Consider the following 104,518-nt stretch of genomic DNA (forward strand, 5'->3'; position numbering starts at 1 on the left):
CCAGCTGGGGTGACCTGGCAGCGGTGCCAGTGCCAGGAGGATGCCACCTCCCCAGGGGCCAGCGGCGGTCCCCACTGGTGTGCCCGCAGCTGGGGCGTGCGGTGAAGGAGCTTTGAGCCCCGCTGTGCATCCATCACTGCCTGATGGGGAAGGACCTTCCCATGGGAAGGAGCTGTCAGCCTCGGCAGAACGCAGCTGGAAAAGTCTCCTGAAGGCCTTCAGCCAGATTTCCTCGGGGGATCCAAGCTTTCGCTTGGGCAAAGGGACAGACAGATGGGTTCAGCTCAGGTGGGACTGGCACATCTTGTCATTGCCAGGGCCGTGCCCAGACCCGGACATAGCCAGGCAGGGGGTGGGTTTTTTCCAGGACAAGGTGAGTCCTGCTGCCTCAGCCCTCGTGGCACAGGGGATGGGCAGAATCAAAGAGAAAGGCAGCAGAGTCCCCATGAGGGCCTGTGTGTGCATGGGGGGTCACCTGGAGACCCCCAAGAACCCCAAGCAGAGATCCTGAGCTGCCCACGTCTCTCAGTCAGCTGGGACCATCACTGGAGAAGGGACATCATGAGCAACACAGGCTGTGAGGGACAAGACGAGCCAAGACCACGAGTTTGGGACCTGGGGACAGTGAGCCATTGCCAAGATGGCAAGAGGAGGAAGGGGAGGATGAAGGAGAGGTCCAAGAGAGGACCTAGAGACAATTGGTTGAAGCTCCAGGGCTGAGCCAGACCTCTTCCCAGGGCACCCTCTGCTCTCCCACCTTTGCTTACACTCCCCAGCTCAGAGGGGGAGCAGAAATGCAGCTCAGCTCCTATTTCCCCCTCCAAGTACTTTCTCCTTCATCGCTGTCTTCCTCCTCATACCAGCCCAGCTCTGCACCTTGGCTCTGCCCCTTCCCAGCCAGCCAGGAGGTACCAGGGCTGCTTTTTTTATGTTCCCACTGAGCGTCTCCCACAGGGAACGGGGATTCAGGGGATCTGTGGACCCCTTGGCACAGCCCTTGGGGGTCTCCCTGACACAGGCAGGCAGTGCACACACACACACACACAAACCCCCTCTCCCTGCCTCCACCGGGGCTCAGGCTCAGCAGCTCTCCAAGCCCTCTCCAGGGCCACCAGGACCACATCCAGGACCTCCAGGGACACGTCCAGCCCCAGCCCTTGGCACAGCCCAGCCCGGGCAGGGCTGCAGCCCCGAGCAGGCGGCAGAGGGACGGCAGCAGGCAGGCAGGAGCCGTGCGGGGATGCTCCAGCAGCTGCCGCCAGCACGGCTGGCGGATGCCCTTTGGCCAGGAGCAGCCAGGCTTTTTTTTTTCCAATCCTTCCCAGGAAGAAGAAAAACAACCACCCGAGCCCCATAACAAGCTGTAGCGAAGCAGCGAGGAGGCGGCAGATAAGAGGCTGGAGCCGCGCGGAGGCCTCACGGAGATGAAAGGCGATTGCGAACGAGCCTCCTCATCCCCTGCGGACAAAAGAGCTCCTAAAATATTAACGAGGCCCCGTGCCGCCAGGTCCCCGGGCCCCCAGCGCCGGCAGGAGCAGGCGGTACCCGCGCTGCCGGCCCAGGGGTCCTGGGGGATGGAGGCGCAGCGGGGAGCAGCGCAGGATGCTCATTAATTACCTCCCGAGCTCCGTGCTGCCAAACGTGCCCCCCGCTTCCCTCGGCACCCCAGGGAGCCACCGCCACCCTCCCGCCCATCGGCGTTTAAAGAGCGCGGAGCAGCGGGATGCGCTGGGCACGGGGAGCCCCCGCTGCCTCCTCGGTACCCGCGGGTACAGCCTCAGCCCCCAGCACCGCCCCGGGGAATTTGGGGAGAGGTTGGGGCAGCTCATGGGGGAAATGTGCACACCAGCACTGAGGTGGGGAAAGGGGAGCAGGGGAGGGTGCTTGGTCCTGCCTGTTTTGTGTCTCTGTGTGGCTCATGCAGGCCCCAGGCTGGGGACACGGTCCCTGAGTGGGGGAGCAGGGGGTCCTGTGGGGACAGCTCGGCCCTGAGGAGGGATGTGCACGGTGTGCCCGGGACACGGGCTGTGCTCCTGCCCCATTCCCGGGACACGGGCACCGCTCCTGGCCCATTCCCGGGACACGGGCACCGCTCCTGCCCCGTTCCCGGGACATGGGCACCGCTCCTGCCCCATTCCCGTGCCGGGGACCTGTCCCATCGGCTGTTCCAGTGGCTGGGTGGGTTCAGTCCCCAGCGGTCCCCATCCTCCGAGCCCACCTGTGCTGGAGTCCCGGCCCTGGCTCCATTTCTCGGCGAGGACAGGGGTACCGTGACACCCGCAGCCAGACCGGGCACCCTGGGGACTCGAGGTGACCTCGTGGCACAACAATCCATCCCCTCGGAGCCCAGAGCTGCCCCGTTCCCTGCTCATCCCACGGCGCGGCTCGGGCAGAACAAAGGGCTGGGTGTCAAGGGGGCGGCAGGAGAAGGGCGGCGTTTCTGCCCCTCCGAAGGCGCCGCTGGCAGGAGGAGCGGGATACAACAGCCCCATCGCCGCGTCCGGAAGCGGCTCCGCACGCCGCCGTCACATTGGGGGATTTGCATAGCACAGATGGCAGCCCAGGAATTTCAAAGCATCCCCCGTGCCGCAGCAGCTGAAGGGCTCGGTGGCCCCGCGCAGCTGCCGGGGGGAAGCTGAGCTGCCCCGGCGTCCAGGGCCCGGCGGGCACGGGGACAGCGGGAATGGCACGGGGACAGCGGGAATGGCACGGGGACAGCGGGAATGGCATGGCCTGGGGACAGCGGGAATGGCACGGGGACAGCGGGCACGGCACGGGGACAGCGGGAAAGGCATGGCCTGGGGACAGCGGGAATGGCACGGGGACACCGGACACAGCACAGGGAGAGCGGGCACGGCCTAGGGACAGCGGGAATGGCACAGCATGGGGACAGCGGGAATGGCACGGGGACACCGGGAATGGCACAGCATGGGGACAGCGGGCATGGCACGGGGACAGCGGGCACGGCACGGGGACACCGGGAATGGCACGGGGGCAGCGGATAAAGCACAGGGACAGCGGGCACGGCCCCACTGCCCGGGGGGCTCCGGCCGGCCGTGGGGACAGCCAGGGAGAAGGACAGGGGGGCTCCGGCCCCTGCCCGAAAGGAGCCGCATGGAAGGGCTCTCGCAAGGGCTGGAGGGCATGACATGTGAGAGACGACGGGAGCTAAATTTACACGGCGGCGGAGCGAGCTGCCTCCAAGGAGACGTGATCACGGGCTATAAATACCTGCAAGGAAACAACGGGGACAGGGACGGTGAATTATTCACAGGCGCAAGATGGCAGGACACGGAGCGAGGCAGGCCGGGGAGGAAGGAGCTGGCGCCGGGGACACCCCGCGATCGGCCGGGCTGTGGGGCAAACAGGATCCGGCCAGCCCTTGTGCCCGGAGCTCCTCGGGCCCAGGGGGTGACCCCAGCCTGGCACCCTGCAGCCCCGAGGGGCCTCCTCCAGGAGGGTGGCTGGCACCAGGGATGGCTGCTGGACGGAGGGGGTGGCCAGGCAGTGGGTGTTCCCGCAGGCAGGGGGTGGTGGGCAGGTCCTGCATCTCCCATCCTGGTCCTGAGGCCACGAGAGGGGACAGCAATAAGGTGATGTCCCATGTCCCCAGGCCGGAGGCAGCGGGCAGCGCTGTCCCGCTCCGTGGGTTTCCCAGAGGATGCTGAGCAGACACAGCAGCAGGACGAGCCCTCTGTGTCCGCAGGACACACTTGGGGGAGGATTTGGGGGCTGAAGCATCGCAGAGCACATCTGCTCTACTCGGGGCTCACGGGCCGTCAACGATAATAATAAAAAAAACAGAAATAACAACCAGTTTTTTTACTGCTAATGAGAGCAGGTCCCTAAAGGCCGGTGCTGGCGGTGCCGTGCCCTGCCGGCAGCGCGGGGTGCGGGGGGAACGGGGGATCCCCATCCCCATCCCCATCCCCATCCCCATCCCCATCCCCGCCTCTTCCCGGCCTCTGCTGCCCTCGCCCGGCCGCGGGGAGCGGAGCGGCCACCGGGACCCCCCGGCTGCGGGTATTTCCTAATTCCGGCCCTTCTGGGGGGATATTTCCTCTATTCAGCTGTGGGTTTTCATCCACACCGAATGAAGGACTAGAGCAGACCTCGCTGTCCCTCAGCTGTTCCCCTTCCGCTTGTCCTCACCTTCCCCTTGCTCCCGGCTCGGGATTCTCCTTGTGCCCGGCTCCACTCCCAGCTGGAAAGCCCAAAGCTGTCCTTACAAATCACACCTGAGTGATAAATGCTTCCCCAGGAGGTCCAGCTGCTTCTCCCCCGGCCATCCCAGCCCACCCCTCCCACGAGGAGCTCTGAGGTGCCTTACAACCCAAACCACATCCTTGTTTCCCCAGCAGCTCAGCTACAGGGAGGAACTGTTGCCCTGTGACCCCCCAGCACTCAGGGGGTCCCTTGCAGCCTCCCCACAGCCCTCGGTGAAAGGGGCAGTTCCCAGGGTGCCCCATTCCTGTTTGGAGCAGCATTCCTGCCCTGCCCACTGCAGGCAGCTGCCTGTAAACAGATTCCCCAGCATCCCTCCTCCTCCTCCTGGAAAAAGCCACAGGCTACCAGGATCCACCACTCCTGCCTGGGAGGGTCTGGGGGAGCTGCAGGGGGCTGTGAGCTCCGGGGCCAGCTCAGGACCGTGCCCAGCTCTCCCAGCAGAGCCCTCAGCAGCTCTGTCTCATTCCCTGGTCTTTCCATGGGTCCGTTCCTGCTGCTTCCTGAAGAAGTCTTGGAGCCTCAGCAGTTCCCAAAGGCAAGAGGGATGGATCCTCTTTGGGAAGAGTTTCTGGGTCTGGTGGTTTCACTTCAGGAGCAGGCTTGGCTTGGAGTCAAGGAAAGGGACATGGATTCAGAGGATCCCTTATTTACACTGAGAGGTTTGGGGACTCTGGGTCTCAGCACCAGTTCCAGTTCCTCTTCCACCAAAAAAACCCAAAAAACCACCATAAGAACAACAACAACAACAACAAAACCAAAAAAAACACCAAAAAACAACCAAACAACCACCAACCAATGAAACAAACTATCAACCCCCCCCCAAAAAAACCCCAAAAACAACAAAAACCCCCGACAAACATTAGAAAACAACACCCCCCCTCAAAAAAAAAAAAAAAAAAAAAACCAAAAAAAAAAAAAAAACACAAAAAAAAAACCACAAAAAAAAAAAAAAAAAAAAAAAAAAACCAAAAAAAAAAAAAAAAAAAAAAAACAACAAAAAAACCCCCAACCCTGCAACCAAAGGGAATGGCACGGGCTGGAAGGCAGAGCTAGGGAATTAAAAAGAGACCCAAACCTAGAAATACCCAGTAGTTTACAGTGGCTACACAGCCAAGGGCTTAACCAAGAGGATTCAGTGCTCAAATGCTGCTAATGCAGCTCAGGCAAGGGCTGGGACAGACATGGACTGGCAGAGAGACAACTTTGCCAGGAGGAAAAGGGAAAAGGCAACAGGAAAACAGAGGAATGGGCTGAAGAGCAGGAATTGTCATTCAGTTCATGAAGATGTGATGCAAGTCATCTCCCAGGGCACAGGATGCATGAGAGGACTCAAAGCAGGGGAGGTTCAATCCCACTGCAAAGCCCCTTTAGTTTTGTACCCAAGGGGCCTCACCAACACTTTCCTGAGGCTCATCCCGTGTCCTTCCCACACGGACACCTGCCCTCAGCACGGGCTCCAGGCACTGCTGGTGGGAGGTGCTCCCAGCTCTGCCCCATCTGCTCCTCCTGGGGATGCGGCTGTGTCATCACCCCTTTCCAAAAAGCCTCTGGACGAGGACTTGGCCTTTCCTGGAGGGTGCCTTCCAGAGGCCAACACGGCGTTTTTGAGTGCAGTTACTTGACCAAGGCAGGATTTGACATAAGGGCAGATTTTAGCATTTAAATACAGAGAGTTTGTGTTTACCTGTCCTATGTCAGCTCAGACTGTGGCACTTGGACTCTATGATCTCCGAGGTCTTTTCCAAGCTACACGATTCTCTGATTTGAACAGCTGCCCCACAACAAACCCAGTAAAACCTACTTGGCAATAAAAGCCATCCTGCCATGAAGCATCCAGCGTGGATCTGGAGAAGTTCCTACGGCTTTTCTATCAGTGTTTTCCAAGAAAGCTTTGCAAACTGGAACACTGAGTGCTTTCTGTTGGTATTTAGAGTTACAACAGGGAAAAAAGCTCCCACGGGGCTTTATAGAAGAGGTAAATCCAGCAGGGTCAATCCCATCCCTGACTCAAAAGGATCAACATGCAGCTGGAAGCTCACCTGGCCCAAGGTGCCACCGCTGGGCTTTATCTCACACACACCTTCATCTGTACAGGGGAGCCCCCACATGCACCTGCTTGGACACAAGAACATCCAGGAACTGCTGTCACCTCCCTGTCCCACATCACCCCGCTCACACATCCTCACCAAGTGCTCCATCCCACTCGTTTTCCTCAACATCAGCTGTTTTCCCACAGTGTCCAGCCACAGGGAAATCAGGGAAGCCATGCACAGGGTTAATCAGGGGATCAGAAATGTTGAGACATCCTTCCTGCAGCCATGCAGGTGACATTCAAGGGTAAGTTTTGAGTACAATGATCCTTTCCTGGAAGCTCTGGTGACACCAAGTTACTCCTCTGCTCTCTGCAGCTCGCTGGCAGGAGGTTTGAACCATGTGGGGTCAGCCTCTTCTCCTAAACCAACAAGTGACAGGACAAGGGGAAACAGCCTCAAGCCCTGTCCAGGGAGGTTTAGGTTGGATATTAGAGAAAAGACCTTCACTGAAAGGGTGGTCAGGCATTGGCACACGCTGCCCACGGCTGTGGTAGAGTCACCATCCCTGGAGGTGTCCAAAAAATCTGTGGATGTGCCACTTTGGGACATGGCTTAGGTGTGGCCTTAGCAGTGCTGGAGGAACTGTTGGAGTCCTTCTTAGGGGGTTTCCCAACCTGAATGGGTCTGTTTGCCTGATGTCCTGCAGAATTCCTGCTCCCCATGCTGAACTGGCCATGAACAGACCTCCCAAAGAGCCCCAGACAGCAGCACTGCAGAGACTCACAGAGCTCCAGGTCAGGGGGCAGAAAAATAATCACCATCCCAAGCTGTAGGGGAGGTTGTTTCAGTAAAACTTGCTAAACACTGACCCAAGAATAGCCACAAGGCAGGGAATGAAACCTACCAAACAGCACAAGTGCCTGGGGTGCCTCAGGGCAGAGCAAGGAGAGGGTTTAGACACAAAAACACCAGGTCTGATTAAGGCAGCCAGAAAGCTCTGCAGCAGTCACTCCATGGCTACCTTTGCTCCACCAGAACAAAGAATGAATGCTCCCCCCTTTAGAAGGCTGCTACTGGCACTTGTTCCCAGCTGGGTGGCCCAAAGCCAGCTTGTTCCTTTGGCCCAGCCTGGCCAGCTCAGATGCCTCCTCCTGGCCAACAGCAGAGCAGGGTGTGTTTCCCAGGCCACCTCCAGCAGCAGGACCAGGCAGCTTCAGCCGGACACAGGGAAGAGAGAAGTTTGGGGTATGGTGCTTGTGGCTTCAGGACACCAATTCACTGCTTATTCAAAATGCCATTTTTATCTATGCCCCAACAACTTGCTCTTTCAACCCAAAGAAATGTTTCGAGTAGAGCAACAAACAGATTTGCCCATGAAAGGACAAGAATGGTAAATACAGCCAGCCCCCACGCGCCCCGAGGTGGTTTCACCTGATGAGACAACAATAAAAACTCAATCTTCTCACACAGGGAAGCAGGGGGGTGGTCACAGAGAGGCAGAAACGCAGTAAAATAGAACTGGTGGGTGCCAAATCCAGGGATGAGAAAGTCATGAGCTGTGGGAACCAACAGCTCCAGCTTCCCCCAGCAGCCCTCATGCTCTGGCTCCAGAGCTGATCCCACTGGAGCAAGGACTGGGCTGCTGCAAACAGCTCATGATGAAATCAGAGCACCCACAAACTTTCTATCAAGTCACAACTTCCAAAAAGGAAGGGGACAGTGTTGGGCTTGGTGAGAACATAGGGATTTCAGCCTGAAGACAGACAAACAGCCCCCAAGGCCACTCCAGGTCACCCAGAAAGCACTGCCTGTGGTCAGAGCAAGCTGGGCCTTGCAGGAAGCTTAAAAAACAAGATAAAGGTGACTGGAGATAGTTGAGAGAGGGACAGTGCAAGACTGCAGCCTCAGGGAGAAGGGACAGAGCAGGCACAAGAGGAAAGGAAGCAACATGAGCCAAAATAAACGGGCAAAAGGCACAGGTAAAGCAAAAAAAGAAGCAATCAAGCCAGAGAGTTTAAGGGCATTATTTAATGGTGATCAAATTGCAACACAATACAGGAGTACAGACAGTGTTAGCATGGATCTAGTCACACACACTTCCAGGTGAGGGAGGGCAGCAAGGACCGTCTGCAGGGATCCCTCCCGCAGCCTCCAAGTGATCACTCACACTCGGCTTGGTCTCCATGCCTCCCAAGAGCTGCACAGCAGGATTTGTCCTCCTTTTCACCTTCCACACACCCTCAATGCTCTTGTCCCTGTGCATTCCCTGTAGGAAACCACGTTTGCCAAACCCCAACACCTGAGATCTGCGGCTTTTGCTCCAAGCCTGCCCAGGGAGCCACGGGATGGAAGGAAGCAGTAACTCCATTCCAGCTACCTGCAGGAGAGGAAAAGAGGCTTCCCTGATGCTGCAAGGATGAGAAGACTTTTCTGAGGTTCTGTATTTAATGGGGACAGCCTTCCTGCCACTCAGATACACCTCCAGGTGTATTTTATTCTCCCAGGAGGTGACTTCCAAGCTCTGCCTGGATGCACTGGCACGTCTGGAGACTTAGCCAAGGGCTCCTCCCCCTGGAATGGGAGCGCCGAGCACATTCAGCGGTGGTTTGTTATCCTGGTTCTTTAGAGCAAGGTGACACACTCACTGCTGTGAGCAGTTCACCACCTCCCACACCCGCGGGGCTCCTGCCTTGCTCCCCCCAGGAAGAGCTGCTCGGGCACACAGAGATCCACCTTTCGCTGGGCAGAGCTTCCCATCGACCTTCCCGTAGGATTCTCACCTTCTCCTGTCCATCAGAACTGGCAACAAGAGCAGCTCTAGAGAGGTTTTGCTGCTGAAGATGACCAAGAGTGTAAAAAAAGCAGAGCCAGGCATTGCTGTGTGCAGCCACAGCTGCCAACCACCAGGGAAGACCAGACCTTCAGAGGTATGGGACAGGGAACAGTCTGCTGAGCGCACTAAGGACACAAGATTATATCCAGCTTAGCCCTGCTGCTTTTCCCACATCATTTGATGGATGCAGACTGAACAGAAGAGTCAGAGGACACTTCAGGATACAGCTTAGCTAGTAGCATTGGGATAACATGGTAATAACTAAATTAAAAAACTCCCTCTTGCCTTGCCCAGAAACACTGACAAATGCAGCAGCACATCCCAGCCCAGGATAAGCTGGGTGTTTCAAGCACAGTATCTCATCTCCAGCACTTCCCAGGATCAGTTCCAGCCCAGTCTGCAGGTCCACGGAGGCTGGGCTTGGAGCCATGGCAATGTCTAAGCCAGCTCCTGCACACTGATGAGTGGCTGCTCAGTGCTGAGCCAGGAGAGGTTCCAAAATACCTGGATCACATTCCTCCTCTGGGTCACTCTGAGCAGTGGACAGGCACTGATGAGCACAGGGAATGTATCCAGGCAGAGTGTTCCAGCTTTGCTTCCAGAGCTGGGGGATTCTAAGCAGTCCAGCACTATTTTTAAATAAAACACACTTAGCACATGACAGGGAAAAAGGGAATTGCATGAACAATCTACATCCACAGAGGGCCCAGCACAAAGAAAGCCATGCAAAGGGAATCGGGCAACTTAAATCACTAAATCAAGGTAAAAAATTGACAGAGGTGGAAGAGGTTGATGACATAACAAGCTTAGGATTCCTAGGAAGGCAGTGACCAGAGCCCCTGGCCTCATGTGCTGTTTGACATTAGAACATACTCGATGCACAACTTCAAAGGAGCAAGAGTCTAGTCCCAAAAAGAGCTGTGGCAGTTTTCAGTTAAATGCTAAAGGCTCCTCCATCTAGTTAACAGTACAACCCTCAATAACAAATGCTCAACCCACAAGGGATACACAGAGCACATCCTGCCAGCTCCTAACACCACCAGACCTGCTTTCACTACACCACAACTGTGGTCGTGCCATCAGCAAAAAGGTCAGAACTGTTCAAACACCTCACTGCAAATGAGCTCATCCCAACATGAGATATGTTAGTGCATCCTCCAAGCTGAAGCTGTTACAGGTTCAGGACTGTTTCAATCCACGTGGGCCCTGTTAATGTCCCATCACCTCGTGTTTGTGGCTCCTGCCCCACCAGAAAGAGAAACCATCCTCAGTTCCTTCAGCTGTCACTGCTCCCTCCTCTCTGTGTCTCTCATGTCTTCCACTAACTGCTAATTTCCAAAGGCAGCCAGATCTGCCACAAAAACCATTCTTGGGCGGCTCAGTTACAAGGCAGATAAAGAGAATCCCTCCAAACTCTTCCCTGCACTTCTCAGTGACCCCACGGAAAAACACAGCGGGGCAACTCCACCATGGCTGAGGTGTACTGGAGAGCCCAGTAGGAGCACACCAGGTCAGGAAAGGCAAGGCCATGGATCCAGGCTGGCACAAACCCCAGCCACAGCAGCAGCCACCAGCTCACACTCAGTTTTGAGGGCACAGGTGTTACCCAGGGCCACAGGCTGCTTCCCAGACACCAACACCCTGCGGATAACACGAGTGCCATGAGTTTCAGGTGACCCAAGCCCAGCACACCAACGTCTCCCCTTCCCCTGTGACCCTGCAGTGCCCTTGAGGCAGGACATGTGGCCACGGGCTCCTTTCCTTCTGCAGCGACATTGTGCCCTGGAGCTGTGCAGGGTCCTCGTGCCTCTGGGAGGGCCTCAGCTCCCTGCAGGAGGGCTCACTCCTGCCCAGCACTGCCACCAGGACATCGAGAGATGAGACAAGAGGAACAGATTTAGACCAAAAGCAGTGGACATTTATTCCTCGTTTGTGCAAGAGTGTCAAGATGCATTTGGGAATGGCTGGGACAGACCCTGTGGCTGGAGAGCCAGCAGCTCCAGCCTCTCCTGCCCGATGGCTTGGGTTACAATTCTACTAAGAGGAGATAAACTTGCAGACTCACCTACTGTCACACCAACGATGCTGGCAAATACACTTGTATACAAAGAAAAGTTTCAAACTACATTTTTTTTTTTCACTAGATTCAAGTGAAGACTTTGTTCCAAAAAAAAAAAAAAAAAAAAAAAAAAAGACACATACAAGTACAATTTAAAACTGTATGAACATTTGCAAATGTTTAGTGCAAAGTAATTATGTAAAAGCTACATTTTATGAAAGTTTGTGCTGATGTGTTTGGTAGGTTTTTTTCTTTTTTTACCCTTTTACATCCATTTTTTTAGTTACATAAGGTTTCACTTACCTACAGTACATATGCATTGTGTTAGGTCCCATGCAAGTGGGAGTAATACCATCAGGCTTTGTAAAATGTCACTCTGATTCGCATTTAGTAAACTGCTTATTTGGTTTAACAGTCAAGTTCCTGGCACACTACACATCCTGATTGCATCTAAGTGCTCAAGCTCCTGTTTGCCTCTTCAGGTGCCTTGTGTGATGCAAACCAAACTGCTTCACGACTTCAGCCCAAAAAAGTTTTGTTTGTTTTTTTTAGAGAGAAATCCGCCGTTAGTTTAAGCCTGTAACAAACTGCTCTGAAAATTAAAAGCCTATTCACACAAAGTTATATGTAATGACTGTAGTAATCAGTTTATTACACAGATTAATTCATTCTTGAACGTACAAGCTCCAGGGGAGCAGTTGGGTCTTTAAATACACACAAGTTTTCTGTCATATGGATTTTTTTTTTTTACCCTTACATCCAGAAAGACCTAAGCAGTTAAAAAACTTAAGAAAAAATAAGAGCTATTAGCTAGGTATTAACTGAGAAACCACATACAAACCAAAAAAAGTATGAAGGGAGGGAGAGAGTTGAAACAAATCAACATCACTTGATGCACTAATAGCTCCAATCCATTTAAATGGTGACCGGTTAAACTTAGACCTTAAACACAGGATGTGGGTACAGCTTCTCATTGGTCATAACATTTACCTAAGGTGTAGGTCCTTCAGAATAAAATGAATACAGAAACAGCTTCAAGTTCTTCACCTTGCTTTTCATAACTGTTATGAGTTTAAAAGGATTCCACTTAAAATTCTTCATGGATCAGCAACACTGTCCCTAGAAAATCTGAAACACACCAGAACTCTCCCCATTCCCATTTGATTTCCCAATTTAACTCAGCAAGGAATGCTTTTAGGCTCACAAAGTTATGACTGAAGAACCAGCTTTTCACACACACACTTCTCTGCTAGGAGTCAATGTTGGTACGGGGAAATACAGTATTTCTAGTTTGTTGTTCCAAGTATGTACAACACGCAGCACTGCTGTATCAGGTAAACATGTGCACAGGGGAAGATGAGGCGTGGGCTCATAGAAAGCAGTCAAATGGAAATCAAAAGGACTTTCTCTTTCAGAGTTCCCCTATCTTTATTTGTAGAGGTTATCCAATAATTTCTTTAATTACATCGCGTACTTCTGAGTCCATTCCCGAGCTATTCTGTTGTACCTGTATGTGTAAAAAGAGGATTTACTTAACATGGCATCTGCACAGTATTTCAGCTCCAGCACTCTAGTCTACACATGGCATGAAATCACAGTACTATCATCAGTTTGTAAAATTGAAGAGCAAAATTAAACACCAAACAAACAGGGGAAACAAGAAAGCGCACAGTGCTTCATGGAAAAGAAATACCCGGTCATAGTGACAACAGGAGTATGAGATCTTTGTGACTGGAGGCACAAAATGGAGCTAGATCAGGGCTGAGGGGAAAGGATTTTCAGGAAGGCTTTATCTGTGCCTCCCCCAGCCCCATCTGCTGTGTCCCTGGGGAAACTCTTACTGTAGGGTTTCACTTGGTCATTCTGGAAAACAGATGAACATGTTCCCCCATCTCCTGCTTCCCTACAAAGTTAAACCCAGGACCTGCCATCCACTCATCTGCTAAACCCCAACAGCCTTATTTCTTCCTACACATTTGGCTGTTTTGATGACTGTCAGGACACACTGATTTATCTATCAGAATATTTTTATTCTGAATTTATTCAGATTTTTATTCTAAATTAAATTCTATTATTTTTATCACAATAGAATTCAATTCCCAAGAAATCTGTAGCATTTGCACCCAGAATACCCTTTTACACACAGAGGAAGCTCAGGATACTTGTGTAAAACAAAGCAGCTGTGTGATTAGCTTCTCTCTGACAACAGAAGGCAAGCTGTTCATGTTCTAGAGAATTTGTAGAGTTAAGACACAGCCTGCAGTTTCCTACAGTTTTGTACACCAAGTTGGTTTGGTGTTGGAATTTAGATAATATTTAGATAATATTCTTTAGCTTAAACAATCTGACAATTCACTCATAACTAACTCTCTCCTTCATATCACTGCTCAGAGACTACCCAAGAAGCAAGTCCTTCTGTTTAAACTCAAAATTTATTTCCCTATTTTCAGAAAAAATAGGAAGGAGTTCTGCACACTTAAAAGTGCAGATAATGACTACTGATTGTGTCTCCAAATATGTGCCGCTGGTCCTGCAGCTCTCAAAACCAGGATGCATAAACTTCTCTAACACTGCTCCTCAAGAATGCAGTAGAGGAAGCAAATTTGTGGACTATTTTCCCTTGCCTTATCAGATCTGGAAGGGAACAGTGAGGTAGGAAGCGTTTATAACACTAAACTGTGCTTGTTAGCACTGAAATTTCTCTATATTTGCTCTATATAGTCCTCCTGCCCCACTTCTACACTACTGGTTCTTCCCTTGTGTTGTCGAGTGAAGGTAAAACAGGGAGTTTTTGTTATTTCTCTGTAAGACTCCAGACCCGGAGCTGCCAAGGAATATTCTCCCGTTGGAGTAACTTGCTCTCCCTCTGGTGGTTATACGGGATTAAAGCAGCTCAGACAGTGGCACTATAAAGATCCCAGGGAAAAACAACAACAACAACAAAATCTCTAAGAAGACCACAGAGCTTTGATTTGCCTTTTTTCCACTCTCACTCTTTTCCAAGAAGCAGTTGCTCTCAGTTCCCCTTTACTGGGTAAGTGTGGATTCTGCCCTGTTAAATTCCATGGGGTTTGGTTTCCATACTCACTTTTCTCTATCTGTTTTGTAGATCCGTGCAATCTCAGGCACTAAAGGATCATCTGGATTGGGATCACACAACAGAGAACAGATGGACAAAAGTACTAAGGAGAGAAAAGAGACACTGAATTAGTTCCAGGACAGCTGAGGACACCTGCACCAGTCAGCCCATGCACTTCCTTCCCCTCCAGCCAGTAGCATCAGCAGCATTTATTAAAGTTTGCCAAGGAGCACCAATTCCATGTAATTCAGCTGAGTGACTTTGAAGAAACTCCTTTTACCAGTGAACTACATAACTTTTCACAAGCACAATATCACAGTGAGTATCCTCCTGGACAGGTCTATCCAGCAGCAGCCTTAAATCACCAGGCAGAAGTGTTCTGCCTGAACCTGAGAGTCCTCTGGGAAAACATCCTTGCTTTTGTACCCAAAATTCAACTGTTCCCTAAAGCAGCCAGCTCACTGTTGGAAGACTTGGAGAAGCATTAATCCAAAGTCAAACCAGCAGACAAGTCCAGCTGAAACGAAGGAAGCAAGGGCTGCTCATGGCTACTTAAGAATCACAGAATGGTTTGGGTTGGGAGGGACCTTGAAGCTCATCTTGTTCAAAGCCCTGCCATGAGCAGGGGCACCTTCTACCAGCACAGGTTGCTCCAAGCCCCATCTAACCTGGCCCTGAAGATCTGTTTAAAAATAAGCTGGTCTTGCAGTGATTTGAGAGGCTTAACTATTTTCCAAGTATAAGGGAAATTGAGATGGATTTAGTGTAGAACAGCATTCACAATGACCCAAGAGTGCCCAACTCCTTGCACTGCTATGGACCACAGCCCCCTGGAATTGGAGTGTTTCACTATAAATACACAGTGTATGTACCCCAGAAGGCACATCCCACTCGGCACAGTGACAAGCCTCATCCATACAAGGAGCCAGGACACTGCTGCAAAGCCACAAATAGCACATGGACATTCCTACACTCACTGCACAGGAGAAGGGAAGAGAAGGCAGGAAGTTATAAGCAAAGCATATTGGGACAACACTACACCAGGCATGGCAGGGACATCTTGCCCCACTCCTGAAAATGCCAAACATTCCCTTCTCTCAGCCTGTTTGGATCAAGCAGTGCCACTCCATATGTCCCTTCGCCAATTGCAGCAAAGAAGTTGTCACAGTGCAGCCTCCAAGCAAGGTGCAGATGACAAGAGTGAGGAGTTTGAAGACACTAAACACGAATCTGCTCCAATTTCCATCACTTGCAGGAGGCAGAGCTATCTATGAAAAATGAAAGGAAACAGCACACAGCCCATAAAAGCAACAAAGGAGTTAAGATAGGTTAAAACAGGGCTACAAAACAGAGACCACAAAATGGCTTGGGTTGGAAAGCCCTTTAAAGTCCATCTCATTCCACCTCCCTGCCATGGGCAGGGACACTCCACTGTCCCAGGGTGCTCCAAGCCCTGTCCAACCCAGCCTTGGACACTTCCAGGGATGGGGCAGCCACAGCTTCTCTGGGCAGCCTGTGCCAGGGCCTCACCACGCTCCAGAGAGAGATGGACACAGGTCTGATATTCAGATTTTTTCAAGTGGGACAAGAGTGAAAGCTTCCCTTAGGTGTGAATTGCCCAAGTTGCTCAGTGTTGTGAGCAGCAAGAACCCACAAAGCCACTTAGTCCAGCTTTCCCACCTGTTTCTGTAGACACTTCACTAAGGAATTATCTATTCCCAGTTCAAAGCTTCTAAAACAAGTTTTGTAATAAACCAGTCTTGGTTTGGGTGAACATATTTCTGGTTCTAGAAAAAGGAGTAAACCTCTTCTCCCTTTTCCCAGTTTTCCACAGTGCACTTGTGAGAGTTAAGAGCTTAATGATTCCCCACCATCAACTGACACAGGGACCATTTTCTGAGCTCCCTCTCAGCTCAGAGCGTGAGGGAGGTCTGCAGAAGCCACTGCTGTCCCTTAGCAAGGCAGCACATTAAGCACCTGTAGCACAGATCCAGCACCAGTTCTTTTCCCCTCTATAAATCAAGTAAAGCCCATGTCAGTTTTCAATGGGAACCTCTCTGCCACCTCCCACTGCTCCCAGTGAGTGTAGTTACAAAACAGCCATTTCTCCAGCAATTCTCCTGTAGCTCATTTCTTTGTGTCTGTCAAACTCCACTGCTCTGGTCACTGAAGCTTCTTCAGCTGCAGGATGAGCAAGGCAGGTCCAATCTGTCCCCTGCCTTCACCAGAAGACACAGGAAATCCAATCAAAAGTTTTCTGGTCAACTGTTTTAACTACCTCCTCAAGTTTTCTCTGATCACAGTTCTTTAAAAACGCAAGGACTTTTCTGAACACAGTGGCTCAGCCCTCATCAGCAGAACCACACTGCAGGTCTGCCTACTGCTCTCTGCCCATCCTCACACCCCTTTTCCTAACACTCAGCAGTTCACTTTTCAGGATCACTCCAAAAACATTGAATAAAAGTGGACACAATCATTTGGCTTCAAGCTGCACTGCCACATTCAGCTGCTTTGATTATTTTCCTATCTCTTCATTATTCCAAACTATTCTCATTACACTTACTCTTGCTGGTGACTTCACATCATTCCCCTTTTATCTGCACAGCCTCAGAAAAAGAAATTTAACTAAACTGGTTTAATTTTAATATCCTGCTGAACCCAGCTATTTGTCCAAAATCAATTCTGCAAGTTTCTCCTGAGGCTTTCCACTAGAACACTGCACATGTCCATGTTTTAGACCAACATACAGAAAAATCCCTTGGAAAAGGCACCACCTCAAAGTTTCAAGTGCAAGGGTAAAGGGGAAGGAACCCTTACAAATGTCAGTTGTGTATCAGAGTTCTTTGATGCATCAGACTAATAATGAGTTAAACCAACACCATGGAATAAGAGACTCACCAGGCCACCTCCCTCTGAAATCAAGTATTATTGCAATGAATTCCACAGCTAAGCCATGATATTTTCTAGTCAAATAACTACAGCATTACTATCAGACAATAAAAAGAGAATTCCCCCAAAATTTTGGAACCACAGGATCAGGCTGAATTACACAAGGCATTAAGTGACACTTTACACTTGAACATCCTGCATGGCCATAGGCAAAGCATTACCAGCTTGGCAGCATCCCTTCAAGTCTCTCACTGGCAGGGATGTAGCACAAGTGTGCACTCTTTGAATTCAAGTCTGGATTTTTCTCAGTAATAGCAAAATAAATTTTACTTGCCATTGACTCTAGGGATTTATCTCTTGAAATAACTCTGTACAGAATTATTTCTCATCTTATCACTCTCAGCTGTCAGAGCTGTCCAGCCACTAAGCAACTTAAACCACTGCCAGTTTAAAGCTCCTTTTCACTCCAAAATTGGTTTTGCTTTGTTTTATTTCACCAACCAGGCAGCCTACTGACCTCCAACCCCTTCAACTACACTCCACATCTATCTCTGCAGACAACAGATACAATTTCCTCCTCATTGTGCCTCCTGCTGCCATGGACTAGCACAGACTGAGTACTCAACACCAAAGAGCAGGAGAACCAAACTCATCAAGCAGAAGAGCTGCTAACGAAGTGTTTCTAGAAAATGGGCTCAGCTTCCCCACAGAGCAAGGACAGAAATGCATTCTCATCAGGCAGAATGATCACTGAACACTTAAGACTGCTTGAGTAACATGCAAAGTAAGGCCCACCAGTGTAACACTGCACAACTGAGATCCAAGTTCCCACTGCAAGACTTTCCTTTACAAAGCATGTAACATTGAATTCATGAGCAATCTTTCTCCAGGCAGCTCCTCTGTGCAGAAAATCATGCCACTGACAACTTGTCAACAAGACCAGCTCCAGTTCCTCACTGCACAATCCTCCTCAGCAGCTGCTCTGCTCTCACACCACCAAGGTCAGCCCACCACCCTCAACAGGCAACTGCACCTTGCTGGTTGTGCCCCGCCTCAGGCTGGGCAGGTGTAGATGTAAATTCCACATGTAAATTCCTGGGTTACCTCTGCTATGAAGCAGCTCAGCCATTAGTCAGGACAATCCATGATGTCAGCTCTCCACAGGTCCTTCCAGCACTAACCAAATGAGCAGGGCAGTATACAATTTAAAGCCCATGTGGCTACTGGAATACCTAAATTTACGTGTTAAAGGTGTGTTAAAGCCCCTGGAACTCAGAAGTGAAGAGACTCTTAAAATCAGCTGATCCTCATCTTCCAAAACACAAACCTCAAATTATTCACTTTGTCTGCAAAGCCTGACTGGTCTAATGCCCACCACTCCAGCCACCCCCTTGACACAGGGTACCAACCACTACAGACCCTGCTGTTTAAGTCTAGCTGGAATTCCAAACAAACTTGCTCCAGTAAAGCATTCATCCATGGGGCACTTCAGAGTAAGGAAAAGCAGCTAAGGAGCCATGGAAACTCCAGCTGAATTAACAGAAGGGAGATAAATGGCACTTATTTTTCCAAGGTAATGAGCTCTCCAGAAGAAACAGCTGGTGTGTTCTGATCCAACTGCTGTTTGGTGCAGTTACTGCTCTCCAAAGAGGAGCCAATTTAGAATCCATCTAGGAGTAAAGGTCCGTCTCTAAGCAGGCACAGAGACTGCAGCAACAAAATGTGTGTTACAGTACCAAGAAGGTGCTGAGATGGTTGCTCTGCATACCAGAGTGCCAGGACAGCAGGGTGACACTCAGCTCTCCATCCTGGCTGGAGTCACACCAGAGTGCCAGGACCACCTGATAATGGAAAAGCTCACGAGGGGACACAGAGCAGTTGGATAAAACAGGGAAGGAACAATCCCTGGCCATCATGAGTTCCCAGCAATGGCAGCAGCACACTCCACCTGCTCTGTCCTGGGTGAATGACAAACACTGTGCCAGGGCTTTCCACAGAAAGCCATTTGTCACCTCCTGTGGGCTCTGGCTCAAAGTGATGTGCTTCTGGCCCAGCCCAGTTTCTGAGTGTGAATGTAATCATTTGTCAGCTCAGGTTTAACTAAGCCTGGTATGCTGGGAGACACCTCTGCCAGCAGAAATGAGAGCTGTGGACATGTAATGCTGCTGAGGAATTCTTAATTCTGTTCCAAAGGGTGAATCCAGCTGTCCTGCTTCTCTCACCAGAGAGGGATCCTTTGGTTATCATCAGCCTGGCAGCCTCCACATCAAGGTTCACTGCTACTTCCATCTCTGTTCCTCAAAACCAGGAAAAAACTCGACTCCTGTAAGGAACATTCTCCTACACAATCACTGGGTTTGAGTTTCAGGTCCCAAACCCTTGAAACTTGAGATGTACAGTTGTCAAAGCTTTATCAGTACTGACAGATGTTAAGCTTGCAGCACTAAACACTGGAAACACCACTGACCAACAGATTCAAATGCCTGACTCCTGACTGTGAACAGGCATGATGCATCCAAATAAATGAAAGGAACTCCAGCCTCTACTCAAGTTAAATCCTATTTTTCAACCACAACCCCATTTCCAACTCCTCCAGCCTTACAGGAAGTGTACCTTTAAATCTGAGCAGTTTAAACTTCTGGCTTCAAAGCAACTTGCATTCCTGCTAAGTCAGTTCAAGAATTTCTGGTGACAAAAGAAGAAAAGTTAAGTGTTGCCTAGTGCATCACAGACTGCTTGAGGTTGGAAGGGATCTCTGGAGATCATCTTGTCTCAAGCAGAGCCTCCTAAGACAGGTTGTCCATGACAATGTCCAGGGACTTTGGAGTATCTCTAAGGTGGGACTGCCCACAGCCTCCCAATGCAACCCGTGCTGTTGCATCCTCACAGTAAAACCACAATATCAAGTGTTTCCTGCTGTTCAGAGACCCTCCTGGGCTTCAGGTGGTGCCCACTGCTTCTTGTCCTGTCACTGGACACCATTGAGAAGAGTCTTGCTGTCATCTCCACAGATACTGCTAAGATTCCCCTGAACCTCCTCTTCTGCAGCCTGAACAGTGCCAGCTCTCAGCCTGTCCTTGTAAGGGGAGATCCTCCAGTCCCTCCACAGCATTCCTGGCCCTTCACTGGGCTCTCTCCACACTTCTCTGCTCTGGAGAACCCACACTGGACACATGCTGCAGACACAGCTTCATCAGCACCCAACAGAGGAAAAGGATCCTTCTCCTAGCACAGCCTTCTCTGGAGCAGGGGCAGCTCCTGGGAAGCTGCACAAGTGGTTCAACTACACTTGTGAGAGCTGAAGCATAAAAATGGGCATTTCTCTCAGAACCCCAGCTCAGCACAGCTGGAGAGATTGACCCATGCTCTGTGACAAAGCCATCCCCAGTTATGTGGGTAAAATGTTACAATGGGCAAACTAAAAGCCAAGTAATCAGAAACCAACTTCCCAATTTTGAAAAGAGCACTGTGAATGTCCAGTTCAATCTCTTGGTACAATTCCTTCCAGCAAGTCTTAGTGAAGTGATTCATGAAGAGCAACATCACAGAAAATCCTCACTGCACCAGGCATGGAAGTCTGGACAGTGGCAGCTGAAGTCTTGCACGAAGGAGGCTGAGCTTACTCACTGCCCCTCCAGCACATGCACACAGGCTCCACGATTTATTTGTTACAAAACATAGGGAGAAATGGGACAAGACAGTAGATTAGTCCAACCTTTAAGTCAGAAGTGCTTCATTCAGGATTAACTCTTGCACAGCCACTTGCCAAATTCAAAAGAAAGAGTGTTTTCTTCCCCAAAATGGCTGAGAATAGCTGTAATAATGTTAAAACACTTCATTCTCCTGTTTCAGGCAACAGGGATTCTTATTTATGCAGACTTGGAGATAATGTTTTCCATTTAGGCCTACACATTCTGCTTAAGCCTTGGAGTTCAAATTACCCACCACAGTGTGGTTAAGATTGTATTTTGAGATTATTTATACTCCAGTATGTATTCTTGAAGGAACACTGAGTTCAGAATTACTAATATAAGCAAGTCTGCCGTTGTGCTGAGACAGTCATTGCTCTTCTCCCAAGATTTAACTGTCTTAACAACTGTAGGAGGGACAGAACAAAACCCCAAAATGCCAATCACCTCTATCATAGCCACAATCACTTTATTAAATTGCTTACAGAGGGCTGGCTCCAGAGTGTGAGGAGCCAAGACCCCAACCTTCACCACTGAACTGGAATGATTAAGTAGCACTGACATGATTTTTCAGTCTCTCCACCAAAACGTGGCCCTTCTAACCCAAAGGAAGTCACTGCAGACCCTTTCCCCTCTCTCCCTGCAGGTTAAGGTGGAAAACATCTTCATGTACCACACATTAACTGCGAGCAGAACAGTGAGCTGCTGACAGTGCTGCCTCCCATCTGCCTCAGGAGGAAGCTGTGCATGATAAGCTCTTTCCTACAAGGACTCTTTCTACTCTTCCCAGATTTCTCAATCAGTAGGAAGTACATTTTTCCATAGCTGTGCTCTAAAGTTATCTGCTTACAGATTTTAAATTCAAACAGCTTGCTCCCAGTAGCATCCAATTTAAAGGATGGCACAATTTGGGAAATGCTCTAAGAAATCTTCACTGTAAATAATAAATTGCTGCTTTGCAAGAGGTGTGAGCTTATTGCTGAATATTTTAAGTCTTATTATTCACCCTAAATTACCTAATCCAACCATTTTTCCTGCTAACAACACATTCATTCTTTAACAAGGCTGATCAGTTACTAGAAAGCTGAAACACTCCTGAAGTCTTTCTAATCTGACTGAACACGAGATTTCAACAATTTCAACCCTGAAAGATTCAGCAGCCTTTGTGGAATTTATTTTCATTTATTCAAGATGGGAACTCTTCCCCCAAGTATTAGCTCTTTGCTTCTCTAGCTGAAGTCTGACTTTTGACAGGGCATCCCTGTGATTCTGAGGAAAGTATTCCTATAAAGTCACCTCTAAGAATTTGCTTTTTTGTTTTAATTGCTTCAGTAAACGTAGCACAAGGAAGCTGGGACAAGGTTTTCTCCCAGGTTAGAGCTGTGTGGATGTTGTGCTGAGTGCAGCAGAGTGTGGGCATTGAGCTGAACTGTTCAGCAATGAGAGGGGATGAGCACTACAGAACCCCCCAAACCCAGGAGGGAGAGGGGCTCTGGGAGGGGGAGGTGGCACAGAACAGCCACCTTGATCCCAGGGCTTATTCCAGCTGAGTCACAAGGATATAGTTTCAAAAGGGTAAGGAAAAAAAAAGAGTCCAAAGCAGAACACAGAGGGAGACTGAGATGTTAAAGCATATTGCAAATGTATCTGGGCAATAAAATTAACACTAGGATGTATTTTCTGAGTGATTAAAGCTGACAGCCACTAATAGGCAGTTCACTGCCACCCTGGACCCCATCTTCTCCCAATTGTCCTAATTCCAGTCTATCATCCAGTATTTTCCATCGTGCTGTCTATCACCCCACCATCCATATGGTCACTTCAGACTTCCTAAAACAATACAGCATTTTCTCCAGTTAAGCAGCACTCAAATCAAACCAGAACAGACATCAGTGCTTGGGGCTAATTTGGTGCTTCTAAAAGCAGCCAGTACTGACTGAGAGCACTTGTAAGGAAACTCCAGCAACCTGACAATCATTTTTCCTTCATTGACACCATTTTTTCAGTTCTTTCAAGACTTTGAGCCTTGTGCCCAAGCAGATTCACTTCTGACAAGAGACAAGGAGATACTATTTTGCCTTTCCATCTGTTTCTGCAAATGCCTTGAGGTGGACAGAGAAGGTGGGAACTTCTGTAGGTTCAGGGAAAGGCACACAGTGATGATGTCTAAGGGATGTACCAGGATCACCTGTCTGAACCAGAAAGTGCCTGGGAACATCATATGTAGTTGGAGAGAAGGACAGGCAACAGGAGAGCCTCAGAGCAGGGACACTGTGAAGGACAATGTAATCAATGTGACAACTGCAGCATTTGATTACAAGGACAGTGTGAAGCTACAGAACAGAAGGGTCAAGACATGATCATGCACAGGATAGACTCCAAATATTCCTAAATAGCCATGACTAGACCTACACACTTGATCCAAAGTTTGTAAATCTACTGTTTCAATAGCCAACAAAAATCCAGCCTGTGTTTTCTTTCAAGATGTTTAAAGCCTCCTATTTAATATAAATATGAATTCTGCTTCACCAGGCAAAGGCTATATTCCAGTACCCCAGAAGCTAACACAGTTCACAGGGTGTAAGATACTATCAACTAATTATTTTAGACTGTTCAGTCTAGGCAAGTTTTAAACCATGTTTCAGTTGTCCACATCACTGGAAGTTCTGCTAAAAAATTACCAACTTGGAGTTCTGATGCTGCCTTGAAAGAGAGATGCTTTTTAATATGACAAAGAATTAGCAACATCACTGTTTTTTAAAAGCCACAGCTGTTCCCTTACATATTTCACTCTGGATGTATCTTGAGCATTAAAGTCCTCCATTGTCACACACTAGGTTTTATTTTATATATATTAATATCTATTTTTAACTAAAGTGTTCTGAGGTGAGGTGGCAGGAGTATGCACTCAGTGTTTTAAGACTTATCTGATCCACTGGCAAAGCTGAGGAGTCTCCCTATGGCCACAGGGAAGCTGGATGTCCTGAGCATCCCACGCTCAGGAATTGGCTGCAAGCTCCATGGAGAGTCACAGGACAGAAGCAGTACCACAGAAATGGTGGATTCCAGCAGGAATGCAGCAGTTTTTACATCCCAAACCAGTTCTTCATTTTAGCAGAGTAAAATGAAATAAGCATTGCAGGTACCTTTTGAAATAGTTAGTGCTGGGGACCACTGTGATCGTAGAATATCAAGACAAATGCTGCCATTACTGTTAATATTTGGATGATAGATTCTTGTTGTAAATGCAACCTGCAGAAGAAGCAAAAATTCAGTGTAGGCTCACAAACATACATCACACCACATGGTAACAGACAGATTTCTGGCAGAAGCCACTCACCTTAGGTGGTTTGAAGGGATAATCTGTTGGGAAGTGAATTGTCAAGAAAAATACTCCACCTTGGTAGGGACTGTCGTTCTGTTAATGAAAAAGAATCATTGCAGCTTGAGGAGTTACTACAAGACCACCAGTCATAAAAAGCCATGAACATCAATTCTCTCATACTTACTGGTCCCATTATTGTAGCTTGCCAATGGAACACTGAAAAAGAGAGAGATTTACTTCAGTTTGGAGAAGCTCAAGTAATGATCTACTTTCTTCCAGACAAAGCAGCACAGAAAAGAAAAGTCTATTTTAAAAACAAAGCCTTCTGAAAGGCCGCAGGGAAGGGAGCCAAGGAATTAAAGAGAGACAGAGCAAAGCACTCGATACTCTGCAGGCCTCACTCCAGGGCTGCTGTGCCACACATGTGCTCTGCAAAAAGCCCCATTACAATAAAAATCCACCTCGTTCTAGACAACCTTTCAGACTCAAAATTGTGAGTTTAAATGTAGTAATTTCTAATGAGTCAGCTGTATCAGCACCTATGACTGCCCTCTTTGAGCCAGCCACAGCAAAGGTCCAGCATGAACTCACTCACACCTGCTCCCCTACTCAGACCTGTGACACACAGAGGGGAAGCCCAAGCTCTATGTAAACCACACGTACAGAGGTGACCTAAACCAGTGGTGTCCTCACAACATTTAAGCTTGATCTCCACAGAGGCCTCAAGGTTTCATTAAAGCAGCAGAAAGAACCTTCCTAAGAGAATGCAGGAATGACAGTCTGCCCCATACTTGGAGCAGGATGTGCCAGGACACACTTCAGGTTAAATGGGCAGAAGTTCATCCTCACTAGTATGCATCTGCCCAAGAGACCTTTCACCTGGTAACACAGAGGATTTGTGAAGAATGCTGCTGGGCTGGAAAGGAAAACTTTCAAAGCTGATAGTCTGTAGGAAGCACATTGGGGAGTTCTCAGGGTTCCTGCATCTCCACAGGCTCCTTTCCTTGTGCCTGTGCAAAGAGCACTAGCCTAAGAAATTATTTGTGAATTAAGACTGTGGAAGCTTCCCTCAGCATGGATGTCACCTACACAGCACCTTCAGGGCCAGGGAGCTGTAGATAACTCCAGTTGTTTCAAGGGAAGCCTTCAAGACAGGAGGTGAAGGCGCCTGGAAGTGTCTGTGCCTCACTGGCACCTGGTGTCCACAGCTGTCAGGACTACCTGTGCCAAAAGCACCAGTGGTACTACCTGTTCTCATCCAGCACGAGCAGTTTTTAATTACACATGGCACAGGCATTACAACTCAGAATGAGCTCATACAAGGAAGGAGGAAAAAAGCAGAGTGGGAGCAGCCCTGGAAGGCCAGTGGAGAAGAGTGTTGGGTTGGAATAGGTTTGTTTTAATCTACTCCTCCATTTCTACAGGAATGTGTAACTTCAGCATTGCTGAGTAGCTCAGAAATGATTCAGAAAGATCTTAGCAGCTCATTTTTCCCTTTTAGAAAGGACACTTGAGCTTAGAGCTCTAAGCTCTAACAGAGATAGAGGCTTTCACTACTTAAATATTCACTCAGAAGACTGGCTTTGAGAAACTCTACATCCAGTGCTGAGGTAGGAATGTAGGAATGCAGCTCACATGGAGGATTCACCCATCTTCAAGGGGTTCAGACAGTTTCCCAGGAGCTCCCTGTCACCTGAAGCAGGGCAGGGAGAAACCTGGAGGAGAGGACAAAGGGACAGCACAAATCCCACAGGAGATTGTAGCCAATTACAACAAAACCAGTAAAAATCTCACAGATCCTGATGAGATACACTGTAATTGCTCTGCAGAGGCACCACTGAAAAAAAAAACCCAAATAATCAACAATTCCCTTAAACCCAACAAAACTCCATAAATAAAAAAATATCCACAGGCAATCTTAACTTTTTGAAAGCTAGAAGGGAGTTTTGTATTTCCTCTCACTCAACCCCCACCCCAGACTTGGATGCTTGTTTAACCTAAGCTTTAAATCCTGGTAACATCCAGGACAAGTCTGGTGAATGTAGAGACAGAATTGCCAAGCAGAGCTTATTCCAACTGATTCTTTCCTTTGAAATCTGCCATACAGATCTCTTTACAAAGGCAGGGGGCTGCTGGCTTTCAGTAGGTAAGCACAGGCACATGTTTGGAAAAGGCTATGCCACTGGAAGCACACCAATGTCATCCAGTCCCCAGCACATCTCCAAAACACAAGCAAGAGGTGGGTGGAAGAAAGCTAAAACTCTACATTGCCAAGAAAATCCCATTCCTACAGTTCACAAGGCAGGAAGACCCTTTACTTTCTGAGGTTCACAAACCACAGGGATGAGAAGCTTATAGCTGGGGCCAGTTTGTAGCAGCTGGAACAGCCACAGGACAGCACTTTGCAAGCACAGCATGTCCTGAACCCTGGGAAATGTCGCTCTGACAAGGCAGCTGTGGCAAACCTGGAGCACTGGGACCTGGCAGAAGGCACCTTTCTGTTGCTGCCACTGCTATCCACTTACACACATCCAAATTGTGGCTCTCAAGAACAAAAGTCTTTCATTAAAGGTCTTTCAGAAAGGTGGCACCAGGAGAACTGAATAGCATTTAAAGCTTTCTGTATTCAGTAGTAACTTTCCATTCTCAGCCTTCACCAACTTCTGTTACCACCTTCTCTGCCAGACAATCATCATCACCTTTGATAAGGCTTTAGAAAACACAAAGTGGTTTATCATGGCACAAATCACACTTGCTAATTTAAGGGAATAAAACCCTCTGACTGGCTCTCCATCTTAGTCATTTCTTGTCTACAAAACTACAAACCTCTTTGAAATACTATTTGGAAAGCAGAAATAGGTTGTGAAGTAACTACTGCTAAACACCCTCAAAACCAAGCTGGGCTTCCACTCATTTGAAAGAGCTGCTGAAAAAGAACATTTCCACTAATTTCAGTATTTTCACCCTCAGGTTTCAAGTGCTTTTTTTAAAATGTAGCCCTATATTTCTATCGGAATGTGCAACTTTCTATACACTTCAGCACTGCTGAGTAACTCAGAAATGATTCAGAAAGGTCTTGGCAGCATTTTTTTTGTTTTAGAAAGGATACCTGAGCTTAGAGCTCTCAGCAGAGAGAAGGAGGGTTTCCCTGCTTCACTCTCTCCTCTCTCAGGAGCTGACATCACTTGTCAGACCACACTGCACAGCAAATTCAGTGCATGCTGTGTAAGGGGCATTGCAGTCACAGCTTCCAAGGGCTCTCAAGGAGCCTTTTCTGCATGTCAGAGCTGCTACAGGAAAGAGTGTGAGCACAGAACAGAGCAACAACTCCCAGCCACACCCCAGGTGAACAGACTTGCACAGGAAGGCCAAGAAGGTTGTGTGAGGCTGTCCCTTACACAGAACCTGGCAGGGCATGCTGATTTGAGTACAGTTTTCAGACACCATGTATAGTTCAGATATCTGAGTTCAGATGGCTGTGGGCAGCTGCTTGCTGGTTTGACCACAGAACTGCTGAGGTTTTCTAACACCATCCCCCATGAGAATTCCAGAACAGTTAATTTAAAAGGTGTAATTTAAGATGTGCATTGAGCTGCCCCATCAATAGAGTGGGAATAACACCACTAACACACAAGGAAGGTGTAAGAGATATGGTAGAGACCTAGCACTCTAAAAGAAACAGAAGGGTTCTCCTTGCTGAGGAGCTGGACACGCCATTTCAGAAGAAAAAACGTGGGAGAGGGCAGGTGCTTGCTGAGAGCAGATACTTACTGTCATCCCCGACAGGCCCTGCTGAACACTGTGCTGGAGGATCACGTGCCAGGTCGTTCAACTCCTAAAAAACAGGATGAGTTTGTTTCACTTCATTTCAAAAACAACCATGTCATTGCTCAAAGGCTGCTAGGGGCACTCTGGCAGCACCACAGAACTAATAACCAGAACTCTGGAAAGTCAAGTTGCATGTTAAATGCAGGAGACATACATGGCACAGGCCTCGGTGACCTGTCCAGGCTCCAGGGCCCTGAGTCACAGGGGTTGTCAGCTCTGCCTGCACTGGTCCCAAGCCCTACCAAGGTATTGTATCTTCTCCCAGCCCTGGGTCACAGAGAGAGAAGATGGCCTCAATCCAACAACTCTCAGTATCAGCCTTATTTTACTCCCTCAATTGTAACAGTTCCAGTGCTGCTCCAGCTGCAGTGATCCAGTTTATGACCTCCACAGCCAGCCCGCAGCACACACAGCCCCATAACCTGGGGCTGATTCACCTCCACACCTACACAGCAGTGACCATGGGTGGACTGGGAAAAAACCACAAGGCTTTCCATACCTACAGACCTCATTGAAACCCTTCACTTTCCAGTGGCTGTGTCAGTCAAATTTTCCTCTGAAGAAATCCTATTATGAGTCTGAACAGGCTGAGTAACTCACAGTACACCTATGAATTGTGTTTGCTTCAACTTGAAGCAAAATTTCAGCACAGTTCAGAGTTACTGTTACCAACAATTCACATCAGCCAGTTGCCCAAAGTGAATGTTTGGTGGGAAGTGCAAGTAGAGCAAAACTTTAAAGTCAAACTTTACCTGCTCCATTTCTGACTCAGTCACTGACCTGCTTTGCATGATGGGCCTGAACATATTACCATTTTCCTGTGTGAACGCAGTCTAGAAAGCTGAGCACACACCAGATAAGGATTACAACTATTATCTAGTACTCAGGAAACACTCCCATGCTGTCCCTGGTCCATTGTGTGTTCAGCTTTTCACCTCCCAGAACAGTCCAAACTGGAATCTCCACACCAGGCTTTTGGCAGACAAAACACTTAAGTACAATGATTAAGAGAAGCTGGTTGCAGGAATGGAAGAAATTTGCCATTTAATGGCCTTTTGTTATTTACAGGCAGTGATTAAGCTCTTGAACAGATGATCTCTGGGAGTTCCAGCTTCTACTTCCCAGGAACTGGGAGGACACCACTAACCAAGCCCACAAGTCATAAATGGTGCCTCACATCAAACATGTAAATCCCCCTCTGGATGGTGTGTCCCAGAAAACTTGACAGGCCCTGACACACACTCAAGTTTGGGGTTTGCCCTCAGCAGCTTCCAGCTTCTAGAGAACCGTGCTGGAAGCCTCCTTTACTTGACACCAGACTATGGAAGCTTTTCTAGTGCTCCTGCTGGGCTTTTTCCACTTGCTGTTGAGCACGGACATGAACAGGAACAGACACTGAGCATGCAGCACCTGCTGAAGAGCCTTCTCCTTCCTGGAGGTGGAGAGAGCATCTCCACGTGTCCTCAAAGCCCTTTGTTCACCAGCCTGAACCACCAGGGCAGCACAGCAAGGTGCAGAACCCTACACACACCTTCCTCAGGGTCAGTCTAGTCATGGCTGTAAAGAATGAAGTGAGTCTACAAACAACAGGCATGAGAAGTTCAAAACAGAAATATATCTACTCTTTCTAAAGGTGAATGGAGTACAGTCCACTTCCAAACAGTACTGGACTCTGATTTTCTGTAAAAAAAGCTATTTAGTGTTACTGTATTCAAAACCCCAAACACACAACTAAATAAAAACCTCCTGATCACTTTCTCATCCCATTTTATGCATCAATACTATACATCCACAAGAGTCAGAAGTTACAGCTGTAAGGATCCACGTTTCCCGTGCTTGAGCACAACCTACCATGGATGGTATTTATGAACACACAGCATGCACCTTCCCTGCTATAAAGGGAAATAGTTACAGACATGAGCTTGGGCACACACTCTACCCATTGGCAGGACACAGCTCCACAGCTGCCCTGACACTCACCCTACATCCTGCTGCCCAAATGCACCAACCACTTCACCCAACTCCATGGAACAGAGGGACCACAAGGCAAGCCAGACACAGAGGCAGCAGTGAAGTTCAGGTAGTAGCAGTTTCTCATCAAAATACTATTTCATTCTTTACATCTTCATTTCCAGGGAGATTTCTGAATTTTCTGAAGCCCTGGGTATTATCTCAGTACAAAGTGATGACTTACAACAACCACTTGTACCACTTGTCTCAGTGACAAGGCGGCATTTCAGGTTCTGCTCCATAAACTGAGAGAGTGAAACATCACAGATTAAAAGGTCTATGTAAAAACCAGTGTGCAAGTTCCTTGTGCTTAAACAAGCATTGCACCAACTCTCAACTCAAGCCCCTGCAGCACAAAACTCTCCAAATTTTGTAGAACAGCTTGGAGAACAAGTTCAGCCCCTCCCCTTCACCCCTCCAGACTCCTCTGGAGTGCAGGCACCAGCTGATTCTGCCTAGAGAGAGGCAAACACACCCCTGGATTCCTGGCAGGGTATAGATAAGCCCTTTAACACGCCATGCCATTCTCTTCCAGCTGCTCTAAGACTCCACTACACCTGCAGAGCCAAGCTTAGGAAAGGAGCACACACGGCTGCATCTACCCAGGTCTGCACAGAGAGCACCCACAGCTTCTGCAGAGCCAGGCACCTGTCCCAGAGGTTGCTCTGCCTTTTGCAGGCTCCTGGGCAGTTCCTGAGGTATCATGAGCATGACACCAGACCCGGCGAGGTCTTGGCTCCCAGCTGTTGTGAGGGATTCTGAGAACCACCTGGTTTCTGTAGCTCAGAACAGATTACTCCGGAGTTCCCACAAAACTGGAACTCATGACACACGGAGGATTCAGTTACACTTTGGTATCATCTACAAACTTGAATGTATTGGATCCCAAGTTGCAAGGCCCACTGTTTTTCCCTGTGGAAGATCCAGGAAGCCTTGCTGGTCCATGATCAAGACTCACCTTGACCACACTGATATTAAGCCAAAACCTGAAGCAAGCCACAGCACTCCAGACAGTTTTTGATCCTTAAGCACATACAGGTTGCGCTTTAGGAATTTACAAGCAGCCTTTAGATCAAGTTCCAGTTTGAGTTATTCAGCTCTCAGGGCTGCCTCACCCTGAGCTGGCTTTCCAGCTGAAGGCATCTTACAGAATTTAAAGTTTCTGCCACGTCCCCTAAGCAGAATACCCTTGGGGCTGGGCCCACTGCTGTGGAGCCTACCATTAACCTGACCCATCTCTCAACTCTTAATGAGTCCCTTAGCAAAAATGAGGAAGTGGAAGCACGTCACAAAGCAAGGTTCAAGGTGTCCTGCCTGAAGGCCAAGTTGAACAAAACTACTACCATTAAATCCACAAAGGAGATATCCTAAAAGCTACAAAAATCTCACTAGAAACTGACATTTAGGCTCCAAAACCCAATTTAATTGTGCTCTTAAATTCTCAACAAACCAATCCCCACACAGGGGTTCCAGGAAAGCATTTTAAAGAAGATGGAATGTGCTTATACCACAGATTCCCCAACTGTGCTTCCCAAGTCATGAAAGGCATCAGCTGCCAGCAAGGCCTCGAGGCTCTCAGGTGAACCAGTGCCACCAGCCTCACTCAGCCCCACGCCACCCTCATCCTGTTTTACTTCCCAGGAGCTGGTACATTGCCTTTAAAACATACCTCAGTGCAGCCATCCACAAACTGCACAAGAAGCTTTAAAAAAACCTATCAAACAGTTTAAGTCTTACAAGTTTAACGCTGCACATGTTTTAAGTTGATAATTATCAACTCCAAAGACGTTTGTTAGTGAAGTTCCTATTTACTCCTCTAGACAACAAATCCCTCCCCAGTCGAACACACTCCTGGTAAAACCTGCTCTGGCCAAAAGATAAGACTAGTTTTAAGGATTAAGTTAATGCTAATACAGCCTTCAGTAAGAATAACCAACATATCTGGCAACATCAAGAAGCCAATCAGGCAAGTAAAAAGCCAGCACGCTTTAACAGTCAGCTCCAGCAATTTTACTAAGCCTTGGTACACAGCAGAGCTCCTCAAATCCACTCCAACACACTATATGTATTCCCCTGGATTATCCAAAGTCCTCTTAGCTTGAACTCCACGGGCTTTCCACTCTGCTCCACTCTGAGCTGCTTTCACATCGTACTTTACTAAGAGACCATATTAGCTTGATTATAAATCGAATTTCTGCCTCAGGTTGCTGCTGTAAGTGAAAAAAGCTTTTCATCTGCCTTTAGCAAATTTACTTGCCTGAAGCCCCTGAACCCTTCAGCAACAGGCAGTGTAGGGAGATGTTACAAAATCCTGACTTATGTAACCAAAAAGGAACTCGTAGCCACTTTAGCCATGAATTGCTCCCAACAGAGTAAAGCCAAGCAATGGGGAATGAGGGCCAAAGTCGAACTGATCACACCCTGCCTCACCTCAGGACCACACCACAGAGGAGCTGCAAGCTCCCTGTGCAGGGCCAACAGGGCAGGAGGGTGGGAAGAGCCTGTAACCCTCCCTGGGCCAGCAGCATCTCCCTGCCAGGTGCCAGAGCCTGTATCCAGAGGCATTTCCCTCAGCTCTGCTCTTCACCTGCCCAGCAGCACTGGGCAGGAGATAGTGTCACCCATGTGCACCAAGATCAGACCAGCAGTTCCCTGCAGTGTCCAGAGGTGCTGTCCCCCCACAGGACTGCCTTCCAGACTATCTGCCACTCTAATGCTGTCACCACAATTAACAGAAGCATTTTAATCCTTTCCTCTCAACAAAAACTGCTTTTGCAATGCTTGAAGTCACTCAGATCCCCCAACCCTGATCCTCAAAACTCTGCAAAAGTCAGGAGGCAAGCGAGCAGCAGCAGAAGTCACACAGCAATAACCAAAGCACATGTTATAAACAAGCTCTGATGTAACTGTCACCTCTCCTTTTATTTTTTTTTTCCAAAGCCTGAACAGGAAGAAGACCAAAGCAATGTGTAACTTCCTCTTGGTGTAGAATGTGAGTATCAAAACACCTCTCTGGCTGACAGAAGCTACAGCAGCATTCTGTGTACACCACAGATGGGCTGTGCTGGCAGCCCCGCGCTCGCAGCGAGAGGCCCGGCGGAAGAACCCAGTTGCTCCCACTGGCTGCTCTACAGAGCTGCCAGCACACAAATAACACCAGGTCTGCTCAGCACAGGTAGCACAAAGACAACTCTGGCCACCAACGCTGCTCTGCACCCTTGTCCTCACACATCCCACCCACAGGCACTGCTCCTTTCGGCAGAAGTGATGCCTAAGCATGTCTGGACTGCAGGACTACAGCAAGTACCACTATCCTTCTCACAGCTCCACAGGAACAGCACTAAACTGGGATTCAGTTCAGCTTCCCGGTTTTTGGGTCTATGCATTATAAGCAGTAGTAATCCCCAATTCCTCTGCTACAGAAAGTGTTTTACTTGAGCAGGGCTCAGGCACAGCTGCTGCTTTCCCTTCCCCCTCACCCGCCAATCACACAGGGGAACCCGTGAAAGACAATGAGCTAACCTTTTCCTTGCTTTCCCATTCAAAGAACTCCAAACGGTGCCCTAGTTATCCAGTTCTAGGTATTGCATTCCCTAAAGGTAAGCAACACAGATGGGGATGTGGCCCAATCCAAAGGGTTTTGGCTTAGACCTTAAAATGGAAGGCCCTCCTGTACCTCCCTCCCATCCTGCCCTTGGATTGCTTCACACTGCTTTTCTTTTCTTATAAATACATCTAGAATAAAACAGATCATTTTGACACCTATATATAAAAATACCAATTCAATTACTACACCTCAGTGTCACCCCCAAGGACTCTGGCTGGCAGTATTGCTTACACCCCAAACACTTCTCACAAGAAAAGATCACAAGTTTCAGACTCATGATCCAATAAAAGCACCTAAACAAGAATTTGGAGCCACACTGCCTGAAATACTGTGGTGAGTAACACAGGTAGCAATCTGAAAGCAAGTCTCACCCAGCCTGAGCTCTTCTGGAGCATCTGCTTAGAGAACAGCTGCTGCTGTGTGCACACATGTTACCCCAGCTCAAGCCTCTGCACAATCCCAAGAGCAACTGTGCCACCAGTGACACACTGGGACGGACCCTGCAGGCTCCTGTGCTGCCTCACATGCCAGCAACAACACGGGCTCACTGCTTCTTCTGCCCCGCTGCTGGCCCAGCCCAGTTCAACATGCAAGAGGCCATCTCAGGTAACACTGTATCAAACCTGCACTCTTGGGATTTCTCCTTTCCAAGTTCGCAGCCCTGTGTTACCCGAGGACACAACAATTTTGACAAAAACCTCATAGAAAGCCTTTGTGATTCAGTAAAAAACCCCAAGAGCCAGGGCCAGTGGCCAGACCGAGCCCTGCACACTGATACACCATGACTGATAATACCCTTCAAAAAGAGCCAAAGCGGCAGTTTTCTCCCCCATCGTGTCTCTGTGCTCCAGTCCACTGGGATTATTCCTACTCAATCCACATTCTGCAGGCTTCTGCTCCTGCCACTAGCTGCAGCAGCAAAGGTCAGAAACTGGCTGTCCCCTCATTATCCTGACAGGGACAGCCACTACACACTCCCAGAGACCAGCACAGCCCTAAGATGATGATAGGAGCGCTCTCCACGGGGTTTAAAATAGCCAGAGCGTAAACAGCCAGCCATGATTACTGAAGCAGTTACACTGAGACACCCACAGCCACTCACTCATAGAGTGCTCCTTCCAGCCTGTAGCTTCACACCCATCCAACTTTCAAAGCATCTGGGCTGCTACAACAGGCAGATTTATTTCCCTCTCCACACACTGTTTTGTGGAAATGCTGCCTCCAGCCCCACCACCTCCCTCTCCTCCACAGCCACCACACTCACTCCACTGAAACTCTCGTTGCAGAGCTCACACAAAACTGCTTTGGTGATGCTCTCGCTACTTCCCAAGGCTTTGAAGACTCTCACACCCCTACACAGTCCCCATTATCTCTCGGGATTCTTTATTCTTGAAAAGCAGCATGAAGAGTCAGTATAGAAGCACCCAACGTTAACAAAGACTCCACACATCCAGCTTTTCTCCTGCCACAAACCAGCCTGGAAACACAAGTGCTCTCAGAGTGTTGACTCCTGACACTCAGCATGCACTGAACGACAGCCAAGCAGCTTTCCTGAGTTACCTGACACAAGATTCACCCTCCCCACGACAGCCCTGCACTTCCTGTGTGCGCCCAGCCCCCCACAGCCACATTTACCCTATTCACCATCCACTGCTGCGTTTCCCAGACCTATGGACCCACTGCCGAGGAGTAAGAGCTCTTCCAAAGCATCTGTGAGCCCACAAACACTGTGGAAGAGTCCTCACAATGCCCTGAGGACCGCTAAAGTAAGAGACAGAACACTGCAGAGAAGTAAGACTCAGCTGGAACACAACTTCCTTATGTAACTCACTACCAGATCCACAGCTGGAAAATCCAATAGTCTAAAATCATACTCCAAATACCTCCCTTCCCAGGGCTACCCATTCCACAAGAATAAGTAAGGCTCCAAGTTCTCTTCCATTTTCTTCTTCACCTGAGCTTTAACCTGATCAGTAGAGCACATGAAGCTTCACAAAGCCTCCAAGGTAACCTACAACCAAAGCAGAGATGTTAACACAGACCCAGCACTACACACAAAACCAAACAAGGCTACCTATGAGGCAGTGGGTAGCTGGCTCCAGATAAAAAAAATAATTTACATAGTGATCAAGAGGAGAAACACTGTTTTACTTGAGCAGGGCTCAAGGGAGGGCTGTTTCCTACACCTAAACCTTGTACAGATTCCAAACTGACAGCTACACGTTTTATAGGAAAAAAGGAAACAAATTCCCTGCCTGAGTCACCAAGGTAAAACAAGTGGACTGCAATTACCGTCGAGGGTTTTTCCCCTGGTAAAAGACACTAAAGATCAAGCAAACACTGTCCTAAGACGGCAATGGACTGGGCAGCAGCGTTTTTCCAAAACGCCAGGACATGGAGCACGGCGCAGCTCCCGCTTCAGGAGAAGGCAAGCTCGTAGCTTTCCCTACAAGCCTGCGGGATGACTCAGGCTGTAGAACAGCGCTGGCTCCATTAAAAGAGCAAACCACACTACTGTGTGACAGGTTTACTGCGCTCAGCGCTCTGCTGCCCGACACCGCGATCCCCGTCGCTGCTGGAGGAGGCAGAGGAGCCCTCGGACACGGGGCCCCGAGACCAGCCAGGCCGGAACTTCCAGCGCGGGCCACGCTGCGCTCCTCGGGGCGCCTTCCCCCGGCCGGGCCGAGCCCCCGCGGAGCCGCAGCAGCTGCCGGGGCCGCCGCCACCCCCGGCCCGGCCCCGCCGCCGGCGCCCCCTCGCGGCCCCGGCCCGGCCCCGGGGGCCACGTTGCTCCTGAGGGGCCCGGCCGAGGAGCAGCCCCGCGGGCGGGCCCGGCCCGGCCCCCCTCGAACAAAGCGGCCGCGGCCCCCGGGAGCGGCCCCTGCGCTGCCGCCCGGCCCGAGCCCCGCGGGGGGGAACCCGGGCGGACCGGGCCCGGCCCGGCCTGCCCGCCCCCCCCACTGCAGGCCCGGGGCCCTGCCGGGTTATATAAGGCGAGGGGGCCGGGGGGAGCGGGGCCGTGCGGGGCCGGGCCGGTTCGGCCCTTACCTTGTGGATTCTCTTCAGCGCCATTGTGTGCGCGAGGCGGCGGCAGGAGGGGCGCGGGCGGAGGGAGGGGGCGGCCCGCGGGACTATTTGCGAGGGGAGGGGGGAGGAGGAGGAGCGCGGAGGTGGCGGCTGCGCGGGGAGGGGACGGGGAGGGACGAAGCGAGCGGAGGGGCGGGAGGGGACCGGGGCCCCCCGGAGCGGCGGGGCCGGGGCCTGGCCGGTGTCGGGCGGTGGCGGCCGCGGGCTCAGCGTTGCCGCAGCTCCTCCGTTCCCTCCGCCGCCGCCGCTTTATGCGCTGCCTCCGCGCCGCCCGCAGCGGATCACTCCGCCACGCCGCCGCCGCCGCTGCCTCTGGGCACCGCTCCGGTTCCCGGGGCGGAGGCACCGCCGTGGCGGGGAGGGGAGAGGGAAGGGAGAGGCCGGGGCGGGAGCGTCGGGAGGAGGAGGAGGAGCGGGAGGAGGGGGGAGGCGGGGAGCCGCGGGGACTATTTGTCGTGCGGAGCCGCCGTGCAGAACTCTCCAGAAGGGGGAGGGGGAGCGCGCGGAAGGATACGGCGGCGGCGTGAGAGCGCGCGCGCGCGAGGCGGCCGCCGCGGCGCGTGACGCCACAGCGCGTTCTCTCGCGAGAAGACGGGACGGGAAGAAGTCCCGGCCGAGCTGGGCCCGAGGCCGCGGGGAGCGCACGGGCCTGAGGGGACGGGATGGGCCTGAAGGGACGGGATGGGGCTGAGACCCCGCCAGCCCCGGCCCCGGCGGGATTTCTCCACCTCGGCCCCTTGTGGAACTGCCGCACTCCTCACCCCCCGAGATGGGGGCTGGTCGGCCCCAGTGCAGAGGCCCCGAGGCCTTGTCCTGGGCAGGCCGGGAGTGCACTGGGTTCAGGCAGAGCCGTATTGGAGCACTTCAGTGGCCGCAGGGGTAACTGGCTTGTCCTGATCGAGCCTGTGGCGGCTGCTCCTGGCCCTGGGAACACAATTAATGTTAAATGGCACTGAAAACACCGCTGGTGACACAGTCTCCCTGCTCCTTCCTGCTGCCCAGGTGGGGTTGAGGTTCTCCTGGTGCTGCCTCTGGACCATGGTGGGCTCTTCTCAGGCTGACTTTGCTGCCAGCCTCCTGCAAGACTTTAGCATTTTTGGAGGCTGTAGTACACTGTGTTTTGAATTAATTACTTCTCCGTCCCCATTTGTTACAGAGAAAATAAACCACAATTTCATAAAAATGGCACTCTGGGTGCGGTTTTTTGGTGGTTTTTTTTGGGATTTTTCCTCCCAGCTGCTTTGGTTCCTTTTGTGGCTTTCTTGCTCTTTTCTTTCTTTCCTGTTCATTTTGGGCACCCCTTGATAGCCAGATTCCAGACAACCGTGCACTACTCATTGATCCGATGGCAACACGCCCTTCATCCTGGCCACAGCACTGGAAAGGCTCAAACACTAATCCCAAGCAGTCCTGGCTCTTAAAGCCAATCCTGGGGTGGGGTAAAACTGCTTTTCTTCCAGCATTTTCTGCTTTCCTTTTGTATAGCCCAGCCAATGCCAGATCCCCATCACTGGAAGTGACATCACAGATTCCTTTTCTCTGGGAGCAGCTCCTGTGGTCCCTGAGGGCAGGACAGCCCCTCACTCTAACCTGGCCAGACAAGCATCATGGCTGGGACCATATTCCAGGGCCCAAAAGGCTTCCCACCCCTTGGGAATATCTCTGGAACTAACTTTTTCCTGTTTCTGGGGCAATTTTCCAAGTAGCCTCAAGTCACAGCTCTAAGGACTTCCTGTCAGCCAAGATGAAAGTATCCTTTTTCTAGTATTTGCAGGAGAAGGGTGGGATTTTGTGCCCAGAAAGAGATAGAAAAATGGGTTTGTTTTGGTTGTACTACCAGGGGTAATGATGATCTGCTTTTTGCTGCCAGCTGGATGCAAACTGCTCCACGAGATAAGAAATGGAAGCAGGAAAGTCATTTTCATAATGGTTTTTCTCAAGGTAGGGCCTGAGACATCCAGGAATGACGTTTCATGGAATCTCAGAGTCACAGGCTGGCTTGGGTTGGATGAGATCCTAAAGATCAACCCTACCCTGGGCAGGGACACTTTTCACTATCCCAGAGTGCTCCAAGTCCTGTCCAGCCTGGCCTTGGATGCTTCCAGAGATGGGGAAGCCACAGCTTTTCACACAGCCCCTCATGGCATTTGAGGAGGTTCCATCTGCAGCTTCCTCCCTTCTGTCTCCCATGGCCAGAGGTGCTCCTGCAGACACTGTGGGTGTGGCTGTCCCCATCCTGGGGACACTGCTGAGCCCGGAGCTCCTAAGGGAGGTAGTGAGGGATCTGCTGTCTGCACCTGCCAGCACCATCCCATGCCAACATCTGCTCCCAAACATCAGAGCATTGCTGGAGGAGTTCTCTGACTCCTGCCTTGTCCTCAGATGACTCCTGTCTCCCTCTGCCTTTCCTTCAGCATCTCCCTCTGATCAGCTCTGCTCTGCAGGGTCAAGCTGCAGTGCTGTATTAGGGGGAAAAAAACCTTGAAGGGCTTAGGGAAAGGCACAGAAATTTAAAGGAATAGAAACTTCCCAGCCAAGCTGGCTAAATCTAGTTATTCCATGCCTTTGATAACTTAGGAGGCCTTGGTTAGAAGATGTGAAAAAGTCACTCTAAAGGAGGAAAGACACAACTGGAAAAGGAGAAACCTCCAGTGTTTGGGCACACAGTGGTGGGCAAGATGCAATGGAAAAAGAAAACTCCCAGAAAAAAGGACCAGGAGCAGCTCCTGTCCCAAAGGTGTTCTGCCCAGCAATGCCACCCCAGTCATGGAATCATGGAATGGTTTGGGTTGGAAGGGACTGGAAACTCATCATGTTCCAATGCCAGCCTGTGACAGCTTCTAAATAAGCAAAAATGGGCTTTCCACCCAACATGTAAGTGGGGACTCAGTGCCACAGGACACTGCAGGTGCTGGCAGCTGACTGACTCAGAAATCACAGGTTGATCCACTGACATCTATTAAATCCAAATTCTCTTTCTTCTGGGAAAGCTCTGGTGCTCCAAAAGAAGGCAGAACCTCAGTGAGTGAGGGGTGTGCAGCACTCAGAGCAGCCTCATGATCCAAGGATGGAGGGATGCTCCATTCTGCCACCAGGATTTTAAACTCCCCATTGCTGAGAGGTCCAGGCTGGGGTCAGGGTGAGACAAAGCATCTCCCAAGCTGGGCACCTCCCTGAAAAGGCATCATGTCCTCAGTGTGGGCTTTGTGAGCTGAGATCAGACAGAATCTGGAGGCCAATGGGGAAATTCCCAAATCCTCAGGCCAGGACACCTCCCTGGCCCCCTTGACTACCACCTCCTTTGTCCTTCAGCAAAATGCTTGGACAAGAAGATTGTCCAAGGAGCATTTGGCCAATGCTCTCAGGCACCAGGTGGGATTCCTAGGGCTGTCATGTGCAGGGCCAGGAACTGGACTTGATAATCTTCGTGGGTCCCTTCCAACTCAGGATATTCCATGATTCTATGGTCTGTGAAAATGCTTGGCTCAGCAAGTGAGAGATGATGTGTGCTTAGGAGCTTCAGGAAGCAGCTCTGCTGCCCCCAGATCTCCCACAACACACGGTGGCTCCTCACTGCACCAGAGACTCTGACCTGGTTCACACAGCCCAAGGCCACACAGAATATTGCAGAGCACTTTATTTTTGCTATTCTGTGGCAATAAAGCAGCCCTGTCACAGGGGACCTCTGAGGGACACTGCTGGTGCAACTGCAGCACTAAAAACACCGACTGCAGCACTTTTAGTCAAGGGACCAAAGCCACTTTTGACACCAGCCTGGCACTGGAACCCCATCCCTGCAGGTATCCCTGGTGAAAGCTGTCACTGGGCAGCCTGCCCTTTGCATGAAGCCAGCAGCTCTACCTGCTTTCACAGGGCAATGGATAAAAAGGAAATTAAAGGAAGGAAGTGCTGCTGCTGTGCCCATCCTGCAGCAGAGCCAGCTCTGTCACAGTGCTGTGACCTGCTCACAGCCCTTCACCCCGGGGATGCCAGGGAAAACACCCTGTTCCTGGCCTGGCTTTTGGCTGAGGACATGCCACAGGTCTCCAGCCTTTGTCTGGGGGCAGGTCTGGGCACCACAATATGGGACAGATCTAAAGTTAGGGAGCATCCAAAGGAGGGACATGGGGATGGTGAAGGGCCCAGAGGGGCACACGAGGAGCTGCTGAGGGCACTTGGCCTGTCCAGCTGGAGCAGAGGAGACTGAGGTCAGACCTCCCCAGGGGCTGCAGCTCCTCCTGAGGGGCAGCTCCAATCTCTGCTCCCTGGGGCCAGGGACAGGACCCAGGGAATGGCTGGAGCTGTGCCAGGGGAGGGTTAGGTTGGACATTTAGAAAAGGTTCTTCCCCCAGAGGGTGCTGGGCACTGCCCAGGCTCCCCAGGGAATGGGCACAGCCCCAGGGCTGCCAGGGCTCCAGGAGGGTTTGGCAACGCTCTCAGGCATGGCATGGGATTGATGGGGTGTCTGAGCAGGGACAGGAGTTGGACTGGATGATCCTTCAAACCCAGGATATTCCGTGACTCCTTGGTTCTCCTGATCTCAGCAGGGGCTGCAGTATTTGTAGGTTGCTGTAGACAGAGCTGATTTCTGTGCCCAACTCAGCCTCACACAGCCCAGTTGAAGGTGCCATGGTGCTGGTACACAGAGGTGCCTTGCTGGGGTTTTTTATGCATCTAAAATTTTCCAGCATCATGTGTGACTTCTTGTTTCCTCTGCTTGAGGGAATAACAGCAGGCAGGGACAGAGGGAATGTCAACCAAGACACAATCTGGAAAAGCGAAGTGTTGGCTAGAGGAAGGTCAGGGAGGGCAATTGGGCAGCAGTTTCAATCCTGCCACTTGTTGGCTGTGCAGAGGCCCTGGGTGGCACTGGGCAGCACTGGGCTCTCTGCTCCCAGGCAAGTTCAGATGTTGCAGGCATCCCCAGGAGGCCACAGAGATGTTTTGAGGGCTGGAGCCCCTCTGCTCTGGAGCCAGGCTGGGAGAGCTGGGGGTGCTCAGCCTGGAGAGGGGAAGGCTCCAGGGAGATTTTAGAGCCCCTGCCAGTGCCTAAAGGGACTCCAAGAGAAGACTTCAATGGACAAGGGTCTGGAGTGACAGGACAAGGGGAAATGACTTCCCACTGCCAGAGATCGGTGTTAGATGGGATATTGGGAAGAAATTCTTCCTTGTAAAGGTGGGAAGGCCTTGGCACAGGGTGCCCAGAGGACCTGTGACTGCCCCATCCCTGGAAGTGTTCATGGCCAGGTTGGACAGGGCTTGGAGCAACTTAGTCTAGGGAAAGTTGTCCCTGCCCATGGCAGGTGTTGGGAATGAGATGAGCTTTAAGGTTCCTTTCCACCCCAACCATTCCATGGTTCCAAAATTCTATGAAACCTCATTCCTGGAGTTTAGACTCACTTCTTGTACCACAGCTCTGCTGCGAACAGAAGTGAGACAGAAGTACTGCAGGTGTTGATGTGCTGAGGGTAGAACCGAAAGCCAGGCCAGCCTCTGTGGGCTGGAGAGCCACCAACTGCTTGGGGACTGCAAGAAGGTGTCTGGGGAACCAGGCAGCCCATCCACCACACTGAAGAGCCAACCAGAGCAGGTCAGTGAAGCCCATCTGGAAGAGGACAAGCTTTATCCCAGCGCTGGAGGAGGAAGTGATTCACTTGATGTTTTAGCCAGCCTTTGTGTTGTTGAAGCAAACAACGTGTTGTCTGTATCCACAGCCTTCCTGGGGCTGGGGACGCTGGCCAGATGGTTTGCTGGGGTTTTAAGGAGCACTGAAACAAGCAGCTCCCTGCCAGGCCCTTCCTTCCAGTCTCTGGGTTTAAGGACACTTGTGTCCACAGAAGGGCAGCAGAGGGCAGGTCTGACGAGGAGCAGCTGAGGGACCTCGGGGGGTTCAGCCTGAAGAAAAGGAGCTCGGAGGGGACCTTCTCTCTCCACGGCTCCCTGACAGGAGGGCACAGCCAGCTGGGGGTGGGCTCTGCGCCCAGGGAACAAGGGACAGGACAAAGAGAAAGGGGGCCAGCACTTCTGGAGGAGCTTTATGGTGGATATTAGGGAAAATTTCTTGACCCAAAAGGGCTGTCAAGCACTGGCCAGGCTTCCCAGGGCAATGATGGAGTCTCCATCCCTGGAGGGATTTAAAAGAGGTGTGCACTTGGGGCATGGGTTAGTGGTGGTGGACTTGGCAGTTCCAGGGAAATAGTTGGACTTGATGGTCTCAAGGGTCTTTTCCATCCTAAATGATTCTTTAATTCTATGATTTTAATTAAATGTGAACCGTGGGCATGTCTGGATGAAGATCCTTGTGCTCTAAGCCTGTGACAGGCTCCAGAGACCGTGGCAATATGGGTCTGTGGGGACTGTCAGGGTCTCCTGGAACCCAGGGGCATTCCTGGACAGAAAGCAATGGGAGCCTGAGTGTGTTCTGGACAGTCACTTCCTTTCCCAGGCTGTATTAGTTTGGCTCCACAGAGGCCATGGGTGACCATGCTGAGGACTTTGCTGAAGTGAAGATCCTTCCCTCATCCCTACAGCCAGTTTTCTTGCCATTCCAGGTAGTTGGGTCCATCAGATGTGATGTGAAATCCCTGATGGCTGTTCCTCCAAGTGTTTGGCAGAGATGGCTGGGATTATTTACTCCATCACTTTCCCAGGGTCAGAGGTGACATTGAGCAGGCTGCAGTTCACCTCCTCAAAGCTGAGTGCAAGATTTCCTTCTCCCACTCACCAGAAACCTCCTGATTCCTACAACATTCCAAAGAGATCAGAGAGAAACCTTGCCAAGGCATCATCCATCTCCTTCAGCATCCTTGAGTGCATCCCATCTGCTTCTATGGGCTTGGCTATGTGTCCCCTCATCCATGTTCTTCCAGGATGGAAATGCCTCCTTACTTTTTGGAACAAGGAACTGGAAGTCTTGAGGGCCTCGCTGGCCACCAAGAGCCTGGCCGCAGGAAGCCCCTGCTGTGCTGCCAGCACTTATGGGCACTGCTTCCCAACCTGGCATCTCCTGGAAATGTGTGGGGTGGGAGCATCCAGGGCACTGTGAGTCACCTTCTGCTTGATGAAACTTGAGTCTGTTTTGCCCCTGGCAACTTGCTGAGCTGAATCAATGCAATCTTTGAAATCAACTCCCCTAGACAGTTTAAATCTCAGTAAATTCTGGTTTCCTTCCTCATTCTAGTTCCACTCAGACCATGTCCTGGTAGATTTGGGACTTTCCAGGATGTGCAAGCTCATGGATACCGAAACCGGGCGCAGCCACCAGCGCCTGTATTTCCCGTGGGCTGAGAGACCTCATGGATGCCCTGGGTGAGAGAATTCCAGCACTCGACAGGCTGCCCACAGCTGCCAGAGCTTCTTTCATTTTCACTTTCCTGCGCAGCTCCACCCGTGCCTCCCGAAGCCCGCAGGTCGCAGAGGCTCCGGGGGTGTGCAGCAGCCTGGGGAAGGAGCCCCAGCTGCCCCGGCGGGAGCGCAGAGCCCGGCAACCACCGCGCAGGAAACCCGGGGCTGGCGGCTGGGAACCGCTCCGGTGAGTGCGGCCAGAGCAGTGACAGCCCTTTGGGAGCGGGATGACCAGCCAGGCTCTGTCTTGCCGAGCCCATGTGGGCACAGCGGACAGCCCTAAGCGCAGGGGAGCCTCCCCAAAGGGCTGTGTGCTTGGCGGTGCTCAGCGAGCGCTGGGCGCACGCATCCCCCTGATCTGCTCTTATCCGCTCCTACAGCGCTGCCGCGGGTGCTGAGGACAAACTGCTGCTCTGGGCGCCGGGGACGAGTCTCTGCTGACCCCGCTGTCCGCCGCAGATGTCCCGGGAGCCGTGGCGGCCGGGGCAGCGCTGCGCCCCGCGGATCCCGCAGCCCCGCGGCGGGCGGGCGCGGCGCGCCGTGTACCTGCTGCTGGCGCTCTGTGCCGGGGCCCTGCTCCTCGCCCGGCAGCCCCTGGTGCCCACCGCCCGCAGCCTCACCTTCCACTTCGCCACCCTGCAGATCGGGGCGCTGCTCAAGGGCACCTGCTACCTGGCCGAGGAGATCTTTCACCTCGACTCCAGGTGAGGCAGCGGGGCTGGCTGCCTGCCGCGCTCCTGGGACCACCCTGGGGTGTGGTGGGGTTTGCTCCTGCTCTCTGTGCCCACGCCTGCCCTCCGTGGCAATGATGTGCTGTGCCCTCTGTCACCCTCCTGTCCCTCTCATCTCTTGCTCCCTTTCCCCACCCTCTCCCCCTTTCCAGCTCCTCCATGGATGTCTCCTCTCCGTTGTAACTTCTGCTGTGCCCTTTCCCTGCGGAGCAGATCTTGGCCTCCAGCCTTTCCCCACCACCCAGTGCCGGAGAGCAGGGTGCTGTTGTCTCCCTTTGCTGCCCAGGGTGACATTCCATCTGCTCCCTCTGAGTCCCACGGGTGCTGCAAGGGCCCCGAGCCCTCTCCTGGCGGGGGCACTGTGGTGTGCTGGGCAAGGTCTCACACGGCTCTGTAGCGCTCTGGAAGATTGCTGGTGCTGGCCAGGAGATGGAAGCAGCCCTGGCCATGGCTGCTGAGGGTGGGTGGGTGGCCACCAGCCTGACTCCTGTCTCCCTGTCCCACCCAGGCACCACGGCAGCTTCTGGAGAGCCCTGAGAACCTGCTTCCCCCTGCACTGGCACGGGGCCATGCTGCTCCTCTGTGGCTCAGCCTACGTGGCTGTCCTCGGTGATGGGCAGCCACTTGGCCTCCACTTCATCCTGGCCAGTCTGTGCCAGCTCCTCATCCTTGCCCTGGGGCTCCAGGTAAGATTCCCACACCTCCAGCCTGGCCGACTGCCCGGGGAGCCCTTCAGCCCTGAGCAGCCACGGGAGATGTAGCCAAGCCCTACATGGCCTCTGCACGTCCAGCCCACCCTGGCTCAGCCTGGTGGGAGGAACACTCAGCTCAGCCCTGCAGAGGCTGGCCCCATGCTGCCCAGGAGTGTTGCCTCCTAATGAGCACAACCACCCCAGGGGATGGCACAGCCCCCACCCCCGACATGAAAAACAGGGGTATTTTAAATCTGTCAGTCAAGCTGGCACTTGAGGGGAAAGCAGAGCCTGTGTGTTCTCAATTATCAGTGTGGTGTGAGGGCAGAGCCGAGCCCCAGGCGCCTCTGCAGCATTGGGAGGGCTCTGCTGTGCCCCAGTGGTGCTGGAAGGGTCACACAGGCTGCAGAAGGTGCTTGTGTCAGGTGCCTGTGGGACAGGACACCCATCTCCACCTAAATGCACACACAGAGCTGGCAGAGGCCATTGGGAATCCCACCATCAGGCACTGGGGTGCCTCCTCTCCCATGCTGGATGCACAGGGCAGATGTACAAGTTGCACTAGGACACACGATCCCAGTGGAAGGTGCTGTCAGGGAAATGCCTGGCTCACTGCAGCCCCAGTCCCCTCTGTAGGGGCTGTGGGGGTTGTCAGGGGCTCTGCCCCAATGGGAGGGGCTGGTGGGGTTGTTCACTCTCCAGATCTCTTTGGAGTTCTCCAACCCCTGTGGAGAACTGTCTGTTGCAGAAGGGCCCAGGTGACTGCTGTCATCACCTGCTCTGTCTGCCCTTCCCTCCACAGAAGCCTTCAGCAGTGGAGATGTCTGAGATGTCCGAGAGGTCCAAGCAGAACGTTGCTCATGGGCTTGCCTGGTCCTATTATGTTGGGTACCTAAAAATAGTCCTGCCACGTACGTAGCTGTTTCCCTGCATTCTCCTGCCTACAGACAGAAATAGCTCCTAATAACAATCCTCCCACTTTTAGCAGGGAAATGGGGAGCAAGGCAGAATGCAGCTGTACTCATACCAGGCACCTCTACCTGGTGCTCTCTTCCACCAGGGATGAAAAAGTCCATGGAGGAATTCAGCAGAGCCAATCCCAACCTGCTGGCGTGCAGGAAGACCTGGAAACTCCACATCTTGGTCCCTCTGAGCTGTGATGTCTATGATGAGCTGGAGAAAGCTGACAGCAATATCCAGTACGTGACAGACCTCACTGAAACCACCCTGGCCCGAGCTGGCACCAAAAAGAGGGTCTACAAACACAGCCTCTATGCAATCAGGGATGAAGAAAACCAGGTATGCTGAGAGCAGTATTGGAAGCATCATCCAAAAAGTCTTGCTGGCCCCAGAAGTGGCTGTAAGGACAGGAAACTGTCACCTTTCCTATTAGATGCTCCCACCTTCCACCAGGCTTCCACGAGATGGAGAGATCCCATTGCTGTACCCCTTCCTGCTGGCTGCCTCCTCCCAGGATTAGGTGGTGGGTTTGCTTAACCCCTCCTGGAGCTGACTGAAGTCCAGAAAACAGTAGAAAACTGAACAGAAAAAAACAGATGTGGACTACAGAGCATCACTTCTCACAGGATGAATGTTTCCTTGTGTTGTGAAGAGGTGCTTGAAAATGTCTGTGTGAGTCATTATTTGACTCCCTCCTTCCCCCCAGCCACCCCTTTCCTAGGCTGGTGAGCCCTAAATCTCTCCATCTCATGTTGCATTAATGTTCTCCCACATCTCCTGGCAGACAGACCCCTGGAGGAGGGAACACCCTGGTGCCGTGCAGGGAGACACTGGCAGAGCTCTGCTCCTCACCTGGGTGCCCTGATTTGCCCTTTGGCAGTGGCTGAGCTCTGGGCTGCTGTTTTTCAAGCCCTGCCTGCAGGGAGCCTCCTGGCCCTGCTCCGGGGGCAGCACAGTCGGCCGCGGGTTTTCCCTGCACGCCCTGATGCCTTGTTCCATCTGCCAGCCTCCTGCTGAGTCACTCTGCTCCCCGGAGCTCCGGCAGCTCTCAGCCTGCACCTGGCCTTCCAGTGACATTTACCCTCAGCTTCCTGCCCAGTCCCTCCAGTGACCCAGGGCCCATCGATGGCACCTGCCCCAGGGCACGGCAGTACCTGCCTGCCAAGGCCGGGAACTTCCTGCTTCTCTGCATTCACCTGGGACCGCATCCCTCGTCCTTCTTCACTCTATTAAACTTTTCAGTTTACCCAGTGTAAGGCTCACTGACAACACTGCCCCTCCTTGGCATGTTTATGGCTTTATGAGATTCCTCCTTGTTTGTTTGCTCAGCCTCCTCCCACCTGTGCCTCTGCCTCCCCGATGTTCATGCTCCGCTCTCCTGCTCTCTGCTAGGATGCTCACACTTAGAATAATGGAATCACAAAATATGCTAGATTGGAAGGGACTTACAAAGATTATCAAGTCTAAGCCTGCAGAGACACCCCAACAATCCCACCCTGCGCCTGAGAGCGTTGTCCAAATGCTCCTGGAGCTCTGGCAGCCTTGGGGCTGTGCCCATTCCCTGGGGATCCTGGTCAGTGCCCCCAGTACCCTCTGGGGGAAGAACCTTTTCCTGATATCCAACCTAACCCTCCCCTGGCACAGCTCCAGCCATTCCCTGGGTCCTGTCACTGGAGATTGGTGCTGTCCCTCCACTTTCCTTTGTACAGCAGAAAGCCACCAAGAAGGTGTGATCACAGGGAAGGGATTTCTCCCTAGGGGACCAAATTCCATGGACACTGGCTGCTCTTGGGAGCACTGACAAAGCCCATGGCTGTCCCCCATGGGCAAAGGCAGAGCCCACCTGGCAGAGGGGCATCTGAACCTGTCAGGCCAGCTGCTCTCCCCCTGCAGGAGGCAGGGGGACACTGGGGCCAGAGACAGTATCCCTGTCCCAGTGTTCCCAGTGCAAGGCAGGCCAAGGAGCCACCAAGAGGTCCTGACTGCTCTACCCAGTGCCAGGGTCTCCCAGCAGCCCTTTGCCCAGTCGTCCTGCCCTCAATGTCTTCTCCTTCCATCCCTGCAGCTCTGGCACTGTGCTGTGGAATACGCCACCCCACTGCAGTCCCTCTACGCCATGTCCCAGGATGAGTGTGCTGCCTTCAGCCGGGAGGAGCGCCTGGAGCAGGCCAAGCTTTTCTACAGGACCTTGGAGGAGATCCTGAAAGGCTCCAAGGAGTGTGCAGACACCTACCGGCTCATTGCCTACGAGGGTGAGTGAGGGGAAAGGGGTTGGGGTGCCCAGGACAGTGGCTGTGCTCTTCTAGCCCCAGTGTCTGTGCAGGGCTCAGCTGATGTCCCTAATCAGGGGACCACGGTGGCCCCTGCTGCCATCAGAGGAAGGGAGAGGCTGCATTCCCACATGAAACAGGAATGTCACTGAGCATGGCATCACTGGCTGGGTGAGGAAGGGCACTGTCCCACTCTGCTCTGGATTGGGGCAGCCTCACCTTGAGCCCTGGGGCAGGTCTGGGCACCACAATATGGGAAAGAGCCAAAGCTGTTAGGGAGTGTGCTAAGGGACAAGGGGGACATGGGGATGGTGAAGGGCCCAGAGGGGCACACGAGGAGCAGCTGAGGGCACTTGGCCTGTCCAGCTGGAGCAGAGGAGGCTGAGGTCAGACTTCCCCAGGGGCTGCAGCTCCTCCTGTGGGGCAGCTCCAATCTCTGCTCCCTGGGGCCAGGGACAGGACCCAGGGACCTGCTGGAGCTGTGCCAGGGGGATTTAGTCTTGATCTCAGGAGAAGTTTTTCCCCAGAGGGTACTGGGGGGCACTGCCCAGGCTCCCCAGGGAATGGTCACAGCCCCAGGGCTGCCAGAGCTCCAGGAGCACTTGGACAATGCTCTGGGACATCGTGTCTATGTGGAGCCAGGAGCTGGACTGGATGATCCTTTTGGATCGTTTCCAACTCAAGGTATTCCATGATTCCTTAATTCTAAGGACTTCTTTCTGTGGGTGTGAGGAGCAGGGGCGGTGGTGGCCATACTGGTTGTCCCAACTGAAGTCCCCAAGGGGACAAACCTGAGACAAGCTGTCTACTGCAAGGAGTAAGTATAACAGCAGGCATCCAGGGGAAGCAGCAGCTCCCCTTACTGTTGATGTTCCTGGAAGAAGTTGCTGGGGCTGTCAAGCCTTCCTCAGCAGTGGGAGGAGTGTGTGCTGGCTTGGTGCCATTCCTGCTGACAGAGGATAGGAGGGAATGAGGCTTTCCCTCATTTCCATTATCTTTTCATCTCCCATCTCCTCACCTCCACGAGAAGAAATCAGCATCTTGCTGTCATGAATGTTGTTTTTTTTTGAGAGCAAACTCAGCACTCTCCCTAATGGGGAGAAGCATTTCCATCCAGTGAGGCAGTTCCGATCACAAGCACTACTGGGAATCCAGCACACAGTGCCTGTAATTTTACACTCTTCCCTGCACTTTGTGTTTGAATTTTTTCCCTCTGCTCTGCTGAAAATGGGAAGTAAAAGCTGTATTTCCTGACTGTGCAAGAAATTCCGCATATTTTGGAGCATCTCTCAGCGACTTTGCTCCTTGCCCAGAGCTCTGCCTCGGGTTAACCAGTGAAGGAAGGTTTTGTCTTTCTTCTGTCCCAGAGCCAGAAGAAGCAGAGCCCCACTTCTTGTCCAGAGAGATCGTGTGGCACTTGCGGCAGGAGCATCACGAGGAGATCGCCGTGCTGGAGGGGAGCCACCCGCACCCGCCGTCCACAGCCCTGGACTCGGCAGAGCTCAACCTCCAGATCAGTGTGTCAGACCTGCCACAGCCCCTGCGCACTGATGGCTTCTAACACACTGCCCCTCACCGCCCCTAGGGGCTCGGCTCACCTTTCCACGACCCCTTCCCCCTGGAGCGTGTGCTCTCCATGGCTGCAACCCCCAGCTCCCACCCAAACCTCCTGTGCACCTCGGTTACTGGAGCAGCTGACTCAGCCCACAGCCCTGTGACATGCTTCCCATTTTCTTTGTTATGTTCAGCTCATATGTTCTTCTGTGGGTGTATTGTTTTTTTAATCTGCTTTCATTTGTGTCATATAAAGCACTTTCCTCTCTGGGACAAGTTGCAGTATCCTAAATTTTGGGCACAATGTGCAGTCTGCCCCACATGGGATAGGAAAAGGTTTTTCCCTCAGAGGGTGGTCAGGCACTGAACAGGCTCCCCAGGGAATGGTCATGGCTCTAAGGCTCTAATCCAGGAGTACTTGGACGATGCTCTCAGGGACAGGGTGGGATTGTTGGGGTGTCTTTGCAGGGCCGGGAGTTGGACTGGATGATCCTTGTGGGTCCCTTCCTACCCAGGATATTCCATGATTCTGTGATACGCTGTGGTGTTGGATGGGGCTTTGGAAATGCCAGCCACAAGTGTGCCTGTGTGTGCTGGGACAAACACAGCCAGCCCACATGGCCAGACTCCTGGGGCAGCTTCTGCAGGATGTCCAGGGGAGCCTCCAGCCTGACTCAAAGTGTTGGTGGCAGAGCAGGCTCACCCAGGATGGGGAGATGCTGGGCAGGTGCAGGCTGGAGGTGAGACAACAGCCTTGCTCCTGCCCTTGGCTGCCCAGCTCCTTTTAAAATCATAGAACCCTGGAATCACCAGGGCTGGAAAAGCCCTCTAAGATCATCAAGTCCAACCATTAACACAGCACTGCCAAGGCCATCACTAACCCATGTCCCCAGGTGCCACATCCTGTGTTTTTTTTAATATTTCCAGAGGACAGTGACTGTCCTGCACAGCCCATTCCAATGACTGGCACAGCTTTGAGTGAATAAATTCTTCCTGATGTCCAAACTGAAGCTCTCCTGGGGCATTTTGAGGCCTTTTCCTCCGGTGCTGTCCCCTGTTGTCTGGGAGCAGAGCCCCACCTGGCTGTCAAGGAGTTGTAGAGAGGGAGATGGTGCTGCCTGAGCCTCCATTTCTCCAGGCTGAGCCCCCACTCAGCTGCTCCTCATCTTGTGCTCCAGACCGTTCCCCATCTCCATTCCCTTCTCTGGACATGCTCCAGCCCCTCAATGTCTTTCTTGTCGTGAGCGGCCCAGAATTGGACACAGAATTCCAGGTGCCTCACCTGGGCTGTATATGTAGAACTCCACCTTTCATGCATGTGGGAGTACACGGTAGGAGATTTCTCCCCAGCTCCAGCCCAGTGAGCTTTCAGGAGAGATTTGGCTGCATGTTGGCCCTGCTGGGACTGGGAATTGGAACCCATTTCAGGACACAGCAAAACCTTAATCTGCAGCCTAATCTCTGGGTACTGCATCTGTGCAAAAATGGCAAAAACAGCAGATGAAAGGGCTGTGAAGGGAGGGTTGGGGCAGCAAGGGCCACTGCAGAGACAGCTGGTTTGCAGAGGTATCAGGAATCTGCCAAGGCCTCTGGGATGTGCCAAGTGCCTGGTGCTGGACTGACTGGAGAGGGAAGACAGCAGGTGAGGGACCTGGTAGGAGACACCCTGAGTGCAGGGAGCAGAGTAGGTGTCTGCCCTGGGGTGTGGGCAGGACGTGGGTCCTGGTCACCTGAGCAGCATTCCCAGCAGCGCAGAGCAAATGCTGTGGGCAGTGGCTGAGATGCAAGAGAAATGCATCAGGGCTGAGCTCAGCAAGATGGGAACAGCCAGCACAGCTGTGTGAGCAGCAAAGCCACTGCAGCCCCCGAGGGCCCACACCTTCAAACCCATCCTTGTGGGGCACAACTCCGTGCCCTCCTTAATGCCCTGCTCCTTTCCCATGTGGCAGCTCCTTATCTCACCCATCACTGCAGCCAGGCTGGGCTGGAGATGCTGATAAGCTCAGGCCACATTAGAAGGGGACAGGTTGAACGACAGGCACAAGCCCGGAGGAAATCTGACAGCACAACCTTGTTCCAGCAGCAGCCGTGCTGCCAGCCAAAGGCTCAGCTCCCGCCACTGCTCAAGGGCACAGCCAGGGCCAAGGTGAAAGCCTTTGCTGGCAGCGGGAACCGGAGGCAGGGCTGGATCAGAGGCAGGAAAATCAAACCTCAGAAGTGGCAGCTTGCTGCTAAGCTGGCAAACAAAGGATAACCAGTTTCCCCTTGAGCTCTCCAACAGCACAAATAGCTCCATTTTAGTGCTAATCACAGCATCCCACAGCAGGTCTGACTCAGACTTGGGACTCTCTGGCTTGGAGGTAGACCCAGCCTGATCCATGGGGAGCAGCAATGCCACCACACCTCAGCAAGGTGACCTGAGCAGGTCCAGGGGCCACCACAATCCCGCAGGTCCCAGGTGCAGCAGGGAGGGAGGCTCACAGCTAGGATCCTGCTGAACAAGGAACAGAATGGCTGCATCCTCCCTTCAGCCAGGGCTGGGGCCACGGCTCAGCTTACAAGCAGCAAGGACAGGGCTTCTCCCAGCCCTCCCTCACATCCCAGCTGTTTTCCCACCAGAAACCCCAGGAAGCACCAGCAGTGACTCCTTTGTGCTGCTCCACACAGCACAGAGCCCTAGAGTGTAACCTTGGGGGGCTCGGAGCTGTTCCCTCCCAGACCCCCTGAGGGCAGCTGCTCAGCTTCTGCCATGGCTTAGATTAACTGAACTTCAAGGAATCCCAGAATGGGTTGGGTTGAAAAGGACCTTAAAGCTCATCTCATTCCCACTCTCTGCCATGAGCAGGAACAGCTTCCAATATCCCAGGGTGCTCCAAGTCCCATCCAGCCTGGCCTTGGGCACTTCCAGATATGAGACAGGCACAGCTTCTCTGGGCACCCTGTGCCAGAGCCTCAGCATCCTCAGAGGGAACAATTCCTTCCCAGTAGCCAATGTAAACCTACTCTCTGCCGAATTGTGAGGCTGGCAATGGGTTCACCTCTCTGGAGGTGAGAGCAGGGACTGATCACAGGGCTCTGCTGCCCTCACATGTTTTTTACCAATACCCAAATTTTCCAAGTCAGTCTTGCACTAAGTGGCACTTTTCAAGTGTTGTGATTGTGTTCCAAGAAAGGCCCTTGCACTCACCCACACAGCTTTTGAATTATTTTATTTTATTTTATTTTATTTTATTTTATTTTATTTTATTTTATTTTATTTTATTTTATTTTATTTTATCCTTTCATGAAGTAAAAGTCCTACTTGAAAAGTGGCTGGTTTGAGGTGGCCGAGGAAAATTTCAGGTCCACACCTGCCTCTGGACAAAGTTTGGAATCCTGCAAAGCAAGGAAACAACAGTTCAGCCCTCAGCCTTCAGCAATGGCTGGACTTAAGATGCCTATTAATATTAATAACAATATTAATACTTCTTCTTTGGGCTGCACCTGCCACTGCCTCCCAAGACCCTTTCCTTTTCCCAACGCTCAGTGGGAGCAAGTGTAATAAGCACTGGGAATGGATCTAAATTAACTTGGAGAGCAGCAGCCCGACAGCCCAGAAGGCTTCAAGGAGCTGCCTCCGTTCTGGAGTAGCACCCACTAGAGTAACACATACACAACCCCCAGCACCACAGGTTTTAATTAAATTGTGCCAAGCACCTGAAAGCAACATTCCCCACAGTTCTCAGTCTTGCCTGCAGTTCTGCACTGCCTCTTTTCCAAGCTGGATGTGCTGCAGTCGGGGTTTCACTGGCAACTTCAGTGGCTGTGTCAGCTGGAGCATGGCCCCAGCACAGCTCTCTGAGGCTTTGGGCTCACACAAGAGGCAGAACAGCCCCAGGTTGTGCCAGGGACTGGATATTCAGGAAAATTTCTCCACTAGAAGGGTGGTCAAGCACTGTGACAGGCTGCCCGGGGCAGTGCTGGAGCCACTGTCCCTGCAAGTGTTCAAAAAACGTGTGGGTGTGTCGGTAGCTTTTTAATGGTTATTTGGCTTGGCAGGGCTGCGTTGGTGGTTGGATTGGACTGGATGATCACAGAATCGTTTAGGTTGGAAAAAGAACTCTGAAGTAATTTTTGTTCTTTCCTTATTGTTATTTCTGGGAGTGTATATGGAAATTTCTCCCTGGAGCTGAGGAGCGCCCATCGGAGTGATTCCTCGAGACTGTGAGAGATTGACCCCAAGCTCGGTGGTGAAAAGCATCAATGTCACTAAATACTTTACTACCTTTATTATCATCTACTATCAATATTGCTTCAAAAATATTGCACTGCTCTAGCAGCTAGAACTGTGCAGTAAATAATCCTAAATAAGATCTTTTAGCATAATCCTTACAATCATTAATTTAAATATTTTATCAATATAAGTATTTTGGGGTTTCTATCCTTAATCCTGAAGGTCAAAGTCGTATAAAGGCTCAATTGCACTGCTTTAGACATAAACCACTGGCCAAGCCTGGCTCAGACTCCTCACGGAGGAGGACTCCTGGGAAGCAGCGGGGCTTGGGACTCCCATCCACGCTGCCCCGAGGGGCGGGCTGGTGGCTGTGTCGTGCGCTGAGGGGCGGCCACGGGCTCTGTCAGCCCGGCCAGGGCAGTCCCGGAGGTGCCGGTGCCCGGTGGGGCCGGTACGGCGGTAAAGCCGAGCCCCGCCACAAGAGGAAACACCGCCCCCACCAAGATGGCGCCGGCCGGGCGGTGTCAGGGAGCTCGGGCTGTCACGTGACTCCATTCCACCCAATCAACGTCGGGTGACGCCTCCGTGGCGGGAAGGGGCGCGCGGGCGGAGTCGCTGCCTCCATGACAACCAATCAGCAGCGGGTTGGGGGCGGGACTCAAGGGGTAGGTGTCACGTGCTTCCCCGCCAGCCAATCAGCGGGCGGCGGCGGCGGCGCCAAGATGGCGGACGATAAGGTGAGTGAGGAGGGCTGGGGCTGAGGAGCCGCCGGGGCTGTGGGGAGGTCGCGCCGGTTTCTCCCGCCGCGGGGGGCGGGAATCACCTCCGTGTCTCCCGCAGGACTCGCCGCCTAAGCTGAAGGACCTCGCCTTCCTCAAGGGGCAGCTGGAGAGCCTGCAGCGCAGGGTGGAGGACGAGGTGCAGGCCGGCGTGGGGCAGGTAACGTGCGGGCTCGGGGCGGGCCGGCCGGCAGTCCTCTCTGAGAGAGGTGGGGGGAAAAATTAATCCCCGGGGAAACATATCCCACAGTTCACCCCTGGGGCACGTCCTGTGTGGCCCCCTCCCCGATCCCGCCTGGCCGTGCCTCACTGTGCCATTCCCTCAGGACGGATCGCTGCTCGCGTCGCCCTTACTCAAAGGCTTCCTGGCCGGATACCTGGTGGCCAAACTCCGCTTCTCCGCCGTCCTGGGCTTCGTGGCCGGCACCTGCACGGGGATTTACGCCGCCCAGAACTACGCCGTGCCCAACGTTGAGAAGACGATTCGGGACTATGTGAATTCACTGAAAAAAGGTCGGGACTAACGAGGAGGAGCCCAGAGGCAGCAGGGACTGCAGGAACGGTGCTCCTTAGGTAGCAGGCACAGAGCACCCCCAGGGCTTTGGGAGGCACATCATCTGCACCCTTCTTTTCCCTGGAAAAGGGCTTTGCACCACATCACTGCGACACATCAGGGGGCTGGTGATGGGTGTTTGTTGGGCATCATGGCAGGAGTGATCTCTGCACTAACCCACAGCAGCTTGACAGCATTGAGGGGCTGCCAGCTGCCTTTTCCCCTCACCTTTCCCTGTGCCCCTGTGGACAAAGGGGCTGCTGTGCCCAGTCACCCGTGTGCCCTGTGACCCGTGTGCCCTGCCACCTAGCCCATGGCGTGCCCTGGTAATGTGCTTTGTGTGGCTTCTCAGGAAGGCTTGTAGTTCTCCTCCTAACGAGAGACAACGCCCTGCTCTCCTGCTGCATCACAAATGTTGCGGGGAACATCCTGCTTGAATCAGGCTCATTAAATTCTTGGTATTTGATCTCTTCAGTGTTGCAGGGTGAGCGTCTGTCTGGCCTCTCTGCACTGACAGCAGCTCACTCGTGCTGGCTCTTGCCTGGAAATGGGCATGTTTGGGAATGCCGCTGGCTCTGCCAACGGGCTGCTCCAGAGAGGGCAGTGGGCACTGCTGCTGCTGCTGTCTGTGCTCATCTACGGCTCCCACGCCCCCCTGCTGACGCTCTGCAAGGTGGACGGGGCCATCCCCTTCAGCTCCACGTCCGTGGTGGTGCTGGTGGAGCTGACCAAGCTGGCGCTGTCCCTGCTGTTCCTGCTGGCGGGGCGGCGGGAGCCGCTGGGCACGGCGCTGTCCTGGCGCCACGCCGCGCCCTTCGCGCTCTCGGCCCTGCTCTACGCCGCCAACAACAACCTGGTGGTGCACATGCAGCTCTTCATGGACCCCAGCACCTTCCAGGTGCTCAGCAACCTGAAGATCGTCAGCACGGCGCTGCTGTACAGCCTGCTGCTGCGCCGGCGCCTGGGGCCGCGCCGCTGGCTGGCGCTGCTGCTGCTGCTGGCCGCCGGCGTCGCCTACAGCTGCGGGGGGCTGCGGGGGCCCGGGGACGGCGGCGGGACGCGCCTGCACGTCACCCCCGTGGGGCTGCTGCTGCTCTCCGTCTACTGCCTCATCTCCGGCCTCTCTGCCGTCTACACCGAAGCCATCCTGAAGAGCCAGGCGCTGCCCCTCGGCCTCCAGAACATCTTCCTGTACTTCTTCGGGGTCCTGCTCAACCTGATGGGCTCCGTGTGGAGCGGCACGGAGGGCGGGTTCCTGGAGGGCTTCTCCCCGTGGGTGCTGCTGGTCGTGCTCAGCCAGGCTCTGAATGGCCTCATCATGTCTGTGGTGATGAAACACAGCAGCAACATCACCAGGCTCTTCGTCATCTCCTGCTCCATCCTGGTCAACGCTCTCCTCTCTGTTGCCCTCTTCAACCTGCAGCTCACCCTCCTCTTCTTTGTGGCCGTGGCGTGCATTGGCCTGGCTGTGCACCTGTACTATGGAGTCACGTAGTCACTGCCTTCCTGCCACGTGTCTGGGCAGCCCCAGCCTTTCCTCAGGGCTGGAATCATTCCTGGAGGGTGCCTGCACAGCTCCAAGGATCCCCCAAGGAGGCGTGCTGAGGGGGAGAGCTCTCTGTCCCTGCTTCCACAGGGAAACTCTGCCCTGCTGCAGTCCAGCCAGGCTCTGTGCCATGGGGTTCCCATGGGATCAGGCATGCCCAGCCTTAGGAGGGGTCTGAACCCCTTGTGCACATCTCACAGTCTCAAGATGTGCCAGGGGAGGTTTCAGGTTGGATCTTAGGAGTAATTTCTTCAGGGTAGGAGTGATTAAACATTGGAAGGGGCTGCCCAGGAAGGTGGTACAGTCACCATCACTGGGGTGTTGAAGGACTGGACATGGCACTTCATGCCATGGTCGAGTTGACAGGCAGATGTTGGCTTACAGGTTTGACTAAATGATCTCTGAAGTCTTTTCTCACCTAAATGGTTCTGGGACTCTGTCCCAAGTCTTCAAGCTGCTTCCCCATACCACAGTGGCCTGGGAATGCTCTGGCAGTAACTGGCCTTGCTGCACCTCCTGCCAGCCCAGCATGGCACTGGTGCTGTTTCAGCTCCCATGGATGCTGCTTGACCCCTACCATTCCTGGTGCTGCTTCCCTGGGCCTCTCCCACCTCCAGTTTTCCAGCCCAGCCCCTGCCTGGAGCCCTGCAGTCCTCAGGCCCCATTTCCCCCTCCTGGGCACAGTGTCTGCAGAGCAGACAGGGACTGGGACATATGGGAACTTTCATCCACCCCCCAAATTTGTACCAAGTTTCTGGCAGGGTATTAAAGCTACGATTCAACAGCATCTGTGTGTCTGTCCCGTGTCTGCCTGCCCTGTGGGATGGTGGCTGTGTCCCTTGGGATAGGTTTGGGGGCCAGGGCCGTGTCTGAGCCTGAAACACTCATGGGTGAGGGGCACTCACTTTATTCCATGTGACCACAGCCGGGGGCTGCCAGCCCTCCCGCCGGTCTGAGCCTGTGCTCCCACAGGCAGGTTCCCGGCCCAGAGCAGGGATTTCCCTCGGGAGGAGCAGGCGGGAGGGGAGGCTGTGCCTGGGGTAACTCAGGGGCTCAGTGTGGTGGCACCGGCCGTGCCCGCCCGCCGGGAGTCCCGCAGCTGCTGGTTGTGCTCGGCCAGTTCCACAGCGTCCCGGAGCGCCTCCTGCAGCAGCGCCCGGTGCCGGCGCTCCAGGGCCTCCCGCTGCTCCTCTGCCAGGCGCTGCTGGTCCCGGAGCACCTGCGGGATGCCCGGGGCGGTCTGGCACGGCCCCGGCACAGCCAGGAGAGGTGTTCCCGGCCCTGCCTGCCCACCTGCAGCAGGTGCTGTCTGCAGGCCCGCATCTCCTGGTGGTGACTGTGCAGCAGGGCCTCCAGGTCCCACTCGGCCGCCTCCCGCTCCCGCAGCGCTGCCTCCAGGCTCAGCCCCAGCGCCGTCACCTCCCGCCGCCAGCGCTCCGTGTCCCACTGCTGGGGACGGGGACACGGTCAGGGCAGCCCCAGGGTGGCCCGGCTCCCCTGGGCCGCACTGGGGAGGGCAGTGCCCGGGCAGGAGGGGCTGGACTCGCAGAGCTGTGCCCACCTCCCCGCCGTGCTCCCGGGCTGGCGCGGCGCCGGCCCCGAGCTGTCGCTGGAGCTGCCGGCAGTGCCGAGCCCGCAGCCGCTGCCGCTGGGCGCCGGCCAGGGCACGCTGCACCTCCGGGCACGGGCGGGACTGGCACCGGCTGCCTGCCTGGGGGACAGCACGGAGGGCTGGGATGGCACCAGAGCTGGCAGCACGGAGCTGGCCCCGTGCAGAGACCCCGCGGGCTCCCGCTCACACTGTCACGTCCGAGCCGTGGCTGTGACACTTCGCTCTGCGATGGCTCCTCCAGGAGCCCCTGCCCTGCGCTGGCCAGAGCTCCGCTGTCCCCTCCCTGGCTTTTGTCACCCCGTCCTGCTGTGTGGGGACAGGGGAGGAGGATGAGTGTGACATGGGGGGCTGAAGAAGGACGTTCACATGGAGAGTGAGGCTTTCCCACCGTGTAAGGCCATGCTCTGTGCCCACATATCCTTCACCCAGCTGTGGGATGCGTGCTTGGCCCCACGCTCTGGCTCTGCTGGCTCCAGGCTGGCACTGGTCGGGGGTGTCTGGGTCTCAGGCTGCTGGCCTGGCACTGCATTCCCTGCAGAAACCTGGTCCTGTCAGAGAAGGAGATGTTACAGGGCCACAGCTGGGATTCAGGGCTTTTCCTGCACCACACTGTCCCTGGATGAGGGGGCCTGGCCTGACCTCTGCCTACCTTGGCACTGGGCTGGTGCGTCTCAGTTGTCCCAAGCACCTTGGCCACTGCCTGCTTTTTCTCCCACCTTTGATTCTTCAGCACCTAGAAAAGGGGAACTGGAAGTCCTTGGGGTGTTTCAGACCTCCAGGCCTGGCATGGCTCCAGGGAAACATCTCACTCCTGCAGCAGCTTCTGCCCCTGCCCTCAGAGCTGGACAAGGGTCTTGACACCAGGATGGGGTCAAGAGCCTGCACCTCACCCAGGCCAGGGAAGGAGTGCCATCCCTGTCCCATGGATCCAGGGGCATTCCCCACCTGCAGCTCCCTCAGGGCCCTCTGCAGCTGGGCTACAGCTGTCCTCTGCTCAGGGAGGCCGGATCCAGCCAGCAGCTCCATCCGCAGCCCTCGGATCTCCCTCCGGCGTGCCACAATCTCCTCCTCAGGGTCCCAGAGTGTGGCAGAGATGGTCTTGGCCACCCCCTTCACCCTCTCGGCCAGTCCCAGAGCTCCCAGGATCTCCTCTCTGGAGGTGTCTGGGAGAACAGCACGCCCTGGACAGGGGCCATGGGGGGCCACCAGCACAGGGGGTCCCGGTGTGATGGACATGAGTGGAGCTGGTGTCCCTGGGCAGCAGCCAGGGACTGAGTGCCAGGTGTGGGGCAGGATGGGGGGAATCCTCAGGGACGGGGCATCCCCAGTGTGTCCCAGTCCCAGGGGCTACCTGGCAGCGACACACAGAGCAGCAGGAAGGTCAGGCTGTTCCCCTCCAGCAGCCGCTCCACGATCCAGGGCAGGCAGACAGCACCAGGTTCCCTGCACTCCCTGCACATCGGGAAAGGGGGTGGCTCTCAGGAGAGGGCTGGTTCCTGCAGTGCCAGCCAGGCTGAACCCTAACCCACAGAATCCCAAGGATGTCCCCAAGCAGTGGTGACACCCCCTTGGCTCCCAGCCACGGGCTCCCACTGGGGTGTCCCTCCTGCTTCACCTCCAGGAATGGAATTCCCTGACCCACAGCAGGCACACGGCTGTGCTGGAGTGGGAACACAGCTCAGCCCCCGTACGTACAGCCTGGGGCAGGGCCCGCTGGCCCCTGGGGACACCAGGATCCTGAGGGCCGAGCGCTGGCACCTGCCACCCTCCAGCCCTCGCTCCACGGTGAGAGTGAAGAGGCTGCCAGCCCTGGGGAGAGGCCGGTGTGGGAATGGGGCTGCAGCAGAGCCAGCCCCAGCACAGCACCGCATGGCCCAATCCTTCCCAGCCAGTGGGATCTGGGCCAAATCCCTCACCCCTCCACAGCCGAGCACCTGTCTGCGAGGGGCTGCTGATCACACCCCTGGAACAACGCTGGGATGGCACCCAGACCCCTGGCATAGGCACTGATGGCAGCCTGGGCATTGGGCACAGCCATTTCTGTTGCCTCCTCCACCACCCTGGAAGCAGAGGGAGATAAGACCAAGCGAGGAGGGTCACATCCACCCCCTGGCCCTGCTGAGGCTGGGCACCATGCTCCCTGCCCAGCCCCACTCCTGATGTTGGGGTACCAGCCCCAGGAGCATCTGCTCAGCCATGGGGCAACAGGTACCTACAGGCCCAGGGGTGCCACATCCATCACCTGCAGGGCTCGGCCGTCGGGATGGAGCAGGTCCCAGGCTTTGTCATGGGTGCTGACCTGGAATGAGGGGGCTGCATTAGGCAGGGGGGCAGGAAAAGGGGGCTGCTGGCATCCCACACTCACCAGGGGCCCAGACTGCTTGTGGCCATGCGCAGGTGAGGGTTGAGAAAAGCTGATTTTGGGGTAACTAACTCAGCTTTTCCAGCCCTAGCACCAGGGAAGGGCAGAGCCTGGGAACACCCAAACCCTGTGTGGACATTATCAGATCCCTGACACTATCCCAGAGCCAAAGGGCAGGACCCAGCCCAGTAGCAGGAGCTTGCATCACTCCTGTGCTGATCAAGGCCACACTGGAGAGACCTTGAGGCCACAGGGAGCAGTGACTGGCCCAGAAAGCCCAGCTGTGATGGGTGCAGGAAGGGGTTAGAGAGCTCCCCTGATCCCACCACGCTGCAGGAGCCTGGGAGGTGCTCTATCGGCATGTAAGGCTTCCCACAACTGGGAAGTCCTGGAAAGAGGTGAGAACACCTGGTGAGAACAGCTGGGATCCAAAGGTCTCCAGTCCCTGGTCACTCTCTGGATGAGGGGACTGGATACCAGTACAGGGCAATATGTTCTCTCGGCACAGCAGGGTCTGGGCAGTGGCAGAGAGGGAATGGACCCTCATCCCAGGACATCCTGCCCTGCTCCTGCCCTACCTGGACCAGACTGACCATCTGCAGGCTCTGTGTGTCATCCCCCAAGGCCTCCAGTTCTTGGAAGACGGTGTCAATCACCTGTGGACAAGCTGGGAGCTGTTTCCCAGGATCCCCGGCTGGATCTCAGCCCCGCCCCGGCGGGATCAGGGCCTGTTGGGTGACCCAGGAGCCCAGCACTGCACAGCTGTGCTGTCCCCTCTCCCTGCCACCTGTCCCCTGTGCCCTCACCTGCCAGATGACACTCTGGAAGGGCAGCTGTGTCCCAGGGCCACGGGGGTCCCACAGCAGCAGGGACATGCTGTAGCCAAGGGGAACCAGGGCCAGCTGGGGTCTTGCCAACTCCAGGACCTTCTCCTGGTAGGAGAGACAAATCCAGCAGGGCAGGGGCAGCATGGCACAGCCATGGCAGCCACAGCAAGGCACAGCCAGCGTGGTGCAGATGGCCCTGGCTCATGTGGCTGGGGACAGGCTACAGAGAAGGACCTGGGGCTCTTGGTACCTGTCCTGCATCCAAGTGGAAAACACCATCAACAGTCAGGGAGCTCCCCTGGTGTGAGGGAGGGGGATAATGTTCAGTTTTGCCCTATCCCAGCATGACCAGGGCAGGGCAAAGGAGGGACTGGGCACACTGGGATGGAGATGGCAGGGGTGGCACAGAGGGCCTGGCATGGGCAGGGGTGAGGAGAGACCTCCCCTTCCCCTGCTCTCTGGGAACCCCCAGGAGGTTCCCACAAAGGAGGAGTCCATAGGGGTGTAGGGCAGGAGCCCAGGACCTCAGCTCCCATCATGGTCTCAGGAGTGGCAGGTGGTGGGACAGAGCCCCTGTTCCCTCCTGGTTCCCCAGGACCCCTCATACCCTGATGTCCCTGCCCTACAGCTCTCACCTGGGGCTCCTTCCCAGCAAAGAGGAGCTGTAGGGGGTCCTTGCTGCTTTCTCCTGGCCCTGAAAACACGAGTGTGAGGTGGTGTGGGGGGTCAGCCCCACCTGTCCCAGCCCTGTCCTGCCCCCTTTGCAGCCTGGAGCCACATCCCAGGGATTCACATCATTTCCAAGCCCTCTTGCTCTGACTCAGAGCCATCAGGCTGGGCAGGACACCCTGTCCCTTCCAGCACTGCCCAGACCTGCTTGGCCACTGTCCCCAGTGCCACCACAGCTGTGGCTGCCACACTGTCCCCTTGTTCCCTGGTGTGGGGGTTCAGTTGAAGGCTGGGGCACGTCCTGAGCTCTACCTGCTGCCTGGTGGAGTCCCAGGGCTGCTCGCACACTGACATCCTGCTCAGCCTGCCAGGATAGAGGGGAAAGGAGCCACACACAGCACCTCCAGGAGCTGGATCAGACCCCAGGGCACTGGGCAGCCCCGGACAGGTCCCTCCAAGCCCACTGGGCTACCACCCACCACAACACTCACCTCATCCATGGCAGTGTGGCAGCAGTGCCTGTGAGCTGCTGTTTGGCCAGGGCAGGGATGGGGTTACCTGGGAGATCCAGTTCTGCTGCATTATTGATGGATGTGGGCAGAGCCAGAGCCAGCCTGGAGGCACTGTCAGGGGCTGGCCAAGGAATCAGTGGGACCACAGAGGGCAGGTGGGTGCCTGGAGCCACTCACACCACTCACCCCAGCTCCAAGAGCGACATCTCTGTCAGCCACGGCTGGGAAATGAGGGACCTTGGACCACCCTGAAGTGACCATAAACCACAGAATCACTGGAGATCAGTCAGGGCCAGAGAGCACAGAAGGAAATGTCAGTGCTGAGGGTCTGCATTGTCTGTGGAAATGCAGATGATGGGGGCCAGGAGAGAGGGCCCAGGACAGCCCCTGCCCTGCTGTGGACAGGACCAGGAGGAGCAGTATAGATATATATATCTCTGTTCCCTTTATAGAATGAGACCAGTGCCCCTGCCTCCTCAAAACTCCCTTACCTGTGTCTCAGGTGTGAGGCTGATGCCACCTGGATACAGATGGAACAGGCAGCTCTATCAGGAGCAGGGCAGGTCACATGGCAGGGACAACAGGGGCGTGGTGGGGCTTGGGGAGTTGGAGGTGGCCAGAAGGAAAACCCCTTGGGTGGGTGGAGCGCTGGGGCAGAGCAGGGCACGGGGCTTTGAGGGGTTCCCCAGCACAGGGCTAGGCAAAGCCACAGTGGGATAATGCTGGGGGAAAGCCCTGCTTCACAGGGGAGCCCAGACTGGGGACTCCAGGAGGCCCTCAGCAGCACTTGGGGGTCCTGTGAACCTTCCCAGGGAGCCCCTGTGGGAATGGTCACACATCCCCCTACGCTCTGTGCAGGGCTTGGCCCTGACCAGGCACACAGCCCCATGTGGGTGCTCCCAGGGATAGCAAAGCCCAGGATTCAGGAGACAGGCATTTCTCCTTCCTCATCCATCGGCCAGCAGCTGCTGCTCCCTGCTCCATGTCCAGGCAGCCCAGCCTTCCCAGGGTGCAGGGTGTTGTACACCCGGGTTAACACCAGCAGATGCCCAACATCTTTAGCCACCAACCACCCTCCCAGAGCCCAGGGCATGGCCCCACCCTCCCCTGGGGCTGCTCAGGGCTGGTGGCACTGCCCCACAGCCCTTCCACCCTGGGCACGGACACACCCTGGACATGCAGCAGACCCTGAGTCCATCAGGATCCCAGCCTGGACCTTGTTCAGCCGCTCCAGCTGCAGCCTTGGTCCTTCCCACACTCTGTTTTCCCCAGCCAGCGCAGGCGGTGTTTGCCTGCAGGTCATGTGTACCTGTGCCCAAACAGAGACAGGGAGGGACACAGGAACACCCAGGCACAGACTTTAATGTACAGGCAGGACAGGCCCTGGGGGAGAAGAGCAGGGCTGGGCCAGGTGAGCACTGCCTGCCTGACACCAGCGCCTCCTTTGTGCAAGGATATGGAATGAGGGGACAAGGGAATGGCTTCCCATTGTAGAGGGCAGGGTTAGATGGGATATTGGGAAGAAATTCCTTCCTGTGAGGGTGGGGAGGCCCTGGTACAGGTTGCCCAGAGAAGCTGTGGCTGCTCCATCCCTGGAAGTGTCCAAGGCCAGATTGGACAGGGCTTGGAGCACCCTGGGATAGTGGAAGGTGTCACTGCCCATGGCAGGGGGTGGAATGAGATGAGCTTTAAGGTACCTTTCAACTGAGACTACCCTGTGATTCTGTGATTCTCCCCCATCCCCATTTTTCCATGCCTGTCCTTTCCCCACCCACCCCTTTCCTCTGAATATTCCCCAGCCCTGCATTCCTGGGCTGTCCCTCAGCATCCCATGATCCATTTTCTCCTTAATATGAGATCTTCTCTGAATAACCCAGAATAAACCCATTTCCCTCTTATCACTTAAAAAGTTTCTGGTTGAACCTCCTCAAGGTCCCACTTGGAGTCATCCACCGGTGCCTCAGGTCGAGGTATAAGGAGCTGCTGCAGCTCATCAGCCTTTGTGTGCAGGGGTGTTTAATTCACTCCATTTCCTCTTTTGTGGTTTTTCGGTTTTTCTCTTAGTCTGAGGAGCAGCCAAAGCAGCCAAACCTGACATCCTGGCCTCAGCTGAGGAGAGGGAGGATCAGCACAGGGAGGCTCCAAGGACGGCTGGACTGCTGGGGCTGAAAGGTGTGGGTGGGCTCTGGGTAGGGACCAGCAAACCCCAGCAAGGCTTGGGGCATCTGTGTGCTACCAACGGGAACATGACGGGGCTGAACTCCTGTCCAGGGCAGGTGACAAGGCAGGGACAGTGGGGACGTGTTGAGGCTTGAGGAATTGGCCACAGGGAAATCCCCTGTGAGAGGGTGTGGCTCTGTGTCAGAGCAGGGCACAGGGCTGGAAGTGAGGGGTGCCCCAAAACCTGGCTGGGCACAGCCAGAGCGGGATAACCCTGTGGACGGCCCTGCTCCACCGGGGAGCCCAGACCGGGGACACCAAGAGCCCCTCAGCAGAACAGGCACCTGGAGCCTCCCCACGGAGCCCCTGTGGGGGAAGCACCATGGGGACGGTCCCTGTGCCCCTCAGCTTCTGCGGCAGGGCCTGGCCCTGAGCACAAACACGGCCCCAGCCACGCTGAGCAGGGCCAGGACGACGCAGAGCGGGACCACCACGGCGGCCAGGTCACAGTGCAGCACCGACACCGGCACCTGTGCCACCAGCCAGCCCTGGTACTCCGCCGGGGAGTGGCACCTGTAGCCCTCGGGCCAGCCCTGCCCCAGGTGCCCCGTGGCTGCCAGGGTCTGCAGCTCCCCGGCCCCCGAGCAGGAGCAGCTGAAGGGGTTGTCAGCCACAGTCACGTCCTGCAGGCGCCCCAGGAGCTTCACCTCATCCCCCGGCAGCTCCCAGATGGAGTTGTTGTCCAGGTGAAGGGTGTCCAGCATGGGGTAATTCCTGAGGGAGGGGACGGCCTGCAGCAGGTTTTGGTTCAGGAAGAGCTTCCTCAGGGAGCTGAGGGAGACGTCTACAGCATGGAGATGGTTGTGGCTCATGTCCAGCACCTCGAGGTGGGCAGGCAGCGGTGTCGGCACTGTGTCCAAGGCAGTGTTGGACAGGTTGAAATGCCGGAGGGCTGCTGGCCACTGGCAGGAGGAGGACGAGTCTGCCATGAGCTCGTTGTGGCTGAGATCGAGGTGCCGGAGCTCCGGCAGCAGCTCCAGGCCCTCACACACCCCGTGGTAGGAGCTCAGGTTGTTGTGGTGCAGGCTCAGCTCCTGGAGCTGGGGGAAAGCCCCCTGGCAGAAGGCAGGGGCGAGGCTCCCATCGCTGAGGCTGTTCTGTGCCAGGTTCAGGGAGCGCAGAGCTCTGAACACCTTCCCGATGGCACAGGGCAGGCTGGTGACACGGGAGCCGGTGACAGCCAGCTCCTCCAGGGTCTCCAGCCACGTGCTCAGGCTGGAGAAGGCCTGTTCATGGCCTGTCAGCGGGGCAGAGGTCACGTTGTGGAAGCTCAGGGAGCGTATGGGCAGGTCCTGGCCGTCCATGTCGCTCCAGTCACCTGTCCCCTGGAAAATGCAGCTCTCAAAGGCCAGCTCCTGCACATGGGTGTAGGAAAAGAACCTCAGCACACGGGCGAGGAGTATCTCAGGCAGCAGGACATTTCCAATAATTATCTTCTGGATGACAAGGGAGCCCAGAGTGTCAATGGCGGAGGAGTCCAGGTCCCCGATGGGGAAGCCTATGTATTTCTCCACATCTCCACCCTCAAACTCCACCACGGTGGCTGCGAGGCACTGGATGATGCTGCCGATGGTTTCCTCGGACAGGTTGTAGCACACACAGTACTCCTCAGTGCGGTTGAAGTAACATCTGTTTCTTCTGCCTCCTGCTGCCTCCAGCCCCAGCCCCAGGAACAAGAGCACAGCTGCACTCATGGTGAACAACCTGAAAGCTGGAGGAGAAAAGGTGAATGGCAGCACTGTGACCCAGACTGGAGGGATGGTTTGGGCAGGTTCAGCCCTGCAGAGGCACCCCTGCGGGACAGGGCACTGCCCTCATCCCTCCTGCACCCGCCCAGCCACTGAGCCGGGACTCGGGCAAGGCTCGGGCCAGCAGCCAAACACCCGGAGCTGCCCCTGTGCAGCCCTGCCTCAGCAGGGAATCTCCCTGCACCGTCCCTGGGCTGCCTTGCTGCAGGAAGGAAGCACCAGGAAACGCCTGGAGAAACTACACACGTGGGCTTACAGTGAAGCCAGAGAGATCAGTCTGACCAGGGAGAGAGCCCCAGCTCTGTTTGTTCCTCTGTAATCTGGGGCAGGAAATTGCAACAGAGGGCTTCATGTTTTCTCCTTCATCACCTAGCAATTTGATTTATCACCAGCTCCCCAAAGGCGAGGTAGAAAATGATCCCTGAATGTGTGAACACATTCCTGTCAGCACCAGAAGCTGGTCAGCTGGCAGAGTATGATCTCAGATCACAAAAGAAAGAGCAAGCAAAGATTAAAGGCTCCTAAATATGTGCTGACTCAGCTCAAAGGGGGTCTTTGGGGGGTCCCCAGTCCAGCCTCCTGCTCTGAGCTGTTCTGTCGCTGGCACCAGCCCTGATCAGCCACAGCTTTCCTTGGCCACATCCCAAAGCGCCCCGAGGACGGAGCTGTCCCTCGCTGTCCTTGCTGCACGCCCCTCCCGAGGAGCAGCTCTGTCCCGGCACCTGCACCGAGCGCCCCCGGCCGCGGCGTTGGCCAGTGACTCACCAGCCAGCTCGCACCGACACATTTCCTTGGCCATTTCTGCTTCCTCCAGCTGCTGCCAAATCCCGGGCTGAGGCGCCAAAGGCTCCAAAGCTCCGCTCCGTCCGGCGCCCGGTCCTGCGCAGCGTCCCGCCGGAGGAGCCCTCGGTGCCCCAGCTGTGTTCCAGCTGTGTTCCAGCTGCGCTGGCGCTCCCGCAGCCGGCGCTGCCAGGGCCGGGTCCCCACGCCCGGGGCTGGGCAGGCACCTCGTGCTCGGCTCCCGGGCACAGCCCTCGCTCCCGCTGTGACTTCCTGGACAGCACGGAGCCACCCAAGTCACTTCTGCTTGGCTTCCCTGGGGCTGCGGGCTGGGAAAGGTTGTGGCCGGAGTGGCAGCCGCTCACTTTCCTAGGAAGGGTGACGGAACAGAGCACGGGCAAGATTCCCCAAATGCACTTTCGGGATCAGCCCTTCAGATGCTCTGGTGCTGCTGTGCCCCAAGGCTCAGTGGGTGCTGGGCAATGCAGAGGGGAACAGGAGTGTCATACCTGACACACAGACCATGCCCAGGCGCCTTTGTTCCATGTAGGATGGGGATGGCACAATTCCCATCCATTGTCCAGGCAGCCCGAGGCTGCACAGGACACCAGAAGTGTCCCAGAAACAGCTGGATGTGGCACTGAGTGCTCTGGCCTGGCTGATGAGGTGGTGGGACTTGATGATCTTGGAGATCTTTTCCAGCCTAAATGGTTCTGCAGTTCTGTGATATCTCAGGGATTTTTTTCCTTTCCCAGAGATTTCTCTGCCTATGTTGGATTCAGAAGGGGCTTCAGAAAGGTAATGAATCTGCGTGGCTGGACAATGCAACTCCCAGTTTGCTGTTGTTAATGTGGCACTACACACTTATCCCTTGCTCTCTGGGACTCTAGTGCAGAGGTGCTCAGCAATTCCATAATTCCTCTTCTACATCCTCGGGTTACATGAAATTCCTCAGCACAAGAAAGACGTGGAGCTCCTGGAGCAAGCCCAGAAGAGAGCACAGAAATGTTCCAAGGGCTGGAGCCCCTCTGCTGTGCAGACAGGCTGGGAGATGGGGCTGTTCAGCCTGCAGAAGGCTCAGGGGAGACCTCAGAGCCCCTGCCAGTGCCTAAAGGGAGTCCAGGAGAGGGACTTCGGACAAGGCCTGGAGTGACAGGACACAGGGAATGGCCTCCCACTGCTCCAGGGCAGGGTTAGATGGGATATTGGGAAGCAATTCTTCCCTGAGGGTGGGCAGGCCCTGGCACAGGGTGTCCAGAGCAGCTGTGACTGCCCCTGGATCCCTGAATGTGCCCAAGGCCAGGCAGGACAGGGCTTGGAGCAGCCTGGGATAGTGGAAGGTGTCCCTGCCCATGGTGGAGGGGTTGGAACGAGATGAACTTTAAGGTCTTCCCATCCAAATGGGTCTGGAAATCCATGAAACTGCTGCTGAGTGCGTGATGGAAAAGTCTCAGCTGCCCTCTGAGCCTCCTCCCGGCCCCTTCAGACGAGCCCGGGGCTGGTACCTTTAATTTCTGCCCTCCAGCCGCAAACTCCTCCCTGAGGGAGCACCAGCTCATCTGCCCTCGGTCCCCATCAGCACGGTGGAAAGTCCCGGGGCACCGAGCCGCCTTATTTCATATTTCTGGTGAATCTTTGGGGTTCTTTTTTTGGCCTCAGCACAACCAGCAGCCACCCCCGCGGGCACACAGCCGCCCGTGCCCGCCCAGCCGTGCGAAGGGAGGCCGGGACGGTGTTTTCCCCGCCCCGGGCCCGCCCCAGGAGCGGCCCTTTCCTCCTGCTGCTGCTGAGGGCCGCTCCGCCATGTGGGGCCGGCGGCGGGCCCGGCGCGGCGGCCGCGGCGCCCAGGAGCTGCGAGTGCGGCGGCGGGAGCGAGAGGCAGGTCCGGCCGGGGACAGCGGGCACGGCCGGGGTTCGGGGGGTCCCCGGGGGTCCCCGGGGGCGGGAGGGACCCCCCAGCCCTGCCCAGCCCTGCCCTGCCCTGCCCTGCCGTGCCCAGCCCCAGCCCCAGCCCCAGCCCCGCCCGTGGCGCATCGCGGGGTGCCCGGCGCGTTGTGCGGTTTGACCCGCGGGGTTTCCGCCGTGAATTCCCCCTTATTTCAACAACCCTCCCTTCCTTCATCAACCCCCCATTCCTTCAAAAACCCCCCATTCCTTCAGCAACCCCCCCTTCCTTCATCAAGTCCCCGCTGTTTGGGTGTTCCAAGGTGTCGCCTGTGTTTTAGCCGGGAGAAAAGGAGGCTCGGGGAATTTCTGGCTCTCTGCACGGCTCCCTGCCAGGAGGGGACAGCCGGGGGTCGGCCTCTGCTCCTGGGGAACAGGGACAGGAGGAGAGGGAGCGGCCTCAGGCTGGGTCAGGGAGGCTCAGGGTGGATATTAAGGATAATTTCTTCTTCAAAAGGGTGTCAGGCATTGGAACAGGCGGCCCAGGGCATGGTGGATCACCATTCCTGGAGGTGTTCTCCAAAACAAGTAGATGGGGCACACGGGGCAGGTCTGAGCGGCCGTGGTGGTGTTTAGTTGAAGGCTGGAGTTGATCTTGCAGGTCTTTTCCACCTTTAATGATTTGATAATCCTGTGTGAAATCCAGCCTCAGGTGCCTCCAGCTGCTCCTCAGGGCTCTCTCCTGTGCTCCTGCTGTCCATTATCCCTTCACACTGTGTGCCTGACCCACGGCTCAGCCCCAGCTCAAGTGCCGTCCCTGCCCGTGCATCCCTCCCAGGCTGGCCCAGGGAGGAGCGGGCAGTTCCTCCCTGCCTTAGGGGAGGAATGAGGCTCCTGGGTGGGCTGGGATGTCCTGGCCCGGCCAGGGGTGACATGTCCGTGTCCCATCCGATGGCAGCGCTCAGGAAGGCGCGGCGGGAGGAGCAGCTGGTCAGCAAGCGCCTCCTGCGGGAGGACAGCGCGGCCGAGCAGGGGACACAGGATGGAGCAGACGTCGTGCCAGAGCCGCTCTCAGAGGATGAGGTGAAGAACCTGACGTTCTCCATGGCAATGGGGGTCCCGGAGCTCTTCCCCAGACTCAGCATGTGAAGGAGGCTGGGCGGGGGTGGGTTTGGGAATGGTTCTGATTCACTGCCAGACACAGTTAAGGTGCCTTGTGCCCATCTTTATGCCCTGGCTTCCTCTCCCTCGAGGATTAACGGGTGAAGTCTTTTTGCTGGCAGTGCTGGTAGCTCACCTACCTTTTCATTCCCTGGGCAGGTTCTGGAGCTGCTCAGGGGCGTGCAGAGGGGCTCAGAGGACAGGAAGCAATCGCTCAGCCGCCTCCGCTGGGCTCTGCAGAACGAGGACACTCAGCAGAAGTTTGTCAGGTCAGCCCAGGCCTGCTGTGGCTGTGTCCCTGTCCCCAGGGACCCTGTGTCCCTATGGCTGGGTGGGTGAGGAGGTGTGTGGCCCCGGGTGGGAGGTGACAGCACCTTTGGCTCCCCCAGGCTGGATGGCAGCATCCGGACGCTCACCGGGCTCTTCACCAGCAGCCTGGCCCAGCTGCAGCTGGAGGCTGCCCGCTGTCTGCACGAGCTGTCCCACTCCAGTGTCCCCGCGGTGGCCGAGGCGTGTCTGCCTGTCACCTCCTACCTGCTCACCTACCTGTCGGGACACAGCCTGGAGCTCACGGTGAGATCCTTGTGCACCTTTGCCGGGGCTCTGGCACCTGGGAATCCTCTGGTGTGGTTGGTATTGACTCTTGTGGTCGCATTGACGTGGCAGTGCTGGTGAGAAGGGGCCCTCTGGAAGCAAAAATCTTTTGGCATCACAGCCTTGCCCTCGGAGCAGGACTGTTCCCAGTGCCCAGGTGTTATGACCTGCCCCTGACAGTGGAGATCTCGTTAATCACAGATTCCTTGGGCTGGATTAGAGTGGATTAGATTTCACACTGAATGACCCATGTTTGTGTGAATATATATATGTGTGTGTGTATATATATACATATATATATCCACATACCTGTATATATGTCTGTATGTATATATACACATATATGGTAGGTTTATGTCTATATAGTATAGGGTAGATTTATTTTAGAACAGTTTGGTTGCAAGGGAAAGGAGGCATTTTGGTTGTTATCTATAGAAATGGGACAATATAAATGTACAGTATAAAAGATACCACTCTAACAAAATATATAAGAAAAAGAAAGAAAGGGTAAGACTAGACAGTAGAGTGCCTATGGCTCCATGCTGTGCAACTTGATAACTTGATCTGGGAAAGGAGCAAACATTTGGAGTAGCTCTGGGATGCCCATGTGTTTTGCAGCTGCTCCACTGGGAAGCAGACAGGCTGAGAGCTAAGGAGCAAGGTGGGCAGTGACCCCAGGTGCTGATCCCATTTGAATACAGCACACAGGCAGGCTCCAGGAGAACCACAGGGGGCTCAGGGAAATGTCATCCTGAAAACTAGAAGCCTGAAAACCCTCCAAAATGGGAGTAATCAGATCCCAGCTTCAGCCAGATAGAAAAAGGATGAACTGAAGCTGATTGAGCTGGGAATGGGATGGCTGGGGGGTCCAGCACATCCATCTGTGTTTCCCCCTCCAAGGTCAGCTCCTGCCCTGTTCAGGGCGGTGTGTGGGACCTGAAGCTTTGCTGGCTGCCCACGGGGTCACCTCCTGCTCTGCTGTGTTGTTGCAGGAGCTGTGTTTGTACACACTGGGGAACCTCGTGGTAGAAAGTGAGGCTGTGAGGAAGCAGCTGCTGCCCCAGGGCATTATTCCAGTGCTGGCATCCTGCATCCAGGTGGGTGAAACAGCTCAGCCACATCTCTGCTGGGCCCTAGAGACACTTTTCTGGTGACCTCCTTCCAGCCCTCCTTCCAGCTGTGGGGGAGCTCTGCAAGGAGCTGTTCTCACAAGCATGAGGGTCACTTGTGGGCTCCCCTGTGCTCATTTTCAGGGCTCAGCTCACCACCTTGTGCTCTTCTCCAGCTCAGACTCCCCCATCCAGTCGCTGCTTAGTGCAGTCTGTAGCACTAGGAGCCCTGCCCCTCTGCCTGGCCTGGGTCCAGCAGAGCTGTGGTTTGCAGGTCCAAATGCTCTAACCAGGACTTTTACTGCATTTGGGCCAAGCCCAGTGGATGTGGCGGGGGGGGACAGCTCAGCCCTGGTGTGTGCACAGGCTCCTGTGTCCCTCCTGGTTCCCTCTGTGTCCCCAGTTCTCCAGGCACAGCTGGGTTTGGCTGGCACCCTGCAGCCTGGCTGTGTCTGAGGGGTCAGCTCTGCTCTCTCTGATTGCAGTCCCCACACGAGGCAGTGCTGGAAGGTGTGGGCTATGTCCTCTCACAGCTCCTGCAAGCCAAGGAAGCGCCCACGGAGATCATCCCGTGAGTCTGAGCCTCTGAGCCCTGCCCAGGATGGGGCCTCCAGTGACATTTGTGTGCTTCCCCATCCCAGTGACATTAATAGCTCCGGGCAGAGTCCTACCACAACTGGGGAAGTTTTGCTGCAGATCAGGGAGTGGGGCTTGGCTCCTTTCCCTCGGCCTCATCTGAGCAGACAGCTCTGGTATTTCAGTAAAGGCCAGCATGGAGAGGGAAGGCTCACAGGGAATTCTGGCTGTGTTCCTCTTGCAAAGGAAAACACCAACTTGACAGCCCCCAGTGCCAAAAATGTGACCCCAAAGTGTCCTGAGTGTCCCCAGGCCCTGCCCTGGACAGGGAGGGCCCAAGGTCACAGCCCTTGGCTCAGAGTCCCTTCCAGGTGTGCGTTTGGACCCTGTGGCCCCAGGATGGGGTATAGCAGCTCCCTGCTCAGTGGCCAGGGCTTTTGTCTCCCTGTTGGTGTCCTGCCTGTGCTGCAGCCCATGCCTGCATTAACTGTGCTCTCTGACCCCAGCCTGGTCCTGGACTCAGTTCTCCCCCAGCACATGCTCCCACTGGTGTGCTCCGGCCTCAAGGCTGGCACGGGGGCGGCCGTGGAGTTTGCGTGGTGTCTCCACTACATCATTTGTAGGTAAATGCATTTTTCTCTTCTTTTTGAGTTCCCTGGGGGCAGCCAAACAGAGGCAGGAAGGCTCATGGTCCTGCAAGGGGGTCTGGGTTGCCTCCCCTTTTCCCTTGGGAAAGCAATCCCCCAGCCATCCCGGGTATCCCAGCTCTCCTGTCTGAGCACGTGTGCTGTTTGCAGGATCACTGAGCTCTTTTACAGGGTGGTAATGGGTGATAAACCTGAGGAGGTTGTTTCTGGTCCTCTGAAATGTCCCCAGATTGCTTCCCCATGTCTTGAGTTGCCCCCCACACTTGCCAAGGCAAGCTCCCTGAATCCTCACACTTGTGGGGTTGGCTCAGGGCCACTTACCTGGGTGGTGCCAGCAATGTCTGCCTGCCACTGGAGCCAAGGAATGTGTCAGGGTCAGGGCTGTTGTTTCCAGACCCACACAGGTAATTGCAGTGGATCTGTTTTTCATGGCCTTTTAAACCTTCTCATAAGCTCAGAAAAAAATCTGCTATTCCAGTGTGAAAGAAGCCACTGTTCCAACATGAAATAAGCCCTGTGGGGGTTCAGGAGGGCGCTCTGAATTTCCAGGCCCTGTTGTTTGGTGTGGGGATGTGGCAGTTGCCCCTCTCCAAGCTCCAAGGCCATCAGTGTCCCTCCCTTTGCAGGCACGAAGACAACACAGTGCTGCTGGCACTGGGGGCTGTGCCTGCCCTCACCTCACTCCTGCTTGACCTGGCTTCCCAAATCCCCCAGGGTGCTCCCGAGGGCCTGGAGCTGGTGAGAGGTGGGCAGGGTGCTGGCTGTTCCCAGGATTGCTGTGGGGACAGCTCAGCTGAAGGGATTGCCGTGTCCCTCTGTCACAGCTGGTGTGCCCCGTGCTGCGGTGTCTCGGTAACCTGCTGGCACAGACAGGCTGCCAGGGCCAGGACGGGCGCCTGCTCATCGCCCTCTTCCTCATCCTGCAGTGCTTCCTGCAGCAGCACCCCTTCCTGCTCCAGGAGTGCCTCTGGCTGCTCAACAACCTCACTGGTGAGTGTCCCATGGGGCTGGGGGACAGCTGGACACTGCTGGGACCCGCCCTGGTTTTATTCACGTTCCTTCTCTGCTCACCTCAGCGGATGATCCCTTCTTCTGCTCTGCTCTGCTGTCCCTGGACCTGCTCCCGGCCCTGCTGCAGCTCCTGACATGTTCCCAGATGGCCACTGTGCTGGTAAACCTTGCCCCATGCGTTGGCAATGGTGGGGAGGCATTGGAGTTTCAGGAACATGAATCCCACACTGACAGTGCTGGAGCTAGAGGGTGGATGGGGCAGCAGCGACAGCTTGGCAGGTCTCGTGTGGTGGCAGTCACCAGCCACCTCCCCTGAAGCCACTCCCAGCTGTATTACCCTTGGGAGAGCCTTGTCCCAGCATGAGTGGTCCCAAGGGAGATGTTAACTGGGGGCCAGCCCCTGGAGCAGGCCTGGGAAGGCTCCTTTGAAAGACCCCAAACCTTTAGGAAACTGGGGGTGCTGCCAGGGGGGGTGTGGCACAGGGATGAACAGTGCCCTGGGGTAGGTGTGGAGAAGGCATTCCAAATCCAGTGGTTTGGTGGGCACTTGGCTGTGGGCAAGCAAATGGCAGGACAACAAAAATGGTGGAGAGGGACTTTGGGCAGGGCACGAGTGACAAGACAACAGGGAATGGTTTCACATTGACAGAGGGCAGGGTTGGATGGGATACTGGGAAGAATTCTTCCCTGTTGGAGTGCTGAGGACCTGGCACAGGCTGCCCAGAGAAAGGACAGGGCTTGGAGCACCTTGGGATAGTGGAAGGTGTCTCTGGCCATGGCAGGGGTTGGACTGGATGAGCTTTAAGGTCCCTCCCAAGCCTGTCTGGAATGTGCCCATGGAGCATTCACTGCTCGCTCCCTGTCCCTCCCACAGGTCCTGACTGTGCTGTGCAATGTGGCAGAGAAGGGAGCACTGCAGTGCCAGCAGCTGCTCCAGCAGCCCCTCCTGGCCCAGCTCCTGCCCCTCCTCACACTGCCCGACCCCGAGGCCGTGGGGCAGTGCCTGGAGCTGCTGCACCTCCTCTTCCTGCACTGCCCAGAGGTGAGAGCCAGGAGAGCTCAGGATTCTAAAGGGGATGGGGATGATTATATGGGGGTTATTGTTAGTGGGGAGGGGGGATGATTATTGTAATTTGAATAACAGTGCCCTCCATGGCTGCTGCACTACCTTCCACCCCTCAGCACCCAGGCCCCTGCCCAAAGGGACACTGATACAGAGGGTGGAAACCCTTCTTGTGCCTGCAGAGAATTCCTTTCTTACTGGCAAGGACTGGTGTTTGGGCATGTTTTTCTACCCCAAGTTTTCCTTTGGTCCTGCTGAGGTTGCTCCACTTGCTGCAGATCACAGGAATGAATTCTTCTCTGTGAGGGTGGGGACGCCCTGGCACAGGGTGCCCAGAGAGGCTGTGGCTGCCCCAGCCCTGGATGTTCAAGGCCAGGCAGGATGGGGCTTGGAGCTGGTCTGGTGGAAGGTGTCCCTGCCCATGGCAGGGGGCAGAATGAGATGGGCTTTAAAGTCCTTCCCAACCAACCACCAGCATGGAATGCAGTGTCTGGGAGGGCTCTGGGGAATTCCTTCAGCCCTGCTCTCTGGGATGTGGTGGCTTGGGCAGAGGGGATCAGCTGTAGCACCCAGCCAGCTCTCACCCTCTCCTCTCACACAGGCCACTGCTGATTTCACCAGGCAAGGTGGGCACCAGGCCCTGGAGCAGCACCAGAGCACCCCAGAGCTGCAGGAGCGGGCACAGGCACTGCTGGACATGGTCAGGCAGCCCCCAGGAGCCCCCAGTGCCTGCCAGGCCACACTGACTGTCTTCTCCTAGGCCTGGCCCCCTCCCTGCCCTCCCCAGAACTGCCAGGGGAGGAATGAACTGTTCACCCTGTGCCTGGCCTCCCAGGGGCTGCTCAGGGCTCTGATGTGCCCAGTGCTGGCTGCACAGGGGGCTGCTCCTTGTCACCATCTGGCAGCCACCAGCCCAGCACCCCCCAGAGCCTGGAGCAGGGGCAGGGTTGAGCTGCAGCCTGGGCAGACTCTCCTGTGCCAGGGAGGGGTGAACGGCTGCAGCAGCCATTCCTTGGGCTCTCAGCCACCACCAAGCTCAAGGTAAGCACATTGTGTTTATGAATTGATAAATTAAAGATACATCTTTGACGTTAGAGATAATCAGTCAAGTCTCCAGCACATTCTTGTTATTTCTTGTCCGTCATGCGTGGCTTTTCACCACACTCTCCAGGGCCTTGCCCACTTCATCCACGCTTAGGTTGTTCAGTGGGACGCTCTTCTCCTTCCCAAACTCTGTGGGAAAACAGACAGGGTGAGAGAGGGCAGGTGTGTGGGTCCTTTCCTGGTGCAAGGGCACTAATGTCACAGCCCAGACTCCCATCACCACCCCTTCACACTCAGCACATCCCAGTGTCCCTCCACGTGTCTGAGTTACCACTTCCACCTTCTTACTCTCCTCCTTCCCTTGGAAAGAACTCAAAGCAGCTCAACACCTTTCCCAGCCTCCTTTTGTTAGCTCTGGCTGGGCAGAGACACATCCAAGAGCCTTCAGCCTCATCCCAGCAAGGTGCTTCCCTCAGGAAAGCAGCCTGAAAACTCTGATCCTACAGCTGCCCCAACCTGAGCTGCCCCAACCTGGGGCATTTCCCGTCCACTCCCACCCAGACACACGGTCCGTGTGCTCACACTGGGAAACTTCTGCTTAAACAGTCATAGCATCTTTTTAGAAGTTTCTAAATTATTTTTCCCAGCCCAGACAACCTTTGAGGAAAACAAATCCTTTCCAGAAGGGCTTTTCTGCTCCCTCCTTTTGTTTCAGTGAGAACGCAGTGAAAATAAAGGGAAAACCACCTCATTTTTTGTGTAGTGAATGGGGTGGGGATGGGAGATGAGGGCCGGAGGCTGGAAAGCCCCTGCTGAGCACCGGGCCCTGTTCGGCTCCCCCGGGTCACTTCCCTGCAGTGTCCCCACACCCTGCCCCGGGGCAGCCGCTCCCTCTCCACCACCCTCGCTCCTGTCACCCCTGAACAGCCAGTGCTGCAGCCCACAGCTGAAATTCCTCCCGGGCACCTGCTGAGGCCCTGGCACGGGTTTTCCAGAGGAGCTGTGGCTGCCCCAGCCCTGGCAGTGTCCAGGAGCAGGCTGGACGGGGCTGGGAGCAGTCGGGTCCCGGGTAATGTGCCCCTGCCCACGGCAGGAGGTGGCAGCTTATGAGCTTTAACATCGCAGTCTGTGATTCTCGCCATCTCCGTTTGCCCTCGGCTGTCCTTCCCACCCACGCCCTCCCTGTGAGCCTTCCCAGAAATCCTGATGTTCCCTGAAGTCCCTTCCAGCCCAAACCATTCCATAATTCTATGGTGTTTCCCGGCCGGCACCCCCTACTTACCGTACCGAGCCCAGAGCTTGGGCTGGATACCGGAGCACTCGCGGATCAGGATCGGGAAGTTGGGATTTGCCTTCTTCAGAGTCACATAGTGCTTCTCGATAAATTCCCTGCGGAGGGAAGGAGGAGCGGCGGGTACCCGAGGGTCAGCCCGGAGACTGGTGCCCCTGGAGGAGCACCCCCGGCCCGGTCCCGGCCCCGGCCCATCCCCGCGCTGACCTGACCCCGCGGCTACCGGCGGAGCGCTGGCACAGGTGGATGCGGAGCTCCCTCAGCCCGTTGCCCAGCCCGCCCCCGATGCTCTTCACAGCGGCCGCCGCCATCTTCCCTGCCCGGACAACAGCGCTGGGGCGGGACCTCGGCGCCTCCGCCAATAGGAGCGCCCGCCGTGCCCACACCCACCAATGGGAGAGCTCGCCGAGATCGCACCCGCCAATGGGAGCTCTAGCCCTTATCTCACCCGCCAATGGGAGCGTTCGCCGTGATGGTACCCGCCAATGGGAGCGCCGGCCGCGGGGTGCGCTGGGAGGGCAGAGCTGAGCGGAAGGGCCGCGCAGCGGATCTGGGAGCGCAGCGATGCCGGACCGCGACAGTGAGTTTGGGGACAGGGGGCCCGGGACAAGGGACACGGGGCATTCCCGGACATCCCCGGGGCGGCGGCACTTGCCCGCGCGGGGCTGTCGCGGCGCTTGGGGCGGGTGGCAGCGGCCCGGTGGGGGGGCGGTGTAGGCCCAACCTGCGCTGGGGAGCGGGGGCACCCCCGGGGACACCTGGCCCGGTGCTCGGGACAGCGCTGCGGGGGGACGGGGCTCGGCCACAGCCCGCGGAGCCGGGGAAGGTCCGACCTTGCGGGCTGGGACCCCGCGGCAGCCCAGGGGCGAGGAGCTACGCGGGGGCGCGGCGGGGCTGAGCCTCAGCGCGGGGATTGACACCGGGTGCGCCCCGCGAGTGCGGCTGTGGGGTGTTTCGGGCCGCTGAGAGGATTCAGGGGCAGTGCCGGGGTGTTGGGGCGGGACGCCTTCGGGGAGGCCCTGGGACAGACACCCCTGGAAGGTACAGATCCGCGGGGCTTGGGGGCGGTGGATCTCGCAGTGGCACCGGGACCCCCGTGTCCTGTGCACGCTGGCAAGGCCGGCCCGGGCGGCAGCGGGCTGGGATCCACCTGGGGGCTGCAGGCGACACTGTTCCCTTCGTGCTTCCTGGGAGAGTGTGAAGCTGTGCCGGCAGCGTCTGAGCTCTCTCTCCTGTCCCCTAGATGAGCCGTTCTCCAACCCCCTGGCCCCCGATGGGCACGATGTGGACGACTCGCACTCCTTCCACCAGTGAGTAGAGCACTGAGGCCCTGGGCTGGGGCTGGGCCAGCACTGTGGGACCCCAGGCTGATTCCCACTGCGACGCTGGAAGTCAGTGGTGCCCTCCAGCCTTTGGGCCCCCTCCACGGGCACCTGGTGCCCATCTCGAGCACACAGGACCTGCTCCTCTTCCAGAGCTTTTTGGGAATGATGGTTTCTGTTCCTTCCCTCCCTTGTAGGTCCAAGCTGACCAATGAAGACTTCAGGAAGCTTCTTATGACCCCGCGGGCTGCGCCAACATCTGCGCCACCCTCCAAATCTCGCCACCATGAGTGAGTAGGGCTCTTTTTCACGGGTCCATGGGACAATCCATGTCTCCTTTCCCTCTGGGGCTCTGTGCCCAGCTGACCTCCCCCCTGCACTCTGCAGGGGAATATTTACAGGGGCTGTTGCCAATGAGTGTGGGAAGTGGAGAAGCAGGTGGATTGGGGCTGCTGTAAATAAGAGAGTGAGGCTTCATGGCTGTTAAGACATTTTGTGCAGGAGGCAGATTTGGTTTGGTGAAAATCAGTCTGACACCCTGTTGATATTGTGGAATTAGGGGGAAATTAAGGATGAGAGACTGTTCTGTTCCATCTCTGACCACCTCAGTGATCTGCTGTGTCTGAGGTACTGTTCTGTGCACCTGCCACCCATGTGGCTCTACAGACTATACATGTGTTTCTTCACCCTTTTCCAGGATGCCCCGGGAGTACAATGAGGATGAAGATCCAGCTGCTCGCAGGAGGAAGAAGAAAAGGTAAGTGGGCAGAGATGCAGCAGGACATGTAATTATACATCATGTCCTGCCCATGGAAGCATTCTGATCTCTTGGGCTCCCAAAGAGGTCCTCGAGTGGATTATTTAAGAGCTCTGGAGAAGAGCACAGGCTGAGGAAATGTCACTGCTTGTGGGAACAGCTGTGGGAGGGCAGCAGCCTGATGGAGCTGAAGCTTCACCTCCAGAAGAAGCAGGAGAGGCCCTGTAGGTGTGTGGGAGGGCAAGGCAGTGGTGGGACATTGCACTGATCACTGTGTGTTTTGGGGCATGTCTGCACAGCAGGACTGCACTGGACCCCTTCCCTTTGGAAGGGAGGACGGAGCTCCTTAGCTGGCCTCAGTACAGCCGTTTCTTCCAGGCCTGTTGTGTCCCATGGTGCTCTAGTGTGTTTTTAGGGAAGGGACTTGGAGCAGAATGTGTGTGTGAGGCCTCGAGGGCTGTTACCTGACCCCAAAACCATGAATAGGTCACTCCTAACCCCGTGCTGGTTTCCACCCCCAGTTACTACGCAAAGCTGCGGCAGCAGGAGATCGAGCGCGAGAGGGAACTGGCTGAGAAGTACCGGGATCGAGCCAAGGAGAGGAGAGATGGAGTGAACAAGGACTACGAGGAGACAGAGCTGATCAGCACCACTGCCAACTACAGGGCCGTGGGGCCCACAGCTGAGGCGTACGTGGGCTGTGCTGGGGCCTTGGCTCAGCGGGCTGATCCAGGGGGGCTGGCCCTTATCTGGCTCTGTTCTCATTGCACAGCGATAAATCTGCTGCGGAGAAGAGGAGACAGTTGATCCAGGAGTCCAAGTTCTTGGGTGGTGACATGGAGCACACTCACTTGGTGAAGGGTCTGGACTTCGCGCTGTTGCAGAAGGTGAGTGCAGATGTCACTGTGCTGCTCTTGCCCTGTCCTCTCCCATGGACACACTGGGTGGGTGTCACTGCTTGGTCTTGACAGCATGGATTTCCCTTCCTGGGAAGGGTTGCTGCAGGGCTGGGATCTGATGGGGCTCACAGATGGGCAGCAATGGCATGGCTTGAGCTGTAACCTGTGGGTTTACTCTGCATCCAGGTACGGGCTGAGATTGCCAGCAAGGAGAAAGAAGAGGAGGAAATGATGGAGAAGCCCCAGAAAGAAACTAAGTGAGTGACTGAGTATTTTGGATTCCTGAGTGCAGCTGCTTGCCAAAGAGGAGGATGCAGAGGAGCCATTCACTTGGCTCTAATACTTCTGGTTTCTGTTTCTGTTTAGGAAAGATGAAGATCCTGAGAACAAAATTGAATTTAAGACCCGGCTGGGTAAGATGTGCGGATGTGGCTGCTCCCCACCTTGTCTGTGCTGTGAGAGTGTGAGAGAAATCCTGGAGGGTGAATGGAGGAATGAAACCATTGGAGGGGGAAAGTCCTGAATTTGAGGACTGGAGGAAGCGTGTCCTTAGGAGGGGATAAACTAAACACGCTTCACTTTGGCCTTGTCCTCTGCTTTCCCACACTTTTCCTCCTGTGCAGGCCGCAACATTTACCGCATCCTGTTCAAGAACAAGACGTACGAGCGGAACGAGCTGTTCCTGCCGGGCAGGATGGCCTACGTGGTCGATCTGGATGATGAATACGCCGACACCGACATCCCCACCACGCTGATCCGCAGCAAGGCTGACTGCCCCACCATGGAGGTACCCAGCTGGTGTCCAGCCTGCTTCACCTCCCTGCTCTCAGTTGGCCAGAGCAGGTTTTTCTGGGAGGGGTTCCCTGTGAAGGGAGCAGGATGCTTCCTTGTGGATTTCCCTTTCAGGCACAGACCACGCTGACCACCAACGATATTGTCATCAGCAAGCTCACACAGATCCTCTCCTATCTCAGGCAGGGCACCCGCAACAAGAAGCTCAAGAAGAAAGACAAAGGTAGGAGGTGAAAGGAACCAAGTAATAGGATTTTAGTGCTTGGAGCATATCCCAAGGGAATGGGTTGTGTTTTGGTTTGTGGTATTCCCTGTGCCCTGAGACAGTGGGCTTGGAGAACTGTGATTTCTTGAGCACTGTGTCCTGAAGGCAGGAGCACCTGAGACAGGCTACTGGGAAATTAGAGCTGTGAGGGTACCTCGTGGTGCTGTGCTCTTCCTGATGAAGGCCCAGTTCCTTGGGGAAATGCCCCACCTTGGGCAGGGACACAGTGGCTTCCTGGGGGGCTGGGTATAATGTGACATCCTCCAGGCTTGCCACTCATGCAGCCTGGAACCCAGAGAGGGACAGTGGAGCAGCAGGGGCAGAATGCATGATGTGCCACTCACTGCTGTTGTGTTCTTGCAGGGAAGCTGGATGAGAAGAAGCCTCCTGAAGCTGATATGAAGTAAGTGCCTCCCTGCCTTCAGGCAATGGGGTCACACTTCTGTTCCTTAGGGAAAGGCTTTTTGGCCCACCACATTTAGAGAGGGCTGAGTTAGGAGCTGCTGGACCTGCGGTTTGTAGGACAAGGCTGGAGGCAAGATGTGGTTTGGATTTCAGGCTTGAGGCAGGTGAGGGCTCACTGTTGCCCTGGACCACAAGACTTGGGTTCTGCAGCAGAAGGGAGCAGAAGTGCAGTGATACCTCTGACAGATGTGGAAACCACTTCAATAGCTCTCAGTGTCCTTAGCTCTCGGTGCTGGTCCTGTGTGCTGCAGGTCACAAGGAGGTGGTTATGGCCACTCTTCCTGTAGCACACTCCAGACTCTTTTCCACTTCTAGCATCTTTGAAGACATTGGGGATTATGTGCCCTCCACTGCCAAGATGCCACGGGACAAGGAACGGGAGAGATACCGGGAGAGAGAGCGGGACCGGGAGCGAGACCGGGACCGAGAACGTGACAGGGACCGGGAGCGCGAGAGGGACAGGGAGCGGGACCGGGAGCGGGAGGAGGAGAAGAAAAGGCACAGCTACTTTGAGAAGCCCAAGGCTGATGATGAGGTGAGTTTCTGCCCGTGAAGGACTGTCCCACCTGATCTCTGCCCTTTGTGGGGTTGGGGGGCTTTGGGTATCTCTGGTTATGCCTCTGCACGTGCCAGTGTCAGCTCTTGCTGAGCTCTGCCTGTCCGCAGCGCTTGCTGGGTGCTTGTCCTGTCCCACAGCAAGGGAGGCAGCACCACACCAGCCTGTTGTGTTTGTGGTTCAGCTCTGTGTGATTGACACTGTCTCTCCCTCTTCTTTGCAGCCCACAGACATTGACAAAGGTGAGTCAAGTGGTGTGGGCACCTCAGTGGGCTAGGACAAGGGGGAATGGTTTTAAGCTAAAAGAGGAGAGATGTAGATTTGATATTAGGAAGAAATTCTTCCCTGTGAGGGTGGTGAGTCCCTGGCAGAGGTTCCCCGGAGAAATTGTGGCTGCCCCATCCCTGGAAGTGTTCAAGGCCAGGTTGGACAGGGCTTGGAGGGATAGTGGAAGGTGTCCCTGCCCCTGGCACGGAGTTGGAACAAGACAGGCTTCAAGATCCCTTCCAACACAAACTGTTGTAAGATTCCAGGTCTCCTGGGATCAGCTGACCCCTTCAGTGCCCATCAGTACGAGGTTTCCTCCTCCTCTCGTACCTCACCTCAGCCTATCCTGCCTATTACTGTGTCCCAGAGACTCTGCCCAGCCCCAGCGTTCTGCAGTGAGCTGTTCTTCCCCCCAAATTTAACCTGTTGCTTTCCCTACCCCAGGACCCGGCTCAGCCAAGGAGCTCATCAAGTCCATCAATGAGAAGTTTGCTGGAGCTGCTGGCTGGGAGGGAACAGAGGCATATCCTTTACTGTCAGTGCCAGCCTGGCTGGCTGTGGGGCTGGGCTGCCCTTGCAGGCACCAGCACGTCTGGGGGCTGTTTTGCCTCAGGGAAATGTTTTGTAGCAGGGAAATGCTGCCCAAGCCTTGCTTCCCCCACACCAAATGAAAGCTTCATCCTCCAGTTTGGTTGTGTTGGGGCAGGAGGAGGTTTTCCAGCTGGCTGTGCCCAGCCTGCAGCTGTAAGGCTCAGCTCATGTGGTGCTTTCCTTAACTGCTGCCACTTTGAAGAAGCCAGAAGACAAGAAGCAGCTGGGAGATTTCTTTGGCATGTCCAACAGCTATGCTGAGTGTTACCCTGCCACGTAAGGAGCAGTGGGAAGCTGTGGGGTGGGAGCAGGGTGTGCTGAGGGAAGCAAGATTTTGAACATCAGTCCCAGTGCTTGTTGGGGGAGCAGGCCTGGCCTTGTCTGTGGGAACAGCTGACTGGTAAAGCCATCCCAAGCCCTTGGTTCAGGCTCTTCTTAGCTGCACGCTGCTGTAAGTGGCTGCCTGGAGCCTGCTGCCGCTCAGAGGCAGGGGGAGGCTGAGATGGCTGGGAATCTGCTGCATTCCATGTTAATCCATGTGGTTGTGAAGCTCTGGCTTCCCTCAGTGGAAGAGAAACATCTTTCAGCTTGCAGAGTCCTCCTGGAAGCATTTCCAACCTTGGATGCCCTGTGGTGCAGGTCAACTGTGGGGCCACTTCTCTCTGGTCCAGGACCTGAATGTGTTTGGTCTGAGACCTTGAGATGTGACTCCCACCAGCTCCAAGGTCCTGATCCATCTCACGGACCCACTCTGAACCCTTTCCTTGCTATTTTCTCCCCAGAATGGATGATATGGCTGTGGACAGCGATGAGGAGGTGGACTACAGCAAAATGGATCAGGTAAGTTGGCACCAGCCTGTAGGAGCTGCCAGCAAAGTAGGCAGCTCTTCAGTGCCAGCTGACAGGATCCCATGGGAAAGAAGCAGCACTGGAGCTGGGTGAGCTTTGGGTTTTCTGATCAGCTCCCTATTGTGTCAAGGAGCAAATAGATGTCACTGGCACTTGACCCAGAGGTGTTGGCAGGCGTGCAACTCTGTTCCCTCTCCCTTTTCCATGAAATCTCCTGTGTTTAGCTTACTGGAGAGGGGATCTGGAGCCAAGGCCGTTTGTTGTTCTGGGGCTGGTGGGGGATGGAGCCTTGTGGCTGAGTATGCAGGGCTGTGTGAGCCCTCCCAGCAGCATCTGACTCATTCTCTCCCTGCAGGGTAACAAGAAGGGGCCTCTGGGCCGTTGGGACTTCGACACACAGGAGGAGTACAGCGAGTACATGAACAACAAAGAGGCTCTGCCCAAGTGAGTGCAGCCCTCAGGAAGGGGCGAGAGAGGGTTCTGGGTGGGATGGCCATGCTAGCCAAGCCTGGGTGCTGGGGCAAGCTGGGGACTCCCTTATGAAAACCTGAGGAGGAGCTGTGAGTCCTGGGCCTGGTGGTTGGTTTTTTGCTCTTAGTGTCACTCATGAGGACTCCAGCCCAGGCGCTGCCTTCAGGGGATCAGGCCAACTCTGGAGCATGTGGTCATGGCTGGGGAGATGTGTCCCTTCCTCTGGCAGGCTGTGGATCCCCTCTGAGTGCTGAACCATGTCTTGCTCCTTCTCCAGGGCAGCCTTCCAGTACGGCATCAAGATGTCAGAGGGACGCAAGACGCGCCGCTTCAAGGAGACCAACGACAAGGCGGAGCTGGACCGGCAGTGGAAGAAGATCAGTGCTGTGAGTGCTCGAGCTGGGCTGGGGCTGCTGAGCCTGGAGCTGTCAGCCTGGCCAGGACAGCTCCCAGTCCCTCCTGTCCTTGCTGTCCCAGCCATGCCCACTGTGTGTTGAGCACCAGAGCTGGCTCTACCCGCTGGATTTGCTCCTTGCAAGAGCATCAGCCAAATCCTTGGGGCTTCAGTATAGCAGAGGAGTCTGGAGCTCTATTTGGAACTGTTGTCCTGGGAGCAGCCCCAGTCGAGAGCTTTTTGCTCTGGGCTGTGCAGCAGATCAGCGTGTCCAAAAGCATTAGCATAGAGCCATCCAAAGGGGATTGGAGGGGACAGGACATATTTAGTGGCTCCATTTGTCAGCTGGCAGAGCTGGGGGTTGTCCTGGCAGGGTGAGCAGTATGGGATGGGCTGGAGAAGGTGAGAACAAATGGTCTGTGGTGGCCAGAAAGTAGCAAAGGGGAAACAGGCCAAGCTTCTCCAGCTGTAGCTCACCCCAGCTCACTGACCTGGCTGCAGCTCTCCCCAGGTGTATCTGGCACCCTCCAGCCCCTCTGCTAGTTGTGAGCAGCCAGATTCCCTGAGGGTAACAGGACTTTGTGCTTTCTCTGCAGATCATCGAGAAGAGGAAGAAGTTGGAGGCTGATGGGTAAGTACAGTAGTCTCTGCTTGTGGCTCAGCTGCAGGAGCTATATTGGGGCTCCTCACCTTCTGTGGTGTGAAAGTGTGGATGTCAGTGCTGAGCTCTGGATGGGAGCATGGTGGAGCTGCCTGCCTCTGCATCCTCGCTACTCTCCTGTCCCTCTCTCTCTTCCAGGGTTGAGGTGAAACGTCCCAAGTACTGATGCCTGCCCTGTTTCTTCCTCCCTCTCCTGGAAGCCTGACCTGCTGGGAGCTGCCTTCCTGGAGCGTTATGGTGTGCTCTCCTTGCCCCACACACCGTCCATTCTCTGCTCAGGGCTGGGGGCTCTTCCCTCCCTCTGTTCTTTGCTGTAGAGCCTGTCCTGTGTAAATGTTGTAGCCTTAATAAAATCACATTAAATTTGTGTGTGGACATCTGTTTGTGGAGAGAGGAGGCACATTCTGGCCTCCTTTGGAGTAGCAGGGATGCTAGGACTCTTCTACTTTCCTGGCACACTTGGAGCAGACAGGACAAACTGTGGCTCAGTGTATTTATTGTGGGAGCCTTTTGGGTTGGGGGCAGCATCCCTGCATAAAATTAACAATTCTTTTTGGGGGCAGTAATCCCAGCTGAACATTCTGTGCCTCAGGGCAGGGGGACGAAATGGGACCCTGAGCTCGGGTACAGCCAGTGTAATGACCTGAAGCAGAAGATGTGCAAGCTGCTCTGAGCGCTGGGCGTGTGTGATGGGCCAGCAGCAGGCAAAGCTTGTTCCCTCAGGGCAGGGCCAGCAGGGAGCGGGGATGGCCCCTCGGGCAGGGGCGCTGCTGGTGGTCCCTGGCTGGGCCGGCGGCTCCAGGGGGCCCCTGCGGGCCCCAGCTCCTGCAAGGGGCTGAGGTGCCACCCGGTCCCTGGCAGCCCCCACCCCTGGGAACAGAGAGAGGGGTGAATTCGGGAGCCCGTGGTGCGCATTAAGGCGCCTGTGGAGCTCCCAGTGGCGAAGAAGTAAAGAACAGGAAAACCCGGGGCGGGTGGGGAGCGGGTGACACGGGGCCACGGGCAGCCGCAGGCCGGAATCCCGAGGCGCTGCCGCCCTGAGCCGGGCGGTCCCGTTAAACAAGGGGCGGGGTTTATGCCAACCAAAGGCGTGGCCATGCAAATCAGCAGGGCAATATGGCGGCCGCCATGGAGGAGGTGAGCACGCGTGGGGCTGCGGGACCCCGGAGCCCCCGGGCCCGGTCCCACGGCCCCGCTCTCCCCAGGAACCCCAGGACTCCCCGGAGCCGGCGCCGCGGCAGCCGCGAGTGCGGGACACCCCCGAGGACATTTGCCTGGAGGCCACGGCCAACGCCATCGCGCTGCACCCGGCGCGGCCGCTGCTGGCCGCGGGGGATGTGGACGGCGACGTGTACCTGTGAGTGGGGCCGGGGCTGGGGAGGGCGTCCCGGCTCTGGGGACCGCCGGCGGGGCGCCCCGACCGCCCGCGGATCCCGGCGAGCACTCCCGGTGCTGGCAGGTACTCGTACTCCTGCACCGAGGGGGAGAACCGGCAGCTCTGGTCCTCGGGACACCACCTCAAGTCGTGCCGGGACGTGGCGTTCTCCCAGGACGGGCAGAGTGAGTGCGGGGGACGTGGGGTGGCACCGGGGGACGCCGGGCGGGGGGCACTAACGCGGCTCTGCAGAGCTTTTCACTGTGTCCAAGGACAAGGCCGTCCACATTCTGACAGCGGAGGAGGGACGGCTGGAAACGCGCTTCCCCAAGGCCCACGAGTAAGTCCATACAGGCGGCTCGTTCTGGGCAGAACGGGTGGGGCATTGTCCCCTTCCCTCCCACGGCAGGGCCACACAGCTCTGGGCCGGGCAGGGAGAGCCGTGACCGTGGGGCCGGGGTCTCTGCAGATCGGCCCTCAACTGCGTGCTGCCCATCGACAACCACATCTTTGCCACGGGTGACGATGGCGGGGCAGTGAAGGTGTGGGACCTGCGCAGGGGCAGTGCCATCCTGGAGGCACGGCAGCAGGAGGAATACATCAGTGCCATGACTGTGGATAGCAATGGGAAGATCCTACTGACAGCCAGGTACTGAAGGGGTTTCATGGTCTTGGGGTCGGGTTCCTCATGTCCATTCATGGCCGGAATGCCCTGTGCCATGTCCTGTGCTCACAACGTGTCCCTTCCACCTACCACAGTGGTGATGGCACCTTGGGCGTCTTCAACGTGAAGAGACGGCGCTTTGATCTGCTCTCGGAGCCGCAGAACGGGGACCTGACGTCTGTGGTGCTGATGAAGGTTGGCACTGCTCCCCAGTTTGGAGCCAGATCCCACAGCCCCCTGTTCTCGCTCCGAGTTTTTTGTTCTGCCTCTGCCTCACTGCCCTCCCCTGTGCTTAGAGGGGGAGGAAGGTGGCGTGTGGCTCCAGCGAAGGCACCATCTACCTCTTCAACTGGGACGGCTTTGGGGCTGCCAGCGATCGCTTTGCGCTCAGGGCAGAGACCATTGACTGCATGGTGCCCATCACGGACAGCATCGTGTGTGTGGGGTCCCTGGACGGAGTCATCAGGTCAGGGGGCTGCGGTGGGGAGGGATGGGGAGGGATGGAAGGGTGTGGGATCGGGAGGGGTTGTGGGGGGTGAGATGGGATAGGGAGGGGTGGAGTGAGGAGGGGAGGATGAGGGACGGCATCAGCTTTGCCCGGGACAGGGCAGACGGTCCCGGGCGCTGCAGCGCCCTCAGTGCCCCCGTGCCGTACCCAGGGCGGTGAACGTGCTGCCGAACCGCGTGCTGGGCTGCGTGGGGCAGCACCTGGGCGAGCCCATCGAGCAGCTGGCCGTGACCGCGGACGGGAAGCTCCTGGCCAGCAGCGGCCACGACCAGAAGGTAAAGTTCTGGGACGTGTCGGCCCTCGGGTCGATGGTGGTCGATGATTACCGCCGGAAGAAGAAGAAAGGCGGGCCGCTGCGCGCCCTCAGCAGCAAGGCGCTGGGCAGCGGCGAGGATTTCTTCGCCGACCTGCGGGACGACGCCGAGCCGGAGGCGGCGGCGGGGGAGGGCGGCGACAGCGGCGACAGCGACAGCGACTGAGCGGCCGCACGGGGCCGGGAGCGCCGTCCCCTCAGCGCTGCCCCCCGCCCGGCGCGGGGCTGTGCCCGTCCTCTCGCGGGGCGCGGCCAATCAGAGCCGCAGCCCCTGGCAGTGCCCGCCCAAGGGGCGTGGCCCGGGCGATGCTACAGCCGTTTTCGGGCAGGATGCTGGCGTTCTGATTGGCTCCTGGGGCTGTCACTCAGGCTGAGCTGTGGGCGCGGCCTTAAAGGGGCAGCGCGTGTCGGAGCGAGCGGGGCTCTCGCTGGGGGCAGCAGTTATGGGGGGCCCGGGGATGGTGAGGCTGCGGGTCCTGCCGCATGGAGTGGCCCTGACATCACAGGGGCCTGGAGCGGGGAGCAGTGGGGGAGGCCCTTAGGGGTGGGAGAACATGGCTGGGGCGAGAGGGACTGGGGAGGGTGCGTGACGGATGGAGAGTGGCTCTGAGAGAGGGGGTCACGGCTGGGGACTCTGGTCAGGGCGTACCACTGAGGGCCCCCGGTGGGGCACTGCAGGGATGGGGGGACATGGCTGAGGGCCCCTGGAGGGCTTATGGGGGAAGGGGTGGTGAGGGAACATCGCTGGCAAATGAGGGCTCTAATACGGGGGGACATAGCTGGGTGGCCCTGCTGGGACAGGGCGGAGGGTCTGTGGTGGGGGATGTGGTGCTGGGAGGGGAGGGGGCAATTCTGGGGTTTGCTGGTGTATCTGGGGGAGGCTGGGCATTTCTCAGGAGGGATGAGGGGGTGACATGGGGTCCTGGGGTGCCTGGCCAGGGCACACAAGCTCATCACTGTCCTGCCCTGCTGTCCCAGCAGGTCAATTACTGTTTGTTAATTAATTAAGACTTCAGCTCTATTAGAAATAAACCCAGTGCCTTTCATTTCCCAGCATCTTGTTCTGATGGTTTGGCTCATCCTCATGACTCTTGGTGTGGCCCAGCAGGGACAAACAGATTTCCAGGGAATGCAAGAAAGAACTTAAGAGTGCCAAAAGGCTCTTGGAGGATTCTGGGATCTCTAAAAGGAAGAGGGATAGGACTTGGGTGCTACCCAAGGGACTTTGCAGTTCCAGATGTGCATGAGTGGGGAGGGGGAGAGGGACAGGGATCCCTTCTGGGATGGGTTTCCATCTGCAGGGCCTGGGACAGTATCAGATATGGCCAGACACTGCAGCCAAGGCCCCTGGAGGAGCCTCTGCACCTGCTGGGGGCAGGATCTGGTTCAGTTCTGCCAGGATTTCTACTCCTGGCTGTGGCTCACATCCCCCAGCCGATTCCAGGCACTGCCTGGGACCCCTTGGAGGGCCCACTGCAGCTCCCAGGTGCTGCTGGCCCAGGAGTTCGTGCTGCACCTGCTGGGGTGGGACAGGACATGGCCAGAGGCATTCCTGGAGCTGGGGGTGGGCCAAATACAAACCTGAGACACCTGGAGTCTCTGGAGAGCATAAAGGGGTGTCTTGGTTTGAAAGACAGGTGTCTGCTAAGGAAGGCAGGAGCCTCCCTGTGAATGGTTATTGTTCCTTAGCAACAAAAATGGGGGGCAATTCCCTAAGACAGAGAAAACAGAGCACTGAGATGCACTGGACAGGCAGGGAGCTGAGAATGCAGGAGGAAAAGATGACATGACACAGCTGATGCTTTCAGAACTTTGATCCCAAACGAACATGAAACCAGACTTGTCACTCAGGAGGAATCATTTATGGACAGTGGGGGACCCCACAGCTGCTTCCTCACTGCACAAACACATTACAGGCACTGCTCTTCCCACACAGCAGCTTCCACCAGCCCACAGAACTGTAACCCCTGGGACACTCTCAACTGCACATGTCCCAAAATTTCCCACTTGTGAGGACTTCTACTCGGGAGGAATCATTTATGGACAGCTAGGAACCCCACAGTTGCTTCCTCAGTGTACAAACAGGTTACAGGCATTCCTCTCCACAGACAAAGCTCCAGCAACCCGTAGCTCTGTGACCACTGGGACACTTCTTATGTGTGGCCTCGTCCTCCCCTGAAGCTGTTTGTCAGGAACCAGGCATGCCAGTGCAGAACTCCTTCCATCACACTGGCATCCAGTGCTGGTAGCCCTTCCAAGAGCTGCTGCTTCTCCAGGATCTGCTCTCTTAACACAATACAAACCAGTTTAACAGAAGCCAAACTTGGCAAGAAAACCAACAACTCAAAACTAGAACCAACTCAAGGGCTGCCCGAGGACAGGTGGCTGCCATGGACGAGGCCAGCAGCCCTTCTCCTCCAGAGGCAGCTCTCAACAAGCTGAAGAAAAGCTTCGGCCCCAGCAGGGCTCAGGCTCAATCACAGCGGCTGCCTAAGTCAGATGGCACCCTGCAGTGGAGAGGGAAGTGTCAGGCCCTGCCCTCACCCCCAAACCCCCTCCTCTTGCAGCCTGTGCTTCCAAACACAAATCCCACCCGCAGGTGACACCCACCTCAGAGGTGACAGTGTTTCAGCCACCCTGGGTCCCTCCCTGTCCCAACCCACCCTGCCCCAGAACTGCCACAGCTCCACACTTCCAGGAGACTCTTCAAGACTTTGGGAAAGGCAGACAGTTGGCTGTGCAAGGACTCACCTAACACCCGGAGAAAGTGCAGGGCCGCCACCATCTTGGCCTTCTCCTGCTTGCTCTGGCCCTCCCTGTCTGGTGAGACCCATGTGAAGCCACTGATGGGCACACGGTACCCCGGGATCACCACCTGGTACCAGAACTTCTGCCACCCGTTGGGGTTCACCTGGACACATCTGATGATGAACAGGGGTGTCTGCAGGCGATGCTTCCAGCACACCATGTTCAGGCACTCCAGCACATTCTGCAGTGACAGAGGCACGGCCAATGGCCTGCCCACTGCCAGGCTCTTGGCTCTCTGTTCCCAGCGGGATGATGGCTCCTCCTCACAGAGCTGCAGCTTCTTCTTCAGTTGGGGGCCCAGCCAGTCCACCCTTATCCCTTTCTTCCTGAGGCGCAGGTTCCCTAGGAGACAGGAGATGCTCACCCACCCTCCAGCACCATCCCATCTGTTACAGTGATCTCTAGGATTTTAGGGGCAGCTTGGATTTAGGGCCAAGGTGAACAGATACCAAAGACAAATGCTCTTCAGCTGTGGCAGAAATGGGTATAAACCAGGACTTTGGAGGTCCCGGTTGGATGTCTGGGAAATGTGTCCTATTAGGGCATTGCAGTCTTGGGATGGGGCTCAGAAGGATTGAGTAGCTCCATCAGGAGTGTTTAAGGGACACCGAGGGGTTGGGCAGCTCCACTGGGAAGGTTTAATTACTTGGTTAATGTTCTGAATGCCCTGAACTGGTACTGGTGATGCTGCTGCTCTGAGCAGGCAGCTTCCCGGAGACCTCCAGCAGCCCCTTCATCCCAACCCCAGTAGGACTGCTGGAAATCAACTGTACCAAGGGCAGCTGGCACCCCACAGGACACAGGGACAGCAAGGGATGTCTCCAGGCTGAAGTCACCTTGCAGCCAAGCCTGGAGGTGCTAGACCCCAGCAAGAGCAGCCCGAGCAGCATCCCTCAGCACCACTCACCTTCCATCAGGGCTTTCTTGGCCATGGCAGCAGCCCTGTGCGAACTGTACTTGAGCACAGCGAGCCTGGCCTGTCTCTGGCAGGGGCTGGTGTGCAGGCTGACGCTGCGGATCCCCTCAGTGAGCATCTGCAGCCCGGCCTCCAGCTGCTGCTGGCTCAACGAGGCGGGCAGGCCGCTGAGAACGAGCTCGTGCTTCTGCGTGCTCCAGCACACCACGATGGCGCAGCCGCGGCGCAGCGGGAAGCGGTGGAGGGTGGCGATGGCTTTCTGGGCGTCCTGCAGGGAGCAGTACCTGGCGTAGGCGAAGCCGCGGTTGAGGCCGCTGAAGGTCATCATGAGGCGGAACTCGTAGAGCGGCCCCACGCTCTGGAACAGCGGGATCAGGGTGTTCTCGTAGATGTCCTGCGGCAGCCGGGCGATGTACACCTCGGTGCCGGCCGGCGGCGGGCCGCCCTCCCAGCCTGCGGGGACACGGGGACAGCGGTGAGTGCCACCACCACACTGCCGGGGCGCCAGCGCCCCAGCGCCCAGCTGCCTCCTGCCATACCTGGGGGTGGCCCTCCGTAGTGCCTCTGCCCGTTGATCTGCACCAGCTTGATGCCGGTCTCCTTCTCCCAGGCCAGCAGGGCCATCTTACCGGCCTCGTTGATCCCGTTGGCCCACGTCTGAAGGAGGAGATGATGGTGGTGATTGTGTGAGCAAAGAGCTTTCAGCCTCCCAGCTGGGAGTCTCCCAACCCCATGAGGGAACTGCAAGATCCACTGCTGGCCAGCATGTGGAGGGGCAAATGAACCCCTCTGCTCCCAGGGAACCTCCCATCTCAAGGACTGTCCCAGCCTGTTCCACATGACACAAAGCCCAGAAGCGTTGTCAGAGCCCAAAGTCAACAACAGTTTCCTACAGCCCTGCAAGGGCTTGGAAAGCCAAAACACAGGCTGCAGCTGCCTGGTGCTGCAGGAAAGAGCCGGAGCACAGGACCAGGGTGCCCCACTGCATCATGACAGCTTTAAAGTGAAAGACAGTGGGTTACATTGAATATTGGGAAGAACATCATCCCTGTGAAGGCAGTGAGGCACCAGCACAGGGTGCCCAGAGAAGCTGCGGCAGCCCCATCCCTAAAAGTGTTCAAGACTGGGTTGGATGGGGCTTGGAGCACCCTGGGATAGGGCAAGGTTGCCTGCCTGTACAGAAAAAATAATATTAAAGAGAAACAAGAACTGACAGTTGAACTGGAAAGCAGGAAAGCAGCTGAGTCATTACTGTCCTTGAAAACAGAACAGCTGAAGAGACATTCAGGAGGACAGAAAGGAAAACAGAAGTTGGAGGAAAGTTTAGCTAATGCTTACACAGGCTTCAAGTGCTCCTGACATTGTATAGATTAGAAAATTAACTGCATCTCTTGGAGACTGGCCAAATCCTTGGCCTTGTTACAAAACGAGATGAAATTAGAAAAGACCCAGCCTTTCATGAACAATTGGCCAGGAGTGTTACTAAAATTTTAAAACAGGGAAATCCCCACCTGTGCAACACTAATTGCATGCATTTTTGGTATAACCACAAAATTCACTCCATCCCACATCTCATTAATATGGGTGAGATGTGGGATGGAGTAATTTTCACGGTGATACCAAAAATTCTATGTGTAATGTCAGACTAATTGACCATTCCCCAAACTAGGATTTACAGGTCATCCACCGAGAAAACAAAGGTGGAAAGATTGATATAATCAAGCATTATTTTCAAGAAATCCAAAAATTGCCATTCTCCTCCTCAGGAGCAAAGATAAAAGAAACTTCCGACTAAAGGTAGTAAAAAAATTTAAAAGCTGTATAATTTCCAACAGGAGCAGTAGATCCCCACGATCCTGTTACACCAGGACGAGGTTTTACCAAGCATGGTACCTAAATGTAACTTGCTACAAACCGGCCCCGACCAAACGTACCTTCTCTATTTAGTTCGACTGCATTTCAGGAGACAGAACAGAGGTGTTCTGAATGGGAAAAGGGACTTTTTTCTCTAGTCTGAGCAGTGAAACCAGCTCGCTTTTTCCATATCAGTGGGTACAAATGGGTCAAAAATGCAGAATTTAAACGAGTTTTTTCACAGCCCATATTGCCCCAGTCAAATTGGCACAGAATGGGGTAATGACCTATTGCAAAAGAGCCCGAAACTATACACACTGACCGGGGGGATACTCAAGGATTACATGAACTAAATAATCGCTGGGGGTCCGTGAGCATTTTATGCAAATCCTTTTACGAAAAGAGATGCTCGTGTTATGAATGAGGTGCTCCACCTTCCATTCAAGGGGAATATCAGACAGCTTTAGAAACAGGACAACCTGTTCCGGTAAAAGTAATGCAAATTAAAAGTGCCTGTGACCGACTAAACCTCGGGGCACAGTTACTTGGGAAACTAGGGATAGCAGTGGTATAAATCACAGAATTAGTGCACAGTGGCTTTTCCCCGTTTTTAGTGGGATAATAATCTGTCCGGGCAACCCCCACCGACTTATATAATTTTACTTTTTCAGAAAATGATACTGGAAATGATGCCAGCAGGTCTCCCCTGAAAAACAAGTTATCCACGGAAGGACTGCTTATTCTCCTCACAGAAGGAATCAGCGCCAGAATGTACCAGACTGAGCTCATAAATCACCAAACCTGACCCACTGGATGGAAACCTTCACTTTTTCCACCTGTAATGGTCACTGCGGTAATGGCTGTAACCACGTTTAAGCCTAAATGCATTTCAATGACCATCGCTAATGAATAAGCCATAATTGCACAAATTTAGGAGCTCAGCCTAATAACGTGAATTTGGAAGAGGAAATATAACTGTAATATGTGAAGCACAACCTTCAACCAAGAAGGCGGATATTTGTTCAGTCAGCTTCCAGTATTGATACAGAATCCGAAAGGGAAGTTTTTGTGGAGATAAAATGTATCCAAAACTGTAAATTGGTAATACATACTGGCAGAACAAAAAGGAATTTAAACCTCACAACGCATTCCACTACCTCGCAGCCTCCTGATAATATGGGTGAAATCTTATCCCCACAAAGTGTCCCTGTGCACGGTGGTCGGCAGGACCGCATGGCCGGACCCGGACTCCTCCAAAACCATCACGGGGAGAGTGAGAGCTATCCTGGGGACAGAATTGCGAGTACCGTGGATTCTGGACTCCTAGCAAAGCACATAAACCCAGTAACAAGTGATTTATGCCAATTAAAAGATCCACGACGAGCTTCCTTAGCAGCATTCAGGAACTATCTAACGGCCCTTATCAGACACCTCAACGGGAAAGGCCCGAGATATAAAATCACCAGCCAACAGTGAATGCCACCAGGTGGTAGCACCGCTCCATCTCCGAGGGATTTCATCTTTCACGAAGACTTAAAACCAACTTCGCACGAGGCTGGGGACCCTCACCGGGGAAACACGTGCTCAAGGCGGGAAAAAAAAACCAGCTCCATGTCCCCCTCAGAGCCTCGTGGCCCGGCCCGGTGGCTCCCGCCATGGGTCCCAACACGGCCCGAGGGGTGTCTGGGCTGTGCGGAGGGGCAGCACCCGGCTCCCCCGCACAGCCCCGAGCTGACCCCGGGGGAGCGGTGCTGGGAGCGGGCCCAGCGCTGCCCGCGCTCCCAGCCGCCGTCGGGGGCTCCTGGAGCTGAGCCGTGCCCGCACCGCCGCTCTCCCGCCGGCCCGACAGCACCCACCTGCTTGTCCATCGCTCCCAATGCTCCCGCTGCTCGGCCTCTTCCCGCCGTTCCCGACCTTCCCGCTGCGCTGGCCGGGGGAGGACAGGTCCCAGCACCGCCCCCCGCACCGCTCCACCCCGGGGCCCGGCGGCGCTCCGGCCTCGCTGCGCATCTCCTGGTCCGTGTCCTCTTGTGTGCAGGGCAAGGGGGGCGTAGGGCAGGAAAGGGGTTGCTCCAAGAGGTACAGCAGCACCACCAAGCTCTCGTTAGCAGAAGAGTCAGGGTTGGAAGGGTCCCTCAAGGCCATCTAGTCCTGTTACACCTCAGGTAACAACGTCCCGAAAAGATACGCCGGGTTTAAACCTATTGATACTTGCAGAGCTGGAAGGCTTCGTGTCGTTTTTTTAATATCTGCTAACAAAGGCCAATTTTTTTGGGGGGGGAGGGGGGGTCAGAAACATCTACTGAAAGCAACCCTTCAAACCTTCTGATGTACAGGAGAGTGCATTGGCCTAAATCTCCACTGTGTGACCAAGCGCACCTCTGTGAGAGACGGAAACGACCGTGGTCATTGAGTCAACAACCCCCCGTCTGTGGAGGCACCCGGGGTGAGTCAACAACCCCCCGCCTGTGGAGGGGCTCTGCTGGCGCCGGTTCAGGGTGAGGAGCAGACTTTTTGAGGGCGTGGTGTCTCCTGATCTGCAGGAGACGGGGGGTGTACACACCGCACCAGGGGCTCGGGGCTTTGGGGAGGGGGAAGGCCAGACAGACTATGGTGCTTGTTTTCATGCCAGTGTCCTCTGCCTGCCCCGAGGAAGGGTGGCATTCATACAGGACATTCACCCACTTGGCTGAAAGCTTTTGTCCCTTCTGTCCTCTCCCCGCCCCAAGGAAAGGCGGCATTCACACGGGACATTCACCCCCTTGGCTGAAAGCTTTTATCCCTTCTGTCCTCTCCCTGCCCCAAGGATGGGTGACATTCACACGGACATTCACCCACTTGGCTGAAAGCTTTTGTCCCTTCTGTCCTCTCCCTGCCCCAAGGATGGGTGACATTCACACGGACATTCACCCACTTGGCTGAAAGCTTTTGTCCCTTCTGTCCTCTCCCTGCCCCAAGGATGGGTGACATTCACACGGACATTCACCCACTTGGCTGAAAGCTTTTGTCCCTTCTGTCCTCTCCCTGCCCCAAGGAAGGGTGACATTCACACGGGACATTCACTCACTTGGCTGAAAGCTTTTGTCCCTTCTGTCCTCTCGCCGCCCCAAGGAACAGTGACATTCACACGGGACATTCACTCACTTGGGGTTGAAAGCTTTTATCCCTTCTGGTGGGGCTTAACTGGCTCAACTCTGCTCAAGTGAGAGACAGGGGTCATGACTTAAAAGCGATCATAAACCATCCAAGACCCTTCAGACAGTGCAAAATTCCCCTATTCGAGGGGTACCCACGTGTTCCATCTAAACCGAAATGTGTGTCAACCCACTGATCCCGGTGTTTCTTGGGCTTTTCCCCAGCCCTGATGGATCAAGACTATGGCCATCACTCAGACCACCGGCCATCAAAATTGCAACAATCAAGTCTAGTTACTGGCTCCACAGGCTTGAGAGCTTCATCTCCGCTTTCCACTGCTTCTAAGTGGTTCTAAAATAGACCCTACATATTTTGTTTTACAAACACCACTCACTCACTGTCATTTCACCTCTAATGCTCCCCAGTGGATCTGTTAACAAGAACTCTGGTTACTCCTGCTGTGGCAGCTCAGCACTTCTGGCACAGGAGTGCAGCTTCCCTGTTCCAAAGAACAATTCCAAACCCTCCACAGCATTGTCACTTGCCAGGCTATACTCACTTATTCCATAAGGCCCCAAAACAGCACCATAGCATCTTGCAGGTCCAGATAATGACCAGTATCTCATAAAACTGTGAGAAGAAGAAAAAAATATTACTATAAACCTTGAAACACACACACACACACACACACACACACACACACACACACAAATCTTATCAAAGAGATATAAATTGAATACAAAACTATAATGATTGGAAAAAAAGGTTTAAAAGTTTTGGTTTTTCTCTTTGGGAAGGAAGAAATAGCTTGTCCAGTCTGTCTGCCTCAAGTTGTACTTTCTAAAGATAAACTCCTTGGCTGTATCACTGTCTCGGTAAAAATCCAAAAGCAAATAGGAAGGGAAGTTAATGATTCATATCCACTGTTGGGGGTTAGGTTTCTTTTCTTTTGTTCCTTTTTACTCCTAGAGTTGTTCCCCACAAGTAGCTAGGAAACACAACAGGGTACTTTAACAGAGCAAGTGATCAAGCTCAGAGAAGGAGGGCATCTGGTTGCACTTCTCTTATCTGGGGGTTTCTCTCCGAGGGGGCAAAGATACCATGAGCATTGGGCAGGTAAAGGATGAGGCTGGGGCAGCTGCAGGCTTTCTGTCTCTGAGGAGGAGGACAGTCAGAGCTGCAGCCAAGGGGCAGGTGCCCCTGGCCGAGGAGGGCCACGGTGCCTGGTTGTGGTTAATGTTGGAGTTGTTGTTGTTTATTTCATTTATTATACACGCTTGTTATTGAACTGTTATTCCTACCCTCGTATCTTTGCCTGAGAGCTCCTTAATTTCAAAATTATAATAATGTTGAAATTATTGTATTTTTATATAAAATATAAACCAAGGGAAGCGGTTTACGTTTTCCATTCCAAGGGAGGCTCCCGCCTTTCTTAGCAGACACCTGTCTTTTCAGGCCAAGACATCCACAAGGAAAACGTCACTAGTGATCCAGATTCATAAGGACACGACAGACCACTCGACTACTGAAATTGGGCTCTGCTCACCCAAGTACCTGAAAATGAAAATTCTTTTTAGCAATGTGCCTAATTGTTCGGTGCTGCTATAAAATGTAAATAGGCTTCCTAATATTTTAAGTAGAAAAATGACTGATTTTTCCAAAGAATTAGTAACTCATACCCACCTCTAACTAATGTCAGCTTGCTTTTCTGAAATGCATCTCAGCAAGGCAAAGTGTTGCCACTAGATGGCAAAATGGGACTGAAATCTTCTCTACTAGACAATCTCAAATCTTCTTCATTGAATGGAGATATAAGAGAAAAACATTAATATATTTTTTATCCATTTTAATCCTCTGACATTTGTCTGGAAAACAGTAGTTGCAGGTATTCTATTATGTGAATGGGAAGGTATGATGGAGGTGAGATCTTACTCTGCTGTTACTTTAATCCACATCTCAGAGAAGAGCCCTGACAGATCAGGACTGCTCCAATGGACAAATACTTTTGACCTGGGCTGGCCTCCTTCACAATGAACCAGGGGAGAAAAGGAATTGTCTTAAGTCCACTCATAGCACAATTGTACATGTGTACAATTTAAAAAATACGCAAAATGCTTTTTTATAAGAAAAAATGCCTCTTATGGATACGCCATAATTTGAACACGACAATGAAAAGTTGAAAAGCATGCGGTGTTCAACAGTTCAGCTCCTTGGAAACTCTAAGCCAGTCATTGAGAGGAACATAAAGATTGAAAACAAAACTAACATTAAAAGCAAAACTATACTCAAGATGATGTTGACTAGCAGCAGTTTTCTCCGAGTCACCTGTGTATTTTCTGGTCTGTGAAATATGATCTCGAAAGCTTTCAGGATTGACAAAATCTTTTCCTGAGAAGGTCTGAAATGAGTATATGTCAGTGAAAAAGCTGTAGAAGCTTTTTTATTTTTCACAGCATTACCAAAACACAATTGCTTTTCTTACTGGTCAGCAAGCTGAAATATTTAGAGAACTGGAAATCTATTTGGATCAGAATCCAGTTCTGAGTTTGTGAAAGGAGCAGAACATTGCAGCTGCAACAATGACCAAAATCCCATGTTGGCAACCAGTTTACAGTATAAACCCTGCAAGTTTCTGTAGAGTTGAAGCTACAAAGTAGCTTTGTTTAGGTTAGAAAACAACTGCATGACTGAATAAAAGATCACTGAGAAACAATGTCAGAGCCAATAAGCTGCTCATGGGTGTCAATAGTTTATATGATTAAAATAGTAAAATGAGTTGAACTAAAATAATCATCACATCTTTAGCTGTCAGAATAGTTGGATAGACTTGAAATACTGCTGTTTAAAAAATGCAGATGAAACAATAATCATAACTTTTGTTCCAGCTGAACAAGAACAATCATTGCTGAAAAAGAACAATTTGAGTTTTTTAATGAACCAGAAAAAACAAAACAAAACAAATCAAAAAACAAACCAAAAAACCCACAAAAACCAACCAACCAAAAACAACAACACACACACAAAAAAACAACAAAAAAAACCACCCCAACCCCACAAAACAACAACAACAAAAAAACCCAACAGAAATCCCTCCCTACCAAAACCCAAAAGGAGGCGCAGCAAATGGAAAGCCTGTTGTGGAAGCACTGAATGGGAATACCTCAGGCTTCAGCTCCATCCAGGGACAGCAGCTCCCACAGGCTCTGGTTTCCAGTGGAGCTGGGAGGTTCCCCAGCACAGCCCAGTCCTGCACTGGTGCAGAGGAGAGGAGGGGCAGGGATCTGGGGGGAGCCACAGCAGGAGCTTTAACAGCCCAAGGGGGCTGGGCTGGTGGAAGAAACCCTTGAAGGCCCCTGGAGCCTTGCAGAGCCCAGGTCTTGGCAGGTCCCCCTGGGCAGCAGGCTGTTCTGGAGCTGGGTGAGGAAATCTGCTTTTTGACAGCACAGGTGGAAACGGTTTGAGCAGTTAGCCAGACTAAAGAGTGTGGTTTTAACTTCATCTTTACCTTAAGCTCCAATGGCTCTGTCAAACTGGTGACCTCATGTGCAAAGCCGATGTGTTCACTGGCTGAGTTGTGTACCTGGAAGACACTGTTAGTAACAGAAGGGTTGTGTCCAAACCAGAACATCATTTTCAGGTGTCCTCTGGGTCCCTTCTGTGTCACAGTACAGCTGACCCTGTTTGGGAGCTCCTGAACTGAGCTGCTGAACTGCACTGAGCAGACCAAATACTGGAGGAGAGTTCTTCAGTCCCCAGTTCCTTCTTTTAAAGCTCACAGCAGCTTTTCTTGCTAGCAGAGCCCTTCACAGGTCATGAGAACAGCTGACAGCTATCACCCAAAGTCACGAAGTTCATCTCCTTTTTTCCTTCCCTCATCTCCAACTTCCCTTTCTCACACTTAGCAAACGTTTTCTTCAGTCTTTCCTCAGTAGACGGCTCTGTTGGGGTCTCCTAAGTGTTCTCTGCATTTGTTTGCAGCATTTCTAGACAAACCAGACACATTATGTCACTTATGACTCAAACAGTGGAATAAAACATCTACCTGAGCAAACTGCTCTTGCTAGAATATCTCTAAGTACTTGCCTTATTTTTTACAGGACTTTAGTAGATATTTGATTTTCTTTGGTTTCTTAATAGAGTCCAGCTGCACTCTACAGTGGCTGTGTTTTAGGATTTCAGGCCTTTTGGAATTGCCTAAACTTCGTCTTGATACCTGCTCAGAGTAACACAATTGACTGGCAATGGAAAAGATGCTTCTTCAAGTACATATTTTTTTTTTCCCATCCAGGAAAATCTTTGCTGAGGGTTGAGTTCCTACAGAGAACACTTTTTTTGGTTGCTGTTTGCTTTGTGTGAAATTGGATTTGAAGCCAGTGTCTCAGTTTTATTCAAGCCATACATTCCAGAGGCAGGGAGGCGAGTTAGTATTTACCTCAGCTGCTGTTGTTCCCACTAAAGTGTCATATTCAGGGTTCATCTGTCCCTGCTCTTGCACCTGGCAGTCACCAGTGTGGGGCTGCATGGGGAGGCTCCATTCCTGCAAATTGCTTTTTCAAATTGGCCTAGATGTGAATGTGGATATCCTGGTCCTTTCCCTGGGCAGGGAGATTTACACCTGAGCCAGGTGTGTAAGGGAGGACATTGATGTGGTAAAAAAGCATTATCCCACCTCACAGGGTCTGTTTCCCTTAGCTCCCTTACCTGCCTCTGAACCCAGCTCATTGCTAAGCAAAGGTCAGTTTGTTGTGCTCATTCTCTCCCCGGTGGGTGATGAAAATATCTAAAATTTCAGAAAATACCTGAACCCCCTCAGCATCAGGGCTGTTCTTATGACCAGAGGTTTGTCCACCACACATCCAAAACCTCTCCTTCCCTTCGGTCTGGCTCAGCAAAGCACCAAATTATTGCTGACATTTCCGTCTCTCACAGTTACAGGTCAATAATAAAGCCTGGGAATTGGGCATGTCATGGTAAAACGGGAACTATGGGCTGTCTAGGGTAAAAACTTCCAGGGTAAAAGGAAGAACCTACCTTGGTCTTTTAAAAACAAATTTGGGTGGGACAAACGTAAACCACTCCATAAAGATCCAGTTTGCTTTGGGAGGGAGGTGAACATGAAGACGAAATTCTTACAGAGGTTTGAACTTATTCTGTTTGGCTCTAGGGATATGGACACGTAACCCAAGTTACTCTAGAAGAATAAACCCTTCTGAAAGTATTTCAAAGTAAGCCCTTGACTCCACTTAAAACAGGGACAGAAGGCCACCAGAAAGAGGTGAGAGAAAGTGGAAAACTTCGCTGCTCTTTGAAGGCAGTAGAACGTCAGCAGTGTGAATTTCCTCCCTGTATTGCCTAAAATGGTTTGAGTCTCACATTTTCAAACATCAGTCACCAGACCATCACTGCATCAGAAAGAATGTACCATTGGTAGCTGTTACTGAGGAGACACTTCTTTTGTGTAAAGGTTGTGTCACTGCAGGCTATGAAGTACCTATGAAACACCTAGTTCTTTAAAAAGAGGGAAAAAATCTCAATAGAAAGGTATGCACCTGATAATAGCAGTAAAGTCAGTGTTTCTTAGCTTTTGAAAATCTAAGAGCTTAAAATCCATCTCATGGGATTGCCAACTGCTGTAGGAGTATATCTGAAAATTCACATATAGAAAACAGTGGTGTTTCCCCAGCAAACTTTACTGGGGCACCATATCTGATGTGTTTATGATGTTACAAAAGAAGTTGTAGAGAAAGACAGAGCTCAAGTTCATGTGCAGCTGGGTTTTGCAAAAAATGCATGTAAGCTGCACGTAGCTGTGATGTACTCAGTGCCACAGACAGGATGCAAGGAAATAATAATAGATACATGTGTAAGAATTTCTGTGTTAGCTGCTCCTGAGACTGGGAGATCGGCTTGAGAGGTAACTGATTTCCTCCTTTCTCAGCAAAAGAATAAATGATATTGTAATTCTCCTATGACACCACCAGCATAAATTTTCACCAGACGAATTAGTTTCATATTAGTACAAATAAGGAGTAACACAATTGCAATTAGATCTGCTACACAGGGTTTGGGATAGAAACGAGATTAGAAGGTAATGAAACACATCTTAGAAAAAGCAATTAGAAATTTAACACAGGCTTCTTCCTGTCTCCCTGTGAAGTCCAGGGGGTGTGATGGGATGTCTGAGGTGTAGTTACGTAGCCTCCCCTTTACCACTGCTGACAATGCACCAGCAACTTTT

The 104,518-nt window shown here is 54.2% G+C and overlaps 10 protein-coding genes across 11 annotated transcripts; 6 read left to right on the forward strand and 4 right to left on the reverse strand.

The window, feature by feature from the left end:
- Positions 1-11,773: 11,773 nt before the first annotated feature.
- UBE2D2 (ubiquitin conjugating enzyme E2 D2) lies at positions 11,774-37,227 on the reverse strand. The gene is made up of 7 exons (XM_066328925.1): positions 36,628-37,227; positions 27,906-27,969; positions 24,319-24,350; positions 24,150-24,227; positions 23,956-24,061; positions 14,241-14,334; positions 11,774-12,659 (listed from the first exon to the last, which is right to left on the reverse strand). The coding sequence occupies exons 1-7, from the start codon at positions 36,649-36,651 to the stop codon at positions 12,614-12,616; spliced, it is 444 nt and encodes a 147-aa protein (XP_066185022.1). The 5' UTR covers positions 36,652-37,227; the 3' UTR covers positions 11,774-12,613.
- Positions 37,228-44,395: 7,168 nt separating this feature from the next.
- On the forward strand, positions 44,396-50,859 carry STING1 (stimulator of interferon response cGAMP interactor 1). The gene is made up of 6 exons (XM_066328927.1): positions 44,396-44,714; positions 45,250-45,427; positions 46,236-46,344; positions 46,494-46,732; positions 48,459-48,645; positions 50,031-50,859. The coding sequence occupies exons 1-6, from the start codon at positions 44,470-44,472 to the stop codon at positions 50,222-50,224; spliced, it is 1,152 nt and encodes a 383-aa protein (XP_066185024.1). The 5' UTR covers positions 44,396-44,469; the 3' UTR covers positions 50,225-50,859.
- A 4,237-nt stretch (positions 50,860-55,096) lies between these two features.
- LOC136367380 (SLC35A4 upstream open reading frame protein) lies at positions 55,097-56,236 on the forward strand. Its single transcript, XM_066328929.1, has 3 exons — positions 55,097-55,167; positions 55,271-55,369; positions 55,536-56,236. The coding sequence occupies exons 1-3, from the start codon at positions 55,153-55,155 to the stop codon at positions 55,731-55,733; spliced, it is 312 nt and encodes a 103-aa protein (XP_066185026.1). The 5' UTR covers positions 55,097-55,152; the 3' UTR covers positions 55,734-56,236.
- Positions 56,237-56,290: 54 nt separating this feature from the next.
- Positions 56,291-58,095, forward strand: SLC35A4 (solute carrier family 35 member A4). The gene has a single exon (XM_066328928.1). It carries the CDS (start codon positions 56,310-56,312, stop codon positions 57,255-57,257), a length of 948 nt encoding a protein of 315 aa, XP_066185025.1. The 5' UTR covers positions 56,291-56,309; the 3' UTR covers positions 57,258-58,095.
- Positions 58,096-64,633: 6,538 nt separating this feature from the next.
- Positions 64,634-68,184, reverse strand: CD14 (CD14 molecule). Its single transcript, XM_066328930.1, has 2 exons — positions 68,024-68,184; positions 64,634-67,221 (listed from the first exon to the last, which is right to left on the reverse strand). Exons 1-2 carry the CDS (start codon positions 68,055-68,057, stop codon positions 65,855-65,857), a joined length of 1,401 nt encoding a protein of 466 aa, XP_066185027.1. The 5' UTR covers positions 68,058-68,184; the 3' UTR covers positions 64,634-65,854.
- A 1,653-nt stretch (positions 68,185-69,837) lies between these two features.
- Positions 69,838-77,199, forward strand: TMCO6 (transmembrane and coiled-coil domains 6). The gene is made up of 12 exons (XM_066328931.1): positions 69,838-69,920; positions 70,881-71,005; positions 71,243-71,352; positions 71,473-71,656; positions 72,670-72,774; positions 73,272-73,357; positions 73,869-73,985; positions 74,636-74,747; positions 74,834-74,999; positions 75,086-75,180; positions 75,895-76,062; positions 76,685-77,199. Exons 1-12 carry the CDS (start codon positions 69,842-69,844, stop codon positions 76,841-76,843), a joined length of 1,506 nt encoding a protein of 501 aa, XP_066185028.1. The 5' UTR covers positions 69,838-69,841; the 3' UTR covers positions 76,844-77,199.
- Positions 77,120-78,782, reverse strand: NDUFA2 (NADH:ubiquinone oxidoreductase subunit A2). The gene is made up of 3 exons (XM_066328932.1): positions 78,626-78,782; positions 78,410-78,516; positions 77,120-77,316 (listed from the first exon to the last, which is right to left on the reverse strand). Exons 1-3 carry the CDS (start codon positions 78,727-78,729, stop codon positions 77,225-77,227), a joined length of 303 nt encoding a protein of 100 aa, XP_066185029.1. The 5' UTR covers positions 78,730-78,782; the 3' UTR covers positions 77,120-77,224.
- A 113-nt stretch (positions 78,783-78,895) lies between these two features.
- IK (IK cytokine) lies at positions 78,896-87,074 on the forward strand. 2 transcript variants are annotated; one of them, XM_066328935.1, is made up of 20 exons: positions 78,896-78,998; positions 79,662-79,728; positions 79,938-80,030; positions 80,438-80,497; positions 81,019-81,186; positions 81,270-81,384; positions 81,583-81,653; positions 81,763-81,809; positions 82,020-82,183; positions 82,303-82,411; positions 82,817-82,856; positions 83,234-83,453; positions 83,659-83,716; positions 84,186-84,263; positions 84,527-84,608; positions 85,115-85,172; positions 85,537-85,625; positions 85,930-86,038; positions 86,643-86,677; positions 86,846-87,074. In XM_066328935.1, the coding sequence occupies exons 1-20, from the start codon at positions 78,983-78,985 to the stop codon at positions 86,871-86,873; spliced, it is 1,707 nt and encodes a 568-aa protein (XP_066185032.1). In that variant the 5' UTR covers positions 78,896-78,982; the 3' UTR covers positions 86,874-87,074. The 2 variants fall into 2 exon arrangements, with proteins under 2 accessions (XP_066185032.1, XP_066185030.1); XM_066328933.1 differs by having other exon boundaries at positions 78,968-78,998; positions 83,698-83,716.
- A 735-nt stretch (positions 87,075-87,809) lies between these two features.
- WDR55 (WD repeat domain 55) lies at positions 87,810-90,011 on the forward strand. Its single transcript, XM_066328936.1, has 8 exons — positions 87,810-87,844; positions 87,913-88,064; positions 88,167-88,267; positions 88,335-88,422; positions 88,552-88,731; positions 88,842-88,941; positions 89,043-89,212; positions 89,406-90,011. Exons 1-8 carry the CDS (start codon positions 87,824-87,826, stop codon positions 89,731-89,733), a joined length of 1,140 nt encoding a protein of 379 aa, XP_066185033.1. The 5' UTR covers positions 87,810-87,823; the 3' UTR covers positions 89,734-90,011.
- A 2,058-nt stretch (positions 90,012-92,069) lies between these two features.
- On the reverse strand, positions 92,070-93,944 carry DND1 (DND microRNA-mediated repression inhibitor 1). Its single transcript, XM_066328802.1, has 3 exons — positions 93,831-93,944; positions 93,283-93,744; positions 92,070-92,717 (listed from the first exon to the last, which is right to left on the reverse strand). The coding sequence occupies exons 1-3, from the start codon at positions 93,913-93,915 to the stop codon at positions 92,179-92,181; spliced, it is 1,086 nt and encodes a 361-aa protein (XP_066184899.1). The 5' UTR covers positions 93,916-93,944; the 3' UTR covers positions 92,070-92,178.
- Between the last annotated feature and the right edge of the window lie 10,574 nt (positions 93,945-104,518).

This window comes from Sylvia atricapilla, chromosome 14 (assembly GCF_009819655.1).
Source record: "Sylvia atricapilla isolate bSylAtr1 chromosome 14, bSylAtr1.pri, whole genome shotgun sequence".
Classification (NCBI taxonomy): Eukaryota; Metazoa; Chordata; class Aves; order Passeriformes; family Sylviidae; genus Sylvia; species Sylvia atricapilla.

What these genes read in the sequence shown, in the direction of transcription:
- DND1 (XM_066328802.1), bottom strand. Translation starts at nt 93,915, where the DNA reads ATGGCCCTGCTGGCCTGGGAGAAGGAGACCGGCATCAAGCTGGTGCAG. An exon ending in CTACGGAGGGCCACCCCCAG is followed by an intron (nt 93,745 to 93,830) that starts GTATGGCAGGAG and finishes GTGTCCCCGCAG; the next exon opens with GCTGGGAGGGCGGCCCGCCG. An exon ending in CAAGAAAGCCCTGATGGAAG is followed by an intron (nt 92,718 to 93,282) that starts GTGAGTGGTGCT and finishes CCTGTCTCCTAG; the next exon opens with GGAACCTGCGCCTCAGGAAG.
- SLC35A4 (XM_066328928.1), top strand. Translation starts at nt 56,310, where the DNA reads ATGGGCATGTTTGGGAATGCCGCTGGCTCTGCCAACGGGCTGCTCCAG.
- WDR55 (XM_066328936.1), top strand. Translation starts at nt 87,824, where the DNA reads ATGGCGGCCGCCATGGAGGAG. An exon ending in CGCTTCCCCAAGGCCCACGA is followed by an intron (nt 88,423 to 88,551) that starts GTAAGTCCATAC and finishes GGGTCTCTGCAG; the next exon opens with ATCGGCCCTCAACTGCGTGC. An exon ending in TCCCTGGACGGAGTCATCAG is followed by an intron (nt 89,213 to 89,405) that starts GTCAGGGGGCTG and finishes TGCCGTACCCAG; the next exon opens with GGCGGTGAACGTGCTGCCGA.
- CD14 (XM_066328930.1), bottom strand. Translation starts at nt 68,057, where the DNA reads ATGGCCAAGGAAATGTGTCGGTGCGAGCTGGCTG. An exon ending in GTGTCGGTGCGAGCTGGCTG is followed by an intron (nt 67,222 to 68,023) that starts GTGAGTCACTGG and finishes TTTCTCCTCCAG; the next exon opens with CTTTCAGGTTGTTCACCATG.
- STING1 (XM_066328927.1), top strand. Translation starts at nt 44,470, where the DNA reads ATGTCCCGGGAGCCGTGGCGGCCGGGGCAGCGCTGCGCCCCGCGGATC. An exon ending in TCCTTGCCCTGGGGCTCCAG is followed by an intron (nt 45,428 to 46,235) that starts GTAAGATTCCCA and finishes TTCCCTCCACAG; the next exon opens with AAGCCTTCAGCAGTGGAGAT. An exon ending in CCGGCTCATTGCCTACGAGG is followed by an intron (nt 48,646 to 50,030) that starts GTGAGTGAGGGG and finishes CTTCTGTCCCAG; the next exon opens with AGCCAGAAGAAGCAGAGCCC.
- NDUFA2 (XM_066328932.1), bottom strand. Translation starts at nt 78,729, where the DNA reads ATGGCGGCGGCCGCTGTGAAGAGCATCGGGGGCGGGCTGGGCAACGGG. An exon ending in GCCGGTAGCCGCGGGGTCAG is followed by an intron (nt 78,517 to 78,625) that starts GTCAGCGCGGGG and finishes TTCCCTCCGCAG; the next exon opens with GGAATTTATCGAGAAGCACT. An exon ending in CAAGCTCTGGGCTCGGTACG is followed by an intron (nt 77,317 to 78,409) that starts GTAAGTAGGGGG and finishes GTTTTCCCACAG; the next exon opens with AGTTTGGGAAGGAGAAGAGC.
- LOC136367380 (XM_066328929.1), top strand. An exon ending in TGCAGGCCGGCGTGGGGCAG is followed by an intron (nt 55,370 to 55,535) that starts GTAACGTGCGGG and finishes CCATTCCCTCAG; the next exon opens with GACGGATCGCTGCTCGCGTC.
- IK (XM_066328935.1), top strand. An exon ending in CGCAGGAGGAAGAAGAAAAG is followed by an intron (nt 80,498 to 81,018) that starts GTAAGTGGGCAG and finishes TTCCACCCCCAG; the next exon opens with TTACTACGCAAAGCTGCGGC. An exon ending in AGCCCAAGGCTGATGATGAG is followed by an intron (nt 83,454 to 83,658) that starts GTGAGTTTCTGC and finishes TTTGTGGTTCAG; the next exon opens with CTCTGTGTGATTGACACTGT.
- TMCO6 (XM_066328931.1), top strand. Translation starts at nt 69,842, where the DNA reads ATGTGGGGCCGGCGGCGGGCCCGGCGCGGCGGCCGCGGCGCCCAGGAG. An exon ending in TGCTGGCATCCTGCATCCAG is followed by an intron (nt 72,775 to 73,271) that starts GTGGGTGAAACA and finishes CTCTGATTGCAG; the next exon opens with TCCCCACACGAGGCAGTGCT. An exon ending in GCGCCCACGGAGATCATCCC is followed by an intron (nt 73,358 to 73,868) that starts GTGAGTCTGAGC and finishes CTCTGACCCCAG; the next exon opens with CCTGGTCCTGGACTCAGTTC.
- UBE2D2 (XM_066328925.1), bottom strand. Translation starts at nt 36,651, where the DNA reads ATGGCGCTGAAGAGAATCCACAAG. An exon ending in CGCTGAAGAGAATCCACAAG is followed by an intron (nt 27,970 to 36,627) that starts GTAAGGGCCGAA and finishes CCTGTTTTTTAG; the next exon opens with GAGTTGAACGACCTGGCACG. An exon ending in AGCACTAACTATTTCAAAAG is followed by an intron (nt 14,335 to 23,955) that starts GTACCTGCAATG and finishes TTCTCTCCTTAG; the next exon opens with TACTTTTGTCCATCTGTTCT.